We start from the raw sequence: 144,179 nt of genomic DNA on the forward strand, positions 1-144,179 counted from the left end.
AAGCCAAGGGGGAAAATGGTCGGTCTTTTTTCCGAATTCCGAAAATAATTAGGAACCAGGGCCTGGAGACAGAGGAGTGCGGACTCCGGAGGGAAGTCGTTACTTTGGGCTCGTGTGTGCAGCGATCACTTTGTGAGCGGTAAGCTTGTTTACCTTTATTTAATGCATGAGGATTAATAACGTTTCGACCGCCCATATATGGGCAAGTTGCTTATGTTTTGGATTCATGAGCAAGCAAGTTCGGTAGTACAAGCTGGCTAGCGGACGTTAGCCGAAAGCTAACATCGAACATTTTCACCCAAGTAGTGCCAGTGCAAAGTGTTTACTGCTGAAATTGGATTGATTAGTCTTGGGCTTTTAATGCCGATAACATGTTTTTTGGTGGCAAAATGTAAACTTGGAAAAAAAAGAGACAGAAGGGGCTGATGCAAGAAAACAGAGCCCCGGTAGCCTACACATCATGCTAAAGAACTTATTCACGGCCACCCTACTGCGGTAAAATAACCAGTCTTTCCATATTTTATTTGTTTATATATTTGTTTATTTTAACAGGTCGCCCTGCGCCCGTTTTTCTGTCCAATCATCCCGACTGGGCTCCAACATTAAAGTTGGGTCCCAAGTTACAACATCTATGTCTCAGCCCAGTCGGTGCCAAGATATGAACGTGCACAGGAGAGACAAGCAAAGAAAAGACGACTCGAAGTGGCAGAGATTGTTGCAGTTATGCAGCCAGATGGCTCCAGTAACCTGTACCCTCAAGTACTGCTGACATCATTGACTCTGGTATGCCACTCAGAATTCATTACATGATATATTGTATGCATGAGTGAATGTATGTGTTTGTTTGTGTGTGTACACGCACCTTATATTTTAGAGACATTTGGAAGTGTTTATAGAAATAAGTATTTGCCTGTAGCAATGTTCATACATTAAAAAATGCAACAAAATGTGTACATTTCTTTTACACTGACAAAAAAAACTACTACATTACTATATTAAACCTATTACTGGTACCGTATTTTTTTGTGATTTTTTTCTTTAGGGATCTCATGCCACACCGACTTGATTGCCAATGACATGATGGAAACGAAGGCGAGCATCAAAGCATTGGAGGAGGACAACATGCGACTGTTTGGCGCTAATAAAGGCAGCGTTTATACAAATTCTATTGTTGGGTTTGTTTACAAAGCTATACATAATACAAATGACAGGATTTGACTCAATGTGCAATATGGTCCCTCTTAAAGTAATGGCATAAATCTCTATTATTTCTAAAAGCACAAAAAATGAAGTGAATAATGATTAGATGTAGTAATTTCAGGGTTAAAAATTGAACTTTAATTAATGTAGTTTATTTTAGCACAGGTGCCTACCATCCTGAGATGACGGTATGATGTAATGTTGATGGGGTACGCAATGACTTTCATTATGCTATGTACAGAGGAAAAAGTTGCTCTCTTTTAAATTTGTTTAATGTAAGACAAGTACCAGTACTGTGTTACAGTTTTCCCAATAATCCTTGTTTCACACTTGTCACAAAACCACTGTCCTTTTGGCAGTCTAGATTGGCACACTTTAAGTGATATAATTTGATTTTACAATCTGCTGCAGCACAAAAAAACTACTTTATTCCGCATCTTTGAAGTACATGAGCAAGTGGTAGGTGACAGCGGCTGAGCAGGAACACTGGAAGTCCACTGCTGATCTAGTAAATGCTCTCCCGAGCAGTTCAGGTAAGGAGGGGACTTTGGGGAAAAAAAAACTCTGGCTTTTCCAACTGGCCAAAACGAGCGATCTGGGTGGACTCGCTCAATCACACTTTGTCCACACCACAAAGTCGCAGAAGTCCGTCCAGTTAAACTCATCTGTGCCTGAATCTGAAAATATTACAAACATTGTAATGAAAATATGAAACATAGAATTAAATAAACTACAAAAAGTAAAGCCATACATACCTGGTAATAATATTGGTGTTGTCGTGACAAGTGATGGGAATTGTTGCCATCCGGCACCAGACAGAAATTGGGTGTTGTGACAGCCTCCTTAACCGTGAGATCATAAGAAAAGCTGTCAGTATGCTCAGTAGTTACCATGAACACGTTTTATTGTACTGGAAACTGAAACTAAAAATACGTCCTCTGAGAGTGGTTAACCTTAACCATTTAGAATAAGTTGATTAAGTACCATGTAACTAGTGAAAGGGTAGCATTAAATTTAATTAAGCCACGGGGAGGCTGTGCATAGTTACTTTTTATTCTTATACGCTCTGCCATATTTGCCTGTTATAAAATTGTTAGAAAAACCACATCAGGTAAACCTAGCTGTGCATGTAAACACAATGATAACAGGAAGCCTGAGAACAAATCAACATTTTTGTGTGCAGAATTACCAACACCATGTGGTTTACTTACGTGCAACAGCAACCGTTTCTTCTGATGCGATGTTAAAGTTTACACTCTGTATCCACCCGCTTACAAAATAATTGTAAGCCTCCAGGGATTTGTTGGCGTGTTATGGAGCATGTTGTCAACACGAGGTAGGGAAAGATGTCCAGAGATGTCACATTTGGCCAGCAAGCTTTCTCCGTCAAAAAAAAAATCACCCTTGGTCAGGACGTAATTAGGATCAATCCCACCACACAGAGACACCTTCTGCCTGTATCGTTGTTTTTGATCTTCCGGTAAATCGTGAAAATACTGCGAAAATTACATCAGGTTGATAAGCTCTACCGTGTAACTCGCGAGTGTACCTTGTGAACCGGCGGACACCCAATATGGCGCCCGAAGGAAAAACTCCCATGATGCATTACGATGTGCAAGCGACCTATTATTTGTTGAGACTCCAGCAATGACTGCAGTTATAAGAATGACCAACAGGGAGCGCTAAAACCACAATGTTAAGCAGATGTGTGCAGCTATTGCACATCAGTTGAAAAGTGGCTTACATTGTATAACTTTGCTAATTAGCGTTTATTAATTAGCCATTTTCCCATTTCTTCTTCAAAAATATTATTCTTGAAATACAAAATTGCAGTTTCACTTCTGTTCTATTCTTACTTTTCAAAAATGGTACTTGCACAAGGAAGCTTGCAGAAATTGCTGGGTTAAAAATAAATAAATAAATAAAAATAAACATGGTTATTTTATAGTGAAGCCTAGTATATAAATACTGACAATATACATTGTATGCAGATGACATAGTTACATCACTTCTGGGATTGCTTGTGCTCACACTGTTAATAATAAAGGGTATCATGCCTTCTCCTATCAACATGTCAAGTGACCCAATAAATCCACTCACAAAATGTTTGGGATATTCAGCGTTCAGGTCGAAGTTTCAAGACGAACCTTTGAATGCACTATAACCTTTGCAGGTGAACTTAAATTGACCTTCTGTGACTTGACGTTCAGTTGGAGACGTGATAGCTGACAAGTGAACAAACAGCAAACACAACGAAATGAAATATAGAAAGAAAACAGGCAAGTAAAACTGCGGTGGGAAATATGAAATTTTGGATTTCAAAGTGTTTGAGGCAAATGTAAACAACAAAAATGGCTGACTATGATAAAGAGTATAACATGAAATTACTTAAAATAAATGAATGTAACAATAAATAAATGTTTAGAATCTTGTAATTTATATTTTGTTGGAGGAAGCTGTGTCCAACTTCCCACCTTCCTTGAATGTAGCATTAGTTTCTGATCTAAAACTGTGACGGCGCTCAAGGCTACAGTACAATGCTGGTGATGTCATCAGAAGTCATAAGTGTACCGGCCAAGAAGCCAACTCTTTAATGGTGTAGATAAGCATCTGATCATGAGTCTGCACTCATCAGTCAAATCCCAAATGTGCTATGATAATGCCAAATAAGTAACAAACTGAAAGTGTTCAGAATCAACAAGCCTCATGTTAAATGGGAGTCAGCACAAATCTGCCACCATTTAAAGTTCCCCTGATTAACCCGACATTCGTAGCCCCATCTTCAATCCCATCAAGTCAAGTCCACAGTATTAGAGGATTACATTTCACAGATAACAGAAGGGTCCAAACAAATCTTCAAGTCATTAAATGAACCCTGGACTCAATTAGACCACTCAATCTTGATCACGAGCAGGAAATTAGATTTGTACTACTTGCGGGGTCAGTGCGTGCGTATGTCGTGACCGAGTGGACACGATGACCTTTGTCAAGCACTTATCGGTGAGACAGATGTTCTCCTTCACTCGGTTTCTCGTCATTCTTGAAGTGGGATCACCCTGCCCCACCCACAGGTTCTGTACGACCAGTAAAGAGTCGCAGTATCGTAATTTCCGGACGGCAAACTGCTACTGCTTTCCCGCACTTACATCTGAATTAAACAAATGTTTACGTTTCTGGTTGTAAGGCACTGTGCAAGACTCAAAAAGCCGTTCTTCATCCTTTCATGGGTTTTGTCCTGAGGCTGCCTGCTCAGATAAGTAGTCGATAAAAGATATTGACAAAACACTGAACCGTTTATTTGTCTCATGACCATTCCACCTGAGTGATTCATGACTTTGGAGTCACGACCCCGGGTATTACAAGCATGTTTTTGCCTCAAATTGACACCAAAAAATGTCTTAGCACACTGTGCACATGCTTACTGAGTATGTCAGATAATATTGTCACAACAGTAAATAATAATTAAAAAAAACAACAACAACTAAATGTTAGTTGTGGGAATGCTGAAGCATTCCCACATGTTGTGATTTTCTTTCTCCACACTTTTTTGCCCCGTAACAACTCCTACATAATACTTCCAATTTACACTGTTCAAATTTCAACTAGCTTAAAAAAAAACACGCCTCCCGGGATATATATAGTCTGATTCCACTTTACTTACAGTATTTGCTAAATTTAACATTTAATATCAACTATTCCCCATTCATTTTCAATGGGACAGACATTGAACCTTTTCTAAATATCACTTTCCACGCCCACTTCCGTTCATATAACATTACCATTACCAGGTGTCTGATACTGCTTGGTGGCACAGTTGGTTAAGTGCATTGTCCAGTAATCAGGAGGTCAAAATTTCATAATTTATCTCTCAATTTACTTCATACGCATTCCACATGCATTCAAATCTTAGCATTCAGCTTTCAGCATTCCCACGCAATTTCTCCTGAAATTGCACTTAGTCTAGTTGTCAACGTTTTTGTGTTTACCGTACAAAATCAAAAATGAAAAAAGAAAAAAAAGATAAATAAGCAAACTCGATTTCACAAGCGATAAAAAGAGACATCAGTTATTTCAGTTAATTTATTACATAAATATGTCCAATCAATATGACCATCACTACCTCCAGACTGAAAGAATATGTTCAAGTGTGTCTCCTTATCTAATGTCAAGGGTCAACGAACTTCTTCTTAGTATCTTGCAGACACAGCACATGCTTGTTCAGCAATAAAAGAAGAGCTTTAACGCAGTGGAAATGTGGCCAAAATAAAACCACAATTTAGAAGGAACTCAATATTGATTATTCAAAATTGGGCCTGCAAAAGGAAAAATCTCTATAAACAAATGATCTGTACAACTGTACGACTGACTCACAAATTTGAAGTTTGGGAGTCTGAGTCTCAATAATAATTCTCTTCATTCAAAATTCTTTAAAGTGGAAGTCAAACCAAAACAAAAAAACAAAAAAATAAAAAATTAAAAAATCTTGACAATATGTTCTATGCAGCCCCACTAGTCTAAATACAGTATTGCATAAGTTAAGCAGCAAAATCCAGCAGTGTTTATCAATGTCAGAAGGCGGCCATTTTGCCACTCGCTGTCAAGTGAAAATGACATCACAGTTGCTCAGGTCTCAGGTCACAACCAATCACAGCTCAGCTTCAGAAAACAGGTGAGCTGTGATTGGTCGTTACCTGAGCCCTGAGCAACTGTGATGTCATCTTCAGTCGACAACAAGTGGCAAAATGGCCACCCCCAGAGATGGATAAAACAGCTGGATTTTGCTGCATAACTCAATTAATATTAATCAGAACGTCATGTTTAGACTAGTGAGGTCTCATATAACACATTATTGTCAAGAAATGTTTCAGGTTGACTTCCACTTCAAGAAAATTAAAAAAAAACAAAAACCAAAAAAAAAAAAAAAACAGTTTGTATATTCTTTTTTCATTTTTTTCTCAACATACTCACTCTTTTTAAAATATTTTATTTTTTTACAAAAATATTTAGCTTAAACTTTCTGTAATTTAATTACAATTTTTTATTCGTGAGATGCTACGTCATATAATTTTGTGTTTCTAGAGCACTAAAACACATTTCCCATAATTTACCTAATGTTTTGACACAGATAAGATCTATTTTAATAATAATAATAATAATAATAATAATAATAATGATAATAACCACATTTTCTGCAACTATCAATGGATAGAAGAGTGCAACATCAACAGATTTTCACTGGAATAGTCTTACTAATCGATAATCCCATTTTGCAGTCCTCTGGATCCGAATGAAATCCTCCCACAACCCGACAGGATGCGATTATTCACGTTTGCGCGTCCTCTGCTGATAGATGTGCTCAGTGAAAGGTCTGCAAATACAACAGAACAAACATATTATGGGACAATAAATCAAGGATCTGAACACCGTACCACACTGTACCAGGATCCTGCACATGTTCCATGAACCGTGAGTTGACTGTATGTGCATATGATATGACACAGAGCCATACAAGACGGCTTCTGTTATACACAGATGTGCAGTCTGGTTGGAAAAGGTGTAAGATATGAAATCCTTGATAGATCGAGTGAGGATTATGAGCATCAATTGGTGTGCTGTCAGACCTTTATCAAGAATATAGCATCATACTGACAGTGACTTGCTGTTTCTATTGACTTATGATCTGCTTTAGTTAGCTTTGAGCCAGTCATAGATTTTTGTGTTTGTATTTATTTCATAATGAAGGACATCCATTTTGTCTTGTCAGAATGTGCCTTGCTAATTGTAGACATTGCAACACTGTTTTTTGTGGAAGTCTGAGTGCCACTGATTTGTTCAGGAAGGTACGGATAATCAGAGCAAATTCGGCAAAGGTCATATTTCGATGAAAGATCATTTTTGATTTGACTGTACTTATCACTAGTCCTAAAGTAATTTTTGTTTTGTGATGTGTTCAGAAAACAGTCAACTGTCAACTGGAAATGTGAATCCTGTTCACTGTTTATGATCGTAAATCCGAAAGTATAGGAACGGGAATCAAAACTTTTTGAGAACTGACTCCCAGTAATTTGATTCCTAGGAATTGTTTGTTTGCTTGCCTGACGATTCTGCTTATTGTATTCTCTTGGAAAAAAGAACTTTGAACCAGGGCCGTTCTGCTGGTCACGCCGCTTAAAGTTCATGTTTGACGGCGGCGTCCTCGCTCTTCTGTGGATTGATCAATCTGTTTGAAATTGTTGTTTCAGTTGGGCTCAAAGACCGAAAAGGTAAGTTAAGTAAGCTAAGTTTCATCATTATTTACAAATCTGTTTAGAACTATGGGGAAATCAGCTTGTTTGCAACATGGCCCTGGTTGGTCTCTTATACTCTGCTGCCACCTGCTGACCGTTTCTGTAATTACTACCATTAGTTCACCCGTTCTCTTCAGTTTACAGGCTGCATCAAGCCTTCTGTATCTTCTAGCATAAAAAAACAAACAAACAAACAAACAAACATATAAATACATCTCTGCAACACTTAAACATTTAAAATAGAACACATTTATACGTTTTTGTGAGTAAATGAGTTAAGAAGCAAGTCACCTAATTTGTTTCCCTGAGGATACTTTACAGAGAACAAACTAGAGATGCTCATCAGACACATTCATCAGATCGAAAACCAGTATTGATAGAAGAATCAGAATTAGCAAGCGATAGCTCAGAGTCATTGTCTCAACATCCTTATGAGAATTCCTCCATCTATCAGTTTGAGGACAAATATTTCTGTGATATGAAATGACTTCAAGCTTTGCAAGCTATAATAAAAGTAGTAAAAATGATAACGCAGATGGGTGTTACTTCCCTGGCAGTGAGTCGTGAGAAGATCAGAACCAATACACACAGATATATCAGCATGTGTCATAAGCTGCAAACATGAATGGTTAATGGGTCATTTCATCACTCCTTACGCTGCAGGACCCGACCAAGCTTTTCTAAAGGAACAGGACTTGTCAAATAATTTATTGACTAAACGAGGCCACCCCAAAAGAGAGAATATGGTGGCTGCTTCCGGAGTTATGCAGTAGCTGAAATAGACTGTCTGGGAGGGAATCGGTAAATTTAAACAATTTAACAAGGTAAGAAATGTTCCAGATTTTACAATGACATACAGATCAGGTCTGTTGAGTACAGATTTTGGGGCAGATTACATTTTTGAACATTGAAACGGTACCAAAATAACATCTATACCATGGCAGTTTTCCACACACCTCCTTAGAGGAACTGAGCACCAAAAGGGTAGAACATTTCACATAGATGCACAGTATTGACATCATCATAATCATTTGAAAATGAAATAAACTGTACCACTTGTTGGAAATGTGAAAGAGGCCCACTTGGGCTGAATTCAGGACTGCTGGGAACCTCAAAGCATTCCAGTTAAATCTAAACAAATAAGACTGAAAACCAAGATCAGCTAAGGTTTGCTTTGTTTGTTGAAAAAAAGCTGAATTTTTTTTTTTTAGACCTTTATCAAATGCGTCATATTGCAGAAGGGTACAGACTATCATATTCAAAATTGCAGACTACAGCAAGTTTGCTTTTATCACTGTCATCTTCGGCATTAAAGTCAATTTCAAAGGGATCTTTGAAAATAATTTTGCTCCTGTTTACTAAAGTACAAAAAGTCATTTTGGTTGAGATTCATTAGAGTTATATTACCATGAGGACTATGACGCTGAAGAATATCTGTAACAGCATTTTCCCTATTAATAGTGAGAAGATCACAGTCTTGGCGGAGAAGCCAATGTGAAGCCTTGGCATGCTCTGATCCAAGCTCTTGGAACGTATGAGCAACATCAAGCACAGCTTCCTGCCAGGAAAATTCAAGGTCTTATGTTACCAGCTCACCTTGCACCAACACCTGCTACTCAAGCTGTGTGACATCACCCTATGACGGGTTTTAAGCAGGATGCAAATGCCAACAATTACATCAGAGCCTGGGCCCAACATGGAGCTGTTGGGAAGAAAAACCAGGACGCTTCCAGTTCCACTGATATCCATCACTGTGAGAATCATCTTCGATCTGTTGGTCCAAAGCTAACAGACTGGAGTCAATAGGGGGTGCCTGGCATTGGATTCAGATTGGCACCAAAGATAAGCGGTGGGAAATCCAGGTCCAGAAAGTAAAAGTTGAGTTTTGAACTTTCTGGACCTGGATTTGTCACCTCAGCCAAACATGTGGTCTAAAATCACAGAGAGAGACAACCTTCGTTGCTGTGGTGAAAAGGACCATGACACGGTATGTGGCCTCATGTAAGGCTGACCTTCCTGATAAGTGCCACTTATGAAACCCTCCCTAGTCTCCGGAACAACTCAGTCAAAACCTGCCAGCTCTGTGAGTCTCTGAACCCATCTGGAGTTAGCCAAAGTTAGCCAAAACACATGTGAGGCACAGGCTAGGTCAGTGGTGTCAAAGTCCGGTCCTCGAGGGCCTCAGTCCTACATGTTTTAGAGCAGGGTTCACCAATTCCGGTCCTCGAGGTCTGGAGTTCTGCAGGTTTTAGAGGTTTCTGCCCACAAGCACACCTGATTCATACAATCAGCTCATCATCATGCCTGATAACGATCCTGATCTTCAGTATCAGGTGTGTTAGTAGGCGGAAACCCCCTGCTGCAGGGCTCCGGACCTCGAGGACTGGAATTGGTGAACCCTGTTTTAAAGGTTTCCCACGTTCAACACTGATTTTAGCTCCTCAGCAAGCTCTGCAGGAGCCTGATAATGATCCTGTTCATTGAATCAGGTATGTAGGAGAAGAGAAACCTCAGGGCCAGGCAAGTACTACCACAGTAGCGGATCCAGGTCATCAGGTAAGGGAGTGAGGCCCACAACACTGGCACAAGTCACCCCTTTGCTTCTTCAACCTGGAGGTTGAATGCCAACTAAAGTTCTCCATGGAGATCATACAGACCTCTTAACGGGGACCTGATATTGTCATCTGGTACTGCACCACAATGACAGTCGTCATGACAACGCTGACTGAGGGAATGAAAGGTGAGAAACAAGGAGAGGTGCACAGAGCTGGCGACTTTGCTACCAAACTGGGTGGAAGGTGTATACATTATGTAGTGGAAGTCAATCCAAGTCTACACTGGAAGATCCACCAAACATTTCCAGGATCACAGACGACCTTGCAGACTTGACTGCAAATGAAGTTGGCGTTGATGGCGATTCTGATGGATCGATATGGTTGTCCTCTTTGGACCAGAGGACATGACGTCCATGATTTCCAAAAAAACAATTTGATACATGGACTCGTCAGACCACAGCACACTTGTCCATTTTACGTCAGTCCATCTCAGATGAACTTGGTCGCAAAGAAGTTGGCGGTTTTGTTGATATTTGTCCTTTACTTTGCATTGTAGAGTTCTAACTTTCAGGTTTTCTTAAGTATCCCTTTTGTTGCTTCTGTTTCACCTTTTTTGGAGCCATATTCCAGGCATCACATTCAAAATGAGAGAATAAGTGAAAAAACAAAAACAAAACATTCTTTAGTTTGAAAATTAAATATCTCGTCTTTTTATTGTATTCAAATGAATACAGGTAATATAGGTTGAAAAGGATTTACAAATTATTTGGTTCTGGTTTTATGTACATTTGACACAGCATCCCGAATTCACTAGAATTTGGGTTTGTAGTTATATATATATATATATATATATATATATATATATATATATATATATATATATATGTACATATATATTAGTGCTGTCAAACGACTTTTAATTTTGATTAATCACGATTAATCAGCTAAATTACTCGTGTATTCGCGTAATATAAAATAAATACAAAATACCGTGAAATTTCGACATTAATGCATTTTATTATCTGAATGTCATTTGCAAACATTTATTAAATGCATGTACGCAATTGCATGCATGCGTGTATTGCTCAAAACGTAACAGCATCATATCAATTGGGTGCAATTTAGCAATTATTAATTAAACGCAAATTACTTTTGTTTTATCTAAAGTCCCGTCGGGGTGTTTTTTAAAGCGAAATTTACCACTGAGCACACCAACTGTAGTCACCCCGCTTATTTTGGAACAACAGGCGTAGGAAATGCCGTCCATTGACCTAATCACTGACCTGCGCAGCCTTCAATGTAACCATCCGCGGTTGCGGTCAAGGCTCAAGTGCAGTAAAAAAAAAATAGTGCGATTAATCTGCGTTAATTTGTGATTAATGCGACAATTTTCTGCGATTCATTAATCTATTAACGTTTTAACTTTGACAGCCCTAATATATCGATATATATATGTATGTACACGGTCAGTCTTGCATAGGACTTACCCCTCAAATCGTATTGCGATCTTGTAGACCAACGCTACAATTGCAGTCAAGACGAGACCCATTGGACTTGCACCACTGGTAACACACAAAAGGAAAACAAACTGGTGAGAAAGTAAGTCATATGCAGTCAATATAAGTGCATATTAAAGTTTATTAAGGAGTACCTTTGTAAGGGGCCTGTCAGCGAAAAAACGAGTTCAACAACACCTCACGCAGATGAACATTTTGTGATGTTTAATTCATGTCACTACAACTCTCAGAGCCGGGCTGTATGAAATAAGTATCTCGGTCCAACAAAGAGACTCATTTTTGTACCAAATTGCATCCGGTCCACACATCACTTACACCTAATGCGTATTCATATTTGGAGCTAGCTTTAGCGAAGTAGAATTTATAACTATCAGACAGGAAGGCTGCACTCTGACGTCAATTGATGTAAAATTTATTTCCAATCATGTATCTGTCTGAAATGATGTCTGGTGACAACTGAGGATGAAACAAATATGCAGTACAATACATTGACCTACATTTGCTAGTCAGAAAGTGGCACACTGACACACTTTTTTTTTTTCTTTAAATCAGAATAAAAACACCTCATACAGAAGGCAGACTAAGATTTTAAAAGCATAAAGAAGGTAGAGAAGGGCACAAAGGTCAATGAAAAATAAGAAAAACCGTGGGTGTACCAATAGGAGCGTAGTTATTTTGAATAACACGCATTTTTGCGTTAAACACATTCAAAGAAAAGGTATTTCAGTCAAAACAACCAATCGTCCATGACCAATGTAGTTGTAATGAATGACCTGAAAGAAGAACTTGAACGCCATAATGACAGGTGGTGGGAAAATTGTTGATGAAGCTTACAAAACTGACCCAGTTAGCCAGAATGTGATGGTGACACACAGAGAAGGAAAAGATGGTCAGTATGGTCGCAGTGACTCGATCATGCTGCCCTCCCAATTACGTACTTATTTCAGGCAATTTCATTTGGTTTATGTGCCATTTGCTAATTTTGTGTCATGCATCAAGCGCCATTATGAACACATTTAATGTTAAATTCAAAAACACGTTCAGTGTTCGAACCGTACTTGCAAACATGTTCAAAAAATAACTTTTCAATCTTGTTTAAATAATTATGAATACGTGAAAACTTATTTTGGATGCCTGTAAAGATGTGCTCTTACTATTTTTTCCATTATTGCTTTCCTGTTTCCCACTAATCTGGAATAGAGATTGACCGATTATTAGCCGGCGCCGGCCTTTTTCAAGTACAAAAGCGAGGAACTGCCAATGTGGATAAAATTTTTGATAGGTGAGTACGTTCAAAACAGATTTGCGAGTATGTTCCGTGTTCGAACCGTACTCGCAAACGCGTTCAAATATACAGTATTTGCAAGTACGTCCAATCATTCTCACAAATACATATGAACATACTCTCAAATATGTTCAAACTAGGTGGTGGGATGATACGGGTAAACCACGATTCGATACTGTGACGATATTTGGCTCACGATATCGATATTATCACGTTACCCGATATCTACGATTTTTGATATATTGTCAAAACATTTTTAGCAATATATCACGGTATGTGACTGAAAAAGCCAACAAATGCCCATAAAAAGGAAAATGTCTACTTATGCATTTATTCAATGACAAAACTTTGTACAACGTTCTGCTTAGTGCTTCACTGCCTCTGAGCCTTTTAAATGTAAACATTGTAAAGTGAGACAAATTAAAGTGCAAAAACATTTATAATATAACACTACACAACTGGACACAACATATCAATATCTACTGTCAGTGTATCGATAATTTATTGCAACAGAGAGCGCAACAATATATTGCGATATCGATTTTTTCTCCCATCCCTAGTTCAAACGTACTCATAGACTAAATGCTACAAACTTAGCATATTTAAAACCTTTGCAAATCTGAAAAGTTATTCAATAAACATGATTGTATATATAACTAGGTTTATATATTTCATTTAAAAAAAATAGTATATTAGTATTGTATTAATAATAAAATATGTTTAAATATTTAAAGTAAAAGGCGTAGGACTAGATAAGTTTTTAACTTCTTCCTGATGATTTTATTGGGGTTTTCTTTTCTTTAAATTTCTGTTTTTTTTCTGCTGTTTGCTTGTTTATATGTTCAATAAAAAATCAAATCAATTGCATGCATCTGGATTGATAGTTGAAAAAATGATGATGAATAATTAATTATGTCCCTTCCTTTAAATACTGTATTAGGCATTCTCCACAATGACATCATAAAATTACATAAATCTACCGGACTAAATGTGCTTCTTTGAAATAAATGAGCGTTATCACACTGTGATATCACCATATCACCATCATGCAGATTGAGCAAAATTGTGTCAGGTTGTATGAAAAACAAACTGTAATTCATGTCACAAATGTTCATCCCATCTGGAGTGGTAATTTCCGATGAAATTTTCTTTTTTTTTTTTCTCTCTCTCACCCAGACAGACCGTCTGTTGCGTCTGTGCACACAAGTGACGGTGCTCATGAATAAGCGCCACAGGTTCGCACACCTCCATATGCGACTTCAAGATGCTCGTACGATGCACCATAAGAACATGAAAATTGGAGCCACTAAGTACTGACGCTCGTACATTCTGACGACAACCAAGATTTTATGGGAATATCTCAACTTTTATTTATAAAGCACTTGAAAACAAGCATTGCTGTATATAAAGTGCTGTACATGAAACATGGAACATCATGCAGTGAAGTAGCAGGAAAAAAAAAGTTGAAAATGTCTTATGGAAAAGAAATACATGAATGATGCCACAAGCAAAAAGAGGATATAAATAAAATGGATATTGTGTAACGAGGGCAAGAAACAAACACTGAAGCACTTTGATGAACATGAGCGTGAAGACGAGTGCGTCAAAGGAGAGTTTGCCAGGAGCAGACAAGTAACCTTTTGGAAAATCATCGCTCGGTCGTTCTCGTCACACAGGCGGAGCACATGACAATGAGTGATGTAACTGAGAGGCCGCAGTCATATTGCTGATAATCACCTTTGGTCATATTACGATAATAAGGCAAGTGAAAGTGCCCACTCGAAGGGTTTTTGGACCGGAATTTGATCACAAACCACAATTTGATCAATAGCTACGGTAAGTTAGGCATGATGGCGGTTTGACAACTCAAGTTTGCTGTGGTTCTTTTGTTCCTTGTTGGTTCATTTCCCAGTATGAGCGCAAATAGGGAACTGTAGAGATTTTAGCATTAGCATTTTAGCATATTTCGTGGCTTAAGTAACTTTTACATCTCTATTTCCAATTACTATAATGTCATAGCCTGGGTCGCATGCGCCAGAGTTCATGACCTGTTATGTGTCTGTTTAGGTACTGATGTAACAAGTGTCTGTTTACAAAAGGTGATGTTCGTGATGTCCACCTTTAGGTGATGTCTGGACCTATGTGATGTTGTTCTTTAGTCCTTTACGATTCACTGTCTGTGAGTGCAGTCTGAGAATTGTGTGTGGTTTGTCGGATTATTGTCCAACTGTCCTGTGTACAGCGTCTCTGAGTTTCTGCCTCTCGATGTGAATAAATGGAGAAAATCTTATTTGTGTCTGCATTTGGGATCCAAACCTTTCAGTATACAACAACTAAAAAGCTACATGAATGTTTCTGAGTACAGTGTTCCCTCGTTTACCGCGGGTTCATCTTTCGCTGTGTCGCAAATTTTTTTTACAGCGTGCTGTTTTTTTTTTCTTTTTTATACAGCATTCTTTTTTTTTCTTTTTTTTCTTTTTTTTTTTGCGCGGCCGTATTTCTTGAACCTACGTCCCACCGGGGACATACAGGCATCTGCGCATTCGTCTCAACGAGACCTTTCCAAGGGTGTCTGTCCCGTCGCTCCACGACATTCCATTAAAAAAATATATATATTGAAAATATATATTGTGCCGTATAATAAGTAAGTATATAAAAACATATTTTTAATGGGAAAAAAATGACTGCAAATGAAAAAAAAAGATAAATGAAATAAAAAAGCATTCATAATAAACTAAAAATCATACAAAAATGAAAAAAACAAATGGAAAAAATTATATACTGTGCTGTATAATAAGTAAAAAACAAAACCAAAAATACTTTTAATGGAAAAAAAATATTTGTAAATGAAAAAAGAACATACATGATGAAAAAGCATATATGATAAAGTAAAAATCATACCAAAACGAAAAAACATATAATAAAGGAAAATATATGTATATAATTAATGGGAATAATTTTTATTTTATTTTTTTTAAATTATGTGGATTTCCATTATTTTGGAATGTAACACCCGCAATAAATGAGGGAACACTGTATATTTAAAAAATAATACAGCAAATATTTTTTCCCAGCTATTTTTTTTCTTACTACTTCATTATGTAAAAGTGTATGATTAGCTAATCTATTGCTTTTTGACAGGAACTAATCTTTTACAGAATTTTACAGTGCGTCAGTGGTTTTTTGTGTGTATTCAAATCAAGTAATACAGTTAATGTTGGGCTGAAACCTTGTACAGTACCTCCAAATTACGCACTTTTCAGGAGACCCCAAAAATTGCACATTTGTTCAACCATCATCAAAGACAACACGACATTTTTAACACTTGAGATTGGTCAATAATTTGTAAAAATAACACCCACACGTGTGGACGGACCAATAGCATAGATTTTATAAAAAAATATAAATGAAATTTAGCAATTTTGTGACTTACAAGCTTCGGCTCGACGCCATTTACTACTTCCACGTATGATTTTTAAAGTGTTAAGATATTTAAGGGGCAATACATTAGGAATGTCACGATAAGGGCAATATCGTGATATCATGATATTAAAAATATCGTCGTCGTCATGTTCATATTATAATATTTAAAAGGAACACATTTGTTAAAAAAAGTCAGGTTGATTTCCATTTGTGCAGTTCTAGCACCCTCTAGTGGCTAGTTTATTAGTGCAATTTAATTTTCATTAGGGATGTTTTGGCCTTCTATGTTTAAAATCTATGCTAATTGTCAGATGAAGGCGAATCGAATTTGCTTGTGAAGCAATCAATGTGTGCTTGCACTAGCAAGTAAGTGCCTCAATATTGTTATCAGAGATTGAGGGTGGTTTATATGCATTGCTGTTATGTACAAAAGCACAATATTGTGCTTTTTTTTTAGTATGATATTTCTTTTTTACAATATTGTGTTCGTTTTTAAATATCGCCCCCACATTATTGTGATAATTATCGTATCGTGACCTTCATATCGTGTAATCGTATCGTGATGTTTGGATATCGTTACATCCCTACAATACATCTAAGACAAGATGAACAGAAAGCAAAGTTTTGTCTAGAATAACTGAAAATGATCAGAAAATGTCTTTTAAATGTATGTTACTGAATAAATATAAATATATCAATCAATCCAAATTTTAGCTGAACATGTCACATGATCTCGGAAGACTGATACAGACAGACATGAGACGAGAGGAGAGTAAAAGCAGCAGATGAGGTGACTCAAATGTGCTTAAAAAAACAAAAAAAATCTCAGCTGATGGAACGGAAAGTTTTTGAAGGCCTGCTTTTTTTCCCGAGGTTTGCCATGACATCCTCTTTGTCCAGCATTGTGAATGCTGACATCATGTCATCATGTCGCTGGGGCAGAGTAAAGAACATACAGACTGTTATCGTGGAGACTTTTCAGAATGTGGGCTGATAAATTGGAGTTGGCATATTTTAAAATGATGAACACAATATTTCGTTTATATTATGATGAGACCAATCTACCTCAGTCTGAGGGCAGACTGATTTACTCCAAGTATCTTCATAATACGAGTTTCAATCAAGCGTCTTTACACTTTCAAATTCTCATTGAATATTTAACAACCCAAACAACAATACTGGAAAACTTGGTAAATGGAGGATGAATGAGGCTATTTATTTGTGGTCTTTTTCCCCGCAATTTTTTTTTCTTTATTTGGAAGGATGATGTTGCTGCCGCCTCCGAGTTTTTCTTGTTTGCCTTCGTTCTTATGAAATTCTCCAAATCAAAAAGAATACGTAGCATTGCTATCGTGTCATGGCAGGAAGTGATATTGGAAATATGAAGGGGTCACTGTTTTTTGTATGGGGGTGCATTCGAAAATGAAATCTAGCACAGTAGCTATACTTCGAGAGTGCGGATGTTCCAAGAGGCGGAGCGTGTTCCCTTTCTTTGGATTTATGAACGTTTTGTTGTCAATTGTCAGCCCTCAATGCTCGCATCGTACTGTATGACGCTAGTCCGAGCACTGCACAATCCAATGATGCAATGACTAAACTGAATGAACTAAAGTACACCTTTCATCCACATAAAAAAAAAAAAAAAAAAAAAGGTTTCTGGGTCCTACAATAGTGATTGTGAAATCTAGCCGGACCGCCATCAATCAAGCTAGGGCTGTGCAAATAATTCATCCAAATTCAATTGCAATTTCAATTATTACACTCCACAATTACAAAATCAGCACAATCATTAAAAAAAGAATAATACCAATATTTTGTTTTTCTTTTTACGTTTAACCATGTTCTTGTTAGGTACCTAGAAAAATAAATGATTGTCCTACTGCACAGTGCACATGCTGCACATGCTCATTTTTTCTGCCAACATAAATAAATAAATATAAATATAAATGTATATTATTATAAATTCAGTTTGGTCCAAAAGGAGCTTACACAATTCTACTGTTTCTATTTTTTTAATTTCTTTTTTTTTTAAATATTTTTAAATGCTTAAACATGTTCTTGTTTTGTACCAAAAAAATAAATAATCGTTTGAATAATCGTGATTTCAATTATTGCCAAAATAATGGTTATTATTATTTCCCCATAATCGAGCAGCCCTAAATCAAGCCAAATGAATACAGTATAGACTATAGATATTGTGATTCAAAACAATACTAAACGATATTTAAAATTTCATATGGAATAGTTAATCGTGCAGCTAGATTAATTCCTTTTATTTTTTTAATGTCTTTTTTTTTTAGTAAATTTTCTTAATGAGATGAGAAGAAAAGGGGGAAGCATGTTCGTCCAGATGGAGTGTCTACTTAATTCCATCTTTCCATCGAGTATGTATAAGATGTGTCCATTATTGGAATTCTGATAAAAGGTCATCGTCAGTGAAAATGTCCTAAAGTGTCCCACGGCCATCGAGAAACCGTGAATGTCGGAACCGTATCTTCTTGTTGTGAACAGAGCCATGGCAATGAAAAATGACAGGAAAAGAGAACAAGATATATTATTTATTTATATATTTTACCATTATAATGTTCTCTATAGCACAACTAATTTGAAACAAATAAAACTATAATCTTTTTGAGAGTAAAAAGAAGTACAAGTAACTGAAATAAGGTGGTTGCACAAGTGTGAACACCCTCTTACGTATAACCGGGGGATGTGAAATTATTGAATAGTTATCTTGAAATGGAGAAAACATGGCACAACAGTGATATTACGAAGAACTGGATGTTCCTTCAACATTGATGAAAATAATAAAACTGATCACGGATGGATGGTTAGGAGGGCTGCCAAGAGGCTGACAGCAACACTGAAGCATGTTGCCGCTGTTTAGGTGCACGTGACAACAATCTTCAGTATTTTCCATCAAGGCCTACCTATTTATTTTTATTTTTGGGGGGGGGGGGGGGCAGCAACCTTGAAGCTGTGCAAACCTGTGTAGGCTGCCGAAAGCAGCCACCGATAGTTAAGGTGAAAAATTCTAAAATATTCAAGGCAAAAAAGTGGTATCGAAAATCCCAATGAACAATTCCAAATACCAGTAAATTGGGTAATAAATGTTAAACGTGACATTATTGTTGGAATTTATTTATTTATTTATTTATTTACTAATTTTTGTGTATCACAAAAAAAACACTTGCATTTGAACAGGTTTGTACTTTTTTTTTTTTTAGGTTTTTTTTTTTAGTTTTTTTTTTTTTAGTTTTTTTTTTTTTTAATCCACAGTAGGTCCTACATTTGATTTATCATGGTCTTAAAAAGGTCTTAAAATTGAATATGATGAACCCTACAAGAACTGCTAAAACATGAGTCAAGTCAGTCTTTGACTGCCAAAACATTAAATAACGATTTGTAAAATTACGATGTATGTTGCCATAAACTTTAAATGACGTCTACTTTTTGTTTTTTTTTTAATCAATGGCTAGTGCAACGTCCAAGTGCAGCGCTGCCGGGTCAATGAGTTGTGGAATCAAAAACACCCACTAATTATGGCCAGCAGGTGGCAGCATTGCATCTCTTTTCAATGGGCTGCCGGTGTATGATATTACAATGAAACATGACGGAATTTGATTAAATAGAACGTTTTGAAGAATGTGAATGATCAAAGCCTTTGTCACATTAAACCTAATTAACAGAGCATCCCTAAACAAAAAAAATATTAGTGTCAAAGTCACTGTTGTGGAGAAAATGTATTTTTTCACAAAAAGCTTGTTTTCTCCTTATCTTTTCCATTTTCGCTCAATGTCATTCAAATGACCTATTTTCAAACGGTGATTACTAAAGAACGGAATGAGGTACTCTTTTGTAATGAAAGAATGGAATGCGGTCTTTCATTTGGTATCCATATTGTATTAGGGATGTAACAATAAGTGCAATATCGTGATATTAAAACTGCCACAATATCGTCATGTTCACGATATTTAAATGCAACACATCTGTTCAAAAACTTGATTGATTTCCATTTGTGCAGTTTTTCAGTGCAATTTAATTTTCATTCGGGATGTTTTGGCCCTTATATGTTTAAAATCTACACTTGACAGATGAAGGGGAACATAATATGCCTGTGAAGCAAGTCAATATGTGGAGGAACGCATTAACAACATAACATAATATTAATAACATAAAATAATAAAACATAATCATAATAAGAATAATAACAATAGTCTGATTTTTTTTGACAATATTGTGACCTTTTTTAAATATCACCAACGTTCCCACAATATCATGCTATTTATCATATCGTGAGCTTCATATCGTGATACTAATAATAATATTCTGTTTGCCTTGAAAGATGAGTTAAAATTGCTTGCACTGTGGGAGTTGTGGAAGTAATTAACAAATTAGCTGCACAAATGAATTCTTCATCTGTCCTACATCTTCTACAGTAAATGCAAAATTGCAAAATTAGGACATATTATGTTACATGGTTTTGTTTTTTTTTTTTTCCAACATAGGGAAAAATAATGGGAAAACATTTCAATGGCTTCTTTGTAACAGCCTTACAAAACAGCTGGTAAAATATACTGGCATTAAAAAGTGTAATATCAACCCAAGCCCAAAAGTGCCCAAAATTAGAGCAAGTACATTATCTTGGCCAGCTGCACAATAACTGAGCAACGGCTCCATGGCTCTGTAATAGACACACCTAAGAGCACCTTTCAAGTACATTATTGTGGCTGAAGTGAGACTCTGCACATAAAGACACCATATCTGGCCACAAAGAGAACAACGTCATGTGACCTATTCAGATCCTTGCATCCTTACTTAGCGAACAACATGAGTCTGGCTCATATAACCAGTAATCTAGTCTAAGTGCGTCTAATGTGTGTCAGCTAACCTCCCATCCTGGTTACACAGCAGGCAAGTAAATGGCCTAATGTGTGAGAGTCTGGCACAGCGAGGGGCGGAAGGACATCACTCGTTTTTTTTCACCCTCGTCTTCCTATTCATACTCTTTATTTGCATCTGCTAAGGTGATAATAAGGACGCTTTTGTGTCATGGCAGATTTGACAGAGATACTTTCAACAGCAGTAAACTTTTGCTTTGAAGCCATTCTGTAAATGAAAAATATAGGAAGTAAACTTCTTCCCACGCATGTTCCAGAGCTTTCGAAGGCAAATGCAGGAACTGGAGCTCCATCTCATCATTCTTGCCTTAAGGAATGCAAACACTTAACAGAGCTCCCATAATATTAGATCATTTGTTTTCGTGGCTCGTGATGCGCTTGCACAAACTACTGTGCAGTGCACGCTGTGATCATAGTCAAATGTGACCGGCTCTAGCAAAATGGTCCTCATGTGCCAAAAAAATCAAAATTGAGATATTGATATATTCGAATTCTGCACTTAATTCCCTTTAAAATGTTATATAATACATGGATGTAGCTCAAAAATTGACAGTTAGAGCAAAACCGTTTAATTACGATTAGTAAAATCACGATGTTTGCCGCCATAAATGTTCATCAACTACTTTTTTTTTTTTTTTTTTTTTAATCAAAGGGCAGTGCAACGTCTAATTGCAGCGCTGCCTCGTCAATGGGTTGTGGAATCAAAAACACCCATTACCTGTGGCCAGCAGATGGCAGCATTGTATCTATTTTCAATGGGCTGCCGGTGTATAAAATTACAATGAAACATGACGGAATCTGATGAAATAGATCGTTTTCAAGGATGACGTAAATGATCAAAGCCTTTGTCACATTAAACCGAATTCACAAAGCGGCACTAAACAAAAAATATTAGTGTCAAGGTCGCTGTTGTGGAGAAAAAGTATCTTTTCACAAAAAGCTCCCTTTCTCCTTTTCAATTTTTGCTCAATGTCACTCAAATTACCCAATTTCTAATAGTGATTACTAAAGAACGGAATAAGTTAGAAACTTACTTTTTCTTTTCTAATGAAAGAATGGAATGTGATCTTTCATGTGGTATGCACCTTGTATATGTAGTAAAAGCACACATTATTCTGTTTGCCTTGAAAAATTAGTTAAAATGTTAAAATTTGGGGGTTGTTTTTTTTATTTATTTATTTTTTGATAACGTGTGGCAGTAAAAGAGTTAATGTTGGAAGGTTGAAATCCCTAGTTTTTAGAAAAAGGGTTTTAAAGTTTTGGTACTTGCATCTTACAAATGTCCATAGCAACCAGTACCTTAGGAAAAAGATATGAACCTGAAATTTTCAGGAACTGTTAAAACATTAGTAGAAAGTCAATAGCAGGCAAGGACATCGTCCAAGATTTGAACCCTTTAAATGTTTTGGAAGTTTGACCTCTCAACTTTGAAGATCACATTCAGCTTACAATTCATCTTCTGAGGCATCAGCCAAAGTGTGGTTATTTTATTTGTTGCTCCTTGTGGTATTTTCTTGCTTAAATGAGGTCATATTACCACAGTGGGAAATTTGATTCAATAATTTTGCGTCAATTAAAAGATTATTTGCTACTGGATGTGGCCTGTGGTAAGTGCTTTATTGATAATTTATTATGTATGTGATATCTCAAATACTTTTGGTCACATGAAGAAAATGAAAATGTGATGGTTTAATATTTTTTGTTTTCTTGTGTCCCACCACCCCAAACCAAGTAGCCGAATACACAAGGGACACTACACTATTGTATTTACAAGTCAATACATAGCCTGTGTGCATTTTGGGGCGGGGTGTTGGGGTGACCATTGTGATCATGTTTCATCTTCAAGTTTCATAGCTCATTTTTATGTTCATGCCATCCCGTTTAAAAGAGCATAAGTGAACATGTGTAGTGATATTTGCGACGTATGCAGGCAGACGGTTCATTTTTGCGTATGAAAGAGACAACATCGACAAGCAATCAAAACATTACATTAGTATTTACAATACATTATTACATTCGTCTATATCACATACAAGGCAGTGGCACATGTCATAACTTTTAATTCCCGACTCGGTGTGACTGTGAGTGAAGGCATCACGGCTGGGGCGTCGCGGCTGCTCCCCCACTCGAGTTCGACATGGTTTAGTGTGTGAATGTAGTGAATTGAATTTAAAGTAGAAATCGATTTATCAAGAAAGAGATCCTGTAGAATATCTGTCTGCTTGGATTAAAATTCGCCGGTAGCCGACGACCAATGACAACCTAGCTTCTGCTCGATAAGGTAGGATGACTGTTCTGCTCACTTTCGTGCTGGATGGTGTATTTTGACTTTTTTTGGTTGCTCGCTCCGTCCGGTCCGTCCGGTCGTCCATCCGTCCGTCCGTTAGCAGATGAGCTTATCCTCACAATATTTATATAAATCATTTGTGAATACATTTGAGGCTCGGAAATTTGGGTTGTTTTTAAAAAGTTGCGCAAGACGCGTAGCGAGCTAGCAGCTAGGCTAAAAACACCCCCCTAGTTAAGGCATACTGTCAAATAATTGCTTATTTTCATACACTTCTTTTACAATTTTGACTTTTGTGCTGCTTGGAAATGAAACTAGAGACCTCAAGGAGGCTATTTGTGGACAAATCTCAAAATAGACAAATAAAGTCCAACTGTCTAATATCGTCTAGATTGAGCCTGCCGACATGCAGACCCTTTTGCCGGAACGGGTCAAAAATGTAACCAATGATGGTAATATTTGCACTCCAGATGGAAATAAAGTAACTGGAAATAACCCTTGTCAAAAGCCAAATTTCAAGTTTGGTGCAACTTCAGAACCAACATTTTCCAGAAAAGTTAACGCATTCACAGTCGAACATCTCTCAATTTGAATGGAAAAGTATATCCATATACATTACACAGTGGGTGTAAAAAGTCGAAACACTGTTCTACTGGGATTGATGATCAAATGCCGGGATTTTGTAATTTAGAAAATTAGACCAAGGTAAATAATCCAATTTATGTACAAAAAAAAAGTACATTTAAAAGCAGTTACAGGGTTAGAGATTAAAGGCCCGGTCTGCCGTTTTTCACTCAGGAAAATGCACTTTTTAAATACAGGATGTACACACTTTAACTTTTTCTCAGTCTACACATCTGGGCTTATGTTAATCTTTGGTGGTGATTTTGTCCTAAACTCCCACACCCCCGGCCGGACAGCACACACGGATTTGTTTTCTTTTCACTCATAGAACCTAACATGTGTGAATGAGTGAGTGAAAAAAAAAATCTGTGCGTGCTTTCAAATTGCCGCGGGAGTGACATCACGCAGCCGACAAATTCGCCCTGCCCCATTTGTGACACGCCACCCCCCGCTCTGCGATTGGCTGGAGCGGTGTAAACGCTGTCTTTCCACAGAACGTCCCGCTGTTTACAAAACAAACACAAAATGCAGGTTGGGGGGGTTTAGGACAAAATCACCGCCAGACATTGAGAAGCCCAGATCTGTAAATTGAGAAGTAGTTTGTTTGTTTAAATCCTGTATTTAAAAAGTGCATTTTCCTGAGTGAAACCGGCAGACTGGACCTTTAAAAAGCAAAGACTACTAAACCTAACAAAAAAAACATAGGTATGGGTGGAAAAAATGGTTTTAAAAGTATTTACACTATCGGTATGTTTTGAATCTTTATTCATTCATATTATGCACTCCAATAATAAAGGATAGGTACTTGCAACTGTGATTGGCTGGAAACCAGTTCAGGGTGTACCCCGCCTCCTGCCCATAGCCAGCTGGGATAGGCTCCAGCACCCCCGCGACCCTTGTGAGGAGCAAGCGGTTCAGAAAATGGATGGATGGAGGTAATGGCAAATCGGGGGACTGTATTATACACAAGTACAGCGAAAGAAATAAAGGAAAAGCTTTTTAAGGGTGATTTTGGTTGCCGTATTATACGAGCTTTTATGGTAAGATTCTGATTAGTTTGGCGATTTGTCCATTTAACGGGCCAAATTTGATTCTTCCTGCATGGTGGCTTTTATAAATTATACCATTAACTGTACTCGGAAAGGTTGAGCGAGGCCTTAAATATGAACTAACAAATATGAGCTTAAGATAAAAAATAAAAAAATAGAAAAAGTAAGCAAAATGATTCATCGCAAAAGGACAATCAAAGTAATGGAATTAGGACCAGGGTGAGAGAAAGCCAGCAGGCTATACAGCTGCTGTTAGTAGCTCATTAACCCTGAACCACTTGCCTTAACTACGCAGTCTGAGGTTGTGAAGTGCTCCCAGTTTCCATGGAAACATATTTCCACGCCATCTCAAGAAGGAGGTAAGTTGGAGAAAACATTTATCAATTCGCAGACTATTATCTGCATGGGCCCCTTTCCAAATCGCCTCCCATTATTCAGAGTGCAATTTCATGTTCATGTCTCGGCACTAAATGGTTTGTGACAAATGAGTGAAAATAAGAAGCGGCTGCTTAATGGTACATTGCATATTCGATTACACAAAGGTGTACAGTATACCTACTGTACATTCAGACACTTACATCAGTGCTAAGCCAAGGTAGTTAGCAGTGCTGCCCCAGTACATTGGATTTTCTGTGAGGCTGAAGGGAAAGCCTGTCACCTTCTCGTCCATCAGAATGCCAAAGTAGTCACCTGCAGAAAACACAACAGACATCAGTACAGACAGATAAAGTCAAACCTCGGTTTTCGAACGTTTCTGTTCCCGACCAAATCGGTTTTCGACCAGAAAATCTCAGAACTCGTCCAAAAAAATCGGCTCTCGACCTCCTTTGAAAAATTGCTGAAAATGTGCCTTTTTTTTTACGTTCACATGATCATGATCTTTTTATTTCCTTTGTTCACTGATATTTTATTATTAATTTCTGCAGGGTTTTTTTTCCAAAATGTTTGTTTTATCATTACCTTTTTTTTTTTTTTTAATGTTCACATGATCTTTTATGTTCACATGATCTTTGAAATCTTTTAAAGTTGAGTTGAGTTTTATATGTTACTCTGTTACGTAATTTTATGCACTTTTTTCAAAAAATGTTTGTATCATACGTAACCTTTAATGTTCTGTATATTACAGTTGGTAAAAATAAAGACGAAATGTTTGCAAACAGTGTCTATTTCTACTCTTTTCTGTTTATGGTAAACAGTATACAGTGCAGTTTATGGTGTAAAATAGAAAAAAAAAAACTTGTAAAAAGTTTTTTAGACTTGGAACGGATTAAAATTATTTACATTATTTATAATGGGAAAAATAGTTTCAGATTTCAAACAAATCGCTTTTAGATGAACGGATTATGTTTGAAAACCAAAGTTTGACTGTAATTACATGTTGCCATTCAAGATGACTTGAGAGTCAACTGTCATGTAAGTTGTGAGTGCAAAATAGTTTCATCCTTGATGGACCTTCCGTACCTCAGGGGTCTGAACTAGGCCACTGTTTATTGCAACCTGAGTAGTATGCAACAGGTTTCCCAGAGCCAGCAAATATAAGAGGACAAAATCTTAGAAAGTGGAGGAGAAAAAAAAAAAAGTCTAAAAGAAAAAACAAACATCCTGTGGCCTTGTGTGCTGCTAATGTCAACGTTATATAACCGCTACAATGCTGCATCATCATTGAAACCCCTACGGGTTGGAGGCAATTGCTTGTTTGTTTTCGAATTGGGGTGGGGAAAAAATGGCAACGGTGGCATAACATTAAGTTAACCCAATTTTTGCCCACCGCAGTCGCAAAATTCAAAGACGAATGAAACCTGCTGTTTTCTTGTGTCACCAATGTTTGGTTTCATTGTGGTGGTGGTGCTGGAAAAAGGGGCAACCTGCTTTCTCTCAAGTGTGTAGTGGCAGTCAAATGGACACGTTTGACCGCAATGGCTAAGTTGTGATGCCAGGTGGTTGACACATTAGCGCCCGGTATAGTTTGATTATCTTTGTTTCTGCTCCATCGCCTTGACTCATCAGGTCACGGTGACTTGTGGCGCTTAATATAGAGCTCAGATGATACATGCAATCAACACAGGCTTTACCCTCGAAGGCCCGCGTGGGTCGGAAGGGCTTACATTGGAGCATGCATTTTCCCTCCTCTGTAAATTCAATTCATTTTTTTTTATTTTATTTTTTTTTATTTGTATTTTTTCTGTGTGCGTGCGTTTGCGTGCGTGCGTGCGTTTGCGTGTGTGCGTTTGCGTGCGTGCGTGTGCGTGCGTGCAAATACGTATAAATTTATACTCATTCATTCACCTAAAACCTTATAAATATCCCATTACCCTTCGCCTTAACCAGGTACTTCAGAATCTTGCCAGAGTCGTGAGGTTTAAATGGTCAGGAGACCAGAGAAAAGGTCAGAAAAAAAAAAGAAATAAAGAGAAAAGAAAGGTAAATCAAAGTGAAATCCAGCACCGACCAAACACTTCCTGCCTTCCCCATGATTACAAAATCAAAGTCTTACGCCAACCCCGGAAGCCTCTAAATTCCAGCAAATTTAGCGAGATCTCAAGAGACCAGAGGAAAAACTAAAGAGAGGAAGGAGGGAAGGATCGATAAGGCAGAGTGAGATCCATAGAAGCCAGTACATCCAATCCATCAAAGTGAAGTCCAGCACCAACAAGACCCCTCCTGCGTGGTTACAAAACCAGAGTCTTATGCCAACCCCAGAAACCTCATACTTCTAATAAATTAAGATCTCAAGTGACCAGAGGAAAAACTAAAGAGAGGAAGGAGGGAAGGATAGATAAAGCAAAGTGAGAACCACAGACACCAGCACCAACTGATTCAAGGGGCTGTGGGAGGGAGAGGGTACTTCTGTTGAGTTTCAGTAGATGCTGGTGCGACGGATCTGGCATGCATAAGGACCACCACCAAAGAAAGAAGCCGTCAACCGCGGTCCAGCAAAGCGAGCACTCCCCCCCCCCCCCGGAATCCCCAGGCCGGGGCAGCACCAAGGCCACCCCCAAGCCACCCGAGCGGACACCGGTCGGCGAGCCGACCCAGACACCCGGAACACCCCCGCCCCAGCCCCGGCCCACACCCCCGAGCCCAAGGCCGCAGAACGAGGCCCAGCGGGCCCCCACAGCGCCCCACCGGTCCCCAGCCCCCATCCCCCCACGACCCCCCCGCACCCCACCCAAACCCGCCATCCACCACGACCCAGGCCCCACCACCCCCGACCCCCAAACCCCCGAACACACCCCGACCCCCAGCACCCAACCCCCCACCCACCCATACCTCCACCCCCCCCAAACAAGCCGCGCCCCAACCCCCCCCCCCCCCCCCCCCGACGGCCGCCACCCCCCCCCGCGAACCCGGCCCCCCGCGAGAACCCCCCCCCGGAAACCGGCACCGGGCAGCAGCGCAGAGAGGGAAGATGTGCCCACCCCACCTCCAGCCGCGCGAGATTTGCACAGCGGCGGGAGGGGGGAAGCAGAGGAGGAAGCACCAGGGGAGAAGGCGGAACACCAGAACACCGAGCCCGGTGGGGAGAGGCCCCGGTCGTCACGCCCAGAGTACTAGTGACACCTAACCCTGTTACTGAGTCCGCCAGCTCGCCGACTGGCGAGCTCTACCCTTACACCGTGAATGTGGCCCCACCCAGTGTATATACAAGTGTGTGCGTGTGGTGCATTAAAATTGGGAGCAGGTGAGTCGGAGCAGAGGGAAAAAATTTCCCCTACTCCGACACACCCGTGTCCCCCCCAAAAAAATTAATATGTATATGTGTGGTGCATTAAAAAAGGGAATGGAGGGACAAAGTGGTGGGGCAGGGACACAAATGGGGGGGACCACAGCGCTGCCAGGCACTGCAGTCCATCCCCTCTGATGGCTCCCCGCCCCAACTCACCCCTCCCCTTGGACGTGAGGTGCATTAAAATTGGAGGGGAGTTGAAGGGTGAAGACGGTGTTTCCACCCTTCCCCACCCCACCAAGAAATGTGTTGTGTGCCCTATGTGTATATTTACAAAGTGTATAGTGCAAGCTAGTGAAGTGAGTAAGAGGAGCGACCAGCGGGGCCTCACCCAACCCGGCAGGTGTAGGTGGCACGCCCGCCCCCCAGCACCCCCACCCCCACCGGCCCCCCACCTCATCCACCCGGCACCACAATGGGCGGACAGCCAGCGCAGCAGGGCTACCGGACAGCCCACCGGCCACCGGAGCCCGCCCGGGGCGCCAGGAGTTCTACCGGAGTGGGGCAGGCCCCAAACCCTCGCCCGGCCCCCGGAGCCCGACGCCCGGGCCGGGGAGGGAGCCCCAGGCCCAGGGAGAGGGAGGGGGAGGGGCCGCAGGGCAGACAGGGAAGGGGGGGGGGGGGGGAGCGGGGAGAAGACGACAAGAAGGCGAAAGGGCGGCTGCAGGGCAGGAGGGGGGGGGGGGGGGAGGGAGGGCGACAAGGGAAAAGGGACCGGGAGGCAGAGGAGGATGGGCGGGAGGAGGCGAGGAGGGAGAGGCGACGGGGGGGAGGAAGGGGGAGGGGATAGGGAACCACGGGGCACACCGGAGGCCCACCCACCCCGAACCGCGCCGCCGGGCACGGAGCAGCGGACCGCGCCGGGACGGCACCGCCCCGGGCACCAGGGGAAGCACCCCAACACCGCACCCCACAGGGGGCCCATGGAGCGGCCAAGACGCAACCTCCACCGAGCAGACAACGGGGGGGCAGAACCACCCCCGCCCGACCACAGGGGACGGCGTCAAGAAAATTGACTAATTAGCATGCAGTAACACCAAGTGTTGATGCTTAGTGCCCACTAGAAATAGATCTTAAGGAGTTAATGAGTATAGTGTCGTATAGTGTGGTATGCTCGAGCCCACTAGCAGCAACTAGGTTCCTGACTATATAAAAACAAAAACAATCAGATACAAAATACCAAATACAGAAGCAGCGAAAACAGGTTGTAACGATGTGGTGGCTCTCGTTAACAGGCAGAATCTTGGCAGGATTAAGTTGCCAAATTGAGATTAAAATATTCTATGTACATAGACCATATTTGTTTAAATCTTGATACTTGATTTTTATTTAAGGCAGAGATATTTTCCATTGAGATATAATTTATTAGTAAGTTTAACCAGTGGTCGATATTTAGAGATTGTTTATTTTTCCAATTGACAAGGATTATTTTTTTAGCAATAGTAAGGGCTATAAATATAGATTGAGATTGTTTACATGGTAGCTCAGTTATTGTTAAAGGGACACTTTACTTATTGATCCATTTTTAGTAGCAAAAAGTTGCTACTTTTTCAATAATTAATTTGGTGACGTGATTATTTTTTTATGTACATTTAATAACTTTTAAACCATTGTTAAAATGAATCGAACGCCGGCATGTTTGTTACACGTGACTAAATAACCCGGATGTTTACGTCACTAGTGTGTAAACGCTACACTATGGAAGCACTATGCAACGCAGCCGTGCATCTAGCGTCAAACCCGGAAGGATTAAACCTTATCGCTTCGAGCCAACACAACAAAATAACACTACCGAAGGAAAGTCTGCCTTGGATGTGAAAGTTGTGGCGCCAGATGGTCTTTTCGGGCACAAAATAAACTTTGACGAACGAGTGAATCAGGCGGGGGGTGAGTGGTGCTCGTGCGGGAGCTGCAGGAATGGACAATCCGCTAATGAATGTGTGCTGTCTGGAAATGAAAGAACTCGAGGATCGGTTCCTTGCGGACAATCTCAACTGCATCCTGGAACATCAGACATTCAACATGGCAATACTAAATAGACATTCTCAGGATAGCTTTGGTTGCGATGAAAGATGTGAAGAAGAAAAGTCTTGGAGGAGCAAATATCCAACAGGTAAAGTGACACACAGTACGAGCAATGCAAAACGTGTGGAACTGACGAAATATTTCAGGAAAAAGAAAAAATAGTAAAATTAAATGTATGGTCGTTACAGCACCCAACCTCCCCTAGCTGTTTTTTTTTTCTTTTTTGCGTAGCGTCCCACTGCGGTCAGGCCAGCCGCCACTCGAAAAGACGAAGTCAAGCCAGCCGCCCCAACGATTGTTAATACTGTGCATTACGGTAACGTGCCGACGTGCCCCTGCGTTGGCCACCTTCAAATGAATTATGAAATAAAACAGTCCGTGCAGTATAATAACCAATGCCCCCCCACCCCCGAAACATGCCTACCTTTCGCTTTAAATTTGCTTCGCTTCTCCGAGATCTTTCAGTGGCCGTAGTAAGACCTCGATTTGTGCCGGCTGTTGTGAGAGTGAAGGCTCCGTGTTGCTAGCAGTTGCGGCTCCTCCATCGGCTTGATTATTTCCCACGTCTGGTTCTTTAAAGATACTCGGTACTGCGTTGGGCTTTAGTATTAGGCGTGTGGCGTACCCCATCTCAAATTGTAACATATATTCGAAGTCCTCATGCCTGAAATGTTCGCTGCGCGCACGCCTGCTTGTCCTTCGGGAGGTTGACAGCACTTAGAAAACAAACCATTGTCTACTCAAGTAGCTTTTTTTTTTTTTTTTTTTTTTTGGGGGGGGGGTCTCTCGCGGGTTTTTCCTTGCCGACGCCTTGCAAAATTTTGCAATACAGTAAGGCATAACTGACGTTTGTGTCTTCCTCGTTGTTATGTCTGCGTGAACTACTGTTCCCCAAGCGAGTATACACACTAGTGACGTCACCACTTCGGGGCGTTGCAACACGGAAGTACTTCTATGTTGAAAAAAGTTAAATAAATCAATATAGGAGTGTATTCTTCAGCTCTTATGCATGTTTCGTAGCTATACTAACTATTTACTGCCAATCAAGCCATACATGTAAAATTAAAGGAGCCTTCCTTTAAGTCACCTAGTAAACACAATCTTGGAGATAAAGGAAGCCTACAGTTTAATATATCAGCGAGCTTTTCCAAGATTTTAGTCCAGAAATGCAGCACTGGAGTACATGACCATAAAGCATGAAGATAAGTATCGGCAGTGTTTTGTGAGCACTGGAGACAAATGTCGGAGTCAGAGAGTCCCATTTTTTTCATCATATATTGTGTAATATATGTTCTATGAAGTATCTTATATTGGATAAGTTGCAAATTTGTCTGTTTGGTCATTTTAAATACATTTTCACAGATTTGGGTCCAAAAGTCTGGTTCCGGAACTATAGACAAGTCTTTTTCCCATTTTAAAGTCGGTAAATACGTTTTATTTGTGTATAAAAATAACTTATATATTTTTGATATTTTCTTTATTGTTGTTGGAGAAAGCTTTATAATATCTTTAGCTAAGACAGGCAGTTGGAGCGTATCCTGAAGTGTTGGGATTTGTTTCTTAACCATATTTTTAACTTGCAGATAATGTAAGAAATTTCCCTTTTTTATTTCATATTTCTGGACCAAGTTTGTATACGATATAAACTTATTATCTGAGAAAAGATGATGAAGGTGTGTAATTCCTTTCTGCTCCCATAGGCTTAAATGGAACGACTGATTATTAAATTGAAAGTCGGGGTTATGCCAAATGGGAGAGAGCCCACAGGGCGCCAATTGGGAGTTTGTAATTTCTAATGCCTTCCACCAGGCAGTCAGGGTGGCGGCTATCATTGGGTTTTTAAAACAATTATGTCGTCTTATTGATTTTGTAATAAAGAGTAAATCTGACAGTCTAAGATTATTACAATCCTTCTGCTCCAATTCCAACCAACAGTTAGTATCTCTGTTGGGTTGTGTCCATAGCACAAGATATTGTAGTTGATTAGCTAAATAATAGTACATAAAGTTTGGTGCCTCTAAACCTCCTTTAGATTTACTTTCCTGAAGAGTAGATAGACTAATTTTGGCTTTTTTTTTATTCCAATAGAATTTTATGATAGCAGAGTCCAGCGATTGGAACCAGTTAGACGTAGGTTTAAATGGAATCATTGAAAATAAATAATTAATCTTTGGTAAAACTTTCATTTTTATAGTAGCTATCCGTCCTATTAAAGAGATCGGAAGATTATTCCAGCGCTCCAGGTCACTACGGATACTATCCAATAATGGTGGAAAATTTAAAGAAGTTAATTCAGTTAACTTAGGTGAAATTTTAACACCTAAGTATTTTAAATTACCTGTAGGAAAGGAGTAGTGTGGATCCTGACTTGTAGGATTCCATGAATTTTCTGTAATAGGTAATAATGTTGATTTTGTCCAGTTAATAGAGTAATCTGATAAGTGAGAGAATTTAGTTATTAATTTAAATGCTTCCCCTAGCGAGATAGAAGGTTCTTCTAAATAGAGTAATATATCATCGGCATATAGATTAATTTTATGTTCTATTGTCCCGGAGTGGATTCCTTGGATCCGTCTATCCTGACGTATAGCTAATGCAAGCGGCTCAATAAATATAGCAAATAATAAAGGAGACATTGGGCACCCTTGTCTTGTTCCCCTTTGTAAAGTAAAACTCTGTGATGTAATCCCATTAGTAGTAACTGTAGCTTTAGGAGAATCATATAATATTGAGACCCATTGAATGAATGACTCCCCGAAGCCGAATTTATTTAAGACAGCAAAGAGGAAGGACCAGTTAACTTTATCGAATGCTTTTTCTGCATCCAGCGAAATAACAACTGCCTTTTTATCATACCGCTGTGACATACTAATCAAGTTAAAGAGTCTCCTAATATTATTAGTAGAATGACGACCTTTAATAAAACCTGTTTGATCACTATGAATAATTGTCGAGATTACCGTCTCTAATCGAGATGCCAAGGCCTTAGCGATAATTTTAATATCGGTATTAATTAGTGATATCGGTCGGTAACTTGACGGGAGGGTAGGGTCTTTTTCTGGCTTTAATAAAAGTTTAATTGCTGCTATATTCATATCTTGACGTATATCACCTTTACTTTTAATTTCAGTTACTACTCTTAGAAATAATGGAGCAAACATTAACCAGAAATGTTTAAAAAATATAGCCGGATAGCCGTCTGGACCAGGTGCTCTGCCATTAGGCATACTGTCTAAAGCACGATACAACTCATCTATAGTAAGCGGGGTATCGAGAATATCTTTATGTTCAATAGATAACTGAGGTATATTTAAGCTGTTTAGGAATCCCTCAATATATTCAGGGTTAGGTCTATTAATTTCTGTGTATAGATTTCGATAATAGTTATAAAAAATATGGTTAATTTCTTCTGGTGATTGTGTGCATTCACCATTTATATCTTTAATAGCCGTTATAAGAGATTTTTCCCGATTCCGTTGAAGTTGATTTGCCAGGAATTTACCTGATTTATTATTATGTTCAAAATTATTATATCTCAACTGTTGTATTATAAACTCTGTCTTTTTAGATAACATGTTATCTAACTGTATTTTTATATTCTGTAGTTCTATCCATATTTGATTATTTGGGTTTAATACATATTCATCCGTTAGTTGTTTAATTTTATCTTCCAGGTATTTTTCTAATTTTTGATCCTGTTTCTTTTTATAAGTTGAATATGATATAATTTTCCCTCTAATTACCGCTTTCCCTGCTTCCCAGAGAAGAGATGGAGATATATTTGGAGAGTCATTTATTTCCAAAAAATCTGCCCACTCCCTTCTAATAATTTTATCAAACTCTACGTCTTTCAGTAATGAGATGTTAAAACGCCATATCGGGGGAGGTTTAAAGGTAGAGTCAATTTGTAGAGTGAGGGAGACTGGTGCATGATCACTTATAATTATAGAATGTATTTTTATAGCAGTTTTATCAACAATAGAATTATTTGTAAGGAAAAAATCAATTCTTGAGAATGATCGGTGCACAGCAGAGAAGAAAGTAAATTCCTTCTTAGTTGGGTTTTGAAGTCTCCAGCCATCGCTGAGGCCAAAATCCTCCATATATTCATCTATTACTTTAGCGGATCGTAATCGCCTTGTATATATCGTATTATTAGAACGATCTATTAACGGGTTCAAGACCGTGTTAAAATCACCTCCAATAATAATAGTAGAATTTGTTGCTAAATCGAGTAACCGAGAGAAAAATTCATGGAAAAAATCAGGGTCATCATTATTTGGGGCATATAAATTACCAATTGTATATACTTTATTAAATAGAGTTACCTGGATAATAATATATCGGCCCTCTAAATCTGTTACTATATTATTTAGAGTAAAGAATAAATTCTTATGTATAAGTATAGAGACACCTCTTTGTCTACTATTATAGGAGGCAGAGTAAACTTGACTAAAATTTTTATCTATAAATAATTTTTCTTCTGATTTTTGTAAGTGGGTTTCTTGTAGGAGACAAATATCTGCCTTAAATTTTGAGAGATGGTCTAAAATTTTTATTCTTTTTGCCTGGGAGCGAGCGCCACACACATTCCAGGAGACCAGAACTAATTTCTGCATACAAGCAATATAGACTCAGTCTTATGTATACATCTATATAAGCTGCTTATTAATATTAACATATTGTAGGATAGCAAAAGAGTAATTAGGCAATTTATATAATTTATATAAAGAGAGAGATAGCAAGTAGATAAGTATAATAGTGAAGAAACGTGGGGGGAAGTGAGTGTGAAGGAAATCTGTGGGGGATTCAACATAACAATACACCAGTAAATGGTGACCTAAGCGAGATTATTATTATTATTATTATTATTTTTTTTTTTAAGAATATATTTTTATATTATTATTATTATTAATATTATTATTATTATTACTATATAGCCTATGCATAATATAAATTCATATTCTATTTCGTAACCCATTATCCATACATATACATATACATACATATACATATACATATATATACATATATACACACATATACATACACATACATATACATATACATACGTCAAATAATCACACAATGCTCGGCTCTACCAATTGTCAGTTAGAACAGCCAAGGGGTCGAGGTTGGGTTTCGGAATAGCTGGCCGTCGATATATAATTTATCAACGACCATCGAAGTCCGTTTACCCTCCTGTCTATTTTGTTTCATTATAGGAAACAGTACTTTTCGCCGCTCGTTTATCTCTCTTGGGAATTGATCATTCATCCCGAAAGATGTCCCTTTGAGCTCCCGTCCTTTACTTTTTACCAATTCTTTATGTTTAAAATGTTCGAACTTAGCAATAATAGGACGGGGCTTATTGCCCTTACGAGCTCCGAGCCGGTGTACACGGTGAAAAGAGATATTATTTACCGTCTCCTGTGGGATCTTTAGCGATGATGTCATGAATTTTTTTATCTCACTCTCTGGATTATCTGGAGAATTTTCGGATATACCTGAGAATATTAGATTTTCCCGCATACTACGGGATTGAACATCTAAGACCGTTTCCTTTAGCATTTTATTTTCCTTTTTAATCGTCTCCAACTCGGCTGTGACAGCGACGAGAGAGGAGCGTAGCTCGGAGTTATCGCGTTGGAGATCGCTTACCTGTTGGCTAACGAATTCCAAACTTGCCTTTAATTCTTTGACGTCCTCGCGGATAAGACAGAGGACGTCAAGTTTTTTATTTATGGAATCCAGCATACTCACCGATACGTCGGCGGTTGCTAAATCGTCCGTGTCTGTTGACGGGTCATTTTTCCTTTTTTTTTTCGAAGGATTATCCCGACTAGCCGCCAGATCATCCATCGCGCAGCTATAAAAATAATCGTCAATAAAACGTTCGAGGTCGTCCACACTGGATAATATTTCCGATCTTTCTTAGAAAAGAAAAAAATCGAATTTATCTAATCATTAAATTCGGGTTTAATTAGAAATATAAAGCTAATTCTATTTTAGCAGCAGAGCGCCGCCATGTTAGATTTTCCCAGTCTCGCTACCGGTCACGCGATAGTCACAGCATCTCGCGATGGGAAATGTAGTCCTCTCTCTGGCAAACGCGTGCAGACGTGATCTAAGTTGTGATGCCAGGTGGTTGACACATTAGCGCCCGGTGTAGTTTGATTATTTTTGTTTCTGCTCCATCGCCTTGACTCATCAGGTCACGGTGACTTGTGGCGCTTAATATAGAGCTCAGATGATACATGCAATCAACACAGGCTTTACCCTCGAAGGCCCGCGTGGGTCGGAAGGGCTTACATTGGAGCATGCATTTTCCCTCCTCTGTAAATTCAATTCAAATCATTATTGCTTGTAAATCTACCTACGAGAGGCTAGGAGGTGTTGACGATCACATCACGCCGCTGAGGTATTAATACCCATGTAGGTAATTGTATTTTAATTAGGAAAACATCATGACCTGATTGAGGGCGGAGGGATTTTCACATTTAAATTCTGTTTTCCTGACTAAAGAGGCCCAAATATAAGCAGTTTGTAACAAATCTACTTATGAGCATGCATTAAGGATTTATTGTGAACATTATTGTGGGAATGCTGAAAGCATTCCTACAATATGTTACTCGGATTTTTATTCTCCTCACTTTACTCCAACATTATACTTCCGATTTACAGAATTAAAATTTCAACTTGCTTCAAAAGGTCACGCCTTCCGGGGTATATATGGCCTGATTCCACGTTACTTACAGTACTCGCATAATTTAACGTTAAAGATCAACTCTTCCCCATTCATTTTCAATGGGACTTCATTGAACTCAGTCCTGCTTTCCACGTCCACTTTCATACATACAACTGATCATTACTTGCTCTCTGATACTGCTCAGTGGCGCACTTGGTTAAGTGTGCTGTCCACTAACCAGGAGGTCTTGGGTTCGAATCCCACCTCCGACTGTACATTGCAAATATATCAATTGGCAACCTAAATGATTCATCAGATGGCTATTTTTAAAATACATACGCCATTAGCCATTAAATTTGAACAAGGCAAGTGAACTCAGTCGTTAGAGCAACTGCCTCCCCCATGGAGAACCTGGGTTCAAACCCCGCTTGGACCTCATTTTAGTCCATTTGATGGTTTGGTACCAACTGAGTATCGTATCAGGAAATGGATTATAATTTCTCTGAAATTATTAAATCCAACCTTAGACAAATTGCAGTTCAAGTTTTCCTTTTTTTTTCATTTATATTTTAACTTCAATGTAAACGCAATTTTCACATAATTTATGTTTCAATTTACTTCATAAGCATTCAGCTTAGCATTCAGCTATTAGCATTCAGCATTCCCATGCAATTTTGCCAGAAATTGCACTTAGTCTAGATGTTTAGTAATATACATACAGTACACTCATAACTGAGTTCCAAAATAAGAGCTATTACTGGGCCACCATTAGAAAGATAAACGGTACACTAAATTGACAAATACTGGAACCGGGCCATTATATCTACAAAGGGTAAAAGGTGACAATATATGGACTTGGTCCTCATCCAAATGGACCAGTAAGGCAAATTCCTAAAATTTAGCTGTAAAATGAAACATCTGATTTTGACATTAAAGACAAAAATTGGGCAAGAGATCAACAGGTCTGCCTTTAATCTGCATTTGAAACAGAACTTTTATTGACAGAGCTTTTGGGGTGAGCAGAAGTGGGGAAAAGTGAATAAACCTTAAAAGAGACATAGTCTAGATTTTTTTTTACAATTTAAAGCAGATTCTAGATTTATTCCCCTTCCCTTTCGTCATGTTTTTTTTTTTTTTTTTTTAACCTAACTTGGGGTGCTAACTAGCAAACCGCCACGCTTCCTGTTCTATTTTCCTCTGTTGGTCATTGTTATTTTTTCGTGTTTTACATATATGTTTTGTAAACATTACAGACACATAACATTGGTTGAAAGCACTCTGTTTTTGGGGGTGGTGGTTCTGTCGCATGCAAATGAGTCACATGCGAATGAGCAACTGCTCACCAGAGACTCAACGATGTGTATGGGTCATTTTCATGTAATTTTGATCAAAAACACCAGACACTTATCTCATTTGCTCCCCAAAACATATAAAAAATGTTCTATTTTAAATACTGCCATGGTCCCAAAAACGTATTTATATGTTTTTTAAATGTTTTTTTAATACTAGAACACGCAGAAGGCTTTGAAGCAGCTTCTGACACGAAGAGAATGCTTAATGGCCAACAGGTGGCAGCAGAGTATAAGAGATCGACCAGTGCCATGTTGCAACAAAGCTCTTTTCTCCAGTGTTCTAAACAGATTTGTGAATAATGAAGAAACTTAGCTATAATCTATTGCTAATTGCTGCAAAATGGAAACAGATAGAAATATACTTTTTTTTCTGATGAAAGAAGAGACTAATCTTTCTTTTGGTAGGTTACATGTTTTTATAGCACTAGAACATAATATTCTGTGGGCCTTGCAAACTCAGTCAATGAGTTAAAAGCTTTACTGCAACATTTCCTTCCATCCATCCATCCATCCATCCATCCATCCATCCATCCATCCATCCATCCATCCAATGACTGATGGAATTGCAAAAGATAAGCAACCGCCTCATTCCAATTCCACCAGTCACATTCTGTCACTTTCTAATCGTGACAGAGCTCGCCCTGTGTATAATAAGATGCTTGAACTGTGGAAATAATAAAAAGCACCGTCTTGGAAATGACTCAACACAACAACTGACCTAGAAACCAAATGCAAACGCCTACCCAAATAGTCAAAATATGACTCCCAATGTAAATAAAACAAAAAATTGTATCAGAGGCAGAAAATGCATTATTTGTGTTGTAGCGATAATTGGGTCGTCTTTTGGACGAATAACCTCTAGGGGCACCACGTTGGCTTTGCTTTGGGTTAACAGGAGCAAACAACGACCAAAATCCTTTCTTCATCAGTCATTTATAATCTAAAGTCGCCACACTCGATATTCAGTGGTTCGTTGTACTAACAAAAGAATAATAATCCACTCGGAAACACAGATGACTTAGGCGGAGTAGAGTTAATAAAACATGCATTTATTCACGATTGCTACACTACAGAATCAAAACACTGCCTATCTAACTATTCTACCGTCAGAAGAAAAGAAATAAAATAAAGCTAATGCAAATAAGGAAGGAATGCGAATGAATAAGGAAACAGGAAAAGAGAGATTTGACCTGCCAGATCTGTGATATGTTTCAAACGTAAGTTGCAGCAGGGGTACGCCGAGTTGGAAATCAAACGCACACTTACGAGAATCGTTTGCGTCGAATGAGCAGAAAGGTCTTGTGAAAAAGGGGGGAAAATAGTCAATGTTCGTTGAAAAAGGCAAGAAAATCAAAAAAAAGGGGCTATTCCACAGGTGAGCAAGGAAGCCGCTCGGGGGCTGACGTAGTTGCGCGGCTCGTCCCTTGATTGGTCGGCGACTCGGCGAGGTTGATTCTCCGGCGAGGTTGGTTCTGCCGGACAGCTGTCCGACTCCAGGTGTTGGAGCTCGGTCCGCTACGCGCCTGCGTACGGGGAAGGCCAGCCGTTGGAGGTGAGCTAGCACCGTGGCGGGGCGCCACCGAATAGCAGGTGAGGTGCTGGGCGGCTTAGGTGCAACAACCTTGAGTCCGGCGGTACGTGGCAAGTGTACCCCGGGGCCGCTGAGCTCACCGCTGGCGGGCAATCACCGATGGTAAAAAAAAAAACAAGGAAAAAAAGGAGTAAAAGAGTCTTTGGGGTCAGCGTTGTAGTTTGCACCTGATTTGGCGTGGCGTGGAGCGAGTGTCTGCTCTCGGCAACGGTTGCTGCCAGAAAAAAAAAAAGGCCACGTGGTTGGCAAGTTTCTTGGAACAAAGAGCTGGAGCAGGCTGGGAAACTTGCAGGTAGAGAGCGATCGGGAAGAGCGAAGTTGGAAGAGAGAGGAGGCGAGGGGGTCCCCTCGTCTTTTTAAAGTCTATGGGCGGGGCTTCAGTAAGGGGGTGGCACACCCTTTCTGTTCGCTCACGCAGATTTAAAAAAAATTATTAATGGAATTAATAATTTGGCATTAAATTTGGTCAGTCTGGCAAATCAGTTTCCCCACACAACCCGTTTAACACATCGTAATTAATGCATTATAAACCAACTTGTGAGGTAATTTCTACTTGAGCCTAATCTGACTGAACTGAAAGATATTGATTACCTTTCATTCCTTATGGAGTACAAATGAAATAGGACGTTCATACACACAAAGATATAACATGAATCATACGCAGTTCAGTTATCTGTCAAGAATTATCACGGTATAAATGTGTAAAAATGCGGTTACTTGTATGAATTGTCACTAAGGTTAGTTCCAAGTTTCACCACTTGACGGTGCTGTTGCTCCATCTAGACGTTCCAGGAGTGCCCCCCTGGAGGGGTGACGCCAGAGAGTCCCCCCTGGTTGATAAGAAACTTCATAAACATTACTTTGATCAGTCGTTTGTATATTCCAATTCATTGAAGGCGTTTCTCGGGCTCCGAGAAGACTGCTTGAATACACTCCTTCGGCAGACGCATAAATTCCTTTGTCACCTGGTCAGTGGCTTCAAAAGAGCTTTGTTGGTGGTTGGGTGACCACCTGCAAAGCTAACCAAGCTTGGATCCTGTCTGGGCAGTGGAATATTTATGCAACTGCAGAGAATTTGCTTTAGAAGAAGCAAACTTTAAAAAAAAAAATTAGAGGGTTGACTGGGCCATAGGCCATAGTTGTTACAGTGTGCACCATATGCAAGGCAACAAGGCCATGCAAATTTTACCAGTGTGCTTTTTTTTATATTAATTAATTAATTTATTTATTTTTTTATTTTTTTACCTCCCCTAAAAAAGGTGATAAAGGTGATAACTGCCACTGCCATAGGCTTTTGTTTTTATTTTTTTTTAGTGCCATCTGCTGGATCTGCCACATTGCCTGGCTTTGGTGGCCGTACGTCTTGGATACTTGGCCAAAGAAAGAACTGCAGCTGTAAATTGATCCCTCCCTGTGGGAGGGAAGATGTTGGTCCGACCTGGAAGACCCAAACGTATTGTGAGGGTCTGCTGGGAACGTCTGCCAGAGAGTCCTTTGACGATGCAGAGGACCATGTTCTGCATTTTTATTTTATCTTCACATGGACCAGCGGACCACCTCAACACCCTCAGCAATTCCTATATGGTGCAAATACGTATTTTTTTACATTGTAACATAAAACCAACTAGACTTACCAAGGAATGTTCCAGTGAATCCCAAAGCGAGAAAGCTGCTGACTACAAGCAGAGAGCCCACCGCTATGAGAAGCACGCCCATGTTAAAGACCTCGTTCCTGTCTAGTATCTCCCACCTGGCTTGGGTCCTCATTACTACGGTCATGCTGCAGGGAAAACAGATCACAATGATGACATTAGTGAGTTATTTTAAGCATGATTCAAAGTGAACAATGACTGAGGAGGCAACGGTAAGGCAATTCATCTAGACCAACCGTGTAAATACGACTGGTGTTAGAATTTTATTCATAACACACAGTGACTGTATTTGTTGCACCATTAATGACACTGGCGGACTTCCGCTTTGCTTCTGTTTTGAATGAAGTTCTCCTAATCTAATGGAAATACCAGCGTTGGTTCCCGGGTCAAACTGTTGCCAGCGGAGACAATGTTTTAGGTAAGATATTAAAGGAAACTGTGACCAGACAGAGCTGAATAACTAATGTATCCATGTGTTTTAAATATTCTTTCAAAAAAGAGAGAAAGAACTCTAAATGGAAGTGTAGGATTGGTATTCAACATATTGCCAGCTTCTGAGAAATGGTATTAATTAGAAATGGAAGCAAGGTCAGGCGAAAAGCGCCAATAGAAATCAGTGGCCTACTTTTAACATAATTTTTAAGAATTATGATTATATGAGGAATTAAAATACAGGAAATACGTCAAGTTGGTCATGGTCAGACTTTTGCGCTGCTGAAAATTTTCTAAAAATAAATAAATGTATGTAGCAACATACTCATTAATGTGGTTGTAAGGTTGAAAAAGATGCAGAATCATATTGCATCCTACTGAAAGCACATCCAATATATAATATAGTTTTCTAACTAATCCATTTCTTTCCCACTTATCCTGTTAGGACAAAAATGAGTTATCCGGGTGACGCGGGCCAAAGTCAGACTACAACCTGAACTGGTCAACAGTCATTCACATATAGAATGGATGGCTTTCAGTATGATGCAGTATAGTTTTGCACCACTGCCAACTACACAAAATAATGAGCACAATAACTATTTGACAATGTCAATCAGCTGAAAACATTTGTCTTTGTAAAGCCCAAATATTTGATACACCTCTTGTAATGATATCATTAAACTGTGCAAGTCCTCCTTTTTGAATATGTTATAAACACATTATAATATATTGCCATGCCATACCTGGCTCGCAAATGCAAAACTTTTAATGTGCCTATGAGGCAGAACTTTACTACACATAGCGGACGCAGAGCCCGACTGAACTGAAGAACATCGTAGGTCCCAGATTTTCCGTTAAAACAAGTTCATGACTGTATGCATGCGCCTTTTCACACTGCACTTAGCAATGGGCTTGTGTTGTTTATGTGCTACAAGGGTGCATGAGTCTTGTTGTTTCCCACCCCAATCTTCATGTTTTTCTTCTTTTCATCTGCAAAACTCAGGTCACTGAAAGGTGACCGTTTTGTATTGTTGTTTTCATGTTTCTTGGATGGCTTGTGACTGAGGAAATTGCCCTGTTAGGATCAATCAAGTAATCCTGAATCAATGCATGTTTTGTGAATATGGGATGAAGTTGCAATACCTGGAGACAACTCACATGAGCAAAAGGAAGGGCCAGAAACCGAACCCGAAAACTCAGAACAGTGACACGTCCACTACACATTATTTCACCTTGCTTCCCAATTAAAATAAAAATCTATTTTTAAACCCGTGTTCAAGTGGCCCAATGTTCAAGATGATTTTCTCCACGTCGCACTGAAAATGCCACCATGAAGCAGTTTGACCTTCGCTTTTTTTCCCCCTCTTAAGTCTTAGAAAGCCCTAGTAATGAGAAGTCTTGTTACAGATGCAAATGTTTGACGTCATCGGGCTCCATTAAGCAAAATGTCATCACTACGGGTCCAGTGTACGCAATGTGACATTACTTCATGGGAGGAAATGTTCTCTACAATTGGAACGCCACAGAAGGTAAGGACATAATGTACAATATTTCCGTTTTCAAACATAAATGACTGCAGGTGTAAACTAAAATTTGTGTCACAGTGTGTGATAAATAGACAACTACTTGTTGCATAAGTGAGAGCATCATGAATAGTCAAAGAAAATCACCGTCTTTGACGGGATAGTGGCTTGACTGTGTGCTTGTTTACAGGTTGAACATTTCATTGAATGAAGGTCGCTCAAATTGTCAACTTATACAGACCTGAATCAATGCATTGTGACAAAAGGATTGCTGCCTTGTCAGAGGCAGTTTCAGACACAATAACCCACAGTACAACATCAAATAACAGTTTCCTATTTATTATTTTTTATATATTGCGCTGTTCAAGTTATAAAAATGCATCTCCTTGTACATAATTTCTCCAATTCACATCATTCCTATTTCAACATATTCCATAAATTCACACCTTGTGGGCGAGTACTTTTTATTCCAAATGTTTATAGCTTTTGCAAAATGTAATATTTTTCACCCCAAAATTTTGCCGTTCTTTTACAATGATGCCCAATTTTCCCCAAAGGTTTTTAACCCATGGCACATTACAAGTTGACATCACTCCCCTTGAAATTTAAATCATTCAGCTTATTCAGTTCATCTTGAAATTAATTTCATTTTTCAACATGCCAACATTTCCCACTGATATTCAATATTTTCACTTTTAAAACACCCACAATAAATTCCCTATTCATTCTCAATGAGCAAAACAGAATTGCATTTTTCCCATTTGAAATTTAAATACTTCCACTCATTCAATTCACCTTGGCCACAATTTCTAACATGCCAAAAATGTGCGCATACCAAATTCCCAATTTTTCACAGAAAAAAAATTCCCATATTAGAAACATATTCTACATTACTCATTCTTCTTTCAATATTACTTGAGCGATTCAATTCATTCCAATTTTTCACTTTTATTGTTCCCATTCACAAAATTTCACCTCCAGTTTCCACATATTGACCGACTCAAGCATACTTCAACATGTTCGGCTCATTCCTGGTCATTGTATATCATTCCCAATCATTCCATATGAGTCAATGTTTTTCAATTCCGCCTTTCAGCCTTCACATGTAATTTCTCCGGAAATTGCAAATGTCTTGTTTGTGGGAATGCTGAAAGCATTGCCACATATGTTGTTCGGCTTTTTATTCTCCACACTTTTTTGCCGTGTAATAACTCTCACATAATACTCCCGATTTACACCGTTCAAATTTCAACTTGCTTCAAAAATTCATGCCATCTTGGGAATATATCGTCTGATTTCACAGTACTTACAGTATACGCACAATTTAATGTTTAAGTATCAACTTTTCCCCATCATTTTCAATGGGACTGACATTGAACTTTTTCTAAGTATCACTTTCCACACCCACTTTCAGACATACAACTTCTCATCATTACCAGTTCTGTGATACTGCTGAGTGGTACACTTGGTAAAATGTATTGTCCACTATTCAGGAGGTCACAGGTTCGAATCCCACCTCCGAATGTACGTTGTAAATGTATTCATGGCAATTATGCTAAGTGATACATGTATACCAACTATCTTAGTTCCACTTTTTCCATGTAAATGAATGGCGGGTAATGCATGCATAGGTGGCGCTACTGAGTGAATTTAATATGATTTTTTTTGCATTTTTCCAATGGATGTAATTAGTTCCATTTTTCCTTCTAAATGAATGGAGGGTACTTTCATATACTACTTTTACATATAAATAGGCCATTAGCCATGATTTTCAACAAGCTGAGTTGGCTCACACGTTAAATACTTGCCTGGCGTTCAAATCTCGCTTGGGAAATATTTTATTAGCATTCAGCTTTCAGCATTCTCACGGGATTTCTGCAGAAATTTCACTTTGTCTAGTTCATGGATGCTCTTTTGTAGGAAAATGCAAATTTCTTCATAATGCCTGATGCCTGAATACTCCACGCCTTTTTTGTGTGTGCGTTTAGGAAATACATATTTACAGTGTTGCCATGATGTTATTGTGTAGTATTGTAGTTAATTTAGCATCATCCGTTTTTATTTCAAACAGACTGAAACCTACAATGTTTTTCACCACATTTTGTGCTTTCGTATGGAGTGAACCGTGCAGTCGCTCAGCTACTGTGCTCCAATGTCCAGGTGACGTCGCTCTTGAAGGACACTCAGGTGTGGGTGGGTATACATACATCCTTTTCTCTGCAGGGTATTGAGAGCAAATATTGAATTTATGAAAAGCAATTTACCTCTAGTCCAGCAAATCGAAAGTAGGTTTGGGGTCAATATGGGGAAAAAAAACAAAAAAACAAAACTAGGTTAGGCGGGCAGTGCTGTGACTCTTATGGAGGTGTGGCTTTGTTAAGGAATTGTCAAAAGATGCAGTGTGTTGTCACATCAAACCAGACAGAAGGAACAACTGCTGGGCTAAGATGGACTTGTATGACATACTGCTGGCATTGGGATGGGACAGGAAAGGAGAAGTGGGGCATCGGCAAGATTTTAGTTAGATCTCTGAATAGGTTTGCGTTTTTTTTTTTTTTTAAACAGACACGAGGTTTATTAATATTGTTACTCGTTAGCTAACTAGAAAGAGTATTATTTGCGTTCACTGTATCATTACTGTTCTCACACATTGCTGCAAGACTGACATAAATGACTAATTGACAACAATTTTAAGCACACATTTGATGAGCTTCAACACTAACATTGGCAAAATGACAAACGCTGCCGGCGGCACACAGTAATAGGGATGTAACGATAACAGCAATATCGTGATATTGCGATATTAAAACCGCCACAATATATCGTCGTCGCCATGTCACAATATTAATAGCAGCACACCTGTTCAAATTTGTGCAGTTGTAGCACCCTCTGGTGTGTGTTTTTTTTTTTTTTTTTTTTTTTAAGTGAAGTTCAACTTCCACAAGGCATGTTTAGGCCCTTCTATGTTTAAAGTCCACGATAAGGGTCAGATAAAGGAGAACATAATATACTTGTGAGTCAATTTGCGGAGAACTCAATTTATTTTATGTATTAATTTCTTATTTAATTTAATTCATTTGTATTTATTTATTAAGTTATTAATTTATTAATTTTGTTAATAAAAATGTATCAATTTATTGTAATGCTTGTATTAGTGCCTCAATATATATATTGTATTTATAATTTATATATATATATATATATATATATATATATATATATATATATATATATATATATATATATATATATATATATATGTTTTTAGATTTTTCATTGCTGTAATGTACAAAAACAATATTGTGTGGGTTTTTTTTGTATTTTTTTTATTTTTTATTTTTTTACAATATTGAGACCTTCTTTTGTATCGCCAACCTCCCCACAATATCGTGATAGTTATCGTATCGTGACCTTCATATCGTGATAATGATGTTTGGATATCGTTACATCCCTACACAGTATTAGCTGTTGCTCAATTAATATGACCACCGCAAGTAACTTCATCAGATGTCCAATTTTAATGTGTCACTTTTCTTATTAAAGTGTCGTCTGCAGTTCATTTATCTTTCCCTTTCTGTCCAAATATAGCCTTTGCTGTTAACAAAGCCATAATGTAAATATATGGCTCACTTGAAACAGAAATATAAAAAAAAAATGGTTATGCATTACATTGGAATTGGGCACTTGGAGTTGCGGTATAACTTCTGCATTAGTGGTAGCAAGGGATTGCATTTGATTAACTATGGGGAAACGAATATATTATTAATTTTTAATATTAGTTGGTGTAGCTCAGATCTTCTTAATTACTTCAAGGCATGATTAATCAACAATCAATTCCACCCAATTGGCACTGTTGTTGACAATCAACTGAATGGCTAACTGAATTTTATACCTACAGGAAGTGAAAATCTGAGAAAATATAGTCAGACACAATGAATTATTAGTTAATAACACACTATAATATCCATCCATCCATTTTCTTTACCGTTTATTCCTTACAAATGTCGCGGGGCGTGCTGGAGCCTATCTCAGCTGGCTTTGGGCAGTAGGCGGGGGACACCCTGGACTGGTTGCCAGCCAATCGCAGACGCTATAATATACATTTCTAACATTATAACAGACTAGAGTGTTATTTTTATTTAACCATGAAGTCAATTATATCTCATATTTCTTCCTTTGAAAACAGGAAATGAGAAGTTATTGCGAAGAAACAGAGAGAATGAGGAAGTACCTGAAGGTCAGAGTCGGAAGCATGAAAGAGGCATTTTGCTGCATGTAGCTTCCATCCGTCCATTTTCTATTCTGTTTATCGTGATCGGGGCCATGCGTGGGTTAGAGACAGGGCTATAATAGAGTTGGATTTTCCATATTAGTTTTATTTCATTTTTACTTTTTTCCCCCACTTTAGTCAGTTTGAATTCTTTTTAGTGCAGGTTTGTTAGTTTTTATTATTTTTCAAAAATACTTAATTTTTTTATTATTAGTTTTACTACTAGGTTTAGTTTTTGTTGTTGTTGTTGTTTTTTTCTTTTTTTTATATATGGTGTATTTCTCAAGTGCAAGATAAAGAAAAAAAAAGGTCACGAGGTATTGTGTAATAAAATAAAGTAACTTCAATAAACACATGCACCCCAGCCAGACAATTTCTGCTTCAGCAATGTGCACTTCCGCCGCCAAAAATATCTGAAGTAATTCCGTTCCAACTGTAGTTTTGCTGGATCCTAAAACACAAATGATTTGCATGTGTCTGCATAATATATAACAACAAATTTCAATTCTAAAAAAATAAATACAAAGTATGTGAGTTGGATCCAGTCAGACCAGCCTACACAAGGAAACTAATTTGTTTGCTTTCAATGCTTGACAAGGTTTTCCTCATATTTGTCTCCATCTTACAAAGTAGAAAGCTGAATTATTTGTTCATTTCTTTTATGGGCATAATCTATTGAACAAACCACAGCTCACACAATCTCTTGAAGTAGAGGGGAGCAGACAGCTTTGTCAGTGAGGGGGCTTGAAAAAAAATACTTAAAAGTTAGATGGGCATTGGAAAATCACATTCACTACTGACATTTTAATAAAAGGTTTTAGAGTGTGGCATTGATCTGACCTACATTTTCATCTGACGTGGTGTTTTATAATAAAGTTGTTTATACAACAAGAAGTGCCATTTTGGGCAGCAGCCTTCAGCACTATGAAGCTACCACAACACTTTTTTTTGATCAAATGTACTTTTTTTTTTTTTGATAAATAGGTCAAAGTTAGGAACTGTACGATTTCACGCTGTGTTCCAAATAAGAAAACACACAAAATAAATGGGAAACATGCTTTGTGACTTCCACTGACAAAAACTGGACAGTGTAGACTTGTTAAGTACTTCTTTTTGCTTACAGTAAAACCATCAGTGACTGAGTAGAATCAGCCAAAAGCATCATCGCTGCGTGTGTTCTGAGACGCAAATTGTTTTCCTTTGCACGTCTGCCAGTACCAATCTTGTTTTCCCTTTTTAGAAAAAATGCTAATTACATCAAAAGAATGGAGATTAGTCCACCCACCAGCACAGCACTCATTTAGTCAATGATGAAGCCAATTAGGTATACAATTTGGCAGCATGGCAGTAATTTGTTCCCTGGTCATTATGCAGGTGAATGCATTCAGAAATATTATGAAATGTGTTCCATATTATTCATTGGTCAGTGACACACAATTTAAGGAGGTGCAATACAATAACTGGATCAAACGTTTCATAGTTTTGATTACCACTGTCAGAAAGAGATTTCTGGTAGTCTCCAATATTTAACAACATGTTTATTATTATGATTCTATTTCGTGTGTAGAAGTACGCTGCATCATTTTAGGTCAACGTGAGAGACAGTCCATTACTAGTATACATTGTCTACAACCATGTTCTCTAAAAGTGCTGTTCCCAGGCAACACAAATCGCCGGAGAAACGGAGCGGAAAGTCCTCAAAAGCTTCGGTCGCCATTTTGATCCACTGTGGGAGTCGTGTGGGAGGCATGCGTGGTGTCAAGAACAAAATGAATTCTTACATTAGAACAGTGGTTTTTAACCTTGTTAGAGTAAGTGAACCTCACCAGTTTCCTATGTTCATTCACTGAACCCTTCCTTATTGACAAATTAAATAAGTTTTTTTTTTTCTTCTAAATTCAAGACTACAGGTGAACAAAATGAACGTTGAGAGTATCTCTTCATTGAATCTGGATCTCTTCACCTTGAATTGAGAAAGTGTTGTGTTCTTGTGTTCAGTTAGTTTTGCTAATAGCTACATGTGCTGGACTAGAATTGCTCAACATTGCAATGTAAATGATGCAGTTAGGCGCAGACTCCCATCACTCAACTCAACTCTGGCTGTTTTCTTAAGATGGAACCCGGGGCAGCAGATATAATGTAAACAGCAGAGGCCCCAGAATTGAACCCTGTGGAACACCATACATTGTGTTATATATAGTTATACATACATAGTTAGCTAATTAGGGCTTGGTATTGCCGCCAACCTCACGATACGATACGTATCACGATGCAGGGTTCACGATACAATACGTATCGCGATACATATGTATCCCAATACTTGATCATATATACGATATTTCACATTCATTTACTTACATTTTCTAATAACAGTCATATGTACACCCAAAGGATATGTTTATTATGCTGAATGACAAAAATATTTTTGTTAGCAGCTCTTGTGATTTACCACCAAGCGGCATGCCTGGTCTAAATGTGCACGCACTGCAGAGCAAGGAGCAGCTTTCACAAACACACCGGGAAAATTTATTAATAGGCATGAGCCGATATGAGTAAAAATATCAAAGTATTAAAATTGCAGCTCTAAAATGTTCTTATTTGAAATATTTGGGAAATAAAAACAGCATTTTTTTCATGTAACACATTCTATTTCGTTTTTTAAACAAAATATAGGAAAATTGGTACATTAAGACACGTGCCATGTTAAGTTTATAAGTAAATAAATGTTGATATTATTCCTCTGCATTATTTTTCTTAGCAAGACACAGTGTCCAATCACTGGTGAGCTATTTTTGCATTAATTGAAGGCAATTAACTTCAAAGACGGCTTGTTTTTGTTTTTTTTAGGTACAATGCAAGCTGCAAAGACAAACGTTAACTGCCCTATTTAAAGTTAACGAGCAATATCGATTCTGATGCCTGCGTATCAATATTGTAATGAGGACCGCAACGATATATTGCCGTATCGATTTTTTGAGCACACCCCTAGTTAGCATGACGGATTACAATAAAAAAATAAATAAATAAATAAAAATCACACATTAGTGTTAATTTTATCAGCCATTTTTAAATTTAGTCTCAGTTTTTGTCAAGTTGCAAGTCATGCTTGTTAGTTTTTAAACATAATTAGTCAACCTCATCCCTTTTTTATTTTGGCAATTTTTAGTCGACTATAAACCTAGTATTTTAGTCTTTATTTTAGTCCAAGAAAACATAATTTTATTCATGTAGTTTTAGTCAGCACAAACTGGCAACGTTTTAGTCAGGACAACCATTTTACTAGGGGTGTGAATTGCCTAGTACCTGACGATTCGATTCGTATCACGATTCACAGGTCACGATTCGATTCGATACCGATTAATCCCGATACGAATTTATAAGTCGATTGTTGCGATTTTTTTCATTCAAATTTAGAAAATACTAATCAGTAAGCTTGTAGAGTGTAAGATTTATATGAAAATGTATTATTTATTTATCTGAAATTTCAGTCTTATAGAGGTTGTAATCTGTTTCATGTTTGAACAGCATTAAAATAAAATATTAAGGCTTAATGTTCCGTTCATATAACATTCTTCCATGCTCAAGGTGTGAATCCTAACCCGAAGTCAGACGTTTTGTTGAATATTTTTCCATTAAAAATGGAAGTTTAAAAATCGATTCACACACACACACACACACACACAAAAAAAAAAAAAAAAAAAAGGCAATGATGATAAGACGTTGAATCGGTAAGACTACCGAATGAACAATTCTGAGCTCTTAAAAAAAAAAAAAAAAAAAAAAAATCGATTTTTTTTTTAATCGATTCGAGAATCGCGCGATGTAGTATCGCGATATATCGCCGAATCGATTTTTTTTTAACACCCCTACATTTTACCCTTGTATATTTTTTGTCAGCAGATAATGTTGAAAATTTCAGATCTAAAACTATTTCATATAAAAACTTTCTCTTTTTTTTTTTTATGAAAAGTGACTTGGCACACAATTACAGTATATCAACAAGTGGCTACTATGACTCCATGCTATGAGCTAGTAAATTACCTAGCATTAGTTAGCGGTCGGATTAACATTATTGTTGGAACGTTATAGCCGTTGGATTAATGTTAATACTGTATCAAGAGAAATGTTCACGAAATTGTACCTTGTTGTAGAGTTGCAGTCTCCACGAGGAAGGTCTACTGTTAGCCTAGCATCAAACGAGCGGATTTTGGTGGGCGTGGCAAAGGCTTGCCAGACTTCTGCATGTTTTTGACTACAAAATGAGTTCTCATCTTTTCCGTGTGCTCCTGTTTACAAACGGAGTCTTCACGTCTTTACCTGAAGGAATATTGGCAATACTTTTGCATGCTTTACTTTCAATAGTTGGTGCCAATCCCGGGGCAAGTGAAAGATGTTCTGCTCATCCACGTTTGTATTGTCCCAAATTCCTGAAGCAGTCGTCAGTAAAATGTTTGCCACAAACTGTCTGGGCTGCTAACGCTCCTCACGATGCACATTTTCCGGGTACAGCTACTGGGATTGACACCCCCGTACCGGTCCAACCACAAGTCCTATGGGGAAAATGAACACATCCCCAGAACCGGGTCGACCTCGGCTATCCATCGGTGTCGGTGCCGGCCCTTCACAACCCTCCGGGCCGGAGAAAAAGGACCGCAAAATCGGCCACCCCACTCGCGGGAACTAACACGTTTTGGGAGTTGCTTGGGCATATTTAATGCATAAATACAGTCCAACCACAAGCCTTTCTGTGGCAGAAATTTATTTATTTTTTGTCCTCTGTACAATTTGGTTCAGAGCATTTCCTATGGGATTGTTTTGCTGCCATGCTGTCCTCCTGCTGCTGCTGCTGCTGTTTGTTCGTGGGTTGGAAATCTCCGGCGGTGGGAGGGGTTGAAAATTGTGAGGGTGGAGTTTGCGCTGTACTCGTGATGTGTAAAACCGACAAAGGTGGGGTTAGTGACGTCTAAAACCGACCTGCTGAAACAGCCCATTTGAGAGTGCTATTTGACCTACTTTAATACAAACGGCCATAGAAAAGGGATACATTGATCGTTTATCTTACAACTTGGGGACTTTGTCAGGCTGTGGTCAGGCATATTTATTACCAAAACCCCCCCAAAAATGAACATTTCATATGAGGGGACCTTTAAGTGAGTACATTTTCGTCTCGCCTTCATTAGTCGAAGAAAATGCATGCTGATTTAGTCACAGTTATTGTTTATTAATGAGAGTTTTAGTCTAGTCTAGTTTTAGTCCAGTGAAAAATGTGTTGACGAAATTATTTTTATTTAGTTACCGTTGATGAAATTAACACTATGCCCCATCACAACAGCCTCAAGTCGACTACTGAGCACACCAAATTCCCTGCAGCACAGGTAGGCCAAGCAATGTAGTGTGATCACCTGCAGCCAATGATGGCTAAGCGGGACGTATCATAACAAAACATTTGAGGGTAACACCTGAGACTGACTCATCAAAACTCAGGAGTTTGATGAGTCACTGCATTAGAAGCTAAATACTGTATGGTAAAAAAAAAAAAAAAAAAAAAAAAAAAGTGTGTTGTACCTGTGGCTGCGATACACATTGAGGAGGATGATAACGAAGCCCAGGACGTAACAAGCGAGGTAGGGGCTTCCAAACATCTTGGAGAGTTTCTGTGTCCGGTGCTCCCATCTTGCTACCTGAGGCAAGAAAAATCAATGGCGATGAAGCGCTTTTTCTTCTTTCGTTCCATCCTTTATTAATCAGCACTGTGCTTTAAAAACAAGATGTACAGAATAATGTTCTTGTTTCAAGAACTGATCTGATTTTAATACTGTTCAGGAATCACCTACATATGAATGAATGTACAGAAGCAAAATGAATGAGAAAAAAAACTATTGTATGGATGGCTATGGCTTAGATGCCAAACTCTAAATAACCCTCTGTGGGTTGAGGAAGTGCGTAGATGACTAGATGGCTGTGCCAGAAAGGAATAGACATCGTCATGGGAACTTGTTTTTTTTTTTCTCTCTCTTTGGGAAAAAAGCATTGAAAGGATGAGAAAGGATCAAGACAAATCTGAACGGAAATAGACTTCATGTGGTGATAAAAGACAGTCTGGGTTACTTTGCTCAGGTGCTGAATAAACTGAACTGAAATTCTATGTTGATGGTGCTGATAAAGAGTGATTACATATACAGAATAAAGGTTGTTTTTTTTAGGCATGTTCAGAGCATGATTGTGTCCTTCAATAACTAGACTGTGAGACGGGACAGCCACTGTTATTAAGACAACGTTCTATATCCTGATATAGATAATATTTATGATACGTATTCCAACATAATGAGTTCCTTAAAAGTACATGAAATGAATGTCATGTTTAGAATCTCTCATAATATCATACGCCGCTATTGAGAATGTTGAATTATTCACGTAAAAATACTGAAGAGAAAGAGGCAGAGATTAAAACAACAACAGAGAGCAAAAGAGAGCGAGAGACATGAAGAAAGAGAGTGAGCGAGAGTGAGATAAACAGACACAGAAACTTAATTCATCCCGTGAGGGAAATTAAAATGATCGGCAGAGGTTTGACATCAGAACACATTATTTTTATTCCCATCACTTGGGTGGGAAATACAGTTTGTTTTTTTAAATCCCTCCTCAAAATCAGACAAGAGAGTAGAACAGGATGTTTTCAACCTCTCAGGTCCCAAGTTTTGACCCTTATGTTTAGCAGAACAATTATTTGAAAACTCCATTTTACATGGAATCAATATTCAACACAAATGCATTAAGAACATTGAATTAGAAAGTGTTGCCTGAGCAATGTATGGTTTATTTTCATTTTCCTCCTTTCAGCTTACATCAACCGAAGAAAAACACGAAGAGTACAAACCCACGACCACATCCCATTATCCTTTGTAAAACATCCACCAGGCACATTAGCAGTTTTGCGATGAAGCAACGGGAATTCAAGCTCCCACACAATCTGCCTAAGTGATTTACAAACTCTCCAGTGAATGAAGGTGCACGCTAAAAATACTGTTCTTGCGCTGACAGACAACTGATCCTGTACTCGAGTCATCAATCAAGCCGTGTAAATAGCAAAGTATAAAGAAGCGGCTTGCAGAGCCGCAAGACAAATTCAATCAAGTCTTAGGTAACAGGCTCCTTCTGTCTCCCCACCAGGACACTTAGGTCTGACTGTGGTTTTGATGTTCTCCACAGAACTCATCAGCTCCATGAATACGCACCCTGACAAATGATTTCAACAAAAACACATTTAGCTAATGTTAGACTGTCCAGTTTTCCATCCATTAGGTTTTTGCACAACCGTGTTGAACATGGAACTGAATGCGAACACACGCCCAGCCAAGTATCCACGGATACATGTGAGGATGTGTGCGGTCTCTCTGTTACGAAGCGAGACCGGGAACAAAAACATTGATCGCATGAACACTCTGATCAAATCTGTCTCAATTAGAACAGCACTGGCTGAATATTCAAACATCTGGAGAGACATGAATGTTTTGTGAAGCAAACAAGCTGTGGTTAAAAAAGAAAAACTCACCATGGACGTGTTGTGTGTAATACTACCTTTAAAGTAAGCTTTAAAAAGTTGCAATATATATTTGGGATGTAAGGATAACGGCAACATTGTGATATCACAATATCAAAATTGCCAAAATATCATCGTCATGTTACGATATTAAAAGCAGCACAAGCCAGGTTATTTTCACATTTGTGCAGTTCCAGCATCCTCTGGTGGATAGTTTATTAGTGCCGTTTAATTTTAATTAAGCATGTTTTGGCAACATTGTGGTTAATGTTACCTGTACTAGTTGAACTGTATTTTTAATTATGACCTCAGCTAAATCACATTTTGTAGGTGAGGCGATTACATGCAATAGACCCTTCCAGTTGACGTCACTGCTTAGCTCCCGCAGCTCCTCCCGGGGGGCAAACATCCCATAACAAATGAATGTACAGAGCTTGATTTTCGGCGAGCGTTTTCGTTAAAATGTGAGAAATATGTCAAGTGTCACAAAAAACTTCCCAAGTAGGACACTACATTACTGCGAATCATTGAAACCAGTCGTTTGTAGCCATTGGCTACAAAAAAAAAAGGAGTTTGTTGGGGGGCAAAGTGGAAGTATAGAAGCCTAAGGTATGTTGTTTTACTTTCATGGTGTAACTGTAAATTGTCATTCATTAAATCGTTTGTGTCCGTTTGTGTCATCTTGCTGTATATAGAAGTCTTCGAGCTATCTTAGCTTGCTAGCTGCTAACAAACAGACCGCACGTCGTTTACTACACATTCCTCAGCAGAAATCAAGCCCGAGTTAAAGTGTTAATTGTAATAATCATGTTAAATCGTTAACTTTTTGTTCAAAATGATGAATACTTGTGCAAGAAAAGTATGATTGTTTCACTGAAGATAATATAGCTCATTCATCACGTCTGCCTCGATATTACAATCAGAGGTTAATGTTATGACCAACTGTATATTAAAAAAAAAAAAAAAAGAGAAAAACTACCTGATATAAAATGATCTGAGCATATCCTCATACTTTTTGTGGGTGCAAAGTAGTTGTGTCGTATTTGCTCGCAGTCGCGCTAGCCATCGTGCTCGTCTTTCACTCCTCACTGTCTTCCGTCTGGTTTAGAATCACTGCCGGCAGCCGAAAGAATGATCTCATCTCTGTTTGAGCTATGAGAGCATCCGTCGGCTGTGCACAAGTTTACCATAGCATTAGTAGCTGATTTATCAACTGTTTGACCTATTTTCTAGCTCACACTGATTGTTTTCTAATTCACTCGCATTGACGTCCTGACCCCCACCGCTAGGGGCGCACTTCAACGTGACGTCACACTGGAAGAGTCTATTGCTTGTGTTTATTTGTAGTTGTTTATTTTGTTCTACAGAAACCCCTCTCCACAATAAAATGACTGGCCAAGCTTATTTCTTTCTTTGTCACTGCTGTTGTAATGCACAAAACACAATAGCCTACTGTGTTTTTTTTTTCTTCAATATGAGCTGTTTTATGTTTTTTTACACTATCGTAACATTTGCATATCCCTAATAAATACTGTACGCAAATTGTATCCCTAAAGTGATGACATCCTCCTCAGGACACATTTGCATTTCTAGTCTTAAACTGATCGTATCCTCAATAATCCTCCATGGTTGCATACTGTGTAAAATATGGAACGAACTCATTTGCATATTTGTCATAGTAGCACTAGCAGGTGATATCAGAAAATTTTGAATCAATACACAGTACTTTTTTGGGGCTTTTTTCCCCCAATACCGACACTTTGTGTGATTTTTTTTAACCCAATACAACACGCAACAATAGCTGTGAAAAAAAAAAAACAAACAAAAAAAAAAAAACTAAACATAAAATAACAACGCACTTGACATTTTTGAAATGACATTTTTTTACTCTCTTCTCTAAACTTTTGAATGCCGGTGTCTCTTCAGTTCCTTGTTACAGAACAGCAAGTGCAGAAAGTATTGAAATACAGAACAGATGGATATGTGCGTACAAATGTTTAGAGAAGGTCGTATTAAGTACACATGTAGAAGGTACAGTGAATTTTAGGTCTTACTCCAAAGGCCAATATCCTAACTTTTTGTAAGCGTAGTACACACAGCCACGTTAAAACAATTCATTCATTCAGCAGTTCATTTTAACAGCCTACACCAAGTACGGCATGTCAGATGAGCCTCAATGTTAACAAAGGCAACTAAATCAAACCATCACACCAGACAAGTGTGTTGTGAGGTCATTGCTTATAATTGATATCCATGAACATCTCCTTACTGACTGAGGTAAACACTCATTACTTAAATATTTGATCACCTGATACACAGCTTCCATTTGGCAGTCATTTGAGGTTACGCTCTGACAACTAACCCAAAATACATGAATACTGTATGTGATGTTTGGATTTTATCAGCCAAAGGTTGTCTTTACATAGGACGAACACAAGAGTATATCATCATTATCCTTTACAAGAAGGTTTCTTGGAAGTATTTTGCACTTTTTTTTAATTTATTTTTTTAATTATGTCAGTATATTGGGGGAAAAAAGTCTTTATTTCCCTTGTTGAATTACAGTTGGTCCATCTTTCAACTCTCAACAAGAGGAGACGAGTACAGAATGAGCTAATGAGTTTGTTCCCCTGGATTTAGGTCACCCGGCAATGCAGCCCTGATGACCGAGAAATTTCATATGCAGTTAGATCAGGTGATGCTTAATATGCCACCTTGTCTATCAACTTCATCGCCACAAATGGACAGGAAGGGACACAGGTGCGCATTTATTTGCTCAACTAAGGCTGACCTCTGGTCGAGGGTAAGACATTTTGATTACACTTGGAAAAAGAATAGAGGCAATCCGGGGTCATCTGCTCATCGGTGTGTCACACAACTCAGAAAACAGATCTCGGGATGCACTTCTCATTCAATAAATTACTTAGGAGTTTGATTTTATTTTTATTTTTTGGCCCTTATGGACTTTGCTTTGGGAGTACAAGAGCGAACGTTGGACGACCTCTGCAGCCAAAAACATCAGAGATCTGAATTGTGGTTAAATAAATATTAATTGGCTTAATAAGAACTATCAAAACTCAGATGTCACATAATAATTCACTAGATGTGGCAGACAGACAGCTAGTTATTAAACTTCACATCATTGGTTATGCTTCAGCACCATGGCTTGAAAAATCGCCCATTATTCCTTGACAGAAAAACTACAACCGCCAATGAATGAATAAATAAATAAATGTTCTCTCTCTCTGCTCTATACTTTATAAAGGTTATTTATATGATTAGGGTACTCGGTTAGCTCTGTTGCTACGCTAACAACCTCTGAGATGACACAACAGCAATCGTATTTCTATTACGTCTTTGTTCCTTACTCTAAGGCGTTACTAATCAATTTAGGTTTGAACCAACTAACAGTTGGATTAAGCCTGGGTTGATTAGTCACAGTGTTGCCAGGTGTACGATAACTATCTTATTTGTACGATAATTTGACCCTCTGTACGATCAATAACCCCAAAAAATGGCAAATGTACGATAATTTGACCATTTTGGATTATTTCCGGCAAAACTGAAACTGCCAGAGTTTTTTTGCGAACCCTGAAGGTATCTGTTCTCATGTGACATAATACCAGCCAATCGCCCTTTGCTGAGCATGAGAAACGAGAGACGTCCATGCATTGATTGGCTGAATGGTAAGTGCCCGCCCCCAGGAGACACTCTCAAACAGGAAATCGCGCAAGACTCAAACCACCTATCCAGTAATCTATACAGATCAGTGACGTTAACCCTCAACGGTGAGCGCTTTCAAACACAAGAACGACTATATTTGACTGTCGCGAATCAGTGTATTTTGGTTACGACGGGTGTACGATAATTTCCATCAAAATACAATAATTTTGAGTCTTTCGTAAGATAATCCTATATTTTCCACCTGGGAACGCTGATTGGTCATGCCTGGAGAGTGGCGCATGGATAATGTGCTACAGAGGTGACTGTTTTAAGCTAGCTACTGATTAGCTGAGTCAAAAAAACAAACAGCCTCCAAAAGGAGTTTGTGAGTTTTTTGTGTGACAAATGAGTGCTTTGGATGCCTTACACCTCAGACGCTGCACTAACAGTGTCAACTGAACAATGAATGAAGTTTAATCTAACTGCAGCAATGCTACTAATTAGCAGTAGGATCTTTACATCAACCACAAATACTTATAAAAGAAAATTGCCATTCATTCCATGTGATTTTAAGGAATAATACTACAATGTATTGGGATTTATAGTACATGTATATCGTTCTCGGTTCTCGTTATCATTCTCTGCTGACTCAATCCCATACTTTCACCGTGCACTAATCATCAACTTTTTGGATTTATACTCCTCTTTGGTTCAGTTTTTGTCCCCGAAACGTATTCAAGCGCAATTAATCAAGCCAAGCCTCTCCAAAGCAACAATATTTTAAAGCTTTGTTATTGACACTCTTCAGGCATGAGATGTCTGCTGAGATGAAGCAAGAAAGAACAGACTGACCACTCAGCTCCTGGTACCTCATGTCAGCTTGACATCCATCTAACGCTCACCTCCAATCTAATGAGAGCTACAAAAGAACGGGTTTGAGTTTATTTACGTGTGCCAGGGTTTATTTGTGGGCAACCTGTTAGCATTCCGTGAGCGTTGATAATGAAGTGAGGAGCTGAATGGAGCCGCAACTTCACATTTGGAAAGAGTGGAAAGTTGGCCATGAAGGTTGGTTTTCGTCATCCACTCTCCTCCTATTGTGCATGTCTGTTTCCAGGAAACTATTCACTCATCTTTAAAAGATGAAATATGAATGAATATGAACGATCGTTGAATTAAAATAAAGTGCCCGTATTTTGTGCCTGAGTGTTTTAATTTCTCTTCATCAGACAGAATTCCAAGTAAGTAAGGAAGCAATCTGGGTCTATAATGAATCTGTTACTTGTTAATTATTTTAAATCATTAAAATATACAATTGTCAAGCAGTGCAAGGCTTTCAGTCAAAAACATAATTGAGACCAGCAATTCACTGCAATTGTCACTGTTTATCACTGGAACACACGTTATACTTCAGACAAAGTGTTGTAATAGAAAAGAAAAAAGAATAATTGCTATCATTTTATAACTATAATGAGTAGGTCTGAAACATGATTGAGCAGCAAACAGCTACTTTCATCACTCCACAGTATGCGGTTTTCAAAGACACTCCTTGTGACTGGCAGAATAAGAACAGTAGCTGACAAGGTACAACAAGGCTGGGAGTACGCGTATAAGTACGTGGTGCAATAGATAAACAGGAGGTGCGATGGGGAGAAAACTGCAACAGGAATACATTTTTCCAAAAGCTGGGAAGGGACAGTGAGTGACAAAGCGATCAAGGTAAAGGGAGCCGATGACCAGAAATGTTTCTTTAACTCATTTTTGTGAGACAATGAATTCAAGATTTTCATTATCTGTAAACTCTAATCAAAAATACACTAAAGTTTGAAATATTTCACTTTATGTGTGATGAATCTGAACTGAAATGTAGGCAAAAATCAAAGAATGAGTATATTCTGCCGCTTGCTAGCTAAAGGTCCAGTAAATTGCACTAAAAGGGGACATTTGGGATAATGCCAGTCGACAAGCAAGTCAGCATCAATTACGGTACTTGAGGGCAAACGCAATGATTGCTTTTACTTTCACGACAAGAGTGCCTTGCTACATGTGCAGGTGAGAGAGGGCTGAGTCATTGGTCGCATGAGTCACACTTAAAGGTTACTTCAAGAAAATGTATATGGTAAGATAGGCAAATCTTGACAAAATTAACTTTTTGGAGTGTGTGAGTGGTTGACTGGCCCTCAGCAGTTGGAATGGATACTTCACTTATTTAGCCCATTATAGCAATAAAAAGTTCATATTTTGTCTATAATTAATTTGATTTTCATTATTTTTCATGTACAATTAGTACCTTTAAAAACACTTTTTGCAACTTGCTGTCGACTCAAAAAGGCATGACAAGGGCTCAGGTAACCAATCACAGCTCACCATTTTTCTAGGTTTGGTCATGTGACATTCACAAGCTGAACTGTGATTGGTTACCTGAGCCCTTGTCATGTCATTTTCAGTCGACAGCAAGTTCCAAAATGTGTTTTAAAGGTACTAATTGTACATGAAAAATAACGAAAATATCAAATTTATTATAGGCAAAATATTAATGTTTGACTGCCAAAAATGGCTAAATAAGTAAGGTATCCCTTTAAAGGGGAGTTGGTGTGTTAAAATAGACACACAAATATTCAAGTTTTAAACCTGTTAAAATTAGGGGTGCACCGATCGATCGGCCGGGCCGATTTATCGGCCCCGATTTCATTGGTTTTAGAAGATCGGTGATCGGCCGATCACATAAAAATAAACCGATTTTTTCCACCAATCTCATCTCCCTCCTCAGAGGTCTGAAAAAGTCAGCCACTGTCCTCTTCTGCTGAGATGACTAATAGGATTTTCATTTTTATTTGAGAGAACTACTTTATGTGCAGTTAAAACAACCTGTTTGTATTATTTCAACGATATTGTTCAATGTTTTCCTTTAAAACAAGACTGGAACACTGAGGGCATATGCTGCGTGTAATGGAAAAAAATCGGTATCGGCAAAAATCGGGATCGGCAGGTCAGACTTTTTAAAAGATCGGGGATCGGTGATCGGCCGGAAAAGTGATCGGTGCACCCCTAGTTCAAATGTTCATTTGAGTCACAGTAGTTTGTCCTCCCATTGTCGAAAACGTGCTGAGTAGTCAGTCAGCTGCACAACTTGCTCCTTTTAAAATCAATTCATTTGTGGTCCACTCACAGGTAGGGTGTGAACAGAACAAGACTGCAAATCAGAATAAAAACACTTACCACGTTCCAGAAAAGTGGGTTGAAAATGATTGCAATCACAGCAATGTGGAAGTTGGGGTCGTGAAAGTTGATGTGTTTTAAGACTTCGTCAAACACCTTCAAGTCCATCTGAAAGGAGGCAGATATCACGATGTAAATAAAACAGGAGTTGTCTGTGTGAAGTAAGTCACTCCCACCATTGACACAGTGCTCATATCTCAAGTATTGCTCACAAGCCGAATCAAAGAATTCGACCAAACGACGGCTTGTGTCTCAACAATGTGGCCACTTGATATACAGTATTGCTGTATGACATCCAAGCTTGGTAACATTTTTCAATACAAATAGACAATAACTGCCAAGGGAACAGTTGTTCACAAGAAAAAAAAAAAAATCAAACATACAATGTTCACATACAATTGTAAATTGCATGTGTCAAAAAAAAGAAATGACATGACAGAAATGAAATCAGGACATATTCAACTCAACATAATAGGTCATTTCCATCCAACCATCCATTTTCTTGACCACTTATTCCTCACAAGGGTCGCAGGGGGTGCTGGAGCCTATCTCAGCTGGCTTTTGGGCAGTAGGCGGGGTACACCCTGGACTGGTTGCCAGCCAATCGCAGATAAGAGGTCATTTCTTCAAAACATTATTTATAATTTGTACTTTAGGTCTTTTAATCAATCTTACAGACTTAATATATATATATATATATATATATATATATATATATATATATATATATATATATATATATATATATATATATATATATATATATATATATATATATGTATATGTGCCAAATTCGTTTACAAAATTTTTAAAAAACGGGGTTAGATTTCTGAAACGTTTGTGAATAAATTATTTTGCCATACATAAAATGAGATTTGTAGATAATTCCTCATTCTTGTTTTGAAGGATGAGTTCAAAAGTCATATGATCTCTGGATAAAGAGACTGGAAAGGAGCATAGTAGTAATCCAAAAGAGGCGTACATCCTCCCAGAATAGTTTAATTATTGGACATAAAAAAAGATAAATTCGGACTTGTGCGCTGTTCGCAAACGATGCTTTTATCGTGAAAGGTCAAGCTTACAGGTAGTCAAGCTTACGCCAAGCATCAGTACAGTACAATGTTAAAACGTGGACTTGAGCATTTTCTCTCCACCATTTTAGTTAATTACTTGTATTACTAATGTCTAGCTGCATGAAAGGTTCATATATATGGCCTGCCGTTTAAGATTTTATTTAATTGTAGAAAATAATACTTTTATTTTGACACGTCAAAGTGTACCGCCTAGTTTCCGACTTTCAGGCTGTCACGCCACGTACGTACGTCAGTGAAAGGTAGCCGTTAGCTTTGGGAGTATTTTCACTGTCACCAGCTGAGGTTCTTAGTGTGAATTATGTGTGCAGCTGAGTGAGTTTTACCTTGGAGTAGTCGACGTTGCCGAGGCCTCCACAGCAGTCTAGCAAGGGATGTTTATTTTCTGCAGGATTGTTGCTCACCACGCCGGCTAGGTTGCTGATCATACACAGTACACACCCAAGCTAACAATAACACAGTCGCAACACCGTCCGGTATTGTATGCAAGTATAAAAAAAAAAGTGCAAAAACGTAAGTGAAATATTGGTTCAAATGCGTAGCGTTCACTCAGTACTTCACATGGCCAGTTAGCTTATCGCCCAGCTAGCGCTGCATTCTGGGAAATGTAGTGTTTTTCCCCAAAACTGGCTTTTAGTCAAGATTTGTGATTCAATCAAAGGGGTATATTGGGGTTTATTTTTTAAAAGTATATTAAATACGACTAAAACCACTATCATGAATTAACCTGTTAGACTTGTCACTCATACATCACATACACCGTTGTTGTTTTTTCTTTTCCTCCTCAGTTTATGGTGTCGCTAACAGCGACATCTGCAGGCGGAGTTTATACGGCGGCATTATTTGCTTGTGTGTGGGCATGCTGCTACAAAATGGAATTAATTAAGCCACAAGTTGTTCTGCATTAAATAAAACTTCACTAAACTGACACTACCCAGCAGAGAAAAACAGTAAGCCAATACAGGTACAATAATAGTACAATAAAATTACAAAAGAATGCCAAAACAAATCAAATCTTTTTAATTCTTTTTTTTTTTTTAAATAATAATAACAAATCAGTCTGTACTAAAATAAACGATGTAATGTAGTTGTCTCTGTATTTTGTAAACATTAGTCCATGGGCTCATGTCCGAGAAAATTAGTTTATGGTTTGATAATTAAAGAACTTTTGGCTAATTAATAATGCCAAATTAATGATGTATCATCAAAATGGCAATTGGAATAGGCAGATAAGACTGCAATAAACATCTTAAAGTTGCATGGAAAAAATATCTGAAGAATTAAGAAAGTTGCAGGATCCTTGGGTCACTGCTTTTATTTGTTGTCATTAAAAAACAAAGGACTGATATGTTAAAAACTGAGGAACTTACCAAGTATTAACTCAGTTTTTAACATATCAAAGTCATGTGTCATTGGATAGCTTACGTCATGCTTTTTCAGGCTAAATCATTTTAGCAATGTGGCCATTTGCAAAATTTTGCAAAAAACATACTGAAGCAGAACAAAACACGTGGAGTCTTAAGTAATGTGGGAAAAAAAGTCAAGCTTACTAGCACAATTGGGTTGAGGATGTGTCCGCTTCAATAATCTGACAATCTCCCATAATTGGGAGACTCTCAAGCAAGAAGTAAAGTTTCTGAAACGAGAGTAAACAACTACTACAAAATAAAGGCACAGATGACTACTTGAAAGACAGGACTAAAACCGGACAACTTGATAAACAATGGCACAAGACAGAAATTAAAAGATGTCACTAAAGCTGGACATTGTCTCATTACATCATCATGATGGAAAAGCACTGCGCACGGATAAATTAGCGGCTGTGACTTCCAAAGCCATTCAGCCGCCACCGCTTTTAAAACACCTATTTTGGTCACCTCGGCTGCAAACATACGGGGCTCGCTCATCGCAGAGCTCATCCCGCCAAAATCCATCTGAAAGAAAGAAACGTTTACATAGGCAGCATTATATTTATAGCAAACTTGTAATCACTGATTCTACGTACCGCTTACAGAAATCTGTGCACATTTTCCAGTGCCATCAGGCTCTCCTCCACTATTAAAAGCAGTGAAATCCATAATTGTACCATCAGTCCAAAAGAACTCATTATTCTGGAGGACGAAGTTACATTTGAATGAGTTACACCCATCACAGGACTACTTTTTATGTGGCGAAAAATACTTCTTAACACAAGTGACATCTGGACTTTTGTATTGGACAATGCTTTACCGAAATTGCATTATGGAGTCCAGTCCAGGCTACGTCATCATTACCACCCTTCCGAACCAGTTCAAGAACAAATGCATTTTCCAGGGCACTGTGGATGGAGACCAGATTCCCACCAAGAATCTTGCAGACTCTCTGAAATCAAGTGAAATCATTAAAATGATTTAACTCGTTTGATTCATCAGACAGTTGGCAAGACATTTTGATTCTGATACGCTGATCGTAATGCACAAAAGTCTTCGATACCTCTGCATCTGCAAACGTCCTTTTACGATTGTGGAAGATGTAACAGTGAGGGCCCAAACGAATCCAGCTTTTAGGACAGTTATTGCCTGCATCTTGTTCGTTGTTTTGAAAAGAAAACACGATATTTCAATTCAATCTGGAATGAAATTCAGATGAAACTAAAACTAATTGATCAGTGACACAGCTACAAACCGTTCCAATTAAATTGAGACCACTGTAAAGAAGCAGATTGTTAAAATCAGTTTGCAGAAGTCTTGACACAATTGAAGATAAAAACATAATGGAAAATTAATTTACACAGTATATTATTTAAGCAATCGATTTAGACTTACAGCAGCAGTTAACAGCTCACTCATCCCACAGAGGAAAAACAACGAGCGAAGTGTAAATGCCATCTGCAATAATGAAAACATACTTCATTTGTAAACAATAAGTAGCATTATATTTACATCTGATCTGACCATGTTGAATCAAAAAGATATAGTAAATAAAGTTGTAAAGTCCGATGTAGAGTTGTGTGTAAGTTACCTTTGCAGTGGTGAGCCTTGCTGTTCAAGATGAATCGACGTCAAGCAATCCTTCTATAGGTTGGGTTGACTGCTTTGCATCAATTATGACAATGTCACATGACACTAATTATGAGACTTTTGTCTTTCAAGCCGTTACGTATGACAAGAATAGTTTAAGGTGGTTATGACAAACAGGGTGGTGCTGGCAAGGACTCAAATAATAAGTAAATAAACAGGACAAGTTGCATACTCTTTAGTCCGAAATTCTGTGCCAGCATGGATTCACTTCCTACTCAGTGACAGTGTGAATTAGATTTTTGTTTGTTGTGGTAACCGGTCCAGGATGTACTGTACAGAGGTTGCAAAATCAGTCGTACAAACATGAACAGGATAAGTGGTTTAAAAAAAAATTAAAAAATGAATGGATAATTGCATTACAAAGATCATTGTTTTTACTGGAACAGAAAGTGTTCTTTCGTCAATGGCACAGCGTTGGTAGTCCTAAAGCTATTGGATGTAGAAATTGAATTTCGAATTACTACTGCCACCTGTGGCCGAAAACTAAAACTGTATTTTCCCTTCGTTACATACACAACGCGCACATGACGTCACATCCGCAGACAGACGGTGGGAAATTCAAACCCAAATTTGCTGGCCTACAAATTAGATGGCACAGGTTCGCTATTCCACCTGGGAGACCATGTTTGTATGTGTGCATGTTTGTGTGAGTGAGTGTACTTTAAAAAATAATAATAAAATCTCAAACCCATTTTTTTTTTTTTTTTATTGCTCCATTAGTGCTGCTTTTTGGAAGGATATTGAAATGTATTTTATGTGTGCATCAAAATACAATATTGTATCGGATGGAACATTATTACCAGGTAATCTTTTTGTATCTAACAACATGTTTTCTTGGGAAAATTTTATATCCGCAAATATAAATGTCTAAACTTGAAATCTTTATTCAAATTATTTTTTATTGAAATTGACAATTGCATCAAGTCTCTTAAATTTGTAATGAAAAATAAATGTAATTTGATAATTAATGTCGAACAGAATTCTTTTTTTTTAAAAATAACTCGGAGCTAACTGAGTTTTATTGGGGAGGGGGGTTCTTTGTCCCCCATCACCCCCCCAACAACCCCCCCCCCCCCCGTTTTTTTTTTTTTTTTTTTTTTTTTTACATTTTATTTTCTTATGGGATTAATGCAAATTGGATTGACTGATATTTTTATTATTCATCTATGTTCAATAAATGTTAAAAAATTAAACCCAAATTATTTCTGAAAACTATTGGCCAAAGGCTTGCAGGAGTACCGATTGTGAACAGCTAATGTTGTTAATCTACTAATTAGAAGATGTTTTAGTCATAAATGGTCATATAAAAATCCTATTGTAAATATATACGTTTGGCTAAATTGTTACAGAAAGCAGCTTTAAGTAACAAGTAACCACCTATGAGAATTAAAAAATAAATCAATAACAAAACATTTGTACATCTTTTGGGGGCTGGGTGGTTTATGATATAATGTCTTGGATTTGTTACAGCCATTCTGTGAACAAGCAATACTGTATATTATACACAGTAAATTCTGTAGAGTAAATTTGACTCTATTTATAGTGGGACCAAAAAAAAAGACTCATTATTTGAGTAATATTTACACTTGGAAGAGAGTAAAAAAAAATAATTGAAAAATAAAAAGACACTCAAGGGTTAAGCAACGATCTCACGACCTTCAGCTTTGGAGACTGCCACACTACCACCTGAGTTTGTCCCTCAACCCTTGAGTGACTTTTATTTGTATTTTTTTTTTTCAATTCTTTATTTTACTCTCTTCCAAGTGTAAATATTACCCTAAAACTGAGTCTGTTTGGTCCCACTCTAAATAGAGTCAAATTTAATCTACATAATTTATTGTGTACAAGTTTGGAAAGGAAATTAAGGCACAAGGATATTTGGTAAGATGCGTGATGTCAATAACTGAGCATGATGTAAAATAGTTCATCATAGACAACTAAAGACCACTAAAATTTTGATATTGTCACACCGAGTCATCATGATTAGGGAAATATATTGTGACAGAAGGACAGATTAGCGGCAGCTGACATGACCACCAATGAACCAATGGCTGTTGCCATGATGGCCAACACGGCCGCTGCAAAAGTTCCCATCTCGGACGCAAACGTATGGGGCCTTTTCGTCACAGAGTTCATCCTGCCAAAATCCATCTGAAAGAATGAAATGTTAACATACGGCGACATTATATTCACAGCAAATTTTTAATCACTGAATTTATGTATCGCTTGCAGAAATCTGTGCACATTTCCCAGTGCCATCAGGCTCTCCTCCACTATTAAAAGCCGTGAAATCCACAATGGTGCCATCAGTCCAAAAGAACTCATCCTGGAGGACAAAGTTACATTTGAATGAGTTACACCAGGGGTGTCCAAACTTTTTCATTTGAGGGCCACATACAGAAAATCAGAAGGACGCAGGGGCCACATAATGTTATGAAGAGAAATTGTGTTTAGTCCTAAAAATTGTATATATTTTTTTGCATATTTAGAAAAATGCTACAGTATATAAACCAATTTATTTGTAATATGGCAGTAGGGTTCTGATAGTTTTGTTGGAATTTTTCATTTTAGTTTTTATTTTGTTTTGAGTTTTGTTTTTTAAAATTTAGTTAGTTGTAATTGGTTTTCAGAGTGGTTCTGTTAGTTTTTTTTAAATTAGTTTTAGTTCTTTAATAAATGCTTAATTTTAGTTTAGTTAGTTTCAGTATTAGTTTTACTTTTTTATGTGTAGTATTGTGCGTAATATTTAAAAAACACCATTATTCCGGTTTATATCAAAATAAATCTACTAAAAATCACCCTCAAAGGCTCATGTATTAAATTAATTACCAAAGACTAAAACGAAGGACATTTTTGCTATAATTATAGTTAGTTTTATTTTAGTTAGTTTTGTAAACATAAAATGTAGTTTCAGTTAGTTTTCTTTTTTAAAAAAGCATCTTTGTTTTTATTTTATTTCATTAGCGAAATTGTTTTTTGAATTTTAGTTTTTTCGTTAGTTTTAGTCAACTAAAATACCCTTTAATAGCACCTGTGTTTTTTGACAAACTCCCTTCTTACTTTGACCATTTTCAAACATTTTTGTTTTTATTTTGTTTGAACTGAGTCAAATGCCATTTTTAGCACATGTCGCAGGCCACTAAAAAATGGATGGCGGGCCGCAAATGGCCACCGCGCCGTAGTTTGGACACATCCATCACGGAACTACTTTTTACGTGACGAAAATGCTTCTTAACACAAGTGACATCTGGACTTTTGTACTGGACAATGCTTTACCGAAATTGCACTCTGGAGTCCAGTCCAGGCTACGTCATCATTACCACCCTTCCGAACCAGTTCAAGAACAAATGCGTTTTCCAGGGCATTGTGGATGGAGACCAGATTTCCACCAAAAAGTTTGCAGACTCTCTGAAATCAAGTGAAATCATTTCACACGTTTGATCCATCAGACAATTGGCAAGACATTTTGACAGTAATGCACTCATAGTATTGCGTGGAAGTCTTCGATACCTCTGCATCTGCAAATGTACTTTCACGATTGTGGAAGATGTAATAGTGAGAGCCCAAACGAATCCAGTTTTTAGGACAGTTACTGCCTGCAGCTTATTAGGGCCCGAGCAGCGACCGCTGCGAGGTCCCTCTTGTTTTTGTAAGAATTATTCTTCTTCTCCGTAAACGATCCCATTTTTGAGGGCCTAAACATTTACGAAAACTCACCAAACTTTGCAGTCTCTTCGGGCCCAGCGAAAAAATTTGATATTATGTCGTTGCCATAACAATGCGACTCTATAGCGCCCCCTAGCGTAGAAAAATAAAAACCAATCCCGGCCCGTTTGACCTAGAGCTACGAAAATTGCCAGGCACGTGTAGCACCCCGAGACGCACAAAAAAGTCAATGGAAGCCATTTCCTAAAATGTACAGGAAGTGAGCTATGAATTTTTGAATGTCCAATTTTTTGGCCCATTTTGGCACATTCACTGTGGTCATACTTTTTCCCCCTTTGCAAATATTTTTCAGCCAGTTGACTTCAAACTTGCCATGTATCATCTCAAGACCCAAGACAACAACTGGGCAAAATATCTTGACTTTTTGGAATACTATATGACGGGGGCGGGGCATCAAATATTGATTTTAAAATTTAATTTGTCCAGAAAGACAAAATGCTGAATAACTCCCATGAACAAGCTAAAAAAAATCTCAAACTTCTCACGCAACTTAATAGTCACGGCCTGAAAACATCTATATGATACAATTCTGTTATATATATAGCGCCACCTAGTGGTGACAATAAATGTCATACTTTACGTTTTTAGCTACTATGACAAGCTCTTTGAAGGGATCCAGTTGAAAATTGGTCAGACAAGCCTTAAGATGTTGATCATGCCCCACACCGAATATTGTAACTTTTCGCCAAAGGGCGTGGCCGCTACAGTGCCGCAAAGTCTGGTAATTTTTCGTGGCAATAAAAGCTGCTTTTACTTGACCCAGGTAATCCTATCTTCTCAAAATTTCACACATTTGATGAGAGTCCAGCCCCTAAGACATCTACGAACTTAGATTTCATCTTACTGATAGCGCCACCTTCTGGCAATTTTTTTTCTTGCGATTTTTCTTCAATGTTTTTCTCCAACCACATTAACTGCACCTACCTCATATTTACTCAGATGAGGGTTTCGGTCTTCATGATGTCACAACACGAAGTTTGTGAGTTTTCGCGAATCGCTGTGGGCGTGGCTAAGCGCTGTTCGCCAAGAAAACAACACCAATTTTGAGGGCCTAAACCGGCATAGAAACGCATGAAACTTGGCACACACATCTGGCCTGGCAAAATGAGCGATATTTTATCCTGGATTGTGCTATTTTTACAAAAATGACTCAATAGCGCCCCCTAGAAAATTTTAATGAAGCAGCCCCGGTTGTACGTTTAAGCAAGATCTACGAAAATTTTTAGGTGTATGAGGGAGCCCAAGACCTACAAAAAAGTCTCTTGGACCCATATGCTAAAATGAACAGGAAGTGAGCTACGAATTTTTGAATGTCCCATTTTTTACGATTTTAGCACATTTACAGGGGGCATACTTTTGCCCACTTCTCCTACACGTTTCATCCGACTGACTTCAGACTTGACCTGGGCTATGTCAAGACCTGAGCCAACGACAGGGAGAAAAATCTTGACTTTTCTAAATACTATATGATGAGGGCGGGGCATCAAAATTTGTGTTTCGCAATGAAAAATGATATGCTTAATAACTCTCCGGTAAATGCTCCAAAAAATCCCAAACTTGACATGTATCTTTATAGTCAAGGCCTGAAGCTATCTCTATGACAACATTCAGTTATATATGCAGCGCCACCTAGCCCTTGAGGCATGAAAAAAAAATACCCCACTTACGGTATTTTTACAAAAATTGTAAACTCATTCTCAGTGTGATCACGAAGTAATTTATTAATATTCTTTTACTTTCCACCACTCAAAATGTTCACTGGCATCAGACCTAACCAAACATACATATTTTTGTCATTTAGTTTTATGTATTTTTGATAGCCTCTATGGACATTAAAAGCAATATCGTGAATGAAGGCTATGCTTAATAACTCCCAGGTACATGCTCCAAAAAATCCCATACTTGAAATGTATATTTATAGTCAAGGCCTGAAGGTATCTCTATGACAAAATTCAGTTATAAATACAGCGCCACCTAGTCCTTGAGGCATAAAAAAAAAAATGCCTCACTTACGGTATTTTTGCAAAAATTGTAAACTCATTGTAAATATGATAACTAAGTCATTTATGAATATTCTTTTACTTTCCACCACTCAATGTGTTCACTGGCATCAGACCGATCCAAACATATGTACTTTTTTTAATTTAGTTTCATTTTCTTTGATCGCCTCTATGGACAATAAAAGCAACATTGTGCAATGAGTACGAGCGATGATGTGTGTATACATACTTTTACGAAAAATACCAATCAGGGCAACTCATTGCCTAAAAATAAAAAAAGACGCTGATTTTTGCAGATCTTAACAATCACCAAAACCCATTGAGCTTGACACACTCATCACACCTGGAAAAAAAAAAAAAATCCACGTTTATCATGCCATTTTCAAAGAAATTCTGCTTCCAATGTGCCAGTACCCCAATGTGCAAGTACCCCAACGTGCAAGTACCCCAACGTGGCCCGGGCTGCGAGGGCCCTTTATAGCTGCTCGCAGCTCTAGTTATTCTTTTTCTTCTTCTTCTTCTTCTTTATTCTCCGCAAACGATCGCGATTTTGGGTACCTAAACATTCACGAAAACTCACCGAACTTTGCACACTCCTCAGGCCCGGCGAAAAATTTGATATTATTAAGTCGTCATAACAATGCGACTCGATAGCGCCCCCTAGCGTAGAAAAATAAAAACCAAGCCCGGCACGTTTGAGCTAGAGCAACAAAAATTGGCAGGCACGTGTAGCACCCCGAGACGCACAAAAAAGTCTATTGGGACCATGTAGCTAAAATGTACAGGAAGTGAGCTATGAATTTTTTTATGTCCAATTTTGGCCTATTTTGGCACATTCACTGTGGTCATGCTTTTTCCCCCTTTGCAAACATTTTTCATCCAATTGACTTCAAACTTGGCATTTATCATCTCAAGACCTGAGAGAAAAACTGGGCAAAACATCTTGCCTTTTTGAAATACTATATGACGGGGGCGGGGCATCAAATATTGCCTTTAAAATTTCATTTGTCCAGAAAGAGCAAATGCTTAATAACTCCCATGTTCAAGCTCCAAAAAATTTCAAACTTCTCAGGCAACGTAATAGTCACGGCCTGAAAACATCTATATGATAAAATTCAGTTATACATATAGCGCCACCTAGTGGTTACAATAAATGTCATACTTTACGTTTTTAGCTACTGTGCTGAGCTTGTTGAAGGGATCCATTTGAAAATTGGTCAGAAAAGGTTTAAGATGTTGATCATGCCCCACACCGAATATTGTAACTTTTCGCCAAAGGGCGTGGCCGCTACGGTGACGCAAAGTCTGAAGATTTTTCGTGAAAATAAAAGCTGCATTAATTTGACCGAGATGATCCTATCTTCTCAAAATTTCACACATTTTATGAGAGTCCTGCCCTAAAGACATCTACTGACTTATATTTCATCTAACTGATAGCGCCACCTAGTGGCAATTTTTTTTATTACGAATTTTCTTCTACGTTTTTCTCCAAACACGTTAACTGGACCTACCTCATATTTGCTCAGATGAGGGTTTCGGCCTTCATGATGTCACAACACGAAGTTTGTGAGTTTTCGCGAATTGCTGTGGGTGTGGCTAAGCGCTGTTCGCCAAGAAAACAACGCCAGTTTTGAGGGTCTAAACATGCACAGAAACTCATGAAACTTGGCACACACATCTGGCCTGGTAAAATGAGCAATATTTTATTGTTGATTGTGCTATTTTTACAAAAATGACTCAATAGCGCCCCCTAGAAGTTTTTAACGAAGCAGCCCCGGTTGTACGTTTAAGCAAGAACGACGAATATTTTTAGGTGTATGAGGGAGCCCAAGACCTACAAAAAAGTCTCTTGGACCCATATGCTAAAATGAACAGGAAGTGAGCTACGAATTTTTGAATGTCCCATTTTTGACAATTTTTGCACATTCACAGGGCGCAGACTTTTGCCCACTTCTCCTACACGTTTCATCTGACTGAGTTAAGACTTGACCTGGACCATGTCAAGACCTGAGCCAACGACAGGGGGAAAAATCTTGACCTTTCGAAATACTATATGATGAAGGCGGGGCATCAAAATTTGTGTTTCGCACTGAAAAAGGATATGCTTAATAACTCCCCGGTACATGCTCCAAAAAATCCCAAACTTGACATGTATGTTTATCGTCAAGGCCTGAAGCTATCTCTATGACAACATTCAGTTATATATGCAGCGCCACCTAGCCCTTGAGGCATAAAAAAAAAATACCCCACATACGGTATTTTGTACAAAAAAATGTAAACTCATTCTAAGTGTGATAACTAAGTCATTTATGAATATTCTTTTCGTTTCCACCACTCAAAATGTTCACTGGCATCAGACTTATCCAAACATATATATATTTTTATTTATTTTTGATAGCCTCTGTGGACATTAAAAGCAATATCGTGAATGAAGGATATGCTTAATAACTCCACGGTACATGCTCCAAAAAAAATCCCACACTTGACATGTATGCTTATAATCAAGGCCTGAAGGTATCTCGATGACAACATTCAGTTATAAATACAGCGCCACCTAGCCCTTGAGGCTTATATAACAAAAAAAACCCACATACGGTATTTTGTACAAAAAAATGTAAACTCATTCTAAGTGTGATGACTAAGTCATTTCTGAATATTCTTTTAGTTTCCACCACTCAAATTGTTCACTGGCTTCACACCGATCCAAACGTATGTACGTTTCCATTTTGTTTTATTCATTTTTGATTGCCCCTTTGGACAATAAAAGTAACATTGTGCAATGAGTACAACGAGCGATGATGTATATATACACTTTTACAAAAAATACCAATCAGGGCAACTCATTGCCTAAAAATAAAAAAGGACGCTGATTTTTGCAGGTCTTAACAATCACCAAAACCCGTTGAGCTTGACACACACTGGCAAAAAAAATATTCTACATGTAAACGTTTATTATGCCATTTTCAAAGAAATTTTGCTTCCAATATGCCAGTACCCCAACGTGCCAGTACCCTAACGTGCAAGTATCCCAACGTGCAAGGACTCCAACGTGGCCCGGGCTGCGGGGGCCCTTTATAGCTGCTCGCAGCTCTAGTTTGTTTTTGTTTTTTTAAGAAGAAAACAAGATATTTCAATTCAATCTGGAATGAAATTCAGATGAAACTAAAACTAATTGACGAAGAATCAGTGACACAGCTACAAACCGTTCCAGTTATGCTGAGACCACTGTAAAGAAGTGCATTTTTAAAATCAGCTTGCAGAACTCTGACACAAATGAAGAGACCAATGGATCAACACAATGGAAAATTTATTTTTTGACTTACAGCAGCAGTCAACAGCTCACTGATCCCACAAAGGAAAAACAATGACCGAAGCGTAATTGCCATCTACAATAATGGAAAAAAAATTACCTCATATTTGTAACAATAAATAGCAGCATCATATTTACATCTGACTACGTTGAGTCAAACAATGTAGTAAATGTTAACAAGTCCGATGTAGAGTTGAGTGAAGTTACCTTTGCAGTGCAGGCGAGGCTTGCTGCTCAAGATGAATCCTTCTATAGGTTGGGTTGACTGTCTTGTATCAATTATGGTGCCCTTGTAGCCATATACTCTTACTCCACTTTCAGTTTAGAGTTGCTATTCTTGTAAAAAAAAAAAAAAAAAAGTTGAAGTCTGCATCAAATGAAAGCTAACCTTGTTTACTTACCTTAGCGGACGTTTTCATTAAATATTTTGCCAAGCGTTGTTGCTTTTTGCAAGTATTACTTTTGTCTTTCAAGCCGTCACGTACGAGGAGAATAGTTTAAGGTGGTTATGACAAACAGGGTGGTGCTGGCAAGGACTCAATAAGTAAATAAACAGGACGAGTTGCATACTATTCACCATTCTAAATTCTGTGCCAACAGCATGGACTTCACTTCCTACTCAGTGTGAATTTGATTGTTGTTTGTTGTGGTAACCAGTTCAGGTTGTACTTTAGAGAGGTTGCAAAATCAGCCATACAAACTTGAACAGGATAAGTGGTACAGAAAATGGATGGATAATTGCATTTCAAACAAATATTGTTTTTACTGGAACAGAAAGTGTTCCATCGTCAATGGCACAACGTTGGAAGTCCTAAAGCTATTGGATGCAGAAAATTTAATTTCAAATTGCTACTGCCACCTGTGGCCGAAAACTAAAACTGCATTTTCCCTTCGTCACATACACAACGCGCACATGACGTCACATCCACATACAGACGGTGGGAAATTCCAACCTGAATTTGTTTGCCTTCGATTCAGGTGGCGTGAGTTTACTTCCCCACCTGGGAGACCATGTTTGTATGTTTGTGTGAGTTTTTGTACTTAAAAAAAGAAAAGAAAATCAAACCTGAATTTTGTCCTGGGAAGTGTAACCCCCAATTGTCAAATATGGTTAATTGGTTTTGTTTTGTTGGGACAATTTTATATCCATAAATGTAAATGTCCAAACTAGAAATCTTTATTCCAATTATTTTTGATTGAAATTGACTATTAATTCAAGTCTCATAAATTTGTAACGATAAAGAAATGTCATTTGATAATTAATGTCCATGCAGAATTATTTAAAAAAAATAATAACTCGGAGCTAATTGAGTGCTATTGTCCCCACCCACCTGTTTTTTCTTTTATTTTCTTAAGGGATTCATGTAAATTAGATTGATTGGTATTTGTATTATTCATCTATGCTCAAAATATGTTATATATATAAAAAAATAAAATCAATTCGAATTCTGTCAGAAAAACTGTTGGCCAGAGGCTTGCAGGAATACCCAATGTGAACAGCTAATCTACTAATTGGAAGATGTTTTAGTCATAAATGGTCAAATAAAAAGGCTATTGTAAAGATACTTTTGGCCAATTTGTTACAGAAAGCAGCTTTAAGTAACAAAATGTGAAGAAGCAGATAGACGATGCTTGATAGTGACGCGTATTTGCCAATGACGTAATAGTTTCATTTTCAACCCCTCTACCTTATTTTATCTTCTGTTCTTCATCCACTCGCCTCCTGTGATGCGCTTAGTGTGAAGTCAAGCCGTTTGTGATGAAGCCACCCCATGTGGAGGCAGCCCGGCTGGCAGCTCCATGACCCGGCATGCTGCCTATTCATCAGCTTGCCAGATGCAGGAGCTGAGCTCTTCGCCGTGTAAAATGAAGCGATCGTGCCATCCAGCCAGCAGGTGAAGATTATGGTTGTGATTGACACACTCACTCGCTATACTTTCTTCTACTTGTAACGATGACTATCTGCTGAGGTGCTCTTCTAGGAACTTCTTGAAGGAGGATTTAGGTTAAATGAATCCAACAATTCACTTTTTTTCCTTAATAACAACTGCCAACATTTATTCAATATACAACTGATCGCAACTTCCTTTAATTCCCCGCCCTTTAAACCGTCTTTTGTTCTGTTTCAGCCTTTGGTTGAAACTATAACCTCAAAAAGAAAAGAAAATTCAGAGCTCTGAGAAAATAAACAAAATATTGTTCATCTACCCGGGTAGAGTGTTTTTTTTTCTCTTTTTGGAGCAAAAGGTATTTCAATCTCTTATCTGTCCGATGAGAAGACTTGAAAAACGATGTCCTCAAGGTTGAAGAGATGTTCCACTGTCACTCCAACGTAGGTCTATCGTAGATCCAATTTTCAACTCCGAAAATCACACATCCCTTGACGGATAGCAGTCCATCCAATGGTTTCATCCGCTTCCAAGAACAGGTATAAAAAAAACAACCTGCATAAGCAGGGTGAATTATCACTCTCTATCAAATGAATAGGCTTTTTCTTAAATTTGTAAATTTAACCTCAACCTATTTGGGAATCTAACAGTTCAATTACAACGTGAAATACTAATACATAAAACCACACAGTAATATGTAAAGCAGTCTTCTGTTCTCAGGATACACTTAACTTGGTCAGTGCAAATGTTCATAAATCCTCCGATTGGTTTTTTTTCAAACATCATCATAAATTCACCGCGTTTTAATCCATACAGCAATTAACATATCAAGGAAGATTACAATGATGGCGACAAAAACTACTCCTACAAGACAATAGCTTAGCTTAGCAACATTAGCACAGCATAACACGGCAAATAATGAACTCACCGGAGAATGCAAATTCAATGTATAGTCTTCTACAAAACTTCAGGCAACCAGGTCTTGGTGAGCCTTGCGTTTAACTTGCTGTGAAAACCTTTAACTCGACTTTCAGTTGTTGTTGTTTTTTTTTCTCTCTCTCGCTATAACGTAGCTTCTCACTTCGCAACTCTCTCACTTGCGCACTCCATTCCTTACTGCAATAGTTGCGTCACTTCCTCTTTCTCTCCTTCTCAGACAGATTAAACATTAGTTACCTCTGCTCTCTACTGGACAAAACCTGCTACTGCAGGTAACCAACAGACTATAAGTTAAGTGTAACTTATGTGGGTTACATCCTCCCCCCCTAAATCAGCATACATCCTTGTATGTAACTTTTAGACTCAGTGTGCTTAAGTCACTAATGGGTCACCTAGGATTGAATAATTTAGCCTTTTAGGAGCATTTTTTTCTCTGGAAGACCTTCTTAACCCTATTTCCTCTTTTGGGCCAGAACCTATTCTATCCGACTCAACCTGCGCTTCTACATTTTCCTCTTCGTTCATCACCTCAATCACACTTCTTGCTTCACTTTGGGGACTACAGTACTCATTTGAGTGACTGACTAGAATTTTTGGGATACTTCTGTCAAATCCTTGACTTTCTTGGGCAGGCAAATTCTGAACTTGGTTTTTCTCAGTGTTTCCCTGAATTTGAACCTCCTTAGGTTGAAAGACTGAAGCATCAGGGTTTAATGTGCTTTCAAGGTTGACTTCATTTCTCACTCTTGTAGGGTTTGATTTGTCCTGATTCTGTCTGTCAGTTGATCCTTCAGGTGGGGAATCTTCAGTTATCTCCTCTTGAAAAATAGTCGAATTCTGTTCATGGTCATCTTGCATGACTTGTGGGTCATCCCACTTCTGGGTATATTCAGAGTAGTACTCATGGTCCTCAGCTTCAACCAATGGTCCATCCTCAATCTCAGGAGTGTCAGAAGATTGTGTGACATCCTTTCGTGGTTTAGACTTTAGATAGGGTGCTTCCTCGATGGTAGATGGCAGAAACCCACATGGCAGAAGTAAGTCCCTGTGTAACACTTTTTCAGGCCCTTGTGAGTGTTCTGGTACTACGACGTACACAGGGGAATCATCAATTTGCTTGACAACTGTGTAGATGATTTCACTCCAGCGATCTGCGATTTTGTGCTTTCCTCTTATGCCGACATTTCTTACAAGAACTCTGTCCCCTGCAACAAGAGTGGACTCTCTCACTTTGTTATCAAACCGTTGTTTGTTTTGTAGTGCTTGTTTCAAACTGTGCTCGGTAGCTAACCGATAACTTTCACTGAGACCTTCCCTGAGCTTCTTCACATATTCAGAATGGGACAAATTTCTGGATCCTTCTGGGCTCAGACCAAATGCAATGTCAATGGGTAGCTTTGGCTGTCTGCCGAACATCAGCTGATAGGGTGAAAACCCAGTGGTGTCATTTTTTGTACAATTGTATGCGTGAACCAGGGGCTGGACAAATTCCCTCCATTTGATTTTATCTCCCTCTTCCAATGTTCCCAGCATCTCAAGAAGTGTGCGGTTAAAGCGCTCCACGGGATTGCCACGTGGATGGTAAGGGGTAGTCCTTGTCTTTTTTATCCCAAGTGTTGAGCACAAATCCTTGATTATAGCGGACTCAAAATCACGACCTTGGTCACTGTGTAACCGCTCTGGAAATCCATAATGAACAAAAAAGTTATTCCATAGGGTTTTTGCCACCGTTTTTGCCTTTTGGTCTGTAGTTGGAACTGCTACGGCATATTTAGTGAAGTGATCAGTTATGACCAAGATGTTCTTGGTGCCTTTTCCGTCCGGTTCCAGTGAAAGGTAGTCCATACAGACTAATTCCAATGGGCGAGTGGTTTTAATATTCACCAACAGAGCACTTTTTCCAACATGTGCTTTTCTCCTGATGCACCTCTCACATGTTCGGATTTTTTCATTCACATCCATGGACATATGAGGCCAATAGAACCGAGCACGGATCAAGTCCAAAGTCCGGTCAACACCCATGTGTCCAACAGCATCATGGAGGCTCTCAAGCACTTGCTTTCTGTAGCTCTCTGGAAGGACAAGCTGATAAAAGATTTCACCTTGGTAGATGCGTTTGCGATAGAGAACATTGTCAGTCAAGACCAACTGATCCAATACTCTCAACATCAACTGCACTTCACAGGTTTCTTTTTTTCTTACTCTGTAAGGGAGGCGCTTTCGCGCTTTCACAATGTCAATTACTCTTCTGATGGCTAGATTTTGTCTTTGCTCATTTGCCCAATCTTCAAGAGACATTCGAGGTAATGCGCAGGAACCAAGCATACTAGTTTTCAAATATTCTGCAGGTATGGCTGAAGCGTCGATGGCTAGACACTCAACTATCGTGGGTGGCTGAATGTCCGGTTCAGTGACTGAGGCAGTGTGTCAGAAACATCAGCATATTTCAGCCTCAGTCACTGAACCGGACATTCAGCCACCCACGATAGTTGAGTGTCTAGCCATCGACGCTTCAGCCATACCTGCAGAATATTTGAAAACTAGTATGCTTGGTTCCTGCGCATTACCTCGAATGTCTCTTGAAGATTGGGCAAATGAGCAAAGACAAAATCTAGCCATCAGAAGAGTAATTGACATTGTGAAAGCGCGAAAGCGCCTCCCTTACAGAGTAAGAAAAAAAGAAACCTGTGAAGTGCAGTTGATGTTGAGAGTATTGGATCAGTTGGTCTTGACTGACAATGTTCTCTATCGCAAACGCATCTACCAAGGTGAAATCTTTTATCAGCTTGTCCTTCCAGAGAGCTACAGAAAGCAAGTGCTTGAGAGCCTCCATGATGCTGTTGGACACATGGGTGTTGACCGGACTTTGGACTTGATCCGTGCTCGGTTCTATTGGCCTCATATGTCCATGGATGTGAATGAAAAAATCCGAACATGTGAGAGGTGCATCAGGAGAAAAGCACATGTTGGAAAAAGTGCTCTGTTGGTGAATATTAAAACCACTCGCCCATTGGAATTAGTCTGTATGGACTACCTTTCACTGGAACCGGACGGAAAAGGCACCAAGAACATCTTGGTCATAACTGATCACTTCACTAAATATGCCGTAGCAGTTCCAACTACAGACCAAAAGGCAAAAACGGTGGCAAAAACCCTATGGAATAACTTTTTTGTTCATTATGGATTTCCAGAGCGGTTACACAGTGACCAAGGTCGTGATTTTGAGTCCGCTATAATCAAGGATTTGTGCTCAACACTTGGGATAAAAAAGACAAGGACTACCCCTTACCATCCACGTGGCAATCCCGTGGAGCGCTTTAACCGCACACTTCTTGAGATGCTGGGAACATTGGAAGAGGGAGATAAAATCAAATGGAGGGAATTTGTCCAGCCCCTGGTTCACGCATACAATTGTACAAAAAATGACACCACTGGGTTTTCACCCTATCAGCTGATGTTCGGCAGACAGCCAAAGCTACCCATTGACATTGCATTTGGTCTGAGCCCAGAAGGATCCAGAAATTTGTCCCATTCTGAATATGTGAAGAAGCTCAGGGAAGGTCTCAGTGAAAGTTATCGGTTAGCTACCGAGCACAGTTTGAAACAAGCACTACAAAACAAACAACGGTTTGATAACAAAGTGAGAGAGTCCACTCTTGTTGCAGGGGACAGAGTTCTTGTAAGAAATGTCGGCATAAGAGGAAAGCACAAAATCGCAGATCGCTGGAGTGAAATCATCTACACAGTTGTCAAGCAAATTGATGATTCCCCTGTGTACGTCGTAGTACCAGAACACTCACAAGGGCCTGAAAAAGTGTTACACAGGGACTTACTTCTGCCATGTGGGTTTCTGCCATCTACCATCGAGGAAGCACCCTATCTAAAGTCTAAACCACGAAAGGATGTCACACAATCTTCTGACACTCCTGAGATTGAGGATGGACCATTGGTTGAAGCTGAGGACCATGAGTACTACTCTGAATATACCCAGAAGTGGGATGACCCACAAGTCATGCAAGATGACCATGAACAGAATTCGACTATTTTTCAAGAGGAGATAACTGAAGATTCCCCACCTGAAGGATCAACTGACAGACAGAATCAGGACAAATCAAACCCTACAAGAGTGAGAAATGAAGTCAACCTTGAAAGCACATTAAACCCTGATGCTTCAGTCTTTCAACCTAAGGAGGTTCAAATTCAGGGAAACACTGAGAAAAACCAAGTTCAGAATTTGCCTGCCCAAGAAAGTCAAGGATTTGACAGAAGTATCCCAAAAATTCTAGTCAGTCACTCAAATGAGTACTGTAGTCCCCAAAGTGAAGCAAGAAGTGTGATTGAGGTGATGAACGAAGAGGAAAATGTAGAAGCGCAGGTTGAGTCGGATAGAATAGGTTCTGGCCCAAAAGAGGAAATAGGGTTAAGAAGGTCTTCCAGAGAAAAAAATGCTCCTAAAAGGCTAAATTATTCAATCCTAGGTGACCCATTAGTGACTTAAGCACACTGAGTCTAAAAGTTACATACAAGGATGTATGCTGATTTAGGGGGGGAGGATGTAACCCACATAAGTTACACTTAACTTATAGTCTGTTGGTTACCTGCAGTAGCAGGTTTTGTCCAGTAGAGAGCAGAGGTAACTAATGTTTAATCTGTCTGAGAAGGAGAGAAAGAGGAAGTGACGCAACTATTGCAGTAAGGAATGGAGTGCGCAAGTGAGAGAGTTGCGAAGTGAGAAGCTACGTTATAGCGAGAGAGAGAAAAAAAAACAACAACAACTGAAAGTCGAGTTAAAGGTTTTCACAGCAAGTTAAACGCAAGGCTCACCAAGACCTGGTTGCCTGAAGTTTTGTAGAAGACTATACATTGAATTTGCATTCTCCGGTGAGTTCATTATTTGCCGTGTTATGCTGTGCTAATGTTGCTAAGCTAAGCTATTGTCTTGTAGGAGTAGTTTTTGTCGCCATCATTGTAATCTTCCTTGATATGTTAATTGCTGTATGGATTAAAACGCGGTGAATTTATGATGATGTTTGAAAAAAAACCAATCGGAGGATTTATGAACATTTGCACTGACCAAGTTAAGTGTATCCTGAGAACAGAAGACTGCTTTACATATTACTGTGTGGTTTTATGTATTAGTATTTCACGTTGTAATTGAACTGTTAGATTCCCAAATAGGTTGAGGTTAAATTTACAAATTTAAGAAAAAGCCTATTCATTTGATAGAGAGTGATAATTCACCCTGCTTATGCAGGTTGTTTTTTTTATACCTGTTCTTGGAAGCGGATGAAACCATTGGATGGACTGCTATCCGTCAAGGGATGTGTGATTTTCGGAGTTGAAAATTGGATCTACGATAGACCTACGTTGGAGTGACAGTGGAACATCTCTTCAACCTTGAGGACATCGTTTTTCAAGTCTTCTCATCGGACAGATAAGAGATTGAAATACCTTTTGCTCCAAAAAGAGAAAAAAAAACACTCTACCCGGGTAGATGAACAATATTTTGTTTATTTTCTCAGAGCTCTGAATTTTCTTTTCTTTTTGAGGTTATAGTTTCAACCAAAGGCTGAAACAGAACAAAAGACGGTTTAAAGGGCGGGGAATTAAAGGAAGTTGCGATCAGTTGTATATTGAATAAATGTTGGCAGTTGTTATTAAGGAAAAAAAGTGAATTGTTGGATTCATTTAACCTAAATCCTCCTTCAAGAAGTTCCTAGAAGAGCACCTCAGCAGATAGTCATCGTTACATTTTTGGCTCCCAACGTGGGGCTGCATTTAAGCCGAGCTGTCTCACTAGATCAGAAGCTGGCTGAAGGAGGCTTTCTAATATTTTTCGCCTCTGTATGTCAATGGGTGGGTTATCTTGGATCATAAGTTCTACATGCAGAGACCATGTCTCAAAGTCAACTTCATTTGTGGGTTTGGGCACTTTTCCTGAAAAAGGGCGAAGCCATTTGGAAACCTGGCTCTGCACAGTTGTTCCATCATTTTTAATGACATGCTCTACAATAATTTTCTGGACCTCAGGGGGATTGAATGTGTCATTATCTGAAGGTACCTTCTTGACAGGATGGCGTGGTGGTTGTGCTGTTGCCAAGTCTTCATTTTTTAAAATGAGATTAGGTGAAGCATATTGAGTAAAGTCAATCTTAGGGTATTGCCTGCATATTAAGGGGGTGCTGCTATCGTCAGAACCTGACTCACCATCTGAGCTTGATCCATCATTTAAGTTTAGAAGTTCTGCTGAACGTGTGATGGGGATATTCTGAGGTGATGAAGCTGTTTTATAAGCTGTATCAATTCGCCACATAATGTTAGGATTCCTAGCACTAGGGAAGAACTGAGGGAGAGTTGGAGCTAGTGCTGTCATGGATTCTTCAGATTCAAATTCTACTAGAGCCTTAACACCAATGCCTTGTCCTGCCTGTCTCACCCTAAGGACCTTATTTATGGACCCAAAACGCTGGCAAACCTCAGCTATTTGTTCATCAGTATCAGTAGCTGAAATTCCCTCAACAAACACAGACTTCTTCATATTGGTGAAATACTCTTGGTCATCAGCCATTGTTTTTTGTTATATTTAAGACAACAGTATGAATTTTCAATTGTAACCGGCAGTAATTAACTTTAGCTCAGTATTTTTCCCGACCTAATCCTCCTCCTGGCTGGCTCGCCAAAAATGTAACGATGACTATCTGCTGAGGTGCTCTTCTAGGAACTTCTTGAAGGAGGATTTAGGTTAAATGAATCCAACAATTCACTTTTTTTCCTTAATAACAACTGCCAACATTTATTCAATATACAACTGATCGCAACTTCCTTTAATTCCCCGCCCTTTAAACCGTCTTTTGTTCTGTTTCAGCCTTTGGTTGAAACTATAACCTCAAAAAGAAAAGAAAATTCAGAGCTCTGAGAAAATAAACAAAATATTGTTCATCTACCCGGGTAGAGTGTTTTTTTTTCTCTTTTTGGAGCAAAAGGTATTTCAATCTCTTATCTGTCCGATGAGAAGACTTGAAAAACGATGTCCTCAAGGTTGAAGAGATGTTCCACTGTCACTCCAACGTAGGTCTATCGTAGATCCAATTTTCAACTCCGAAAATCACACATCCCTTGACGGATAGCAGTCCATCCAATGGTTTCATCCGCTTCCAAGAACAGGTATAAAAAAAACAACCTGCATAAGCAGGGTGAATTATCACTCTCTATCAAATGAATAGGCTTTTTCTTAAATTTGTAAATTTAACCTCAACCTATTTGGGAATCTAACAGTTCAATTACAACGTGAAATACTAATACATAAAACCACACAGTAATATGTAAAGCAGTCTTCTGTTCTCAGGATACACTTAACTTGGTCAGTGCAAATGTTCATAAATCCTCCGATTGGTTTTTTTTTCAAACATCATCATAAATTCACCGCGTTTTAATCCATACAGCAATTAACATATCAAGGAAGATTACAATGATGGCGACAAAAACTACTCCTACAAGACAATAGCTTAGCTTAGCAACATTAGCACAGCATAACACGGCAAATAATGAACTCACCGGAGAATGCAAATTCAATGTATAGTCTTCTACAAAACTTCAGGCAACCAGGTCTTGGTGAGCCTTGCGTTTAACTTGCTGTGAAAACCTTTAACTCGACTTTCAGTTGTTGTTGTTTTTTTTTCTCTCTCTCGCTATAACGTAGCTTCTCACTTCGCAACTCTCTCACTTGCGCACTCCATTCCTTACTGCAATAGTTGCGTCCCTTCCTCTTTCTCTCCTTCTCAGACAGATTAAACATTAGTTACCTCTGCTCTCTACTGGACAAAACCTGCTACTGCAGGTAACCAACAGACTATAAGTTAAGTGTAACTTATGTGGGTTACATCCTCTTTTATACATATATATATATATATATATATATATATATATATATATATATATATATATATATATATATATATATATATATATATATATAGCAAAGACAGAACATAATGAAGGTTCTTTTTCTTTCACCACATTGTTTTAGGGTTTGCATGTTTCTTTGTTTCAGATAACTGTTTAGCTAAGATTCAACTTTGATTAAACAAATATTTTGGTTGCAGTTAAAACTCACCTGATGTGCCATGTGACATTGGCTTCATGGATATTTTTATGTGTCACAAGAATCAACACAGCTTTTAAAGGGATTGCTCGACATCGTCCTCAGCAGTTCGCCTCACAGCTGCAAAGGTAACATCACACAACTTTACATCCTAGTTTTTTTTTGTTTTTTTTTAATGATATTTGTCAGTACTGTATGATGTAAGCACTGTATTTTTCTGTTATTCTACAGATGAGAGCTCTTCGCTTGCTGTTCCTCCTTTGTAGGATCAGTGGACTCTTGACTGGAGCCGTAAGTCAAAATCCTAAATACAGTAATAGATAAAACCCCGATTCCAATGAATTTGGGATCTAGTGTAAAATGGGAATGAAAACAGAATGCAACGACTTGGAAATCCTTTTCAACCTACTGTGTATTTTAGTGTTCTAGTCAAGACCAAACCAAGTGAGACCAATACATTATCGAGACTAGAGTACCAAGACAACACAAAGGGGTAGATTCACAAAAGCAAAAGTGTCAAACAATGGAGGAAAATATATTACCAAGTGGGCTGCCTGATGAAAACCAAGGACAATATAATATTGTACTGTAAATTCCAACTTATTGGCAAATTTGTGGGCATGTGATTGTGTCATTTCACTCACCACGGTGCTGGCTATCTTAATTAATGTCAGTCCTGAATATTTTCCTTTTAATTTTATACCTACACAGTGGTATTAAAAAATATTTAATATTAAAATTTACAATAAAAATAACCCTACATTTTTCTGCTCATGCCCGCAACGCTCGCATTCTATATATATATATATATATATATATATATATGTATATGTATATATATATATATATATATATATATATATATATATATATATATATATATATATGTATGTATAAATTAGGAGAGTACCGGCACTTATTTTTTTCCACTTAAAACACTGATTGTGGCCGACTGATTTTTAACTTTACAAAATTATCTCGCGGGCCGGATTAAACCCCTTTGCGGGCCTGATCCGGCCCGCGGGCCTTATGTTTGACACCGCTGCACTAAAGGTTTGCGTAGCCTTTGCTTGGCGCTAACCGGTAAAAATGAAGCAATTGGGAGGGCCTAATTCACTAAACATGCGCAGATGGGGAAATCCGCCGCTAAGTGCTCTGCCAACCAGATTGCGCCCCGGTGTGCCGGTGTTATTTGTGCGTATGTAAATTAAGTAATTTGCATAGATTTGACGCAAAATATGCCCACCCCAATGCAAATGAGACTAATTCATATACAGCGTGTGATTCACTAACGCCAGCGCAAATAGCAACACCGCGTTTGCATGACGCAAATAACGTTTATGGAACGCATGTATAAACCTGCCGCACCCTCGATCCCGGGATCATGACAGCAGTGCATGACATGGTGCACGTCCCTCTCTGGCTGATCACGCAGAGATCGACGATAATTTTTATGTGCCAGATGCATACTGTTTGCATACATCAACCTCTGAAAATATATTTTTAATAAATCATCACAGCAATAATTTGTACTTTATGAATGAATGACGCCGTTGTCGTCCTCGCTGCTCTGTCCAGCTTAATGGTGCTATAAACCCTTACTCGGTCCAACCTTGATTTCTGATAATGTCATCTTTCTCTCAACTGTTACTATAACAACCATGTTCTTCGCGCAAATCCATTCATGTTTGCAACAAAAGCAATTTCTGCGATGCTCTTTCTGACATAGTACAATAAAACAGTGGGTGTGGCACTCCAGGCGAGACCAGGAAGGCAGGACAGCACCTGCCTTGTGCATTTCTTACCGATCACAATAGTACTGGCCTGGTCTCGACTGGTCTTTATGAAAAAAGCAGAGTCCGCCCTATCCGAGACCGAGACAAGACCAAGTAAAAAGGCCTTCGATTATGAGACAAGAACAAGATCCAAGTGGTCTTGAGACCAAAATTGATCTTAAGAACTACAACACTACAATTCTCAATTAAATATACTATAAAGAAGATATTGAATGTTCAAACTGTTAAACTTGGTTGTTTTTTTTGGGGAGAAATATTCACTCAATTTTGAATTTGATGCCTGCAACATGATCCAAAAAGGCTGGGACAGGAGCATGTTTACCAATGTCTTACATAACTTTTTGTTTTACCAGCACTTAATAAGAAGTTGGGAACAGAGGATATTGGTTGTTGAAGATTTGTAGGTGGAATTCTTTCCCATTGTTGTACAATGGACAACTTCAGTTGAACTTTTTGCTCTGGCATTCATTCAAAAACTGTGAAAGCCGCCCCATCCTTGCTTATGAGCAGCCCTTTATAGCCAATTGTGACACTCACATACCTTTTTCCAAATTCCTGTTCACATGTGGACACATCACAACTTCATTCGAATTGGGTTTTGTATAAATGAATTTACCATTGTGTTTGAACCATTGGGATTTTCATTTATGTCAGTTGTCAGTGGTTTGATTTTAACAATGTGCTTCTTCACAGTGGTCTCAGTTTCAATGGAAGGGTAGGTAGCTGTGTCTCAATAATACTTTATCAAATTAATATGTGTTAGCTTCATATGAATTTCATACCAAATTAAATTGAAATGTCTTGGTTTGTTCTTAAAACTACAAATAAACTGCAGACACCACCTGTCCTAAAGGCTGGAGTCGGTTGGGCGATCACTGTTACATCTACCACAATCGTGAAAGGACATTTTCAGATGCAGAGGTAAGGAAGACTTTGCTGTTCAGCACGGCTTTTGGTGGTCGGTGAGGGAGGAAATAGAACCAGTGTGCTGCTATCATAACTCTTTCAGAGTCAAAATGTCTTGCCAACTGTCAAATGAATCAACTCAGTCATTTGTTTTGGCTCTTCTTTTTATCAGAGAGCCTGCAAGACTTTTGGTGGGAATCTGGTCTCCATTCACAATGCCCGAGAAAACGCATTCGTTCTTGAACTGATTCGAGAGGGTGGTGATGACGACAGAGCTTGGATTGGACTCAAAGTATAACTTTATTCTCATAATATGATAGTTATATTTATGTAATGTAATAAGTTATATTCTTGGTTTTTTGTTTCATCATTATATTTATATTGTCATTGTTTATTGGTGTGACTGATTCAAATATGACTTTGTCTTCCAGGATAGTGACTTTGTATGGACTGATGGCACCGTTGTGGATTTCACCGTTTTCAATAGTGGAGGAGAGCCTGATGACACTGGCAACTGCGTACAGATTTCTGGAAGCGGTGCGTAAAATCAGTGATTAAGTTGTGCTATCAATATAATCCTGTAATATTTGCTACTGAGTGGTGGAAGTACTACAGTATGTAACCACCGCCAAGAAATTTCGAATACAAATTGCATCATTGTAACTTGTAAGTGGTCTCAACACAAGCAACTATATACTACAGTGTCAACTTACACTAACGAGTGAATAAACACAGTCACACATTTATGTTAGTCATCCGGTGTACGGGACTTGCTTTCACCGAGCAAGGGCAGACTTGGCCTTGCCCACCCACAAAAGGGGAGCCTGCCCAGCACCGATACCATCAAGAGGACAGCGCCAATACCCAAGGACGGTCTGCCAGTTTTACCGAGGAGCCCTGACCAGCCCCCAAGAGAAGGAAAAGGGGACGGTGGGACCGAATCATTGGCCCCCAAGCTAAGGGCCACTGCAGTCACGCAGCCATCCAACTCACCCAAACCACACAGCCTCCAAAAGTTGTACTAATTTTGAATACATATATATTTGTAATTCTCATAGTTGGATAGGCAGGGTAGGCCAGAAAAAGGCAGGGAGGCCAAGAAAAACAACATTTTAACATGTATTTATTTCAGGTGGATTTTGGCAGGATGAAGTCTGTGATGAGAAGGCCCCATACGTTTGCTTCCAAGATGTGAACTTTTGCAATTGCCGTGGTGGCGACTGCCAACGGGGTATCATTGGTGGTCATGGCGGCGGCTTTGGTGGTGGCCATGGCGGCGGCTTTGGTGGTGGCCATGGCGGCGACATTGGTGGTGGCCATGGCGGCGGCTTTTTTGGTGGACATGGCTGCGACTTTGGTGGTGGACATGGCTGCGACTTTGGTGGTGGCCATAGCGGCGACATTGGTGGTGGCCATGGCGGTGGTCATTAGCGGGTTTGGCGGCTTTGGCCGCCGCTAATCTGTCCTTTTAGCATTCTGTCTTCTGTCACAATGTATTTCCCTAATTAATGATGACTCAGTGTGACATTATCAGATTTTAGCGGTCTTTAGTTTTCTAGTCATTTAGTCTATGATGAACTATTTTCTTCCTCCATCATGCTCAGTTATTGACAACACACGTACTCATGAATAAATACATCGACCAAACATGTTTCTCTTAATTTTCTCAAACTTGTATAATGCACTGGATTGTTTGTTTACAGAATGTCTGTAACAAATCCAACACATTCAATGAACAAGATAATTGTTGCAAAATGGTAGAAAGTGGTCATAAAAAAGTAGGACTACCTCACATGTATTTACCCTAGACTTCACATTGCCCAACATAATCTCCCAAGCATGATATCCATCCACCATTTTTTTTACCTCTTTAACATTTCCTCCTTAGTTTGAAATAATTAGTGCACCACACGATAAGATCAAATGTTTACAAAGAATCAGCCCTTGAAATCGTCATAAATGGGAGTTTAAATGACCAAGGCACTGGCAGCAGCTGGGATTTGCCGCAGACGCAGGCTGCACAAGCTCTGGCATACTCCATGATGTCCTTTTTCAGTTCCGGCCACCAGAATCGTTGGGCGAGGATGGTTTGCGTCCGGTTGACCTTGGACTTGTGTCCCTATTGTAGAAATGTTGTTTCGTCGGCCCGGACGAGAGGCAGACGGCCGGACCGAGATTTACGTCCCGGCGGAGGCCGCCTTTGCCCTCCCGCCGGGCCGACGCTCAGGGGAGATATGTCGGGGAGGGGGGGGGGGCGCTCCGACTGTCCTCTCCAAGAGTGATCGTATATTATGCATCCCGGGTGTTGGAAGGAGAGTCTTCGCATGTATTCGCTTTAAAGGAGAAGTTCAACAACTCAGAAGCTAGAAGAAAAAAGTAACAGAGTGCCGGGCCGAGATTCAAGCTGTAGACAAAGAGATTTATTTGACACAGACATACAAACAAGACATATATTCTGGCCAGAAGGGATCAGAAATCCGTCGGACAACGGGATGCACTGGTTTATATAGCCTGACTAGAGTCCACCCCCAAACTTTTTCCTTGGGCGTAACATCTTAAGGTAGCTAACGGCATTGGGTCACTACAAAATTTGTCCACTCCTACAAATTAGCCTAATTATTCATATGAATGTCTTTGGCCACTAGAGTGCACTGCAAGATAGGAGTTTAACTTGGTGCAGTACTATTTTGTGACCATTGGGGGCACTGTTACTCCACGTAAACTTAGGCTCGCAACCTTTGGCCTAATTTAAAGCTGACCTCTGCATGAACTTCATGGTTACGCAAGCTCATGTGTACCTTCCTGCTCATAAATCTTGCGGACAATACATTTTTATGGCCCGCACCTGGTGTTTGGCTCACTCACTCACATGTAGCACGTGTAGCTCACGTGTTCGGAAAACCCCTATGTCACAGAATGCCTTCAAGGCCAGCCAGAGCACACGTGATCGGAAAACCCCTACATATGTCTGCTGGGTCAGAAGAAAGGAAAATGTGTCAGAGCAGGTTTGGGCCAAACCAGGTGGCTTTTTTCAGGGATGGGGCATGAATCTACATAGATAACTAAAATTATATACGTCAGTAGCACCTCCAGGTGGAGATTCAAGGGCACAACAAGTCTTCCATCCAGCCATCCAGCTGGTATCTGGATGCCCTGCACAGCCTCAGTCTGTCATGGTTTGGGTTGGGTTTTGGTAAGTTTTTTCTTTTACTTTTGTCGTGGTTCAGGTTTAGTTTGGATTTTGTCTTTATCCTCATGTTTCTTTCAGTTCATCCATGGTCTGTGTTTTGTTTTGTTGTCATTGTGTGCCTCCCTAGTCTTGTCAAGCATTATGTCCACCTGTGTTTTGGCCTGCCCTTCCTCATGTGTCAACTAATCAGCGCCCTCTGCCACTTGTGCCTTGCCCAGCTGTGTCTTGTTGTTTCAGTTAGTGTGTGTATGTATTTAGTTTCTTTTCTCCCCTCTGTCTGCGTCGATTCATTGTCATTGTCCTCCTGTCATGCTGCTGGTGCTGTTCCACGCTTTGTCTCGTTTTACCCTTTTGGACTTTGTTGTTTTGGTTTATTATAGTTGGCCTCTGCGGGACTGAGTCATCAGGAGAAGAAAGCACAGAGGTGGCGCCTGGTTGGCCGGAGAGCACTGAGACAGGACGCGCCCCCCTCCCACACACACTCCTGAACCCAATACATCAACCTCGACCACAAAAGGGAGATTGAGATTAGGGTGATTAAGAACCAGCAGGTTAGTAAATAGAGTTTTAAGTTCCGCAAATTCTGATTTGGCCTCGGTAGACCATTTGAATGGGACCTTACTTGAAGTGAGTCATGTCAACGTGACCCCGCCTTTTGCTCAAAGTCAACTGGGAGAGGCTCCAGCTCACTCATGAAGTAAAAGAGGACATGCACCGTAGAATATGGATATATGTTTGCTTTATAAGTTCCAGAGGTGTGTTACCAGTGGTCTCAAACCTGTTTGGCAAAGACAGAACATAATGAAGGAAGATTCTTTTTCTTTCACCACATTGTTTTAGGGTTTGCATGTTTCTTTGTTTCAGATAATTGTTTGGCTAAGATTCAACTTTGATTAAACAAATATTTTGGTTGCAGTTAAACCTCACCTGATGTGCCATGTGACATTGGCTTCATGGATATTTTTATGTGTCACAAGAATCAACACAGCTTATAAAGGGATTGCTCGACATCGTCCTCAGCAGTTCGCATCACAGCTGCAAAGGTAACTTCACACAACTTTACATCCTAGTTCAACACTTTCTGTTTTTTTGTTTAGTTTAGTTTTTTTTTTCAATAATATTTGTCAGTACCGTATGATGTAAGTACTGTATTTTTCTGTTATTCTACAGATGAGAGCTCTTCGCTTGCTGTTCCTCCTTTGTAGGATCAGTGGACTCTTGACTGAAGCTGTAAGTCACAATCCTAAATAATAGATAAAACCCCGATTCCAATGAATTTGGAATCTAGTGTAAAATGTGAATGAAAATAGAATGCAATGACTTGGAAATCCTTTTCAACCTACCGTGTATTCTAGTGTTGTAGTCAAGCTCAAACCAAGCGAGACCAATACATTATCGGGACTAGAGTACCGAGACAAGAATAAGACTTTGAGAGGTCGAGACCACAACAAGACTAAAATTAGACCAGCATCTTTTTTTTTTTTTTTTTTTTCCAATTAATGTTTGCAACAAAAGCAATTTCTGCTTTGATGTTTCTGACATAGTACAATAAAACAGTGGGTGTGGCACTCCAGGCGAGACCAGAAAGGCAGGACAGCACCTGCCTTGTGCATTTCTTATTGATCACAATAGTACTGGCCTGGTCTCGACTGGTCTTTATGAAAAAAGCAGAGTCCGCCCTATCGGAGACCGAGACAAGACCAAGTAAAAAGGCCTTTTCGATTATGAGACAAGAACAAGACCCAAGTGGTCTTGAGACCAAAACTGATCTTAAGAACTACAACACTACAATTCTCAATTAAATATACTATTAAGAAGATATTGAATGTTCAAACTGTTAAACTTGGTTGTTTTTTGGGGGGAAATATTCACTCAATTTTGAATTTGATGCCTGCAACATGATCCAAAAAGGCTGAGACAGGAGCATACCTTTTCCCAATTTCCTGTTCACAAGTGGACACAACATCATAACTTCATTCAAATTAGGTTTTGTATAAATGAATTTACCATTGTGTTTGATCCATTGGTATTTTCATTTGTCAGTTTTCTGTGGTTTAATTTTAATAATGTGCTTCTTTACAGTGGTCTCAGTTTCAATGGAAGGGTAGGTAGCTGTGTCTCAATAATACTTTATCAAATGACTAATGTCTGAGCTTCATATGAATTTCATACCAAATTAAATTGAAATGTCTTGGTTTCTTCTTAAAACAACAAATACTGCAGACACCACCTGTCCTAAAGGCTGGAGTCGGTTGGGCGATCACTGTTACATCTACCACAATCGTGAAAGGACATTTTCAGATGCAAAGGTGTAAGGAAGACTGTGCTGTAAAGCGGTTTAGGGAGGAAATAGAACCAGTGTGCTGCTATCGTAACTCTTTCAGAGTCAAGATGTCTTGCCAACTGTCAAATGAATCAACTCAGTCATTGGTTTTGGCTCTTCTTTTTTTCAGAGAGCCTGCTAGGCCGTCAGGTCAGACACGTTTTCGTTCAGTTTCGCTCCACTACCAGGGGCACTAAATAATCTTTACTTCATAAAATAGATTTATCAGTAGTAAGTAAGAATCCGTGGAGTTCACCCTGTGAAAACCCGCCAATTTTGTGTTTTCGGTGGTGAAACCCCGGCACTATTTTGCGATGAGGCGCAGTGATCTCTGGTGTGGGCGTAGTGCCATTAGGTCGGTAGCGGTGTGATTTAGGTCACATGAGCCAATCAGGTAGCTGCTGCGTTCTCCTCACCATAGCAACCGCATATCAAAAATGGCGACCACAACGTCGGCGAGCGAAGAAGAGCGAAAGGAGAAAAAAGTTCAAAAGAAAGTGGGGAAAAAACTTCGTTCCCGTTCAGGTTTGCCCATCGCTTCAGCTGGCCCCGTCCTTGCAGCCATCTGCATCATTTGTAAAAATAAATTTCAAAGTATACTCGTCTGGGATCGGAAGGAACACGGAAGAGGGATCATCTCGCCAAAGCGGAAACATTGTCGGCAGGTATGTGCTACACACACGCGTGCCCATTTCTGTTATTAATGTGACCGATATTTAGTATAGGGCTGAAAATAATTTGTTGCTAGGTTAAGTTTTAAGGCTATAGTTTATTAAAAACGCGAGCTGCTGAATGATTTATCGAGTGAATCCAACAGTGGTTACCAAACTCGGGTTACCTGTGCCCATCAGTCATAATAGAGTCACAGCTACACCCTCCCTTTCCCCCAAACTCTCTCTCACCAACCTCAACAAACACTTTACTTTACTTAAATCTGTGATATGCATATACTGTAAAGAGAGGATGTGACAATAACACTTATAATGTAATTCTTTTTTGTGTAAAGGCGGGTTGCTGCAGGCAAATGAGATGATGAAAAATAAATAAATAAAATTGATTCTCTAAAAATGAAAAACAGTTGGTTGTTAATTATTACATGCAAATGTGTTTTTTTTTTTGTCTTCTGTATTTATAATTGTTCTTTGACCAAGAAAGTATATAGGCCTATAGGTGTATTTTTATTTCTATCCAAATATACGATTATTCACTAGAATTTTCAGTAGGATATCCGAATACCAAAATATTCGATAGCTGCAGCACTAATAATACTAATTTTGAGTTGTAGCACGCCCACACGAGTTATTTTACCACACACCCGTGTCAAAACTAGCTTACTGCACACACTGCACCCCAACTTCAAATTTTTGCTAACATAATAATAATAACAACAACAACAACAACAATAATAATATATTATGAATTTTGTTGGATCCAAAAGCAACTTACATAATTATATATTATATGATTGTAATTGTCTTATTTTCAAATGTTTAAATATTTTCTTGATTTGAACAAAATATAATTGTTTTGAATAATCTTGATTTCATTTATTACCAAAATATTTGTGATGATTATTTTTTTCCATAATAGAGCAGCCCGAGTGTGATGTGAATATGTGTATCTTGTGCTCATCTTTCCCTTCAATTTTCTATTTCAGGCAGGATATACTGAAACGAAGATTGAGGCGTGATTTCCCCCAGCTGGTTTTTCACACCCCTTTCCAGCAACAACTCTGAAATGGTTTTTGTAGAGACATTATCAACAACTGACAAACTTTTAGACAGGGTACCTCACTCATCAGATACATCAACTACTGAGTCTACTGACGTAAGCCAAGAAAGTGACACTAACACATGGCTGGTACAACATCAGGTTGGAAAATGACAGGGCATACGAGGACACTTTACAGTGCAGGGCTGTAAAATCTATGTAAAATCTGCCATTTTGTTTGTTTCATTATCAAGATGTTAACTCTCCATTTTAACACTTTTCAAGCAAAAATAAAAATGTCTGTATTCCATTTTTCCACAACACAGACCTTTGTTAAATTGGTCTGCCAAAAAAAAAGAGAGCTGTTCCAATGAAGTTCCAAAGGTTTTATTGTGAATGCACATTTGATTTTTATTTTATTATTATTATTATTATTTTTATTAATATTTTTTGGGTAGGGGGGTATAAATGACATGCTGTGATGACAAAATCTGATACTTTAATAAATATTCTATATGTTATAATAATCTGGGCTCTGAATGCATCTATTTCCATCTAGTCCATTTTCCCTTGTTCCAGGTTTGTGGTGCATGGTAGTATTTTTGGCCGATGTATGCTGCTTCTTGTGTACCTTTCATTACGTAATAGGTTGTGAATTGTTTTCATATATGAAACATAAACATAGCTAAATGTAACATCTGTGTGCTGGTTTCACTTCTAGTTGAAGCGTTTTTTGTTTTTTTGGCACAAATTTAATATATTTAATGATCTAAATTCACATGATTGCACCAAACCACCAATACTTGTTTCTGATGTTAGGTACATGTATTTATAACATCTGGGAATGATTTTCTGTTGCCAAATTTAATGTAAGACGTTTTACAACCAAAAACTGCAGCACAAGATTTTCGTTTTTTGTTATTTACCTATATATGCATTTCTGGCTTGTGACAAAATTAGGGCAGGAAAACATTGGGTGAACTTTTAACCCAAAGTTCAGAAGGGTATTATCTATCAAAAAATGCATTGAACAAGTAGTGCCCAGACAGTGGAGCGAAACTCATTTTCTAGGCACTTTTTTGGGGTTCACCCCACGGCCTAATTGCCGTGGTGGCGACTGCCAACGGGGTATCATTGGTGGACATGGCGGCGGCTTTGGTGGTGGCCATGGCGGCGGCTTTGGTGGGTTTGGCCGCCGCTAATCTCTCCTTTTAGCATTCTGTCACAATGTATTTCCCTAATTAATGATGACTCAGTGGGACAATATCAAATTTTAGCGGTCTTTAGTTCTCTAGTTTGGTCAATGATGAACTATTTTCTTCCTCCATCATGCTCAGTTATTGACAACTCATGAATAAATAAATCTACCAAACATGTTTGTCTTAATTTGCCCAAACTTGTATAATGCATGGTATCGTTTGTTTACAGAATATCTGTAACAAATCCAACACATTCAATGAACAAAATCATTATTGCAAAATGGTAGAAAGTCATCATAAAAAAGTAGGACTGCCTAACATGAACTGGTACTTACCCTGAGACTTCCCATTGCCCAACATAATCTCCCAACATTATATCCATCCACCATTTTGTTTACCACTTTAACATTTGCTCCCACATTTGAAATAATTAATACACCACACGATAAGATACAATGTTTCCAAAGAATCAACCCTTGAATTCGCTAACAGCCAGAGCCGAACACAGTTCCCAGTGTGAACAGTCCCCAATGGGGAACACTGGAGCTAATAATAATAATAATAATAATAAGAAGAAGAAGAAGGAGATAAAAACTAAATGAATGAATAAATGTATAAAATAAAATTAGCACGTAAGAAATACATAAAAATAAGTAAAATCAGAATGAGATAACAATGAATCAATAAACGAGGGAAGTAAAATTAATAGGTAAAAGACATAAAAATATAAAATCAGCATAAAATAAAATAAAGGTAAATCAATAAGTCCCAATAAAATTAACAAGTAATAAACATAAAAAATAAATACATTCAAATTAGTCCAAACGCTAAACTAAAAAGATGGGTCTTTGAGCCTCCTTTTAAAAATATTATAAAATAAAAATAAGTATATAATTTAAAATGTATGTATATGTGTTTGTGGGCGTGGGGGTGTGCGTGCGTGTGGGGGCGTCTGTGTGTGTGTGTGTGTGTCCCACTCCAGCAAAATGGTCCGCATGTCGGCAGGCTCTATCTCGAGATATGGCCGATGTCAGACTACACGAAAACAGCCCGATTTCAGCCCGACCGATGTGTCGCGGACAAACGGGGCATGTCGTAAACGATTTTGGGTTGTCTTGACGTAGCGTCGCCCGTGTAGTGTGAAACGTTCAACGACTGGTCGCCTGTTGTCCCGGACGGTTCACGACCATCACGACGAAAGTAGAATTTTTGCTCGTCTTGACGCATAATGTGACATACCTACGTCGTCGTCCGTTTGGTTCCACAGCATTGACCAATAGCGAGAGGGAGCGAAACGTCAATCACACACTGAACAGCACTTTATAGCTCTTTTTATTTATGTATACATTTGTTTATTTATTCGTCTAAGTATTTATTTATTTATCCCCTGGATATTTCATGGGATGGGGCCAGACAGGTGCATCTCGAGGGGGGGAAAAAAAAAAAAAAAGCGCCCCGCTGCAGCTGCATGGAGCGTGCACGCATCCGTGCAACCCGTCAGGCAACGGCGACGTGAATAGAGGACCAAAATATATTGTGACTGTTGTTCTAATAATTTCAGAGATTTGGGCATATGAGTAGGGATGGGCACATATTTAGTGAGGATCGATCACATTTTCATATAGTCGGGCCAGGCCTCGCCGCTAACTGTCACCCGCTCTCACTTGAATGTTTTTTTTCCCCCCCTCGGAGTGAGTGGCGTACTATCCAATCCACCGTACTAAAACAAGTCAAATATGAATAAATGAAGCAGTAAAAAAAATACTCAAACAATATAATATTTCAGTGTTTGATAAAATAATAAAACAAGATGTCATCCCGCAAATTAATTAACAAAATCTGCTATAATTACCCCGCCGCATATAGGCCTAAATAAATTAAAATACAGTGTTGGCTACTAAATAATATTTTAAACACTATTGCGGAGCAGGGAGCGCAAGCAATGCGCTCACATCACACTTGCGCCATTCACGCAAATACTCCCTGTCTTTGCCTTTTTTTTTTTTTTTTGTCCCACCTCCCCGACAAACAGTGGCCGACGCGTCTCTCATGGCAAGACAACGATGATCGGCTGGTGTCTTGTCGCGTTCAGACGTGCAGTGTGACTACACGCCTCATCCACGACACGGAGCGAATTTGTCGGGAATGTGACAGCGTAACTGTCGTGTAAGACAAAAAAAACGCGTAGTCTGACATCAGCATTAGACAGTTAGACGTTTTTTTGTCCATTTTGAGATTTCTCTACAAATAGCTTCCTTGAGGTCTCTAGTTTCGTTTCCAAGCAGCACAAAAGTCAAAATTGTAATAGAAGTGTATGAAAATAAGCAATTATTAGACAGTATGCCTCGTAACTAGGGGGCGTGTTTTTAGTCTCTAGCTAGCCCTCTTGTTTTAAAAACAAAGCCGACTTTCCTAGCCTCAGACGTGATTCACTACTGATCTATATTAGTGATGGGCATTACAGTTCTTTTAGGTGAACTGAATCACTAGAATCAGTTCATTTAAAAGAACCGTTCAAAAGATTTGTTCACCCAATCGTTCAACAAAATTTATATTCACATTCTTGCTAATGAAATCTGCATTTAGAGTTTCTCTCACACATTTCATACTTATTGGTACAATGGTACTTAACACACTGTACTGTCGGTGTGGCAACGCAAGCTTTTTGTTAATTAAAATCCCGTTTGGACCTCTCTGCCTCCTCACCCTGCTTCCTCGCATTTGGGTCCACAATCACACCCCAAACATAACAGCATCACTGTGTGTGATGTTCTACAAATTGCGCATGCATGTGTTGCGTGTGTGTGGCTTGACTTGATTAAAATAAATTTTTCCCACTCACTTGAACATGTGATCGTGTGAACGTTATAATGTGAGGACTTACAGGAATTCCAGAGATGTCAACTGTGTCAGCATGGACGAGACGTGTTGGCGGCTCCCATTGCAATATGTCGCTTTGCATCACATTTTTTTTAATCCACAAAAAGGCAACGGCAGACCCAGCTTGCTACTAGTGATGGGAATTACAGTTCTTTTAGGTGAACTGAATCACTAGAATCAGTTCATTTAAAAGATTACAGTAGATGTCACCAACAGTACACAGAGAGGATAATAAATCCGTTAAAGATAACCCCAACAACGTCATCTCCCCGCTGCTGCAGCGCGGGGCACACCGTCATGTGCTGGTGAGAGAGAGACTGTCACTCGCTCTATTTTGTTTTTATGCGCTTGCCCCCAACCCAGTATGTGGACGGACACCACATTAGCCGTTAGCTTGGAGAAACACATGATAATGAAAGCTTGTCCCCGCCAGCACGGAAGTAGTGGCGTTTCCTTGAGTAATTTCTTCCTTGGCAAATCGTGAACAGTGTTGCCACAGTTACCTTGAAAAAGTAACTTAGTTACTTTACTGATTACTTGGTTTTAAAAGTAACTAAATTGCGTTACTGATTACTTGATTTTAAAAGTAACTAAGTTAGATTAAAAGTTACTTTTTTAGTTACTTTCAGCAGCTGCCGATAACACCATCAACATAAAAATAATGCAGTAGAAACGGAGTTCCAAATACTTTATTGAAAGTGCATTTTTAACATGAAAATAAAGGTTTTTTTTATGAAAAACAAAATAGGCAGTCTCTCTTGACTTCTTGTAACGTAAATACTTTTTATAAAACAAAAAATAAAAATCTATCCAGGTTGAAAATGAAAATCCCCTAAATTCCTCTATTGTTTGTTTGTTCCGCTATTCCAGTGTGTACACATGTATCAGTTTAAATATTTATTAGTAGTTATTGACAGTTATAATTGTTTTTTGGTTTGTTTGTTTTTTCTCTTCAAAATAAGGATCAGGAAAACAAAAGGTTGATAATTTAATGTTAAATATAAATATTTAACCTTTAGACAGACACCAACACAATTAAACAGAATATTTGCACATTGTGAAGTATTTCAGAAACATAAATTTAAGACATGAAATAAACCTACCGTCCAGCCAAAAGAAATATGAAGCCACCTTATGGAACAATAAATCTATCAAACACATTTTAACCACTTAATATATGCAAAAATATTTCCAAAAGTTCATTTCCCTTTTTAATCAACAATTTTTGTATTTAACAATTGTTTTTTCTTTTGTCATCACTTTCATTTTTGGTTAATGTATGACATCTTTTTTTGTTTTTTTAATCTGAGACACGATGATGACCACAGAATCACTACTGTTTATATTTTGTTTTTTGGGCTGTCGTAATCGCGGGAACGTCTCAGTTCTCCTATCTGCTGCTCATGCTAGTTGTAGACATTGACAGGGAGCCACAAACTGAGAAATGAGATACTTGCAGTGTGCTTTTAGCTTAGCTGGTGTGTTGGCTGTGGGACATACCTGTGTCGTTTGAATCCATGCATTGGATCGTCACGGGAGTTATTCTTTTTGGCTCGCGCGCAGTACCAACGCCGGCCCGGGACATACAAGTGCACCGAGAGGACTCGATAGCCATGGGAAATACCGAGATGTACGGCACCGGCTTCTGCTAACTGTCTCCATTTGTATGTTGTCACTCGTTGCGCGCGCGCGCGCCGTGTCGCGAGCACGGAAACACGGAAGTAGCTTGAATGGTGATGCTACTGAAATGTAAACAAAACAAGTAGAGCACGGCGCAGAACTCTTGCTATTGTTATGAAAACCATAAAGCCTCACTCGCAACCGATACGGTCGTTTAGCTCCCCTTGACGAACGATGGTTCGGTCGAATCGTTTTTTTGTTCCACCCCTACTGAAAACGTGGCTTGTCTGACGTCACTCCCCCTGGCGAGAGGGCGGAGACGACCTCATCCCATAATGCTTCACGGACCAGTTGAGGATGGAAATAAATTATTTTTTTTACCACTTTTATGGTCCATAATGCACACTTTTTTTTGTTGTGTTGTGTGCCTGTTGGTTAATAAAACTAGTAGTAAAAGTATCATCACTTTTGTTTTGAATGTGCAAACCATTCATGACCAGACCATGGCTGAATTCAGTGTGGTGATCAATGACTTCTGCCTCATCTTCGTAGTTAGCAGTAGTTGTTTGTGACTGTTACAACAGTGAGATAGTTTGCATTCTTCATGAAAATGTGGAGTAACGCATTGATTCTCTGGACAGTAACTTTAATCAGACTACTTTGTAGAATAAAGTAACGCGTTAGACTATTAGTTACTTTAGAAAGCAACTTTTTCGAGTAACGCGTTACTGGCAACACTGATCGTGAATCACTCGTTGCAACTGGCGAGACTACAATCACTCACTCACTGAACTGGCATGGCAGTACGTTCACTCAATGACTCGTTCACGAACCGGAAATGGCAACAGCCGCAACATTCATTCACTGAATCGTTCGTTCCTGAACCGGAAGTGGTAACACGTTAACCCACTGACTCGTTCACTCACTGAATCGTTCGTTCCTGAACCGGAAGTGGTAACACGTTAACCCACTGACTCGTTCACTCACTGATCCGTTCACGTCTCGCGAACGGGAAGCTTCCCCAGTGACTCGTTCCTAAACACAAATAGTGAGGCTGCATGTGTAGTAAAATCCCGCCCACGTGTGACGCTAGCTTCTGATTGGTCGTTCGCAAAGACTGACGGCATGAGCGTGGCTGCTCTCAAATGAACTGAGAGAAGAAAGAATCACTTCAAGAAGTGACCCGTTCACTCACATTCACTGAAAAGATTCGTTCTAAAGAACGAATCGGTCGTGACCGACAAAACACTACTTGTTACAGAAAAATGATGTCCGCGGTAAGAGCATGTTCTGGCTAGCTTCCGCGGAAGTATGTCAAAGGAACCGCATCTGACCGCCCCCACCCCCCATCCCGATTGTCATTGGCTAACTTTAGCTGTCAATCTAAGACAAACGTGAAAGGAAGTTACTTCACATCTCACCCAGCGACTCATTTTTTTGGCTACGAGCAACTTCCTTGTCACTTGTCAACCTACGGGAGCCGCCGTGGTCCAAAAATGGCAAAGATGCCGGTTGCTGCATTTCGTCCTTGGTCATTTAAACTCCCATTTATGACGAATTCAAGGGCTGATTCTTTGTAAACATTGAATCTTATCGTGTGGTGTACTAATTATTTCAAACTAAGGAGGAAATGTTAAAGAGGTAAACAAAATGGTGGATGGATATCATGCTTGGGAGATTATCTTGGGCAATGGGAAGTCTCAGGGTAAATACATGTTAGGCAGTCCTACTTTTTTTATGACCACTTTCTACCATTTTGCAACAATTATCTTGTTCATTGAATGTGTTGGATTTGTTACAGACATTCTGTAAACAATACAGTGCATTATACAAGTTTGAGAAAATTAAGAGAAACATGTTTGGTCGATGTATTTATTCATGAGTACGTGTGTTATCAATAACTGAGCATGATGGAGGAAGAAAATAGTTCATCATAGACTAAATGACTAGAAAACTAAAGACCGCAAAAATCTGATAATGTCACACTGAGTCATCATTAATTCGGGAAATACGTTGTGACAGAAGACAGAATGCTAAAGGAATTAGCGGCGGCCAAAGCCGCGCCTAAAGTCGCCGCCAAACCAACCAATGATACCCCGTTGGCAGTCGCCACCACGGCAATTGCAAAAGTTCACATCTTGTATGCAAACGTATGGAGCCTTCTCATCACAGACTTCATCCTGCCAAAATCCACCTGAAATAAATACATGTTAAAATGTTAAATCTTGTTTTTCTTGGCCTCATTGCCTTTTTCTGACCTTCCCTGCCTATCCAACTATGAGAATTATATCTGTATTCAAAATTAGTACAACTTTTGGGGGCTGTGTGGTTTGGGTGAGTTGGATGGCTGCGTGACTGCAGTGGCCCTTAGCTTGGGGGCCAATGATTCGGTCCCACCGTCCCCTTTTCCTTCTCTTGGAGGCTGGTCAGGGCTCCTCGGTAAAACTGGCAGACTGTCTTGGGCATTGGCGCTGTCCTATTGATGGGATCGGTGCTGGGCAGGCTCCCCTTTTGTGGGTGGGCAGGGCCAAGTCTGCCCTTCCTTGGTGTGCGGGCAAAGCAACTCCGTACACCGGATGACTAACATAAATGTGTGACTGTGTTTCTTCACTACTTAATGTAAGTTGACATTTTGAATATAGTTGCTTGTGTTGAGACCACTTACAATTTTGCAATTTGTATTCTAAATTTCTTGGCGATGTACATACTGTAGTACTTCCACCACTCAGTAGCAAATATTACAGGATTATATTGATAGCACAACTTAATCACTGATTTTACGTACCGCTTCCAGAAATTTGTACGCAGTTGCCAGTGTCATCAGGCTCTCCTCCACTGTTGAAAACGGTGAAATCCACAACGGTGCCATCAGTCCGTATGAAGTCACTATCCTGGAAGACAGAGTCATATTTGAATCAGTCACACCAATAAATAATGAAAATATAAATATAATGATGAAACAAAAAAACAAGAATATAACTTATTACATTACATAAATATAACTATCATATTATAAGAATAAAGTTATACTTTGGGGAGACGTTACACTCCCTGCATCAATTCTTAGCAGGCGTAAAGTTTGGTGTACTTTCAACTACTACATTGCCAGGTGGGCCAGACGCATGTTAATGGAACACACTTGGTCCCGTGGCATGCCCAGCATGTCACAGAGAGATGCACCAAGTTCCCAAATCGGTACATTGAGGCTTGTGTCGGCAGGAAAATCAAGATACACCAGTTTTTACACTCGGTGCCCCTGTTCTGTCTACGAATCCAACAGAAGTGATATGATTGAATCAGAACTTTTGTACGGTCTAATGCTTCACCAAAAATGCATCATAGAGTCCAATCCAAGCTCTGTCGTCATCACCACCCTCTTGAATCAGTTCAAGAACGAATGCGTTTTCTAGGGCATTGTGAATGGAGACCAGATTCCCACCAAAAGTCTTGCAGGCAAGAGCCAAAACAAATGACTGAGTTGATTCATTTGACAGTTGGCAAGACATTTTGACTCTGAAAGAGTTCCGATTGCAGCACACTGGTTCTATTTCCCCCCTCACCGCTTAACAGCAAAGTCTTCCTTACCTCTGCATCTGAAAATGTCCTTTCACGATTGTGGTAGATGTAACAGTGATCTCCCAACCGACTCCAGCCTTTAGGACAGGTGGTGTCTGCAGTTCATTTGTTGTTTTAAGAAGAAACCAAGATATTTAAATTGAATTTGGTATGAAATTCAAATGAAGCTCAGACATTATTCATTTGATAAAGTATTATTGAGACACAGCTACCTACCCTTCCATTGAAACTGAGACCACTGTAAAGAAGCACATTGTTAAAATTAAACCACAGAAAACTGACATAAATGAAAATACCAATGGATCAAACACAATGGTAAATTCATTTATACAAAACCTAATTCGAATGAAGTTATGATGTTGTGTCCACATGTGGACAGGAAATAAGGAAAAGGTATGCTCCTGTCCCAGCCTTTTTGGATCATGTTGCAGGCATCAAATTCAAAATTAAGGGAATATTTCCCCCCCAAAAACAACCAAGTTTAACAGTTTAAACATTCAATATCTTCTTTATAGTATATCTAATTGAGAATTGTAGTGTTGGAGTTCTTAAGATCAGTTTTGGTCTCAAGACCACTTGGAGCTTGTTCTTGTCTCATAATCGAAGGCCTTTTTACTTGGTGTTGTCTCGGTCTCGGATAGGGCGGACTCGGCATTTTTCATCAAGACCAGTCGAGACCAGGCCAGTACTATTGTGATCGGTAAGAAATGCACAAGGCAGGTGCTGTCCTGCCTTTCTGGTCTCGCCTGGAGTGCCACACCCACTGTTTTATTGTACTATGTCAGAAACAGCATAGCAGAAATTGCTTTTGTTGCAAACATTAATGAGAAAAAAAAAGGTGCTGGTCTAGTCTTGTTGTGGTCTCAACGTCTTGGTCTTGTCTCTGTACTCTAGTCCCTATAATGTATTGGTCTCGCTTGGTTTGAGCTTGACTAGAACACTAGAATACACAGTAGGTTGAAAAGGATTTCCAAGTCATTGCATTCTGGTTTCATTCACATTTTACTCTAGATCCCAAATTCATTGGAATCGGGGTTTTATCTATTATTTAGGATTTTAACTTACGGCTCCAGTCAAGAGTCCACTGATCCTACAAAAGAGGAACAGCAAGCGAAGAGTGCTCATCTGTAGAATGACAGAAAAATACAGTACTAACATCTATACGGTACTGACAAATATCATTAAAAAAAACAAAAAACAAAAAAACAGAAAAGGTTGAACTCGGCTGTGAGGCTGCTGAGGACGATGTCGAGCAATCCCTTTATAAGCTGTGTTGATTCTTGTGACACATAAAAATATCCATGAAGCCAATGTCACATGGCACATCAGGTGAGTTTTAACTGCAACCAAAATATTTGTTTAATTGAAGTTGAATCTTAGCCAAACAATTATTTGAAACAAAGAAACATGCAAACCCTAAAACAATGTGGTAAAAGAAAAAGAATCTTCCCCGATTATGTTCTGTCTTTGCCAAACTGAGACCATACATACATATACATATATATATATATTAAGGGTGTCACGATTTCGATTTTTTATCGAAATCGATCGAAATTACGTCACGATTTCGAGCATCGAAATAGAAGAGAGGACACACGATTCGATGCCCCCCCCCGCGCCCGCCGCCACCGCCGCCACCGCCACCTCCCAGGAAAGCAAATGAGACGCAGCCATTCAGCTACTAGCTAACGGCACTTGTTAGCTGACTTCTCCTGCAGTCATGATGGCAAGCGCGGACAGACACAGCAATGGTGCTTCAAGCCGCTCCCGCTTCTCTCGTCACCAGTTTGGAAACATTTTGCGTTCCCGGTGAGTTATGTCGACAACGTTCACGTTGTCGATAAAAAGACCACAGTTGCAAGATATGCTATGTGCGCGTACTGTACTCGGCCACGGTGTTACGCCCGGCTCGTCAAGGGGAAGGGAAGTAACACAATAACAGAAAATATAGAGTAGATAAACACGGGTCGACTTTAACATCTGAGTAGTTTTAATTGAAATTTCAGGCAGGGGTTTGACAAGGGAGTGAAAGTGGAAGGTGAACAAATAATAACCGCATTTGACAGAACTGACAGAACGGAGGAGAAACAACAATAACCAATAGGGGTATAATACACGGATACACAATAGCGTCGCGCTGGCACAGTCGTCCAATCGGAGTGTCGCGCTGGCACAGTCGTCCAATCGGAGTGTCGCGCTGGCACAGTCCTCCAATCAGAGTGTCGCGCTGGCGCATTCAAACTGAAGTACCATTATACGGGCACCAGCCGACACAAACACACACATACATACTAGGGGAGCGGAGCCGGCGGCGGGCCCGAGCCGCCAGCCTATAACAACGGGAAACACGACAAACATGACGGGACATTTACGCAGGCATCACAAAGATTTAGATTTATCAAATTCAACTAGAAGTGGGAAAACAACGGTCCAACCAACTATTTCATCCTCATTTACAGTGAAACTTCCACACACTTCAGCTCGCGCGAAACGCCAGATCCATAGGTCTATTTATAGCAGCAGACCTGCAGCCTTGGAAAACGCTGGATTCAAACATTTAATTAGTGTACTTGAACCACGCTACAGTATGCCCAGCAACTGTAAATGTTGGGATATAGTTTGTTCAGGCTGTATTTGTTCCATGACTTTGGATACAATATATTTTTTGTTGTTGTTGCACATTGCACATTATTTTAAGAGGAACGCACAGCACACTGTTGTAACCAAAAACAGTCAATAGATGGCAGGCACCCACTGTGACTTTTTGTTTTTGTTTTTTTATTTTTTATTTTACACTTCAGTAAGAACAAGACGGTTAACTTTATATTGTAAATAAATTCTTTGAATTTGATCATTCCTGCCTAATGTCAATTATCATATATTACATAAATTTACACAAAAATAATATGGAAATTGCATCACCTATATGTAGCCGATCTTTTGAAATAAGATTTACTGTACAATGAATAGAACCAATGATCATAGACTAGCCTTAGCCTACAGAAGCATATGCCTCTGTGTTATAAAGTGGGGGAGCGGAAAAAAAAAAAAAAAAAAAAAAAATCGAAAAAAAAATCGAATCGTGACCCCAAAATCGAAATTTAAATCGAATCGTGGAGTTGGCGAATCGTGACACCCCTAATATATATATATATATATATATATATACATATATATATATACACACACACAGTGATACCTCGGCTCACGAACTTAATTGGTTCCCAGAGAGTGTGTGTAAGCCGAAAAGTTCTTCTTCCGAATGACACGACGAGGAGAGGTAGGACTCAGACGCAGGATAAAGGTAGGCCACAAAGGCAATAGGTTTATTTCCGGCCAACAGCTGTCTACTCTCAACTTGAGAGGAGAAAGGGGAATCAAAAAATGGAGAACTAAAAACGCTCCACTGGGGAGGAAAAAACAGGCAAAAGGTACAGGGGACAACAAAAGGCGCTCCGCTAGGGAGGAAACAAGGCTCAAGGCACAAGGGGTAACTAAGGGCGCTCCGCTGTGGAGGATAAGGCACAAAAACAAGGCAAAACAACAAGGCAATAGGAACAAGGACTCGAGGACTGTGGGACGCTTCCATGCACTGACTGTGACACTTCGGCAACGGAGGGGAGAATGCAGGTGGCTTTTATTGTCCGTCTTGATTGGTGGCAGGTGTTCATTATCATGGGCGGGGACCGGTGATTATGGAGCGGCAGGAAGGGTAAGTGACCTGGGGTGATAGGAGAGTTAGGATTTTCAAAGTAATACAGGAAACATGAACACAAAGATAAAAGCATGGGCCGTCACGCCGGTGGCGGCGTGACAGTACCCCCCCCCCCCCCTCAATGGCCGGCTCATGACGGCCTTCCACATAAAAAGTCCAAACAAAACAAGGGCGGGCGGAAGGGGGCACGGAGGTTTGAACACGGCCCACCTATCCGTCCCAGGCAAGAGGCAGTTCAGGAGGGCGTCCCCGACGCAAGACGAGAGTCCCGTCGGGGCCGTTCAGGATGTTCCAGATAACAGACTTTATTTTAACGAAAGATCAGGTTTGGAAGGTACCTCGGGAATCTCGTGGACCGGTTTGACTTGGTAGACTTGGCAGACTTGGCGAGGCGTGGCAAACGTGGCAGACTTGGCGTGGCAGGCGTGGCAGGCTTGGCAGGCGTGGCAGACTTGGAGTGGCAGGCTTGGCAGACTTGGCGAGGCGTGGCAGACTTGGCGTGGCAGGCTTGGCGAGTCGTGGCAGGCTTGGCGAGGCGTGGCAGGCTTGGCCGATCTGGCGTGGTGTGGTAGACTTTGGCGTGGACGGCTTAGGCGAGGACGGCTTAGGCGAGGACGGCTTCGGCGTGGACGGCTTAGGCGAGGACGGCTTCGGCGTGGACGGCTTCGGCGTGGACGGCTTTGGCGTGGACGGCTTTGACTTTGACGGCGTGATGCAGTGACTTGGTGTCACGTGATGCAGAGACTTGGCGTGACGCGATGCAGAGACTTGGCGTGGCTTAGGGTCTTCGAGCTGCGTCCGGCGAGGCTCAGGGGGAAGAAGCTGCAACACGCAAGGTTCAGGGGCGAGAGGCTCAAGGGTCACCAGGTTGACTGCGGCTGAGGATGCACTGGTCGCTGATTGGTCCAAGACGTGTTCCATACAGTCTTTTCCCCATTCCAGTACGTTCCCGGAGTTCCAGTCGATTTGGGGGTTGTGTTGACGTAGCCAAGGATGTCCCAGAACCAAAGTGGGAGACGAAGCTTGGATTACGTGGAAACGGAGATTTTCGATATGTTGTCCAATTCGTACTTCCAGGGGTTCGGTGATGTGGGTGATGCTGAAGAGCTCCTTGCCATTCAGGGCTCTGGCCTGGATGATCCGGGGAAGGGGTTCGGTGGTGGCTCGTACTTGCTTAACGAGGCCCCAGTCTATGAGGCTCTCGTCGGAACCGGAGTCGATGAGTGCTGGCATGTCAATGGTCATAGCATGGTGGTGTATCTGGGCTTGCGTGATTCTTTGTGTCTTAGCAGGTCGGGGTGACGGGAAACTCACCGGTGAACCACTTTTCACGGTGCAAGTTCCCACCAGATGACCAAGTTCACCACAGTAGAAGCAGCGGCCTTCTTGGCGGCTACTCGGTGGTTAACTGGGCCCGACCAAGCTGCATGGGTTCCTCCTCGACGTTACGCACTTCCCTTGGCGCTGGTCGGGGAGGCAAGATGAGCTGTGGCATTTCGATTTCCATTGGCGATGACAAGGGGGTTGGTTCCACCCTTCTATGGTGCCCGCTGGACTTGGTCAACTCCCGTCGGCGATGATCAGCACGAATCGCTAGGGAGATCAGAGCATCCAAGTCGGTTGGAAGGTCCACGGGAATCAGGAGTTCTTGTATGGCGGGTGAGAGTCCTTTCAGAAAGTGGTCCTGTAATGCTGTGGAGTTCCAGCCACTGTTTGTGGCCAAGGTGCGAAAGCGGATTGCGTAATCGCTGACGGGTTCTTTGCCTTGTTGGTCAATGCTCGTGCCTTCTCTCGGTCATTGTTGTCGGGATCAAAGACCTGGCGCAAGGCGGCTTGAAAATCCTGTACATTTTGGCAGACCGAGGAGCCCCTGGCCCATTCCGCGGTTGCCCAGGTCTTGGCTCGTCCAGTCAGGTGGGACACCATGAAGGCTACCCGGGACCGAGCTGTGGAAAATGCCTGTGGTGAGTGTTCAAAATGGATGTCACACTCCGTGAGAAAAGTCTGACATTGTCCAGGTTCACCGGAGTATCGTTCTGGGGAGGCCAGTCTCAATCCTACTCCGGTGAATGATGTGGTCGGGACGGAGAGTTCGGGGAGGGGTAGCTGTCCGGTGGGGGTTGGAGCTCGACGCCGCGTTTGGCTCACCAGTTCGTGGACCTGGCTCGACAGCTCCTCCAGCTGCGAAATCACGGCTTGCTGAACCTTTTCCTGGTTGGCAAGCCGGACCTCAAGGCCCTGTAGCGCAGCCTCGACCTTTCCTGCTGGGTCCATGCTGGCCGAAGTGTACTGACACGACGAGGAGAGGTAGGACTCAGACGTAGGATAAAGGTAGGCCACAAAGGCAATAGGTTTATTTCTGGCCAACAGCTGTCTACTCTCAACTTGAGAGGAGAAAGGGGAATCAAAAAGTGGAGAACTAAAAACGCTCCACTGGGGAGGAAAAAACAGGCAAAAGGTACAGGGGACAACAAAAGGCGCTCCGCTAGGGAGGAAACAAGGCTCAAGGCACAAGGGGTAACTAAGGGCGCTCCGCTGTGGAGGATAAGGCACAAAAACAAGGCAAAACAACAAGGCAATAGGAACAAGGACTCGAGGACTGTGGGACGCTTCCATGCACTGACTGTGACACTTCGGCAACGGAGGGGAGAATGCAGGTGGCTTTTATTGTCCGTCTTGATTGGTGGCAGGTGTTCATTATCATGGGCGGGGACCGGTGATTATGGAGCGGCAGGAAGGGTAAGTGACCTGGGGTGATAGGAGAGTTAGGATTTTCAAAGTAATACAGGAAACATGAACACAAAGATAAAAGCATGGGCCGTCACGCCGGTGGCGGCGTGACACCGAACATTTATTTCCCATAAGAAACCATTAAAATGAGAATAATCCGTTCCCAGGTCCCTATAAAACATAATTTTCTACTAAATAAGCCTTAAAACTACACAAAAATATACCTTATTTTATGTATAATAAATGTCCTATTGTATTGTAATTAAAGAAATAAATTATACTGTATAATAAAGTCATTTTATTTTACTTTGTGATGGTAGTTCTTAAGGATAGTAGCAATGGTAGACTTACTTCATTCGCGAGCGTTTCACCGCGTACAGTGTTTATGGAACGGTTGTCGCTCATTCGCACTTTCGTGCTCACCGGAGCGGAGGAGGTGTGTCCCTTGGTGAACAAGGAAGTGGAGCACTTTAGCGAGTCAACAAAAAGTGAGCACCGCCAATTACTTTCACCTCTTTCCTGGGACTAAACAGCCGTGGCACGATTTTCTCCTTTTTTTAGGTACGTGATGGCACTTTCGCTTTTTTTAGTGGCGCGAACTCCATTGACTACAATGCAAACGCGCCACCGAATCGCCGTCCCTCGCTGGTAAGCATTAGGCTTAACACTAGCCTGTGGTGGGGTCTTTTTCGGTCCCATAATAGCAAAAGTACACTCAAAATGTCTATCAAACACAAACCGCGTTCGCACTAAAAGAAAGGGGGTGACGAACTGGGACGCCGTGAGCGTGCGTCAGCTTCTCGTGGCCGCCACCGTGGTGCTGTTCGACCGCGTGGTTTGGTTCGTCCGCCGAAAAGTAGTTCGTCAGCAGAGACTAAATTCTCGCGAATTTAATGTTCGTGAGGCGAAAAGTTCGTGAGCTAAAGCGTTCGTCAGCCGAGGTATCACTGTATATATATATATATATATATATATATATATATATTGTTGTTTCGTCGGCCCGGACGAGAGGCAGACGGCCGGACCGAGATTTACGTCCCGGCGGAGGCCGCCTTTGCCCTCCCGCCGGGCCGACGCTCAGGGGAGATATATCGGGGAGTGGGGGGGTGGGGCGCTCCGACTGTCCTCTCCAAGAGTGATCGTATATTATGCATCCCGGGTGTTGGAAGGAGAGTCTTCGCCTGTATTCGCTTTGAAGGAGAAGTTCAACAACTCAAAAGCTAGAAGAAAAAAAGTAACAGAGTGCCGGGCCGAGATTCAAGCTGTAGACAAAAAGATTTATTTGACACAGACATACAAACAAGACATATATTCTGGCCAGAAGGGATCAGAAATCCGTCGGACAACGGGATGCACTGGTTTATATAGCCTGACTAGAGTCCACCCCTAAACTTTTTCCTTGGGCGTAACATCTTAAGGTAGCTAACGGCATTGGATCACTACAAAATGTGTCCACTCCTAAAAATTAGCCTAATTATTCATATGAATGTCTTTGGCCACAAGAGTGCACTGCAAGATAGGAGTTTAACTTGGTGCAGTACTATTTTGTGACCATTGGGGGCACTGTTACTCCACGTAAACTTAGGCTCGCAACATTTGGTCTAATTTAAAGCTGACCTCTGCATGAACTTCATGGTTACGCAAGCTCATGTGTACCTTCCTGCTCATAAATCTTGCGGACAAGACATTTTTATGGCCCGCACCTGGTGTTTGGCTCACTCACTCACATGTAGCACGTGTAGCTCACGTGTTCGGAAAACCCCTACATATGTCTGCTGGGTCAGAAGAAAGGAAAATGTGTCAGAGCAGGTTTGGGCCAAACCAGGTGGCTTTTTTCAGGGATGGGGCATGAATCTACATAGATAACTAAAATTATATACGTCTATATATGTATATATATATATATATATATATATATATATATATATATATATATATATATATATATATATATTAGAGCTGTCAAACGATTACATTTCTTAATCAGATTAATTTTGACAGCACTAACATATATATATATATATATATATATATATATATATATATATATATATATATATATATATATATATATATATATATATATATTCTCCGGGTACTCCGGTCTCCTCCCACATTCCAAAGACATGCATGGCAGGTTAATTGGGCGCTCGGAATTGTCCCTAGGTGTGCGTGTGAGTGTGGATGGTTGTTCGTCTCTGTGTGCCCTGCGATTGGTTGGCAACCAGTCCAGGGTGTCCCCTGCCTACTGCCCAGAGCCAGCTGAGATAGGCTCCAGCACCCTCCGCGACCCTTGTGAGGAATAAGCGGTCAAGAAAATGGATGGATGGATATATATATATATATATATTAGAGCCTGAGTCGGAGGCAGAGTGTTGAAGTCCGGAGCCAAAGACCGGCGATTTTTTTTTTTTTCTTTTTTTTTTTTTTTTTTAAGAGCTCAGAATTGTTCATTCGGTAGTCTTACCGATTCAACGTCTTATCATCATTGCTCTTTTTTTTTTTTGTGTGTGCGTGCGTTTGCGTGTGTGCGTTTGCGTGCGTGCGTTTGCGTGCGTGCGTTTGCGTGCGTGCGTGCGCGTGCGTGTGCGTGCAAATACGTATAAATTTATACTCATTAATTCACCTAAAGCCTTATAAATATCCCATTACCCTTCGCCTTAACCTGGTACTTCAGAATCTTGCCAGAGTCGTGAAGTTTAAATGGTCAGGAGACCAGAGAAAAGGTCAGAGAAAAAATAAAGAGAAAAGAAAGATAAATCAAAGTGAAATCCAGCACCGACCAAACACTTCCTGCCTTCCCCATGATTACAAAATCAAAGTCTTACGCCAACCCCGGAAGCCTCTAAATTCCAGCAAATTTAGCGAGATCTCAAGAGACCAGAGGAAAAACTAAAGAGAGGAAGGAGGGAAGGATCGATAAGGCAGAGTGAGATCCATAGAAGCCAGTACATCCAATCCATCAAAGTGAAATCCAGCACCAACAAAACCCCTCCTGCGTGGTTACAAAACCAGAGTCTTATGCCAACCCCAGAAGCCTCAAACTTCCAATAAATTGAGATCTCAAGTGACCAGAGGAAAAACTAAAAAGAGGAAGGAGGGAAGGATAGATAAAGCAAAGTGAGATCCACAGACACCAGCACCCACTGATTCAAGGGGCTGTGGGAGGGAGAGGCTACTTCTGTTGAGTTTCAGTAGATGCTGGTGCGACGGATCTGGCATGCATAAGGACCACCACCAAAGAAAGAAAGCCGTCAACCGCGGTCCAGCAAAGCGAGCCCCCCCCCCGAAACCACCAGGCCGCGGCAGCACCAAGGCCACCCCCAAGCCACCCGAGCGGACACCGGTCGGCGAGCCGACCCAGACGCCCGGAACACCCCCGCCCCAGCCCCGGCCCACACCCCCGAGCCCAAGGCCGCAGAACGAGGCCCAGCGGGCCCCCACAGCGCCCCACCGGTGGGGGAGAGGCCCCGGTCGTCATGCCAGCGTACTAGTGACACCTAACCCTGTTACTGAGTCCGCCAGCTCGCCGACTGGCGAACTCTACCCTTACACCGTGAATGTGGCCCCACCCAGTGTATATACAAGTGTGTGCGTGTGGTGCATTAAAATTGGGAGCAGGTGAGTCGGAGCAGAGGGAAAAAATTTCCCCTACACCGACACACCCGCACCCCCCCCCCCCCCCAAAAAAAAAAAAGGAGGGACAAAGTGGTGGGGCAGGGACACAGATGGGGGGGACCACAGCGCTGCCAGGCACTGCAGTCCATCCCCTCTGATGGCTCCCCGCCCCAACTCACCCCTCCCCTTGGACATGAAGTGCATTAAAATTGGAGGGGAGTTGAAGGGTGAAGACGGTGTTTCCACCCTTCCCCACCCCACCAAGAAATGTGTTGTGTGCCCTATGTGTATATTTACAAAGTGTATAGTGCAAAACTAGTGAAGTGAGTAAGAGGAGCGACCAGCGGGGCTTCACCCAACCCGGCGGGTGTAGGTGGCACGCCCGTCCCCCAGCACCCCCCACCCCCACCCGCCCCCCACCCCACCCATCTGGCACCACAATAGGAGCCTCCGGAGCCCGCCCGGGGCGCCAGGAGTTCTCCCGGAGTGGGGCAGGCCTCAAACCCCCGCCCGGCCCCCGGAGCCCGACGCCCGGGCCGGGGAGGGAGCCCCAGGCCCAGGGAGAGGGAGGGGGAGGGGGCGGGGGGCCGACGACAAGAAGGCGAAAGGGCGGCTGCAGGGCAGGAGGGGGGGGGGGGGGGGGGGGGGGGAGGGCGACAAGGGAAAAGGGACCGGGAGGCAGAGGAGGATGGGCGGGAGGAGGCGAGGAGGGAGAGGCGACGGGGGGGAGGAAGGGGGAGGGGAGAGGGAGCCACGGGGCACACCAGAGGCCCACCCGCCCCGAAGAGCAGCGGACCGCGCCGGGACGGCGCCGCCCCGGGCACCAGGGAAAGCACCCCAACACCGCACCCCACAGGGGGCCCAGGGAGCGGCCAAGACAACAACCGCTACCGAGCGGACAACGGGGGGCAGAACCACCCCCGCCCGACCACGGGGGACGGCGTCGAGAAAATTGACTAATAGCATGCAGTAACACCAAGTGTTGATGCTTAGTGCCCACTAGAAATAACTCTTAAGGAGTTAGTGAGTATAGTGTCGTATAGTGTGGTGTGCTCGAGCCCACTAGCAGCAACTAGGTTCCTGACTATATAAAAATAAAACCAATCAGATACAAAATACCAAATACAGAAGCAGCGAAAACAGAAGTTGTAACGATGTGGTGGCTCTCGTTAACAGGCAGAATCTTGGCAGGATTAAGTTGCCAAATTAAGATTAAAATATTCTATGTACATAGACCATATTTGTTTAAATCTTGATACTTGATTTTTATTTAAGGCAGAGATTTTTTCCATTGAGATATAATTTATTAGTAAGTTTAACCACTGGTCGATATTGAGAGATTGTTTATTTTTCCAATTGACTTATCCTGAAGTGTTGGGATTTGTTTCTTAACCATATTTTTAACTTGCAGATAATGTAAGAAATTTCCATTTTTTATTTCATATTTCTGGACCAAGTTTGTATACGATATAAACTTATTATCTGAGAAAAGATGATGAAGGTGTGTAATTCCTTTCTGCTCCCATAAGCTTAAATGGAACGACTGATTATTAAGTTGAAAGTCGGGGTTATGCCAAATGGGAGAGAGCTCACAGGGCGCCAATTGGGAGTTTGTAATTTCTAATGCCTTCCACCAGGCAGTCAGGGTGGCGGCTATCATTGGGTTTTTAAAACAATTATGTCGTTTTATTGATTTTGTAATAAAGAGTAAATCTAACAGTCTAAGATTATTACAATCCTTCTGCTCCAATTCCAACCAACAGTTAGTATCTCTGTTGGGGTTGTGTCCATAGCACAAGATATTGTAGTTGATTAGCTATATAATAGTACATAAAGTTTGGTGCCTCTAAACCTCCTTTAGATTTACTTTCCTGAAGAGTAGATAGACTAATTTTAGCTTTTTTTTTATTCCAATAGAATTTTATGATAGCAGAGTCCAGCGATTGGAACCAGTTAGACGTAGGTTTAAATGGAATCATTGAAAATAAATAATTAATCTTTGGTAAAACTTTCATTTTTATAGTAGCTATCCGTCCTATTAAAGAGATCGGAAGATTATTCCAGCGCTCCAGATCACTACGGATACTGTCCAATAACGGTAAAAAATTTAAAGAAGTTAATTCAGTTAACTTTGGTGAAAAATTAACACCTAAGTATTTTAAATTACCTGTAGGAAAGGAGTAGTGTGGATCCTGACTTGTAGGATTCCATGAATTTTCTGTGATAGGTAATAATGTTGATTTTGTCCAGTTAATAGAGTAATCTGATAAGTGAGAGAATTTAGTTATTAAGTTAAATGCTTCCCCTAGCGAGATAGCAGGTTCTTCTAAATAGAGTAGTATATCATCGGCATATAGATTAATTTTATGTTCTATTGTCCCGGAGTGGATTCCTTGGATCCGTCTATCCTGACGTATAGCTAATGCAAGCGGCTCAATAAATATAGCAAATAATAAAGGAGACATTGGGCACCCTTGTCTTGTTCCCCTTTGTAGAGTAAAACTCTGTGATGTAATCCCATTGGTAGTAACTGTAGCTTTAGGAGAATCATATAATATTGAGACCCATTGAATGAATGACTTCCCGAAGCCAAATTTATTTAAGACAGCAAAGAGGAAGGACCAGTTAACTTTATCGAAGGCTTTTTCTGCATCCAGCGAAATAACAACTGCCTTTTTATCATACCGCTGTGACATACTAATCAAGTTAAAGAGCCTCCTAATATTATTAGTAGAATGACGGCCTTTAATAAAACCTGTTTGATCGCTATGAATAATTGTCGAGATTACTGTCTCTAGTCGAGATGCCAAGGCCTTAGCGATAATTTTAATATCGGTATTAATTAGTGATATCGGTCGGTAACTTGACGGGAGGGTGGGGTCTTTTTCTGGCTTTAATAAAAGTTTAATTGCTGCTATATTCATATCTTGACGTATATCACCCTTACTTTTAATTTCAGTTACTACTCTTAGAAATAATGGAGCAAACATTAACCAGAAATGTTTAAAAAATATAGCCGGATAGCCGTCTGGACCAGGTGCTCTGCCATTAGGCATACTGTCTAAAGCACGATACAACTCATCTATAGTAAGCGGGGCATCTAGAATATCTTTATGTTCAATAGATAACTGAGGTATATTTAAGCTATTTAGGAATACCTCAATATGTTCAGGGTTAGGTCTATTAATTTCTGAGTATAGATTTCGATAATAGTTATAAAAAAATATGGTTAATTTCTTTTGGTGATTGTGTGCATTCACCATTTATATCTTTAATAGCCGTTATAAGAGATTTTTCCCGATTCCGTTGAAGTTGATTTGCCAGGAATTTACCTGATTTATTATTATGTTCAAAATTATTATATCTCAACTGTTGTATTATAAACTCTGTCTTTTTAGATAACATGTTATCTAACTGTATTTTTATATTCTGTAGTTCTATCCATATTTGATTATTTTGGTTTAATGCATATTCATCCGTTAGTTGTTTAATTTTATCTTCCAGGTATTTTTCTAATTTTTGATCCTGTTTCTTTTTATAAGTTGAATATGATATAATTTTCCCTCTAATTACCGCTTTTCCTGCTTCCCAGAGAAGAGATGGAGATATATTTGGAGAGTCATTTATTTCCAAAAAATCTGCCCACTCCCTTCTAATAATTTTATCAAACTCTACGTCTTTCAGTAATGAGATGTTAAAACGCCATATCGGGGGAGGTTTAAAGGTAGAGTCAATTTGTAGAGTGAGGGAGACTGGTGCATGATCACTTATAATTATAGAATGTATTTTTATAGCAGTTTTATCAACAATAGAATTATTTGTAAGGAAAAAATCAATTCTTGAGAATGATCGGTGCACCGCAGAGAAGAAAGTAAATTCCTTCTTAGTTGGGTTTTGAAGTCTCCAGCCATCGCTGAGGCCAAAATCCTCCATATATTCATCTATTACTTTAGCGGATCGTAATCGCCTTGTATATATCGTATTATTAGAACGATCTATTAACGGGTTTAAGACCGTGTTAAAATCACCTCCAATAATAATAGTAGAATTTGTTGCTAAATCGAGTAACCGAGAGAAAAATTCATGGAAAAAATCCGGGTCATCATTATTTGGGGCATATAAATTACCAATTGTATATACTTTATTAAATATAGTTACCTGGATAATAATATATCGGCCCTCTAAATCTGTTACTATATTATTTAGAGTAAAGAATAAATTCTTATGTATAAGTATAGAGACACCTCTTTGTCTACTATTATAGGAGGCAGAGTAAACTTGACTAAAATTTTTATCTATAAATAATTTTTCTTCTGATTTTTGTAAGTGGGTTTCTTGTAGGAGACAAATATCTGCCTTAAATTTTGAGAGATGGTCTAAAATTTTTATTCTTTTTGCCTGGGAGCGAGCGCCACACACATTCCAGGAGACCAGAACTAATTTCTGCATACGAGCAATATAGACTCAGTCTTATGTATACATCTATATAAGCTGCTTATTAATATTAACATATTGTAGGATAGCAAAAGAGTAATTAGGCAATTTATATAATTTATATAAAGAGAGAGATAGCAAGTAGATAAGTATAATAGTGAAGAAACGTGGGGGGAAGTGAGTGTGAAGGAAATCTGTGGGGGATTCAACATAACAATACACCAGTAAATGGTGACCTAAGCGAGATTATTATTTTTATTATTATTATTATTTTTATTTTTTTAAGAATATATTTTTATATTATTATTATTATTATCAATATTATTATTATTATAGCCTATACATGATATAAATTCATATTCTCAGTTTCGTAACTCATTATCCATACATATACATACATATACATACACATATACATACATATACATATATATACATATATACACATATACATACACATACATATACATACGTCAAATAATCACACAATACTCGGCTCTACCAATTATCAGTTAGAACAGCCAAGGGGTCAAGGTTGGGTTTCGGAATAGCTGGCCGTCGATATATAATTTATCAACGACCATCGAAGTCCGTTTACCCTCCTGAAGATATAGATGACATTTTAAAATAAATTAGTAGATATAACCTTGAAAATATGTTATCCTTCTAGCTGCGACTGATAGTTGCGTATTTCTGTTAAGAGATCTCCCCACACACTTAGTCCTCTGACATCAAAGTCTCCATCTGATATCCTCAAATCATTTAGTTCTTTTTCTACATTACTTCTTAGAAAGACCGGCGATTTATTGACATCAGCTTCTCAGCGTTTAACACCAACAACTCACTCTGCGCGAGGCTCACAGACCTACCAACATTTTGTTCTTTTATCCTTTCATCCTTTCATCCCATCCAACTCCTCCTTCGTCCCAAGGTTCCGTGGGTGAATTATGTTCTCATCACCACATTACCACTATTACCCAGAGGTGGGCAATTTGCAAAATGTTGTTGTTCCGTCATTCGTCAGCATCCTGGGCACCATTCCGTTTTCATCAGTCTGTCATTTTTCTAGACAAACCAAGCTGTAATTATCAGTCCATCATGTTATTTTAACCACACTTTGTCACCACTATTGTAGGACCGACAGACAGAGGAGGGCGTTCAGTCAGTACTGACAGACTGTCCGTCATTCGTCAGCAAAATGGCCATCCGTCAGTGATGGACTGAGAGGTCCATCGATACTTCACCCGGTTAGTGACGATTACACTGACGGATGAAACCTACTTCTGTCAGTCTTTTATTTAAGTTTCTTGTCATTTGTCAGAAAAAATGGTTGTCCGTCATTACTGATGAGATTTTTCATTTTGAATAGTTTCAAAATTTCACTTGTTTTTTCAGTGAACTATAACATTTTTGATCCTGCGTTTTAATTCATTACTAAGGTGTTTGATGGTGTTGATGACGAGCCGATGCCAAACTTATGTGAGCTTGCCTTGCTTTGTGCAGTGGGGCATAAGTAAGAGGTATAAAACCGTATCGCAATACAAAGTAGTGAGTGTCACACCCTGCAGTTAGGAAGCGGCTTCAATCAGTCCACACTGTCACAAAGAAACATGCGTCACTTCTCTGCAGGGCGGCTCTTTCCAACCTTCCCAAACACGTCTTCTAATTTGCATGTGCTAATCTTACGAGGCTGTCATCGAGAGGCCACCGGCACAGGGACAATGGCAGGCTGCGAAGAGGCCATTAATTGTGGACTTCCAGAGATAGAGAACGAGTGACTCACCCGGTCGACGTTCAATTGTGGTTGAACGGCGGTTTGTGAGTGTAAAAGAGCCTCATAATTGCACCTTGTCTGTCAACAACAGTAAGGTCCAAAAGAAGACTTGACATTCTATGATCAATTGATTTATACAACGGCAAAAAAAACAAGGTCAAAAAACGATGAGGGACAAGACTTAATAGGGTCAATGGCTTGAACAAGTGTGCTGGAACGTGACGACGAGGTACACAAAACCGGCAGCGAGACAGAAGGAGAAACGAGGGACACAAGAGAAGGGACTTCACCTCTTAATTGCCCCACAATGTCACAAAGAAATGCGTCACTCAGGAACACTGTTAATAACACGATTTCTAATTTGAGCATGATAATCTTATGACGTCATCTCATTGTCGTTAGGCTACAGGTGCAGCGACAATAGAAGACTGTGAAGAAGCCTTAACTTTTGGCCATGCAGAAATGGAAAATAAAAAGTGTTTCAATGGTGTTCAATCAGGTGGTGATAAGATATAGAAGAAAGTTGTTAAAATTTTTGAAAATCTAATTTAAGTACATATAAGTAATGTCTCCTCATCAACTCCACCCAGTGTTCTGATACCCCAGAGGCTTGTAAACATGCTGCCATCTTAAATGATTTGGAATTAATCAGAAGTATTATAAATGGTGCCAGGTGTGTGTTGACCCACATTTAACATATTAAACATGATGGCTTTATTCCAAGCACGGCCACATCCCAATTTGTAAGCGTGTGTTTGGGTGCACTTGTGCAGCCATGTGATCTCAGTTTTTGTTTTAACGTCCCTCATTATTTCAACTGCATTGGTAGCACTCTGAACTCCCAAACTGGAGATGTGCGTTCGATCCCTGAAATCTTGGGTCAAAAGAGGCTGGGCACCCCTGATGTAAAACATTATGTCATTATTTATTTTTTGTCAAGAAAGACTTCAAAAGAGAGTTGTTTATCGTTTTACTTTCTACAGAGAAGGCATACGTTAAAAATAGTTAGAATGTATGGCATCTTTCAGTAAACTTTCAAGTATTATTTAAGTATCTTGAGTTTTTTTGGAAATCAAAATCTGGTCACCCTAGAAGAGCGTCCAAAGCTGCTGACATGGCCAAGACCAGCATTGCCCAAATTGCCGACCCGGAGACAGGATAGTAAGAGGACAGATTAGCAATTGCGATTAGCCATAGAGGCAGGAGTGAAAGTGGGTCAGAACGGTCCGTTACTACGTACCAGTAAAAGATTTGGGGCCAGAACGATTCTATACTCCCAGAAATATGATGGCAACTGTTAAAACCCCATGTTAAATCACCTGCCAAGCTGCCGCATGCACATCTCCAAGAAGAAAACAATCTACTAACGTTAGATTTACATACATGAGTGACAACAAGTCACCAAAAGCAGGGGAAGCGTTTTAGGCGGCGCAACTGTATTGTATTTAATGTGGTGGGGGTGCGGCAGGGGGGAAATCCACACATTCGTTTATTCGCCAAATTTTAAAAATGTGAACTTTCTTGGCGCTGAAATATGTGCCACATCGGCTTCGCGGATGGACTACCTCACACAAAGTGTCCTGTCTGTTGTCAACTGGAGCGCAACACAGCCATGACACTTCCCCCGTAAAAAAAATGTATCCCCTGCCGTGTGTTCAACGCATGTTTTTCAATAAATACATGAAGAGTTTTGCAGTTTTAGAAACGAGGTTTTGTAACAAGAAAAAAAGTATTTATTATGGAGAAACAAAAGATTCTGCAGTGGACTCTCGGTGTGTTCAATGACCGTACACGCAGTAGGAAATCTCAACTCTCTAATCTCTCTACATATCAAAAAACTCAGACGACTTAATTTTGTTTTTCTGTTTTGTTCTAGATGTTTGAAGTTGAAATACCCGTTGAAAAGGAAAGGGAACCTTTTTGAAGAATCTCAAAACATATATTATACATTTTTCTTTACAGGGGGTAAGTAGGCTCCTTTACCACACCAGCGGAAGGCTTCCCCCTATTTTGGTGTGAACGTAGCATAAAGTGCTTCTGAATTGTTCCAGTGTGCTTGTATAATGTTTGTGTAATACATTTCGACTGATAGTTATTTATTCCATGGGTGTTCTGTCCACCGGCTCCATTCTTTGTGCATCTGACGACTCACGTCGATGTGCACACATCAGTGTTTTTGTTAACTGTTACTTTGCACTTCACTGAAAAAATAACATTTTGAATGAACATCTGTTTCTCATATATGCCTTGTTGCAATCATGTTACAGTAAGTGAAATGTAGCCTAATGCATGTAAGACCTGTTGTTGTCACGGCTATGAAGTGTGGCGGAGGACCCAAGTGCAAGAGGCGAACAAGCAGGGAGGCAGAGGTGCTCAAAAAGGAGTAAATTTAATCAAACAAAACAAAAGTGGCAATCAGGGTACTTGGTAACTAAGAATAACAAAATACAGAAGGGGAAAACGGTACAAGACAAAACAGAACAATGGCAGCATGGACGTGCAGAAACAAGAACAATGAACCGACAAGAACTGAAGCGAAAACCGATAACTAAGTACACACACTAATTGAGAATGATTAGACACAGCTGGGCAAGACACAAGTGGTAGGGGGTGCTGATTGGTTGACACATGAGGAAGGGCAGGCAAACACAGGTGGACATGACAAGGCTTAACAAGACTAGGGAAGACAAGGAAAGCAGAACATAAACATGACAAACTCAAAACTAGAACCCCAACAAAAACAAAGCAAAACCCAACCCAATCAGAACCAAAACATGACAGTTGTGTTTGAATTCTGGCTGTGGAGCAACCTTTATTTCAGGGAGTTTCAGCAAGAAATTCAAGCCACTTCCCAATGCAATGAGTTACTACGGCTAAAGCCAGAGCCTCCAACATGGTCGCCACAAAACTTCACATTTTGGATGCAAACGTAGGGAGCCTTCTCGTCGCAGAGCTCATCATGCCAAAGTTTATCTGGAAGAAATAAATGTTTAAATATTAATTCATTAATTAAATTTTTTTAGTTGGATTTTCTTGACCTTCCTTGCCTATCTCAGACCTGCTCTACCGATCTTCCACTGAAACTTTTTTAATGCACCGCATGTGTAAAAAAAAAAAAAAAGTTTAAATTTGACGACGTTATTTATATCACCGATTTTACACCGCTTGAAAAAATCCGTACACGGTCGTCAGTGCCATCAGGCTCTGCTGGATCAAAACGAAATCCACAATGTGGCCATCAGTCCAAAAGAACTCATTATCCTGGAAGACAAAGATACAGTAGATTTAGTCACACCTACCTTATATTAACGCCTGACTGATGACATCACCGTCACCGCACCTCATTCCTTCTTTTTAATTGGACATAGTATGGGAAATATATGTTTCAAAAAAGGGATAAAAGAGTAATAATGAATTGATTGAGAATGCAGATCACATTCGTTTTCTATATGGCAAAAGTACTTCTCCCAACACAAGTGACATGACATAATCAAAACTTGTAGTGACCAATGCTTTACCGAAATTGCATTGTGGAGTCCAATCCATACTTGGAAAGCATTACCACCCTGCTGAATCAGTTCAAAAATGAATGCATTTTCCACTACATTGTGTATGGAGACCAGATTCGCACCAAGAATTTCGCAGAATCTCTGACGGAAAGTCGAGGAAAACATTTCCCTCATTTGATTCATCGGACAGTTGGCAAGACATTTTGACTGTGGACCAAAGGGTTCAATTACAGTAACATGCAGATGGACAGTATTAGCATTACGTACACTGGTTTAACAAGATATTTCAATTAAATCTGCTATGAAATTCAGATGGAATAAGACATTATGTCAAAGTATCACTGAGACCCAGCTACTGTACCAACCTTCAAAATCAGAAAGCTGTTTCCACTGTGAAGAAGCACATTGTTAAAATATGACTACAGAACACTGAGCCAAATGAAGACACCAATGGCTCGAACACTGTTGTTAAAACATTTATATATTATTTCAGTCTTTTATTTCAGTCTCCTTCAGTCAATGCAGCAGCAGGTGTGTGCTGACACCCGTTTAAGAGTTTGAAAGTGACTTCTTAATTCTGAGCACAGGCACACCCCCATTTATTACAGGGTGTGCACACTTGTGCAGCCATGTTATCTCAGTTTGTTAGTTTTTTTTTTTACTTGCTTCCTCATTGTTTTTTCAATTTAGTTATACAGATATTAAATCAAATCACATCGCTCACAAACTGAATCGAATCGTATATCTCTCCGCCCTTAAAGATCCATGTATTTAGAGACGGCATGTATGGAATCAATCTCATCACAGAAATTCTAATCCCTAGAAAAATGTTGGTCCGGGGACTATTACTTATTTACAGATTACTCCAAAACAAATTGATATAAAAAGCTGAGCAAAGACATACGTAAAGTAAGCTTGTTCAAGAGTAATGGACCCTCTGTAAGCAAGTAATACCATCCGCAAGTTTGAGAAAATATGACACCAATATGATGTAATGCAGGTTTGTTTTTTTAATGAACAAGTATGTACGTTGCCAATAACTAAGCATTCAATATTGTCGCATTGTGTAATAAGACACGATAGTACAAGGACAGATTAGCGGCGGCCGGAGGGAACCCAGCGGAAACGGCGTCTACGGCTAAAGCGACGACCGCCCCCATGGTCCCCGCAAATTTACATCTTGGATGCAAACGTATGGGGCGATCTCCTCGCAGACCTCATCCTGCCAAAATCCATCTGAAAGAAATGAACGTTTCAATGTTAGACGTTTTCCTCGACCTCCGTGTCTATCTCCTACTGAGAAGACGGAATGCAGAGCCAAGATGGACATGACAGGATGAAGACAAAAACAACAAAGAGGGTTATGTATGACAGCATTATTTTCAAAGCAAACTTTAATCATTAATTTTACGTACCGCTTTTAGAAATCTGTACACAGTTTCCAGTGCCATCAGGCTCTGCTCCACTAAAAGCCGTGAAATCCACTACGGTGCCATCAATCCAAAATACATCATTGTCCTAAGTATATAATAACAATAATTAAATGAGTCACATCTACTGTATACATATATAAAAACTGACTGATGATGACATTCATTTTCTAAGTGGTAAAAGAGCATCTCCCCAACACACGTAACATGATTTAATCAGAACTTTTGTGCTGGCAAATACTTTACCAAAATTGCATCATAGAGTCCAATCCACGCTATGTTACTATTTCCATACGTCTGAACCAGGTCAAGAACAAAAGCATTTTCCAGTGCATTGTGGATGGAGACCAGATTTCCACCAATAATTTTGCAGTCTCTCTAAAAGAAAGTATAGTTAAAAAAAATATCTATCTATCTATCTATCTATCTATCTATCTGGCTACGTATCTCTCTCTCTCTCTCTCTATCTATCTACGTATCTCTCTCTCTATCTATCTACGTATCTCTCTCTCTATCTATCTACGTATCTATCTCTCTATCTATCTATCTATCTGGCTACGTATCTCTCTCTCTCTCTCTCTCTCTCTCTCTCTCTATCTATCTACGTATCTCTCTCTCTATCTATCTACGTATCTATCTCTCTATCTATCTATCTATCTATCTATCTACCGATCTATCTATCTATCTATCTACCGATCTATCTGGCTACGTCTCTCTCTCTCTCTCTAACTACGTATCTCTCTCTCTATCTACGTATCTATCTATCTATCTCGTTATCTATCTCTCTATCTATCTATCTATCTATCTATGTATCGCTCTCTCTCTCTCTCTCTCTCTCTCTCTCTCTCTCTCTCTCTCTCTCTCTCTCTCTCTCTCTCTCTATCTATCTTTCTATCTGTGACAAGGTGATTGATCTCACCTGCACTGATTTAAAATGATCCTCTATTGGTTAGTCCACTTCAACGTTGACTATAAAAACTGGTAGATTACTATCTTGCGGACTGACTCTTTGGTGTGGAGGCCCGCCCACTTCCGGGTCTTGCCATCCTCGGCGTTTGTTGCGATGTCTGCCTCAGGTAAGTTAGCGAGCGTGTTATTGATCGCTTTATTGGTGCGATACATTTTTGTTCTTTTTGGTAGATTTTGCATGCCTGGTTTACCAGAACTCTCCTACCTGCCCTGCCTTGCGGTCTTCATTGAGACTGCGTGAAATGTTGCCTTCTCCTGCGGGTGCTGCTGGTAGGTGGATTTTATTGTATTTGTAGAATTTGATATTAATCATTAACCTTGTGACAGGGGGCGTGTTGTGGGGAGCAGACGGACATCGCCGTTAGACCGCGGCTGCTTTGCTTTGCTTGCTGTTGCTGTGCTGTTTAAAATCTTTTACTACTGTGTGAACCCTCGCCGTCGGGAGCGCGGCTGATCCCCGTGGTGCCGCACCGCCTTCTCTTCCTCCTGGGAAAGCCTGCTTGGCCTCTCGTCGGTGCCAGCCAGCAAACTACACGGTGGTGTCGCTAAGACGTTCCGGTTCGGCTGACTCGGCCAGCGACCTGCCTGCGTGGACTGTATTTTAAGAGGATGAGATTTCTTAAAAATCTATATTTTAATATTTCCCTATTCGATTGGGGTTAATTTGGGTGGATTGATTTCCTTTTTTATCCAGGCTCAACGGTGGTGGTTCAAGGTGGTGGCGACCGTTTTTTTGTGTGTGCTGTGTCTCCCTGGTTGTGGGTTCACTTTCCCCTCCTTCACTGGCGTGAGTGTGTCACATTTATTGGTGTGTAACTTTTTTTTTTATAGGTGTCCCCCCCCCCCCGTCAAAGGGCCTTGACACCATTGTTGAGCTCTGGACCAAGTTCGTTTTTGGATGAATTAAATAAATTTTCATTTGTATTCTTTTTGTATCAACACCGTCTCATGCTCAGTGAATATCGAACCTGTGTGCCTTGTGTTTAAAATCAATTCCTTGGGTGTTTACCCAAGGTGGCGTTGTCAGCCCATTCCATCACATTATTGTGAAGTCGCCACAATTTGGCGTTGTCGGAAGGATCTTCACTGCCTAAGAGCTGAGATGTGTGTTTTTGTTTTTTTTGTATGTTGTGAATATTTCTAAAAAAAAAAATAATAATCTGGTGTAGGATTTGACTAAAAGCAAAGCAGTCGTTGGTCTATTTTTGACCCATTAGTGGGATAAGTTTGTTGTCCTCCGTGTCTAGCCCCTTATCGGGTTAGTTTTGTTTGTTTGATTGTAATATGGAGGGGGAAGTGCAAGAGTTAAGGGAATTAATAGCACAGTTGAGGGCGGAAAATGAGCGGTTGAGACAGGAACAGGCCGTGGCTGTGCCCGGCCCTAGTACAGCACCCCCTGCCTCTGTGCCCCCTACTGCCCCTTTGATTGCTAGTGCCCCAGTAACAGAAAGACTAGTGTTGATGTCTAGAGAAAGGAAGTGCCCTTACTTTAGAGGTAGCTCGGGTATAGGGTTGAGTGATTGGTTGGAGGAGACACAGGCCTGCATGAGAGGGCGTAATTTTTCTATTTCGGAGCAGGCTTTCTTTTTGCTTGATCACCTTGAGGGTGAGGCACGGGAGGAGATAAGGTATCGCTCGATTGCTGAACAGGGAGATCCAGAATGTATTAGAACTGTTTTGCAGGAACTTTATGGGTCTACTGACTCCTACGTGGCCTTGCAAGAAGCCTTTTTCTCCCGCAAACAACAGGAGGGTGAAACACTGCCAGAGTTTTCACTGGCATTAATGCGTCTTATGACGTTAGTTAAACGGTGTGCACCCAATGGTATGCCAAATTCGGATGTGTTGCTCCGTGATCAATTCGTAGAGTTTGTCTTGGATGGTGCACTCCGTCGGGAACTTAAGCAGTTAGTCCGAGGGCGGCCTACTGCTAGCCTGCTTGAGGTTCGGAGTGAGGCGATCCAGTGGGAACGTGAGGGTCTACCTGGGGGAGTTAGGGGGCGAAGCCATTCAGTTCCTTCAGTTCTTGGTTTCCAGTGCGAGGTAAAGAGTACTCCCCAGGTGGTGGCTGGTATTTCAAAATCATCAGAGTTGAGTGAGGTGAAGGAGATGTTGAAGCTCCAGCAGGAGCAGTTAAACAAACTTAGCCAGACCATCTCCCTTTTGCAGAGGTCCCAGCAGGGCATTCGCCCTGCCGCTCGTGGTCCTATTATCTGTCGCCGATGTCAACAACCAGGTCATATTGCCAGGGAGTGCGACGGGCCTCGGGCTTCTTTCCAGTATAAGCCTTCCTTACCGGACCAGCAGTCTTTAGAACAATCTAACCCCCCCCCCCCCCCAGCTGTCGGAAAACTAGGGCCCGCCGAGCTGCAGAGCCACAGTTCGGAGGGGACAGCCATTGGCTCCAAAGAGGTTGCTGACCTTGTGTCGTCTTGCCCACATGTGGAGATTAGTATGGGTGGTGTTACAGTCCCATGCTTGGTGGATACCGGGTCCATGGTGTCTACAATAACGCAGAGCTTTTTCCTGGAGCATTTTCAACCTTGGGGTCAGGAAAAGCTAAAATCCTGTCATTGGTTGCAGCTCCGAGCAGCCAATGGTCTTGCTATGCCCTATATTGGCTACCTTGAGTTGGATGTTGAGCTGTGCTGTAAGTTCATGTCACGTTGTGGGGTGTTGGTGGTCAAAGACGCTCCTATTGGGGTGGTCCCTCCAGCGCCCTGAGTGCTGGCCGGGGATGAACATCATCCGCAAGTGTTACCATGAGCTTTTTGGCCAGCACGGTTTGGCATTGTTCAATCTGCCCTCTGTTGTTGGGGCAACCCTGCCTGTGTTGCAGGCATTGCAAAAGTGCCACCAGGTTAGTGTTGCTCAAGTCAGCACTGTTTCTGGTAGGGTCAGAGTACGTGGTCGAAAGGCATGTCTCATCCCTGGTGGTACTATGAAAGTCATTGCTGCCACATGTTCAGAGCAAGGTGTCAGTGCTGCAGTTTTGTTTGAGCCCTTGCACTCCGGCCTTCCTGCCGGACTTCTGGCTTCACCAGCTTTGGTTCAGGTAGAAAGGGGCACAGCTTACATTCCTATCATAAATGTAGGCACTTCTGATGTCTTGCTCTATCCTCGCACCATTGTTGGAACTTTGGATGGGTCAGTGTTGTCAGTCTCCCAGCAGGAGTGACTGAGGTACCAGCAGCTGTGGCTACTGTGTTGACCCAGTCTGCATCCACTTCAGTACCAGAAAGAATTAAAGATCTTGATTTGTCCTCCTTGCCAGGTGATGAACAACAAAAAGTTCATGCTCTCCTTGCGAAGTACTCTTCTGTCTTTTCAGCTCATGACGGTGACTTGAGGTGCACTGACCTGTTGGCCCATGACATCCCCCTTTTGGATGATGTTCCAGGCAACGCTACAGGCGCATTCCTCCCTCAGATTATGAGGTTGTGAAAGAGCATATTAACCAACTATTGGAAGCTCAGGTCAACCGTGAGAGCTGCAGCCCTTATGCTTCACCCATAGTGTTGGTCAAAAAGAAGGATGGTACAATTCGCATGTGTGTCGACTATCGGCAACTTAATCAGAAAACAAGGAAAGATGCGTTTCCCCTTCCTCGAATAGAGGAATCTTTGGATGCCCTGACGAATGCCTGCTGGTTTTCCACCATGGACCTTGCCATTGGGTATAATCAAGTGCCTGTGGCGGAAGCGGATCGACCCCAAACTGCGTTTTGCACTCCATTTGGCCTTTTTGAGTGGAACCGCATGCCATTTGGCCTTTGCAATGCACCCGGCACCTTCCAGAGGCTCATGCAGCGGATTTTTGGTGACCAACAATGCCAGTCTTTGCTTCTTTATCTGGATGATATTGTGGTCTTTTCCACCACTGTTGAGCAACATCTGGAGCGACTGGAATTGGTGCTGGGGCGGTTGCAGCGAGAAGACCTGAAGGCAAAACTGTCAAAGTGTTCCTTTTTCCAGCAACAAGTGAACTACTTGGGGCATGTTATTTCGAGTGAGGGTGTTGCCACTGATCTAGGTAAAGTGGAGGTGGTGGCGAATTGGCAGCCCCCTAAAACAACTTCCAAGCTGCGGTCATTTCTTGGATTTGCCAGCTATTACCGCCGCTTTGTAGAAGGGTTTGCCAAGTTGGCTGCCCCTCTCCATCGGCTGGTGGCAGAGTTGGGTGGCTCAAAAGCAAGTAAAAAGTCACAGCCGATAGCTGGACATTGGACCCCAGAGTGTCAGCAGAGCTTTGAAACACTCAAGACAAAGCTCACTACATCACCTGTGCTGGCATATGCAGACTTTTCCCTTCCGTTTATTCTGGAGGTGGATGCAAGCTATAGTGGCCTTGGGGCTGTGCTCTCACAGGAGCAACATGGGAAGGGAAGGCCCATAGCTTATGCCAGTCGGGGATTGAGGCCCACTGAGCGGAATATGAACAATTATAGCTCTATGAAGTTTGAGTTTTTGGTGCTCAAGTGGGCCATGACAGAGAAATTTAGAGAGTATCTCCTGGGCAATAAGTGTGTTGTCTATACAGACAACAATCCCCTGAGCCATTTATCATCTGCCAAACTTGGGGCCACTGAGCAACGTTGGGCAGCTCAGTTGGCACCGTTTGACTTTGAAATCAAGTACCGTTCAGGGAAAAGTAATGTCAATGCAGATGCACTTTCTCGCCAACCTTCACCTGGTGTGAGTGACCTGGAAGCAATGCTTCCAGGCACGACCCTCCCAAAACCTTTACAACAAGCCCTTAAGGGGACAAGGCCACAAACTATTCAAGCTGCTATTGCAGCCTTGCCGCATCATCCCCAGGTGGACATTTGTGCCCTTCAAAGGGCTGACCCAATCCTGGCTGAGTTATGGCCGTTTTGGGAGAGCAAACGGCGGCCAACCCGGGAGGAGCGCCAGCAGTTGTCGAAACCTGCTTTGGCTCTCCTTCGTCAGTGGGATAGGTTGGTGGAGAGAAGTGGAGCCCTTTACCGCCAGGTCTATAGACCTGATGGTGCTGAGGCAGTCCTCCAGCTGCTGTTGCCATCTGCCTTGAAGAAAGAAGTTTTGACTGAGGTACATCAAAAACATGGCCACCAGGGAGTAGGGAGGACCTTGGAGTTACTCAGGCAGAGGTGTTACTGGCCTGGCATGACATCAGATGTTGACCAGTGGTGTCAGACATGTGATAGATGTCAAGTCGCCAAGGACACTCCGCATCGGGCCCGGGCCACTATGGGACACCTTCTGGCTTCCCGACCAAATGAGATCTTGGCGATTGATTTTACAATTCTGGAGCCAACTTGAAATGGGATTGAAAATGTCCTTGTTATTACAGATGATTTTAGCAAGTACACACTGGTGTTTCCCACCCGTGACCAGAAAGCCTGTACTGTGGCTCAGGTGCTGGTTGTTGAGTGGTTCTAAAAGTTTGGTGTCCCGGCTCGAATTCATTCGGACCAAGGGCGTAGCTTTGAGAGTTTCTTGATCCAGCAACTGTGTAATTTATATGGCATTGTTAAATCTCGTACTACCCCTTACCATCCCGCAGGTAATGGCCAGTGTGAGAGATTTAACAGGACCCTGCACAATTTGCTGCGTACCTTGCCAGCATCACACAAGAGAGACTGGACTGCATGCCTGCCGCAGCTTCTGTACTCTTATAACACCACTCCCCATCAGTCCACTGGTGAGTCTCCATATTTCCTGATGTTTGGTCAGGAACCACGGCTCCCAGTTGACTTTTTGTTGGGTAGAGTACAGGAGCCTGTTGGTGGCAGGGTGGATGAATGGATCTTGGAGCACCAGACCCGTTTGCAGATCGCGTTTCAAAGTGCTCGAGATCGGATGCAGGTTGCAGCAGGCCGTCGTAAAGAGGCCCATCAACAGGTCAGGGATGTTCCATTAGTGCAGGGTCAGTTGGTCTTCATGAGAGACTGCGGTCCACGAGGTCGTCATAAAATCAGAGACTTATGGGACTCTGTGGTCTATAAAATAGGCAAGGCAAGTTTATTTGTATAGCACATTTCATACACAAGGCAACTCAATGTGCTTTACACAAGGAAAGACAACACATAAGCATAAAAAAAACAGTAGTTAACATTCAGAGGAAAAAAAAACAAAAACAAAAAAAACAAAACAATAACAATCTTAAAACATTATTCAACAAACTTTAAAACATTCAACATAAGGAAGTTTAAAATAATATTAATATATTAATATATATAATTAATATTATTAAAAAAACAAAAAACAAAAAAAAAACCAAAAAAAACCACTTAATTAAAGCTGTTTAAAAGTCCCTAATCAAAGGTATAAGAAAAAAGCAAAGTTTTTAACCTGGATTTGAAAGCATTTACACTCGGGGCTGACTTCACTTCTGTTGGTAGCCTATTCCATCTGTGTGCAGCATAATAGCTAAATGCAGCTTCACCATGTTTGCTTCGAACTCTGGGTTCCACTAGTTGGCCCGAGTCTGTAGATCTCAGAGCCCTGCTGGGTTTGTACTCAATCAGCATTTCTTGGATATATTCAGGACCCAAACCATTTAGTGATTTATAGACGAGTAGCAGAACTTTAAAATCGATTCTACAGCTGACAGGGAGCCAGTGTAAATCCTTAAGTACTGGAGTAATATGTTCTGATCTCCTTGTTTTGGTCAGAACTCGAGCTGCAGCGTTCTGAATGAGCTGCAATTGTCTCATGTTCTTTTGAGAGAGTCCAGTCAGAAGACCGTTACAGTAATCTCGTCTGCTGGAGATAAAAGCATGGATAAGCTTCTCTTGGTCTGCTTGAAGCATGCAGTCCTTCAGTCTGGATATGTTTTTCAGCTGGTAAAAGGCTGTTTTAGTGATGAATTTAATATGATTGCTGAAGGTCAGATCTGAGTCTATTAGTACCCCAAGATTTCGAACTTGGTCTTTAGTTTCTAAAGACAGTGACTCAAGCTGTTTTTTAACAGCAATCCTCTTTTCTTTATTGCCGAAAACAATGAGCTCTGTTTTGTTTTCGTTCAGCTGAAGGAAATTTTGGTTCATCCAGTTGTTAACTTGCTCTAGAGAATGACACAATGCGTTAATAGAACTGCTGTCATTTGGGGACATAGATAAATACAGTTGTGTGTCATCTGCATAACTATGATAGTCAACATCGGTGTTCTGAAGCATTTGACCCAAAGGTAACATATACAGACTGAACAACAGGGGTCCAAGGACTGACCCTTGAGGGACCCCACATGTCATGGCCTTTCGATCAGATTCAAAATTTCCAATGGTCACAAAGTAACTCCTTTCCTCCAAATAGGACCTGAACCATTTAAGGACTGTTCCATTTAATCCCACCCAAGTTTCCAGCCTGTCTAACAGTATATTATGATCAATCGTGTCAAATGCTGCACTGAGGTCCAACAAGACGAGCACTGATACCTTCCCTGCATCAGTGCTCAATCTTATATCATTCAGTACTTTAATCAGAGCTGTTTCTGTACTGTGATGAGGTCGGAAACCTGACTGGAATTTATCCAAAAGTCCGTTTAAGCTCAAAAAATTGCTGAGTTGATTAAAAACCACTTTTTCAACTATTTTAGTTACGAAGGGAAGGTTTGCGATTGGTCTATAATTTGCTAGCAAGGAGACATCCAGTGTTCTCTTTTTTAGAATGGGCTTGACGGCGGCTACTTTCAGACATTTAGGAAGTTCACCTGATTGAAGTGAGCAATTAATTATTTGTTGTAAATCGATCTGAACAGATTTCACAATGGTTTTGAAAAAGCCAGATGGTATTGTGTCAAGACAGCTCGTGGAAGGTTTCAATTGCTGAACCAAGTCTACTACAGTATTTTGATCCACTGAGTCAAATTCTGTCATGGTAATTAAATTATTCCTAGGTGATTTTAAGTGCAGCATCGTTTTGTTATTTTGCTGGTTTGTAACAATGTTTGACCTGATGGCTTGTACTTTTTCACTAAAGTAGCAGGCAAATTCATTGCATTTATCTGTTGAGAGGAGTTCTGGCGCTGTTTGATTTGGGGGATTTGTAAGTTTGTCAACCACGCCAAATAGAGTGCGTGTATTGTTGAGGTTCCTACTAATAATTTCAGAAAAGTGTTGTTGTCTAGCTATTACTAACTCTTGGTTAAAATGACAAAGACATTGTCTGTACAGGTCAAAATGAACTTGGAGTTTAGTTTTTCTCCACTTTCGCTCTGCTTTTCTGCATTTAGATTTCAAAGTCATTATGTTGGTAGTACACCTCCAAGGTGTTTTAGTTCGGGATGAAATGGTCTTAGTTTTAATAGGAGCAACAGCATCCAAAACATTTGAGATTTTTGAGGTGAATTCATCCAGAAGTTCATCAACGGTCTCTGCATTTACAGTTGGTGATGCAGCCATTAATTCCATAAACATATTGCTTGTATTCTCATTTATGTACCTTTTTTTAATCGAGACAGTAGTTGTTTGAACTTCTGGGATTGTTTGTAATTCAAAAACACACAGGAATGATCTGAAATAGCCAGATCTTTCACCTCAACAGATAAAATGTCAACACCTTTAGAGATGACGAGATCAAGAATGTGACCTTGATTGTGTGTTGGACCTTTTACATGTTGTGAGAGACCAAAAGTATCAAGTATATTACAAAATTCTTTGGTATTTTTATCCAAATTGTTGTCAACATGAATGTTAAAGTCTCCAGTTAAGACCAGATAATCATAGTCGGTACAAATTACTGACAGCATTTCTTCAAATTCCTCCATGAATCTGCCTTTTTGTTTTGGAGGTCTATAAATTATGACAATGACGATGTTTGGTTCACCTTTTACCAAAAGACTAAGATATTCAAATGAATTAAAGCTTCCCAATGAAATTTCTTTACACTGAAATAGAGATTTAAAAATGGCAGCAAGTCCACCACCTTTTTTGCCATTACGACATTTGTTCATGAAACAAAAATTTGTTGGTGTTGCCTCATTGAGAACCGTGTTGCAGGAACCTTCTGTTAGCCATGTTTCACTGAGGAGAAATAAGTCAAGATCATATGTCATAATAATGTCATGAATCAACAATGATTTGTTAACTAGTGATCTTGTATTTAGTAGCGCTAGTCTCACAGTGGCAATCGGAGACGCTGGTTTAGTCAGAGGTTCACAAGCTATACTGACTAGGTTTGTAGCTTCTGACTTATTTCTTCTCATTTCTTTTGCCAACTTTCTATTTCTTGTAATCACAGGAATGCTACAAGCTTCCTTGGGTCCTGACTTATTCTGGGAACACACGTTTTTTATATTGTATATGTAGTCTGGACCCAAAACATATCAGACCGAGCTGTAGTTGAGATTCTCCATAGCCAAAGATGGAGGTCGGCGGGTGGGGAGCTGTATGCTGAGGCTTGGTGGAGTCAGACGATTAGTGGATAGCTGAATGTGGCGTCTTGGGGGGAGCATGGGCGAACCGTCATCAGCAGGCAGCTGCCTGGAGAGACTTTTATTTAGCTGTATGGAGAGATTGACCAGATTGCTCAACCTGTTGGTGAGACTCGCTGGCGAGTCAGTCATCGGGTCATTCGGGGGCGGTGCACAGCGCGGGGGTGCATCCGGCAGTGAATCCGGTAGTGGCACTGTCTGGCAGGCGTTGCTTGGGGGCGATGAACAGCGCAGGGGTGCATCTGGTAGTGAAACTGGTGGTGGTGGTCGTGGTGGTGTTTGGCAGGTGTCGTTCGGGAGCAGGGGAGCTGGATGTTCGGTGTTTGGAGTGTGGGCAGGTGAGGACAAATCAATCTGTTCTGAAGGGCAGGGAGTGCAAGATAGTGAGCCAGCCTCACCAGATCCTCTTCTTATCGGTTGTTGTGTTTCATGTCCTTTGTTTTGGGAACATAGCGTCCAGTGACGCACGCTATGGAAGATGTTGGCTGTCAGTAATCTGACTCCCTGCTTATTGAGATAAATCCCATTGCGTTGGAAAAGATGGCGACGTTCACAAAACAGAAAAATTGTCAATAAAGTTCACTGAGTAAGAAGCACAGATGCTTTTCAGCCATCTCGAGAGTGACATAATCCGACTGAAACGCTCATCACCTGGTCGGACAGTAGGCAAAGGACCACTCAGAAAAACCTCTGCGTTTAGGCATATTATCTTGTGTAGAAGGGTAATAAAGTCTTGCTTCAGTATCTCCGACTGTTTTTTCAACACATCGAATGCTCCTGTGTGAATCACAATCGATCTCACAGTCGGGTAGTCAGTAGCAATCTTGTCGACTTTTTCAGAAATGTCCAGCACCATGTCATTAGCAAAACACAGAACTTTTGTGTTTTTTCTGCTGCACAGACGTTTAACACCAAACAAGGCTTTGTCGCCTATTATCAGTGTTTGTGTTTCAGTAGCTGAACGGATTTGCTGAGGAGGTCCGGTTTCATACCTTTGACTGGTGCTGTGATCCCCCGAGGCTTGCTGGCTCGGCGACAGCACGGCAAACCTGTTTCTCAGTTCGATATCAGTATTTTGTCTTCGTCGGCCAAGAGACGGTTTCCTTTTTCTTGCTGGTACCAACGTCCAAGACTGATTTCTTGGGGTTGAGGTAGCCTTTTGCATAGGTCGACGTGTTTCCTCAGGCATTAGTTGGCGGTCAGGTCCAGCTGTTGGGCGACGACTCCTCAGTTTTGGCTTTGCTCCCAGCACATTCCACAGAGGGTCGGTGGATGGAGCTAGCTGTTTGTTAGCATGCTCATGACCACCGTTTGGAGACATTGGCAGTGTGGTGTCATTCCACGATTTTCCATTCACCTCCACAAACATTTCAAGGCGGTGCATTCTTGTATCCAGCACTGTCATCTTCTGAAGAAGTTTGTCGTATTCATTGGTCGAGATGGAAGGCATCATTCGTCCAGCCATGCTGCTAGTAGCAGTCGCGTGCTGATTAGCAGGCCGTGCTCACGTTATCGTGAGGAGTTTCCAAAAAAAAAAAAAAAAAAAATGTTGAAAAATGCGCCCAGCTGGTTGTATCTACCAAACAAAAAGGTAGTACAGCCACATCGAGGCAAATGTCCAGGAAAAATCCCAGAAAAAGAAAGAAAAAAAGAAGTTATCAGCTGAAAGAATGCAAAGCAAAGCAGGAGCAGAGCAGATTGCGTCTACACACTAGGAAAGCAGGAAGCGAAAAGAAGAATGAGAGAGCACCAAGTCTGGGTGGTTCTGTGTACACCATTGCCCCAATAGCAGACCAAACCAAGGTGAAACATGTTCACCGGACCCTGCTTAAGGCAGTGGTTGGAGCTGATTGCCCAGTTGAGGCCCCGGTCTCAGTGTCACCTACTGATGTACCGCACATAGAAGATGACTCGTGGCCTGAGGATGCCCTCTTTGTTTTAACAAGTGGAGCTCCTCAGGTGGGGCCTTCTCAAATGGAGGCAGCTGGGCCTGTCCCTAACCTGGTACCTTCCTCTCATCCAGGTCTGGAACAACACTTTACACAAATGTCTTTACCAGGTGAATCACGGGCACCATTGACCGTTGACCCCACTAGTAGTCAGAGGATTCTACGTCGTACTATTCGTGCCACAGCTGGACGTCATGCAAATGTGCATCATCTCCCTCGGTCGGCCCAGACACGGGAAGCAGCAACCTCTTCGGGGGTGGCAGCCAATGGGCAGTCAGCTCTGTTTAGACCCTGGAGCTAGACAATGTTTTATCGTCGGGGCGACGACACAAAAAGGGGGGGCATAATGTGACAAGGTGATTGATCTCACCTGCACTGATTTAAAATGATCCTCTATTGGTTAGTCCACTTCAACGTTGACTATAAAAACTGGTAGATTACTATCTTGCGGACTGACTCTTTGGTGTGGAGGCCCGCCCACTTCCGGGTCTTGCCATCCTCGGCGTTTGTTGCGATGTCTGCCTCAGGTAAGTTAGCGAGCGTGTTATTGATCGCTTTATTGGTGCGATACATTTTTGTTCTTTTTGGTAGATTTTGCATGCCTGGTTTACCAGAACTCTCCTCCCTGCCCTGCCTTGCGGTCTTCATTGAGACTGTCTGCGTGAAATGTTGCCTTCTCCTGCGGGTGCTGCTGGTAGGTGGATTTTATTGTATTTGTAGAATTTGATATTAATCGTTAACCTTGTGACAGGGACGGGCGTGTTGTGGGGAGCAGACGGACATCGCCGTTAGACCGCGGCTGCTTTGCTTTGCTTGCTGTTGCTGTGCTGTTTAAAATCTTTTACTACTGTGTGAACCCTCGCCGTCGGGAGCGCGGCTGATCCCCGTGGTGCCGCACCGCCTTCTCTTCCTCCTGGGAAAGCCTGCTTGGCCTCTCGTCGGTGCCAGCCAGCGAACTACACGGTGGTGTCACTAAGACGTTCCGGTTCGGCTGACTCGGCCAGCGACCTGCCTGCGTGGACTGTATTTTAAGAGGATGAGATTTCTTAAAAATATATATTTTAATATTTCCCTATTCGATTGGGGTTAATTTGGGTGGATTGATTTCCTTATTTGTGTTTTTCCTTTTTTATCCAGGCTCAACGGTGGTGGTTCAAGGTGGTGGCGACCGTTTTTTTTTGTGTGCTGTGTCTCCCTGGTTGTGGGTTCACTTTCCCCTCCTTCACTGGCGTGAGTGTGTCACATTTATTGGTGTGTAACTTTTTTTTTATAGGTGTCCCCCCCCCCCGTCAAAGGGCCTTGACACCATTGTTGAGCTCTGGACCAAGTTCATTTGTGAATGAGTGAGTGAACAAAAAAAATAAAATAAAATCGTGCGTGACGTCACCGCCCGGCCCCGTTTGCGACACGCCACTCCCCGCTCTGCGATTGGCTGGAGGGTTGTAAACACTGTCTTTCCACAGAAACGTCCCACTGTTTCCAAAACAAACACAAAATGGCAAAATAGAGGCTTTTTAGGACAAAATCCCCACCAGAAATGAAGACAAGCCCTGATCTGTAAATTGAGAAGTAGTTTGTTTAAATCCTGTATTTAAAAAGCGCCTTTTCCAGAGTGAAACCGGCAGACTCAGTTAACTACCGGTATAGGGATATATATGATTTTATCTTATCTTTGGCACAGTTGCGGTGTAATTTCTTATGAAATACGAATTATTATGGTTGCTATCACAGATGCAACATGCCTGGTTCACTGAAACCTCACCACTCCTTGTGTGCCCGTTGCTCCCCGTTCATGACATCGTCTTTTCCGACTGCTACTTGTACTGACCACGAAACAGTATATATGTTAGTGTTTAAAGATACAGTAACATGAAAAAACAATTTTTTGGAGCTTTTAGCAATGTTAAAATGCTAATTCCTCACCAAAAACATCACCGAAGTGGTGTTTTCCTCTATGAGAAATTCTAGGTCATTCTGCGCTCCAAGCACCAGCCCCTCCCAATACGAGAAAACGAGCGGGTGCTCACTCTGACGTCATCAGGTGCGGACCCACCCCTGTGCAGTCTTGGCGGACTAAACACATGCACACTTGCTCTGATACCTACTTGTACATGCTCATAGGATAGTGACAAAAGTAGCCTTTATCAGGAAACATTCTGTCCAAGTGAATTCAAATTATCCTTCACATTTGCAATGCCAAAGTGCAATGACAATTGGCCATCTTAAATCCCCACTTGCGGCTGACACTTATTTAAACGACAAATACAATTTTTGCACAGTCAAAACTAACTGAATAAATGGTCTAGTGGTGAAGTCGCTCACCCTGTAAGCAGAAGGTCCCAGGTTTGCATCCCACTCAGTCTTTTTTTTCTTCCTCCACTACAATTTCTTGCAGCAAAGGAGCCGTTTTGTTTCAGATGTTTATTGAAGAAATGAACATCCATCCAATTTCCTTAAAGAAGACGTGGTAGCTAATTTGTTTTCAAGTTATATAGGTATTAAATCAAATCACATACTGAATTGAATCATATCATGTCCACCCTTAAAGATCCATGCATTTAGATTCAGTATGTATAGAATCCACCTCATCACAGAAATTCCCATCACTAAAAAAAAAAAAAGTGACTGATACTTACAGATTGCTCCAAAACAGATTGCTATAATTGAAAATGAATGCCAGTTTCATTTTGTTGAGCTTGTTAAAAAAAAATGGACCCTCTTGATACTATAGGTCGTATACAACTGTAGCAATTAATGTTGGGCAGTCATTCTGTTCCATTTTGACACACACCAACAAAAACATTTTATAAATTGAATATGATGGATTTGTTGCAGCCATTCTGTAAGCAAGTTTAAGTTTGAGAAAATATGACACCAACAGAATTCAATGCAGGTTTGTTTTTTAATCACATGTAAGTATGTTGCCAATAACTGAGCATTGTGGAGGAAGAAATGAATTAATCATGAAGAGAAATACAAAGCTGGCCCGTAACTAAAATTCAATATTGTCTTATTGTGTCAGAAGACGGGATGGTAAAAGAATTAGCGGCGGCCGCCGCCATAGACACCGCCATTCCCAGGCAAAGAGCGATGACGACTAAAGCCACGTCCCCCATGGTCGCCACAAAACTTTGCAACTTGGATGCAAACGTATGGGGCCATCTCATCGCAGAGCTCATCCTGCCAAAATCCATCTGAAAGAAATGAACGTTTCAACGTTAAACGTTTTTCTCAACCTCCTCCCACTGAGAAGAAGGCATCCGGAGTCAACTTTCTTCATGACCATACAAATGGACAAAACAACAAAGTGGGTTAAGTATGAAAGCATTATTTTCACAACAATCTTTAATCACTAATTTTACGTACCGCTATCAGAAATCTGTGCACAGTTTCCAGTGCCATCAGGCTCTGCTCCACTAAAAGCCGTGAAATCCACTACGGTACCATCAGTCCAAAATACATCATTATCCTAAGACAAAATTACAATTGAATGAGACACATCTACTGTATACATATACAAAAACTGTCTGATGATATCAATTTTTTACGTCGTGAAAGAGCTTCTCCCCAACACGTGACATGATTTAATCAGAACTTTTGTGAAATGCCAATTATTTTACCCAAACTACATCATAGAGTCCAATCCACGCAACGTCATTACTTCCAATCTTCCGCACCAGTTCAAGAATCAAAGCATTTTCCAGTGCATTGTGGATGGAGACCAGATTTCCACCAAGACTTTTGCAGACTCGCTAAAAGAAAGTAGAGTTAAAAAAAGAAAAGAAAAAAGAAATCACTCATTTTATCAGACAGATGAAAACACATTTTGACTCAGGATCAAAAGCCAGATGAAACACTAATTTTATTAGTAGCACATACACTGATGTAGAACTACATCTACTGTACAATTGTACGGAAGTCGTCTATACCTCTGCATAAAAAAAACGTCCTTTCACGATCTTGATAGACGTAACAGTGAGAGAGAGCCCAAAAGAAACCAGCCCTTAGGACAGGCACTGTCTGCAGGTTATTTGTTGTTGTAAGAAGGAAACAAGACATTTCAATTGAATCTGGTGTGAAGTTTGGACACAACAAAGACATGTACTGTACCAAGTATAATTGAGACGCAGCTACTGTACCAACCTTCGGAATTAGTAGGCTCTTTCCACTGTGAAGAAACATTGTTAAAATAAGACGACAGAACACTGACACAAGACAACAGATCAAAGACATTATTTAAATCAGCAGGAGAGATTTTGCCTTACGGGTTGACTCAACACCCCACTGATCCCGCAAAGGAGGAACAACAACTGAACAAATGCCATCTTTGCAATTATGGAATAATATGTAACATCTGTAACAAATATAGAGTGCTGTATTTACATTTCACTACATTGCAACAAAACAATTACTAAATGCTAACAAGTAAAACGGTATGATGTAAAGTTGTGTGAAGTTACCTCTGCAGTCGCAATTTTTAACGATGAGCAATCCTTTTAAAGGTTGACACAC

The 144,179-nt window shown here is 40.2% G+C and overlaps 2 protein-coding genes and 2 long non-coding RNA genes across 5 annotated transcripts; 3 read left to right on the plus strand and 1 right to left on the minus strand.

Moving 5' to 3' along the window:
- Nucleotides 1-149: 149 nt before the first annotated feature.
- Nucleotides 150-1,163, plus strand: LOC144005518 (uncharacterized). The gene is made up of 2 exons (XR_013279592.1): nt 150-783; nt 1,043-1,163. It is a non-coding gene; the product is annotated as an uncharacterized LOC144005518 (long non-coding RNA).
- Nucleotides 1,164-5,932: 4,769 nt separating this feature from the next.
- On the minus strand, nt 5,933-64,495 carry pemt (phosphatidylethanolamine N-methyltransferase). The gene is made up of 7 exons (XM_077503077.1): nt 64,228-64,495; nt 62,811-62,918; nt 53,954-54,069; nt 42,146-42,291; nt 25,707-25,818; nt 11,530-11,604; nt 5,933-6,568 (listed from the first exon to the last, which is right to left on the minus strand). Exons 1-7 carry the CDS (start codon nt 64,327-64,329, stop codon nt 6,520-6,522), a joined length of 708 nt encoding a protein of 235 aa, XP_077359203.1. The 5' UTR covers nt 64,330-64,495; the 3' UTR covers nt 5,933-6,519.
- Nucleotides 64,496-86,253: 21,758 nt separating this feature from the next.
- Nucleotides 86,254-121,778, plus strand: LOC144005431 (galactose-specific lectin nattectin-like). Of its 2 annotated transcripts, none has more exons than XM_077503592.1 (9): nt 86,254-86,661; nt 86,927-87,053; nt 87,157-87,216; nt 89,415-89,436; nt 89,557-89,642; nt 89,800-89,919; nt 90,059-90,164; nt 93,198-93,368; nt 121,758-121,778. In XM_077503592.1, the coding sequence occupies exons 3-8, from the start codon at nt 87,157-87,159 to the stop codon at nt 93,341-93,343; spliced, it is 540 nt and encodes a 179-aa protein (XP_077359718.1). In that variant the 5' UTR covers nt 86,254-86,661; nt 86,927-87,053; the 3' UTR covers nt 93,344-93,368; nt 121,758-121,778. The 2 variants fall into 2 exon arrangements, with proteins under 2 accessions (XP_077359718.1, XP_077359717.1); XM_077503591.1 differs by lacking the exon at nt 121,758-121,778 and adding an exon at nt 93,734-93,831.
- An 18,379-nt stretch (nt 121,779-140,157) lies between these two features.
- LOC144005128 (uncharacterized) lies at nt 140,158-140,891 on the plus strand. Its single transcript, XR_013279505.1, has 3 exons — nt 140,158-140,194; nt 140,259-140,361; nt 140,419-140,891. It is a non-coding gene; the product is annotated as an uncharacterized LOC144005128 (long non-coding RNA).
- Nucleotides 140,892-144,179: the final 3,288 nt, after the last annotated feature.

The sequence above is a fragment of the Festucalex cinctus genome, chromosome 17, assembly GCF_051991245.1.
Source record: "Festucalex cinctus isolate MCC-2025b chromosome 17, RoL_Fcin_1.0, whole genome shotgun sequence".
Classification (NCBI taxonomy): domain Eukaryota; kingdom Metazoa; phylum Chordata; class Actinopteri; order Syngnathiformes; family Syngnathidae; genus Festucalex; species Festucalex cinctus.

Bases quoted from the DNA above. Each gene is read 5' to 3' on its own strand.
- LOC144005431 (XM_077503592.1), top strand. From the start codon at position 87,157: ATGAGAGCTCTTCGCTTGCTGTTCCTCCTTTGTAGGATCAGTGGACTC. The intron at 87,217-89,414 runs GTAAGTCAAAAT...GCTTCTTCACAG, and splicing joins GTGGACTCTTGACTGGAGCC to TGGTCTCAGTTTCAATGGAA. The intron at 90,165-93,197 runs GTGCGTAAAATC...GGTTTATTATAG, and splicing joins CGTACAGATTTCTGGAAGCG to TTGGCCTCTGCGGGACTGAG.
- pemt (XM_077503077.1), bottom strand. From the start codon at position 64,329: ATGATCAGCAACCTAGCCGGCGTGGTGAGCAACAATCCTGCAGAAAAT. The intron at 54,070-62,810 runs GTAAGTGTTTTT...TTCTTGCCTCAG, and splicing joins ACCCACTTTTCTGGAACGTG to GTAGCAAGATGGGAGCACCG. The intron at 11,605-25,706 runs GTAAGTGTCTGA...GTGTGTTACCAG, and splicing joins TACCTTGGCTTAGCACTGAT to TGGTGCAAGTCCAATGGGTC.